Source organism: Callithrix jacchus, chromosome 13 (genome assembly GCF_049354715.1).
Source record: "Callithrix jacchus isolate 240 chromosome 13, calJac240_pri, whole genome shotgun sequence".
NCBI classification, from domain to species: Eukaryota; Metazoa; Chordata; class Mammalia; order Primates; family Cebidae; genus Callithrix; species Callithrix jacchus.
The window spans coordinates 54,050,899-54,178,431 of record NC_133514.1 but is presented as its reverse complement, the minus strand read 5'-3'; the positions used below and the strand labels follow the sequence as shown (position 1 = coordinate 54,178,431).

The 127,533-nt window shown below is 43.1% G+C and overlaps 1 protein-coding gene and 1 long non-coding RNA gene across 11 annotated transcripts; one reads left to right on the top strand and one right to left on the bottom strand.

Moving 5' to 3' along the window:
* Positions 1-57,324: 57,324 nt before the first annotated feature.
* Positions 57,325-126,189, top strand: LOC100894355 (uncharacterized). Of its 6 annotated transcripts, none has more exons than XR_004732893.3 (11): positions 57,325-57,395; positions 63,637-63,766; positions 71,093-73,642; positions 95,546-95,706; positions 98,697-98,825; positions 123,140-123,205; positions 123,445-123,645; positions 123,918-124,209; positions 124,394-125,231; positions 125,386-125,449; positions 125,974-126,189. It is a non-coding gene; the product is annotated as an uncharacterized LOC100894355 (long non-coding RNA). The 6 variants fall into 6 exon arrangements; XR_008476002.2 differs by lacking the exon at positions 57,325-57,395 and adding an exon at positions 63,189-63,262; XR_013525310.1 differs by lacking the exon at positions 57,325-57,395 and having other exon boundaries at positions 63,642-63,766; positions 73,124-73,642.
* On the bottom strand, positions 58,100-117,726 carry LOC118146841 (urea transporter 1-like). Of its 5 annotated transcripts, XM_078346908.1 has the most exons (7): positions 117,552-117,726; positions 116,816-116,890; positions 105,290-105,479; positions 101,871-101,999; positions 99,646-99,837; positions 78,653-80,933; positions 58,100-77,449 (listed from the first exon to the last, which is right to left on the bottom strand). In XM_078346908.1, the coding sequence occupies exon 7, from the start codon at positions 59,753-59,755 to the stop codon at positions 58,100-58,102; it is 1,656 nt and encodes a 551-aa protein (XP_078203034.1). In that variant the 5' UTR covers positions 59,756-77,449; positions 78,653-80,933; positions 99,646-99,837; positions 101,871-101,999; positions 105,290-105,479; positions 116,816-116,890; positions 117,552-117,726. The 5 variants fall into 5 exon arrangements, 4 of the variants coding, with proteins under 4 accessions (XP_078203034.1, XP_078203035.1, XP_078203036.1 ...); XM_078346909.1 differs by lacking the exons at positions 116,816-116,890; positions 117,552-117,726 and adding an exon at positions 106,042-106,710 and having other exon boundaries at positions 63,968-77,449; XM_078346910.1 differs by lacking the exons at positions 99,646-99,837; positions 116,816-116,890; positions 117,552-117,726 and adding an exon at positions 106,042-106,712 and having other exon boundaries at positions 63,968-77,449.
* Positions 126,190-127,533: the final 1,344 nt, after the last annotated feature.

The window sequence follows — 127,533 nt, the reverse complement described above, 5'->3', positions numbered from 1 at the left end:
AAGTGACCAGGAATTTATCCATTTCTTCCAGGTTTACTGGTTTATGTGCATAGAGTTGTTTGTAATAATCTCTGATGATGGTTCGTATTTCTGTGGAATCTGTGGTGATATCCCCTTCATCATTTTTATTGCATCTCTTTGATTATTCTCTCTTTTCTTTTTTATTAATCTGGTTAGTGATGTGTCTATTTTGTTGAACTTTTCGAAAAACCAACTCCTGTATTTATTGATTTTTTGAAGGTTTTTTTGTGTCTCTATCTCCTTCAGTTCTGCTCTGGTCTTAGTTATTTCTTGTCTTCTGCTAGCTTTTGAGGTTTTTTTTTTTTCATCTTACTCCTCTAGCTTTTTCAGTTTTGATGATAGGGTGTCGATTTTAGATCTCTTCTTGCTTCTCATGTGGGCATTTATTGCTACATATTTTCCTCTAGAAACTGCGTTAAATGTGTCCCAGAGATTCTGGTATGTTGTGTCTTCGTTTTCATTGGTTTCGAAGAACATCTTTATTTCTGCCTTCATTTCGTTGTTCATCCAGTCAACATTCAAGAGCCAGTTGTTCAGTTTCCATGAAGCTGTGCGGTTCTGAGTTAATTTCTGAATTCTGAGTTCTAACTTGATTGCACTGTGGTCTGAGACACTGTTATGCTTTCCATTCTTTTGCATTTGCTGAGGAGTGACTTACTACCAATTATGTGTCAATTTTATAGTAGGTGTGATGTGGTGATGAGAAGAATGTATATTCTGTGGATTTGGGGTGGAGAGTTCTGTAAATGTCTATTAGGTTTGCTTGGTCCAGGTCTGAGTTCAAGTCCTGGATATTCTTGTTAATTTTCTGTCTCATTGATCCATCTCATATTGACAATGGGGTGTTAAAGTCTCCCACTATTATTGTGTGGGAGTGTAATTCTCTTTGTAAGTCATTACAAACTTGCCTTATGCATCTGGATGCTCCTGTATTGGGTGCATATATATTTAGGATCATTAGCATTTATTGTTGCATAGATCCTTTTACCATTATGTAATGTCCTTCTTTGTCTCTTTTGATCTTTGTTGGTTTGAAGTCTATTTTTTCAGAGATGAGAATTGCAACTCTTCTTTTTTTTGCTCTCCATTTGCTTGGTAAATCTTCCTCCATCCCTTTATTTTGAGCCTTTGTGTATCTTGGCATGTGAGATGGGTTTGCTGGATACAGCACACCAATTGGTTTTGGCTTTTTATCCAATTTGCCAGTCTGTGTCTTTTGATTGGGGCATTTAGCCCATTTACATTTAGGGTTAATATTGTTATGTTTGAATTTGATCCTGCCGTTTTGATGCTAGCTGGCTGTTTTGCCCATTAGGTGATGCAGTTTTTCATTGTGTTGATGCTCTTTACCATTTGGTATGTTTTTGGAGTGGCTGGCACTCGTTGTTCCTTTTCATGTTTAGTGCCTCTTTCAGGAGCTCTTGTAAAGCAGGCCTGGTGGTGATGAAATCTCTAAATTTTTCCTTCACTTATGAAGCTTAGTTTGGCTGGATACGAAATTCTGGGTTGAAAGTTCTTTTCTTTAAGGATGTTGAATATTGGTCCCCACTCTCTTCTGGCTTGTAGGGTTTCTGCTGAGTGATCTGCTGTGAGTCTGATGGGTTTCCCTTTGTGGGTAACCCGACCTTTCTGTCTGGCTGCCCTTAGCATTTTCTCCTTCATTTCAACCCTGGTGAATCTAATGATTATGTGTCTTGGGGTTGCTCTTCTTGAGGAATATCTTTGTGGTGTTCTCTGTACTTCCTGGACTTGAATATTTACCTGCCTTGCTAGGTTGGAGACTTTTTCCTGGATAATATCCTGAAGAGTATTTTCCAGCTTGGATTCATTCTCTCCATCACATTCAGGTACACCTATCAAACGTAGATTAGGTCTTTTCACATAGTCCCATATTTCTTGGAGACTTTGTTCATTCCTTTTTACTCTCTTTTCTCTAATCTTGCCTTCTCGTTTTATTTCATTGAGTTGGTCTTTGACCTCTGATATCTTTTCTTCTGCTTGGTCAATTCGGCCATTGAAACTAGTGTATGCTTCACTAAGTTCTCGTGTTGTGTTTTTCAGCTCCATCAATTCACTTATATTCCTCTCTAAGTTGTTTATTCTCATTAGCATTTTGTCAAATCTTTTTTCAATGTTCTTAGTTTCTTTGCATTGGGTTAGAACATGTTCTTTTAGCTCACAGAAGTTTCTTATTATCCCCCTTCTGAAGCTTGATTCTGTCAATTCATCACAATTATTCTTCATCCCACTTGTTCCCTTGCTGGTGAGGAGTTGTGATTCCTTGTAAGAGGAGAGTCGTTCTGGTTTCGGGTGTTTTCATCCTTTTTGCACTGGTTTCTTCCCATCTTTGTGAATTTCTCCACCTGTCATTTTTGCAGTTGTTGACTTTCAGATTGGGTCTCTGAGTGGACATCCAGTTTGTTGATGATGAAGTTATTTCTTTCTGTTTCTTAGTTTTCCTTCTAACAGTCTGGCCCCTCTGCTGTAGGACTGCTAAGGTCCACTCCAGGCCCTGCTTGCCTGGGGATCACCTGCAGCAGCTGCAGAACTGTAAGGGTTGCTGCCAATTTCTTCTGCTATCTTTGTCCCAGAAGAATACCAGGCAGATGTCAGTCTGAGCTCTCCTTTATTAGGTGACTCTTTGCATATATGGGGGTCATGGAGCTGCTTGAGGAGACAGTCTGTCCTTTTTAGGAGCTCAAGTGCTGAGCTGTGAGCTCCATTGTTCATTCAGAGCTGCTGGGCATGAATGTTTAAGTCTGCTGCAGCAGAACTCATAAACCCCCTTTTTTTCCCCCAGGTGCTCTGTCCCTGGGAGTTAGGGCTTTATTTATGAGCTTCTGTTGTGCTTCTTCCTTTTTTCAGGGCTGCCCTGCCCAGCGAGGAGGCAGCCTAGTCAGTCTGCCTGCAGAGGCTTTGCTGAGCTGCTCTGGGCTCTGCCCAGCTGCCGTGTGAACTTCCCTGCAGTCCTGTTTATACAGATGTAGTTAGAACTGCCTCTGCAATGGCAGCCCACCTCTATAATGGCAGGCTGCCTCGGCAATGGCAGGCTGCTTCAGCAATGGCAAACTACCTCTGTAGGTGTGAACTGCCTTGGTAATGGTGGACACCCCTCCCACACAAAGCTGGACCATCCTGGGTTCAACTGTGCTTGCTGTGACACTCTCAATCCAGAGTGTTTCTCGTTGTTTTTTTGTGGGGGTAGGACCAGGCAAGCCTGATCACCTGGGTCCCTGCCTTAGAGCCCTTTTTTTTTTGGTTGAATGGTGGACTCTGTCTCCCAGGTGTTCCAGTCTCCTGTCAAAAAGGCATCAGAATCTGTGTGATTTCCCGTGAAGCAACCCACTGCACCAGCTGTAACAGCCACGCTGAGATTTGTGGCATTATTTTTTCCCGGGAATCTCCTGGCCTGGCTCCCTGTTTCAGTCCCCTTTTAATCAGATGAATGGGTGACTCTGTCTCCCAGGATCTCCAATTGCCAGCTAAAACAGTGCCCGGACCCATGTATTTTGTATGGAGAACTGTCATGCCAGGGCTCCAGCAAAACAGCTGCACTCAAGAAAACAGCCACACCAGCCAAACAGCCACACCGGCCAAAATAACTGTGCCGTCCAAACCAGCCATGCTGGTGACCCTTGGGGCTCCTCTGCCTGGGAATCTCCTGGTCTGAGAGCAATAAAAATCCATCTAGAAATGCGGCATCCACTCACCCTCCACACTTTCACTGGGAGCGGCAATCCTGAGCCACTCCTAATTGGCCATCTTGGATCCCCTCTCTCTATATCTAGTTTTTATATAACACTTTGTATATTCAACAATTTTTATATTCTGGATATCAATCCTTTATCAGACATCGTATCTGTAAATATTTTTTTCCCATTCTATGGGTTGTATATTTGAATATACAAAAAAATGTCTATTTGAATATAAACTTGTTAAGTGCTATAGTTTCAACTTTTACAATTAGGCTTTAATCTATCTTGAGTTAATTTTTGTATATGGTGTGAGGTAGGGCATCCATTTAATTCTTTTACATGTGGATATTCAACTGTCACAGAACCATTTATTGAAAAGACTATTCTTTTTCCCATTGAGTTATTTACGCACCCTTGTTGACAATCAATTGACTGAAAATTTGAAGGTCTGTTTCTGGACTCTCAGTTATATTCCATTGGTCTATGTATCATTCCTTATGCTAGCAACACACTATCTTGATTACTATAACTTTATGGTAAGTTTTGGTATCAGGAATTTGAGTCTTCCAACTTTGTTCTTCTTTTTCAAGATTATTTTGGCTATTCTGAGTCTCTTGCATTTCCATATAAATTCTAGGATGATTTTATCAATGTCTGCAAAGAACCCAACTGGAATTTTGATGGAAATTGCACTGAATGACTCTATAGATCATTTTGGGTGTGTTGCCATCTTAATAATATTAGATGTTCTGATTCTTGAACATGAGGTGTCTTTCCATTTACTTAGGTTTTCTTTAACTTTTTTTAACAGTGTTTTGTAGTCTTCAGAGCATTTAAGTTTTGTACTTCTTTCGTTAAATATATACCCAAGTATTCCATTCTTTCTGATACTATTATAAGGGACAGCTCTTGCTCTTTTTGCTGTACTAAGAAGTACTTCCTTGCTAATGGCTCTATCTTACACAGATATTTCAGTTATGTAGGACTTTTAGGCTTCTGGTTAAGCCTTAGCTATTTTACAATTAATCAACTGGAAATAAACTTCATTATAAAGATTTTCTTTTGCCCTGGTCCAATAGTGTAAATTACATGTATACTTTCAAGGAGCTTCCTTTTCATTTTAGAAAATACTTATTTACTTTTGTTTTTCAGTTCAAATTCAATTAACAGGAAAACAAAATGTGGCCCACTATGCTTTCCTCAGACCTATGTTAAACAACCTTACTTTAAAGAAACATAAGGCAGAAGTCCTTTCCCAGCTACTTTCCTTGAAAAAAATTCTACTCCTTGGGCTATTTCTGTATGCCCTTTCAGCAATGCAATCTTTAGTCTCAACATATGTGAATTTCAAGTTTCTTCTTTTTTGGGAATAACTAGAAAAAACATAAAATAGAACTTAGAAATAGAAAAGAGATGGTATAAAAGAAAAGCAGTGGGAATTTTGTAAAGAAACCTTGACAGGAATAAAGGGAGCTGAGGGTAGGGCCTTTTGTGCCTTGAGTAGCACCTGTTTGGTGAGGAGGGGCCTGCTGAGGGGCTCTAGTGCCTAGCAGGGCGTGGCCTGGCTGTGGCTTCAGGCATCAAAATCAGAAAGAAACTGAAATGGGCTTCTTTTTTTGTTAGTGAAAAGTTTCAAATATACCAAATAAAAAAAGATTACATTTTTTTGTCACAATGAACAAACATAATGTACCTGCAGGAACCCACCACGCCAGATTCAACAATCATCAACTCATGTTCAATTTATCTATAAACTCACTAATCTCCACCTCCATCTCTGATTATTTGGAAGCAAATCACAGACGTTACATTATTTCACCTACAAGCCTTTCATTGTGTATGTATATATGCCTCTCTCTCTCTCTCTCTCTCTCTCTCTCTGTGTGTGTGTGTGTGTGTGTGTGTGTGTGTGTGTAATTCCTTAACATTATAAGATATTCAACCAGGTTCAAAGTTCTCCATTACCTCATGATTTGTTTCCATGACAGTTTTTTTGGATGAGGTTCTATGTAAGTTTCATGTGTTGTAATTGGTGGATGTTTCCCTTCAAGTTTTTTAATCCATGTTCCAATGAAGATCTAGGCATGAGGGAAATGCACATGAATTATCTGCAACAAAGCAAAATAAATGTGTGTTGTGCCATGGAAATTGTAGGGCAAGGACATTCTTAACCACTTTTAGCAACCAATAACAGTGAGTATAAATTTCACAGGACATAGATTCAAAAGCATAAAAATGTAACTTCATTTTACCAATGTTTAACTTAAGTCCCCCCACCCCACCCCATTCTCTCTCTTGTTTGGAAACTCAATCTAGCCTCAGATAAATTTAGTCAAACCCAGTGAGTTTTCCATTTTAATCACATTCAGAACACACCTTCCCTGATTTCTCCCTGGAGCTGATGCAATCCACTTAAATTCAGCTTCTGCTGGTGGGGAGGAGCTTATCTGAACTCCTATTTCATTTTGACCCTCTACAATGATTGCTATGTAACAAACTGCCACAAACTTGGCAGCCTAAAACAATACTCATTTGTTAGCACAGAGTTCTGTAGGTCAGAAGTTCTGCACAGCATGGCTGGCTTCGCTGCTCATGGGCAAAGTCCTCTGGAGGCTCTGGGGAAAAATCCACTTCCAAGCTCATTCCTGTCATTGGCAGAATTCAATTCTTTTTGGTTGTGAGACTGCAGTCCTGGTTTCCTTGCTAACCGTTAACCGGGAAGTCACCCATGTCTTTGCACATGACACCCCTCCATCTTCAAGCCAGCAAGGCTGCATCAAAGTCTCCATGGGCTTCAAACTTGACTTCCTTATCTGTAACCAGAGGGACAAAACTGCCATTTAAAGGAATCATGTGATTGGGTTAGTTCCCCCTCCCAACAGATCATCTCCCTATCTTTACACCAACTGATAGGGTAATTTAATGATATCTGCAAAATGCTATCACAGCAGATTCTAGATACATGTATATGAGGTACTTGGAACCAGGGTGGGGTGATGGGGTCTCAGAAGTCTGCCTACAACAATCTCCATGAGACACAGCTGCATCTTCAACTGTCCATGCCATACCTTCTGATGGTGGGTCTCCTCATCCAGCCTCAAGTCCGACTGTCTCTTTCTCTCTCTCTCTCTCTCTCTCTCTCTCTCTCTCTCTCTCCCTCGCTCGCTCTCGCTCTCCCTCCCTCCCAACTAACCTCAGGAAGTGAGAAAGGCAGGACTGGGGGCTGAGAGATAACTTGCCCCTCAGTGTATTGTAAACTACAGCTCCAGCCTTTTCTAAGGGGAGCTAGATGGCCCTTCAAGTTGGCCCAAACTGAGACAAGAAGGCTGGGCTTTTATAACTGGGCCTTTCCTTTTGAATCTATAAGCCAAGAACTTGGCTTTTCAATGTGTGAGCTAGCAAAAAGACTTCATATTTTACAAACCATCCTGCCACAGGAAAGTGGATATTCAAATGCATAGTATCCATTATTATTAATTTAATGTATTCATTGATACTTTTAGCTGTGCATATACTACTTTACTGGGTGTTTTTTATGTCAAGCACAATCATAGGTCACCACAGCCTTGAACTCCTAAGCTCAAGCAATCCTCCTGCTTCAGCCTCCTGAGTAGCCTGGGACTACAGGCTACCACATCTGACTAATTTTTTCATTTTTATTTTTGTAGAGACAAGGTCTTACCATTTTGCCCAGGCTGGTCTCAAACTCCTGGCCTCAAGTGCCTCTTCCACCTTGGCTTCCCAAAGCCAGTATAAAAATTAAATAAGACGGGCAGGGTCAGTGGCTCACACCTGTAACCCCAGCACTCTGAGAGGCTGAGGCAGGTGAATCATCCAAGGTCAGGAGTTCGAGACCAGCATGACCAACATGAAGAAACCTTGTCTCTACTAAAAATACAAAATTAGCCGGGCGAGGTGGTGCATGCCTGTAACCCCAGCTACTCAGGAGGCTGAGGAAGGAGAATTGCTTGAACCCAGGAGGTGGAGGTTGCAGTGAGCCAAGATCGCATCATTGCACTCCAGCCTGGACAACAAGAATGAAACTCCGTCTCAAGAAATAAATAAATAAATAAATAAAAACATACATACATACACACATACATAAGATGGAAACATAGGATAAGGCAGGCATATTGACACATGAAGCCTGATGAATAACTTCTAAATCTCCCCAAGTTAGGCAGTGCAGCTGAGTCAGGATCTGACATTCATGTTCCGTTCTCAGACAAGCTTATAAAGCTACATTTCTACCAGTGAGAGCTACAAATGTGTGGTCTATTCCACAAATGTCCTTTGCCCAGTCTGAATGAAAAGACCAGTATGGAGGTGATAATTCCTCCCAGGGTTGATGACCAAAGAACCAGATTCTGTCTACACTGGATCTGGTCGGACTGGCTGACTTGAACACATCTTGGTTAAGAACAGAGTGAGGCCCAGTTAATGCTGCTGGGAGAAAGTGAGTAGCTTGGCTCCAGGTCAAGATGTATAGGAGTTGGTCATTGAGGAAAACACGTGCCCAACTTATCCAACAGCTGACCTTTGAGAAGACCAAACACGTAAACTGCTCCTGTGGAATTTGAGGAGTTGGCCAGGCTATTTCCAATGCTGTGAAAAATTTCCATTTGATTCTGAATAACTGCTTATAAAACACAGATAAATGGAGCACAGTTTTGTAAATTTTTTTCAATTCTGCCAATAAAGTAAGTCAATTCATTGAAACAATTATTATGCTAAGCTGCTAACCAGCTGACAAACCAGATCAATAGGGTGCTATCTACTCCTCTGACAGCTACATTTGTGTCTTGTCTCTAATTGGTGTTTGATTTAAAACCTAGTTCCAAAAAAAGGTTTTTAGAAGAAATTTACTATCAATATTAATTTGAAATAATAAATTATAAAATTATAATAATTATTGTGGTATAAACATTTAGAAATAGAACAATCGAGCACATTATGCAGTTGAGAAATAGATCCATATGCATACAGAAATTTAGTATAGGATAAGGTTAGCATTTCAATCAGTAGAATAAAAATAGTTTATTCAACAAATGATTAGGGGACAATTATCAAGAAAACAATTTGTAGCCTGGGCAACATAGGGAGACCCCATCTCTACAAAAAAATATTTAAAAATTAGCCAAGCATAGTGGTCCCTGCCTGTAGTTCCAGCTACTCAGGAGGCAGAGATGGGAGGATTGCTTGAATCCTGGAGGTCAATTCTACAGTGAATCATGACAACACCACTGCATTCCAGCCTGTGCAACAGAGCAAGACCCTGTCTCAAAAGAAAGGGAAAAGAAAGAAAAAAATAATTTGAATCTGTAAACAAACTTTTATGTTGGAAAAAAATGGAATCATTCAGGTACTAGAAGAAATCATGAGGTAATTTGTTTTTGTAATAATCTTAGAAAAGGAAGAGCTTTTTATGTATGATACCAAATCCAGAATCTGTATCTTGTGTAATAAAGAATTTACTGGGATTTGTTCCTGGTTCCTGGTTCCTGGGAGGTAATCTCTAACTTCTTGGCATTTTCTGGGCAATAGGAATATCTTTGATATTCATTATATGCCCTGATAGTTTATTCTAACAAGGTGACTCATAGCAGGCTCTTAGCCAGTTTCTAAGAGATGACTCAAGACAGGGGCTGGCCATGACAGAAAGACCAATCATATGATTAGAGTGTTGGAGTTTGACCCAAGCGATATCTGCCCGACCTCCAGGATGGGGAGAGGGGCAACTGGAGACTGAATTCAGAAAATGACTAGTGTGTCAATCAATCATGCACACATATTGAAAACAAACAAAAACTCTGAACTTGAGGCTCAAGTGGGTATTCTGATTGACAGTACTCTGCATATCGTACACACTGATATACTCAGAGGATGATGCATCCCAACTCTGCAGAGAGAAGACACCTGACGCTTCCCATCTAGGACCCTCCCAGACCTCTCCCTATATGTCTCTTTTTTTGATTGGTTCTGATTTGTATAATAAAACCATAATTTTTTAAATTGTATAGCTCTTTCCTTAGTTCTATTAGTCATTCTAGTGATTTATCAAACTTGAGAGGATTGTGGGAACCCCAAACTTGTAAACAGTTGGTCAGAATTGAAGGTGGCCTGGGGACCCCTGAACTTGCAGCTGATGTCTGAAGTGAACTTCAGTCTCTACTAAAACTACAAAAAAATTAGCCGGGCATGGTGGCAGGCACCTGTAATCCCAGCTACATGGGGGCCTGAGGCAGGAGAATCTCTTGAATCAATTAGGTGGAGGTTGCAGTGAGCCAAGATCATGCCATTGGACTCCAGCCTAGGCCACACAGTGAGATTTTGCCTGAAAAAATTTTTTTTAATTAAAAAAATTCTGGGCCGGGCACAGTGGCTCACATCTATAATCCCAGCACTTTGGGAGGCCAAGGCAGGTGGATCACGAGGTCAAGAGATCAAGACCATCCTGGTCAACAAGGTGAAACCCCATCTCTACTAAAAATACAAAAATTAGCTGGGCGTGGTGGTGCGCACCTGTAGTCCCAGCTACTCGGGAGGCTGAGGCAGGAGAATTGCTTGAACCCAGGAAGTGGAGGTTGCGGTGAGCTGAGATCGTGCCATTGCACTCCAGTCTGGGTAACAACAGCGAAACTCCATCTCAAAAAATAAAAAAATTAAAAAAATTTTAAAAACTCAAAATATTACTGCAGAGGCCCTTATACTCAGTGATGTTACTTTTTCTACTTCAATAGAAATTGATCCTATGGATATATTTGCTCGTGTAATATTATTTATATATGAATTATTTATGATGGTATTGTTTCTAATAGTAAAATATTGGAAATATTCTTAATGTCCATAAATAGGAGAGTGGTCAAATAGTTATGCTACAACCACACAATAAAAAGAATTTATATATCTGTAACAATAAATGAAGAGGGAAACTTTTATGTACTTCTTGGAAAATATAGTAAGTGAAAAAGAGGGGCCCAGCAAAGTGGGCATTGTATGCTATTAGTTTGTAAAAAAGAAATTTAAAATATTAAAAATAGCAGTCTTTTAAAAAGGACTGATAAGGTTGATAATATTGAACTCAAAATTTTCTACACAGCCTCCTCAGAAGTGATGTAAAAAGATCAATACAAACTGGGGGAAATGTTTGCCACCCATATCTCTGAAAATGACTAATTTTTCTAACAAAAAAGAATATCAGTACTTCGGAAGGCCAAGGCAGGAGGATCACTTGAGCCCAGGAGTTCAAGACTAGCGTGGGCAACACAGTGAGACCTTTTAGTCTGCTAGGGCTCTTATAACAAGTAACACAGACTGGGTGACTTGAAGAACAGAAATTTTCTCTGAATTCTGAATCCTAGAAATCCAAGAGCAAGGTGTCAGCAAGTTTGGTTTTTCCTGGAGCCTCTCATCTTGGCTTACAGATGGCCATCTTCTCCTTGTATCTTCACATGGTTTTTCCTCTTTGTGTTTGTGTCTTCATCTCCTCCTCTTATGAGGACACAAGTCATATTGGCTTAGGGCCTACTCAGATGACCTCACCATACCTTAATTATCTCTTTAAAGGCCCTATCTCCAAATACAGGACATACTGGGGTTACAGCTTCAGCATAAGAATTTGGGGAATACAAATTCAGTCCATAGCAAGAGGCAATAAGGAAGATAGATAAACAGATCTATGTCTATATATGCATAAAATATCTAGGATATACACAAGCAACCGTTAACGTCATTTGCCTTCAAAGCAGGGCCCTGTATGGCTGGAGGAGAGGAGGGAAGGGGGACATTTTATTATATGCCTTTTTGAAGTGTCTGAATTTTGGGTCATTGTTTATATTTTAAAATATACAAATTAAAAATTGTTTAAATGAGGAAGTTGGATTGGAGTCCAGGACTTCAGACTATATATGGCATCTAGTGGGAAGACTGTTTATCTGCTGATGAAATAACAAGTCCTCACACTCTTCCAAGATAATAATTGCCTGCCTGGCACTTATGTAATGGAAATAAAACTACTGGAAGCCAATACTATCATAAAATGAATGCTTCCTATTTTAAAAATAAGCACCTGGGCCCGGCTCTGTGGCTCATGCCTGTAATCCCAGCACTTTGGAAGGCCGAGGCAAGTGGATCACCTGAGGTCTGGAGTGCGAGACCAGCCTGACCAACATGGAGAAACCCCATCTCTGCTAAAAATACAAAAAATTAGCTGAATGTGGTGACACATGCCTGTAATCCCAGCTACTCAGGAGGCTGAGGCAGGAAAATAACTTAACCAGGGAGGCAGAGGTTGTGGTGAGCCGAGATCATTCCACTGTACTCCAGCCTGGGCAACAAGAGTAAGACTCCGTCTCAAAAATAAAAATAAGTACCTGGACATTTCTCTATTTCCACAATCCAATTTTCTGTGACAACAGCATTTTTCCATCACTAATTTCAATGTGTAGGATAATGCATTTGTAGCTGACAACTATTTTACAAATGGTAAAGAATGTAGCATAATATATGTTCACTCAGGCTAAGATATAAGTAATTGAACATTTTTATAATTTAGCTATAACTGAAATAATACATCCTTTATTGCTACAAGATGGGGGACTAATACCTGTGCCTTAATAATCTCAGCATTAAGAATAAATTTCCCGACACCTCTTAGAAAGGTGAAAGAAATATAGGCAACAGGACTAGAAATACTACATATTTTGAGGAATAGTAATAATAACTAGTGGTGCAGTTGTTTTGTGCTGTATATTTTCAAAGTGCTTTTACACTTTCTCATTTATTCCAGCTATTATTTGAAGATAAAGTTTGATTCATATATTATAGATGAAAAAATTGTAGGATAGTATAGTGGAAAAAATGGCCAGCATCAATTCTGAGTGCTCATGCAATTCAAAGACTGTTTGTATGGTATTTGTTATATCCAGAGATATTGCCAATTTACAGAAATTGGAGAATTCTTAAATTGGCTGATGGTTCCTCCCAAGTACGAAGAAAATGTGATTCTGGGACCAAATCTGAAGTTAAAAAAAAAACATGCAAGGGAAGACAAGAACTCCTACACAGTACATGGTTATTTATACATTTTTTGAGTAATAATTGCAGTGTGCCAACCATTTTTATCTCATCTCATTTTATCTTTACCATGGGAAATATGCAGAAAAATTCTTATTTTTACAAACTCTCAAAGAAGCATGATATTAATATTATGTCTTTAATAATATGAAGGCTGTGCTGCTTTCTGCCTATGCTATTGAAGACTTCAATACATATCTGAAGATGACCCTAAAAATCTACGAAGCACAAAACTGAAGTATACTGAAGTATGTGATAGAATTCCAATGACAGATAGTAACTGAGCATGAAAGAGTTCTTCTTTTCCCTCCAAAATTAACTATTCAGTCATCAGCCATGTAGAGCTGAATGGGACAACCACCCTCCAAGGTTCTGAGGACCTGACATGGTCCCGGTCAACCCTCCTCATCACAGCATAATGAATACATTTGCAGATTGAGAATATTCACTCCCTGATACGGTTTGTGTAGGGCTGATGGGCCCCACAGGGTCTTGGGTGTTCCTTATGCTGTGCTGAGGTGCAGGATCCGAGAAGTAAAGAGACAGGACACTGAAGAACTGGAAAAGAGCAGCTGGACTTGGGGGCCAGTATCTTTCTATAAGAATCCTTTGAAGTCTCTAGCCTCCAGGTAAGAAGTGTTGCACATGACATCTGTTGCACACAGCTCCACTCCACGCCACCTATGAGTGGAGACAGGTGAGGCCCTGAACATTCAGAAGCATCTGTATTTATTAGGTACAAGGCAGGGGGAAGGGTCGTGAGTGAGGTCATCTGTAGGCTTAATGACAGGGCATACACAATCACGTGAGTAGCAAGTGACAGGGCCACCCCATTATGTCACCTGGGCAGAGAGGTGGGCCGTGCACAGTAGTAGAGGGTCGTGTGCAAAAAATGAGTCCACCCTCATTAGGTCACCGAGGAGTTGGGCTGTGTGCAACAGATGTCATGTGCAACACTTCTTACCTGGGGGCTACAGACTTCAAAGGATTCTTATAGAAAGATACTGTCAACCAATGCAGTGGGAGCTGATAGACTTGTGCTCTTCTCTAAGATATTTTATGGGAGGATGATTTGAGCTAGTACAGAAGCAAGAAAAGGCTGACAGGGTGTACAGCCCCCGTGCTCCAGTCACAGCAGAGGAGTTCTTCTCTTTCCGTTATTTGCAGGATCTCAGGCCTGAGGCCTACTTTTCACAGGAACTGGATGCACACTACTACAACTCCTTTTTCAGGAGGAGAGGCTCTTGTTCCAAGCCTGCCATACAGCATATGCCCTTTCAGGCAGGGATGCCACTGCCTGGGTCATTGGTTCTTGTCCTGGTCTGGCTGTTTTTCCCATGTACTGCTTCAGCTTTGTAACTGCTAGGCATTTCTCCTACTGCAAACTACTATATGGTTATATAGTAGGATTATATAAATCAGCACTAAATGTGTCGGTGTAGTTCCGACTTCAATACCTATATGATTATACAGAAAGATTATATGGAACTAAGTATGCTAGATATAAGTACTAAGTATGATTATATAAGCTAGATATATGTAAGCAGTAAGTTATTATATGAGTATATAGAAAGATTATATAAAGTAAATAGCTGAGTAATAACACTATAAACTATATAAAGATATTCTTCAGGCACTAATTGTGCCTGGGGTTTGCACAGTTCTCCTTCCTCAGTGCCCATGTTGGGGGTTACCCACAGTTTGGATTTGTCTTCCCACCCAAATCTCATGTTGAATTGTAATCCCCAGTGTTGGAGGAGGGGCCTGGTGGAAGGTGATTGGATCATGAAGGCCCATTTCCTCCTTGCTACTCTTGTAATAGAGAGTAAATTCTCACAAGATCTGGTTGTTTAAAATTGTGTAGCCCCTCCCCCTTGTCTCTCTTCCTCCTCCAGCCATGTAAAATGTGCCTACTTCACCTTTGCCTTCTGCCATAATTGTAAGTTTCCTGAGGCCTCTCTAGCCATGCTTCCTGTGCAGACTGCAGAACCATGAGCCAACTAAACCTCTTTTCTTGATAAATTACCCAGTTTCAGGTATTTCTTTATAGCAGTGCAAGGACAGACTAAAATACTCCCTGACTTTGGTTCCAAGTTAAAGATCTGTTTGTGATTGTATAACATCAGGAATTCACTGAGTTGCCTATGGACTAGACAGAGATGAGGAGCCTGTTCAGGGAACACTTAAACTAATCAAAGCAACTTTACTAATAGGCTTAGCCCAGACACAAGCTCTAAAACAGTTGGTGGTGGATTCAAAGAATGAGGAGTACTATTTTCAAGTTTAGCTACATATAGCTACCCTACAAAGATGACCTCCAGGGAATCACACTTTCTGATATTCATGTCTTGGAGAGTCCTCTCCCACACTGACTGTCAGTTGGCCTGCAATTCACATCAACCAAGAGAATGTGGTAGAAATCATACCATGCTAATTACAGGCCCAGCCTTAAGAGGTCTGGCAGCATCTGCTTCTCATTTCTTGGATCACATGCCTTTAGAAGTTTTTAACTACCATGTGAGAAGTCACGTGGAGAGTTACCATGCAGACAGAGAGAAGTCCCAAGACCAGAGGGAGAGAGTGTGCAAGAGAGAATGAGAGAGAGAGAGAGAGAGAGAGAGAGAGGCCGAGAGAGAGGCCCAGCTGAGCTCTAGACATTCCCTTCAAGGCTGCATGTGGGTAAATTATCTTGGATCTCTTCAGCCCAGGCAAACCCCTGGCCTCACATGGAACAGAAGAACCACCCAGCTGAGCTCAGTCAGAATAATAAAAGATGATAAAACATTGTTTGCTTTAGACCACAGAGTTGTGAGATGGTTTGTTATCCAGAAATAGACAACTGAGACACAGATCCAGATCAATTTCATCAGAAATGTATCTGTCTTGTTGTCCACTAGCATCATAAATTCAGCTTGCCCACAATGGAAGTAATCATTTCCCCCATGCCCTCTCCATTCCTGTGGTCCTCATAACAATGACTGTACCGCCATCCTCAGAGTTGTTCAGTGGCCCCCTGGAGGGAAAGGGGGAAACTCATTAGTTTTAAAGCCAAGATGACTGGGATAATCCATCCCCAGGCTTGCCAATGATGGCCTGCTGAGAAAACACTTGAATAAATGAACAAACAGATGCCATTCCACAAATTGTCCTGTGCTGTCATATTTCCATTTTTCATGCTGCCTTTTATACTCCCAACACTATCCCACTTATAATTAATTAACTTAACTCCTTACCTTTAAAACCAAGCTAGGGCCAGGTGTGGTGGCTCAAACCTGTAATTCCAGCACTTTGGGAGGCTGAAGTGGGAGGATTGCTTGAGGCCAGAAATTTAATATCAGTTCAGGCATCATAGGGAGACCCCCATCTCTACCAAAAAAAAATTTTTTTTATTAGCTAGGCACGGTGGCACACACCTTTAGTCTCAACTACTGGGGAGGCTGAGGTAGGAGTATTGCTTGTGCCAGGAATTTGAGGTTACAGTGAGTTACGACATCACTACCACACTCCAGCTTGGGTGACAGAGCAAGAGCCTGTCTCAAGAAAAGAAAAAGTCAGAATTAGAAGTTCCCTTTCCTAGTGTCTCCCTGCTCTCCGCCATACTTATCCTCGGTGTTCCCAGAACAGCCATGCACAATGAATGAGCTATGGCATGGAGAATAGCACATGCGCACAGATGGCACAGCAGCTTCTGCTGTGTGCCATGGAGTAGCTGTGTCTTTGATGTGTCTCCTCATGTTTCTCTCCCTTATCACTCACCACTTTGCTTTATACCATTGAAGAAGCTCAGCTGTTAGGGATTTCACTCAAGTAAAAAGAATGAGCAGATACTGCCTCGATCTGCTTTGAACCAGAAAGTCAAGGCTGACTTTCTTGAGCCTGTCATGAGACAACAGTCAAACAATTCAGACTTTTGAAGAGAAAAAGGATTTTTTAAACTCTCCTTACTGGTTGACTTGAACTAGACAGCTTGGGGTCCAGATAGTCCTACTGACTTTTGGGGGAGCCTCACAGAGAGCTGGGGAGCCTGCTATGGGCCTCATGCATAAGGGAGAGCTGACCAGGAGCAAGGAGTCCCCATCACTAGGGTCCGTTGGAGGTCAGGGCTGAAGCTGGGAAGATCTGGAGCTCCCCAGAGCCGAGGTGGGGTAGAGTCAGACAGGTGAGTTGTAAAAGCCCTAGACTCTGTGCTGAGAAAGAAGACCCCAAACTGTTCTAGATCAGCTTCAAATAGTTCAGTGCCCAGGACCTGCACAGCTACCAAAAGAATCAGGTGGGGGCCAGGTGCAATGACTCACATCTGTAATCCAGCACTTGTGTAGGAAGATTGCTTGAGTCCAGGAGTTCGAGAACAGCCTGAACAGCACATCAAGACCTTGTCTCTACAAAAAATATCAAGAAATTAGCCAAATGTGGTGGCATACACCTATCGCCCCAGCTTCTTAGTAGACTGAGGCAGGAGAATCACTTGAGTCTAGAAATTCAAGGCTGCAGTCAGCAATGATTGCGCCACTGGGTCAGCAATGATGCACATACCAACCTGGGTGACAGAGCAGGCCCTTTCTCAAAAAAGAAATGGTGAGGCCACCCATGTAAGAGCAGAGACCATAGGTCATCATTGCAGTACCAGGGTCGGTTGGAACCAACAGAGAAGAACATGTCAGGAGGGAGTGTAAGTTCTTCCTTAGATTTAAATGCATGTTAGGAAAAAGGAGAAAGATGAAGGAAAGAGGCTAGGTAGGGAGTTGCACTTCAAATTGATTCTTCTAAACTGCAAACAGCTGAAAGAAGTAGAGACACATTTAAAGGACACATTTAAATTTGTCCCATCAGCAAGAATATCACCCAGATCCAGATGAACCCAGACAGAGATAATAGAGGTGTGTTGGTTTTGCACATCTAAGTGTACTGTGTAAATTTCAACTCCCACTACAATTGCTCGGGCTGGGTGACCTTGATCAGGCCATTAATCCCCCCAGGTCACAGCTTCCTCATCCATAAAGTGAGGATACCAGTACCTACACCAAAGCCATGTGGTAAGGACTCAATGACATAAGATGTCCTAAGAACAATGCTGGAAGTAGAGTCAGCCCTGAAAATGTGGCAGGAGTACCCATTCCTTCTATGATAATTCCACTAAATTTGCATCACTGACTGTCTTCCCTGTCTTGATATCTAGGCATCAAATTCACTAGACTGTGAGCAACTCAAAGACAAACTTTTGTTTTGGTTTTGTGTCTTTGGCAGTGAGCATAGGGCTGGGCATGTGGTAGGTGTTCAAATATGTTTGTTGAATCAGTTTCTTCTGAAAGGTAAAGATGAGACAGGCTCAAGGCTGAGAGGCCTCTAGAAGGAAGGCTGGCAACATAGAGAGCAAGACTCTCAGAAACTCAGCTTGGCCCTGCCACCGGGAGCCCTCTACCTCCCCAGGAGAACCCGTCCATCACACAGGAGCTGCCACAGAGTTCTGGGTTTGATGCTTTGGGCCATACTGGTCAAGGCAGGCCTAGGCTACTGCTGTTCACAAAGGCTGTCAGATGCTAATGACAAGAGGACGCTGGCCATCTGCCACTGGAACCTGAACAGCTGCTTGGCAGGAAGAGGCATGCCATCTCTCCACCAAGAGCCTGCAGGGGAAGCTTCAGGTCTCAGAAATGATGAGCAAAAGCCGAGCAGGAAGGAGAGATGGGGAATTTGCTTCATTAATGGGAATAACTAATCTACTATATATTTACTCCATGCCAAGCAGTGTGCCCAGACTTTCTGTGTCACCTCATCAAATCTCCAAAACTACTCTCCAAAGAAGATACAGGATTATGAATCTCAATTTACAAGTGAGAAAATAAAATCCACAGAGAGTTCAAGTAATTTTCCCAGGGACACAGAGCTTGCGAGAGGTGCAATGGAGACTTGGACCTAGGCAGTCTGACTCCGCACTGGGAAGACCAGAACATGCTGTCCCAAAGTATAAAGGGTTGCTGAGCTGAAGGCAGTTGGGAAGAAGCAGATACAGGAAAGCTTTCTGCTCTCCCTCTATTTGCCTAAAATCAAGACATAGATTTGCAAAGATAAAAAGTATCCTGGCCACCCACCTCTTCTACTACAGAAAACAAAGTTTAACCACTGAAGGCAGCTTTGGACTCTTAATGGCCTGGAGATGATGCTTTACTAACCAACCTTTGGCTGCCACTTGTCTTCTTCCCCAAGCTCCTCAGGCTCCTACTTCCAGAAAATCAAAGTCCTTTTCCTTGTCCTGTCACTTCTCTAAAAGTTTACTGCTCTTACTTCGGTCAAAGTTAAATGGTATTATTTAGTTTTTACATAAATGGAATATTGAAATAAAAGCACAACAGGGTTATCTTAAAACACTGCTCTGTGCTCTTTCACAGAATATTGTAAAGGGTTATAAAACGTTTACAGGAATCTTGCCTTATGGTCAAATTGATTAAAATTTAAAGAGCCTTGTAGGCTCTCCCATTCTCCAGCTCTAGTCCTATGAAGCCATCCCTAACTATGTCTCACAGAGGCTCTCAGGGAAAGCAGCCAGCAGAATTTGAAAGGGGTCACAGGATGAAAGAAGCTTCCAACTGAGCTTAAAATAATTTTGACAGGGTCAAACTCTCTTGAGCAGAACCCAGGAGGTGAATGGGAACTGCTGCAAAAGGAGTAAAGGAACCACAGCTGACAGTATGGGCAGACAGAGAAGAAAGAGGCCTGAGACAGGAACGATCCAAGATGGCCGATCGCTAACATCCCGAGATTGCAGCTCTCAGGGAAGGCACGGAGAACTAGAGGACACCACACTTTCAGACAAAGTCTGGCTGCTCACGGAGCAGAAGATCCCCCAGTGGAGGAAACACACGGGTGGCCAGCATGACTCTCGTGGCCGGCGCAGCGGTTCCGCCCGCACCTCGCGCAGCAGCTCTCGGAGCAGAGTAAACACATTTGGAGGACCCGCACGGCCCCCCAGCACAATACCAGAGCCCTGCGCAGTGGCAGTGACGGCACCTCGGCGCAGCAGCGCTTGGCGCAGAGTAAACGGGATGGGTTCCCCTTCTGACCGAGGTTTGGAGTCCTGGGAAGGCAGAGTCGCCTACTACGGACACAAGAAGGAAGCCAGACAGGAGAATCCTGGGCAGAAAAGCACTATCAGTTTTAACGCCGCTGCTCTGGCCCTGGGAACTAACAACCTGGACGTCCACTCAAGAGACCTAATCTGAAAATTGGTCATTTCAAAGACGACAGGAGGATAAATTTACAATGACGGGAAGAAACCAGCGTAAAAAAGCTGAGAATGCTCAAAGTCAGAACGCCTCTCCCTCTAAAGATGATCACAGTGGCCGGGCACGGTGGCTCAAGCCTGTAATCCCAGCACTTTGGGAGGCCGAGACGGGTGGATCACGAGGTCTAGAGATTGAGACCATCCCGGTCAACATGGTGAAACCCCGTCTCTACTAAAAATACAAAAAATTAGCTGGGCATGGTGGCGCGTGCCTGTTATCCTAGCTACTCGGGAGGCTGAGGCAGGAGAATTGCCTGAACCCAGGAGGCGGAGATTGCGGTGAGCCGAGATCGCGCCATTGCACTCCAGCCTGGGTAACAAGAGCGAAACTCCATCTCAAAAAAAAAAAAAAGATGATCACAGTTCCACATCAACAATGGAACAAGGCTTGATGGAGAACGAGCGCATCCTGATGACAGAATCACTCTTCAAGGAATGGATAATAACAAACTTCAGTGAGTTAAAAGAACATGTTGTAGCCCAACGTAAAGAAACTAGGAACTTTGAAAAAAGGTTTGATGAAATCCTATTGAGAATAGACAACTTAGAGAGGAGTATGAGTGAAATAATGGAACTGAAGAATACAATACAGGAACTCTGAGAAGTATGCACAGGTTTAAACACTCGAATTGTTCAAGCAGAAGAAGGGATAGCAGAGGTCAAAGTCCAACTTAATGAAATAAAACATGAAGAAAAGATTAGAGAAAAACGGATAAAAAGGAATGAGCAAAGTCTCCAAGAAATGTGGGACTATGTGAAAAGACCAAATTTACGTTTGATAGGTGTACCTGAATGCGACAGAGAGAATGAATCCAAGCTGGAAAATACCCTTCAGGATATTATTCAGGAAAATTTTCCTAAACTAGCAAAGTAGGTCAACATTCAACCCCAGGTAATACAGAGAACACCACAAAGATATTCCTCAAGAAGAGCAACCCCAAGGCACATAATCGTTAGATTCACCAGGGTTGAAACGAAGGAGAAAATACTAAGGGCAGCCAGAGAGAAAGGTCAGGTTACCCACAAAGGCAAGCCTATCAGACTTACAGCAGATCTCTCAGCAGAAACTCTACAAGCCAGAAGAGAGTGGGGGCCAATATTCAACATTCTCAAAGAACAGAACCTTCAGCCCAGAATTTCATATCCAGCCAAACTAAGCTTCACAACTAAAGGAAAAATAAAATCTTTTATGAACAAGCAAGAACTCAGAGATTTTATTACCACCAGGCCTGCTTTACAAGAGCTTCTGAAAGAAGCATTACATATAGAAAGAAACAACCAGTATTAGCCTTTCTAAAAATACACCAAAAAGTAAAGAGCACCAACATAAAGAAGAATTTATACTAACGAATGGATAAAACAGCCGGTCAACATCAAATGGCAGTAACCCTAAATATAAATTGACTAAATCCCCCAATCAAAAGACACGGCCAAAACCCAATGGCATGTTACATCCGGACCTGTTTCACATGCAAGGATACACAAAGACTCAAAACAAAGGGATGGAGAAAGATTTACCAACCAAATGGAGAGCAAAAATAAATAATAAATAAATAAAAAGCAGGAGTTGCAATTCTCGTATCGGATAAAATAGATTTTAAAGCAACAAAGATACAGTGGTAAAAGGATCAATGCAACAACAAGAACTAACGATCCTAACACCCAGATACATAGAGACTTAGATTCAATGAGACAGAAAATTAATAAGGATATCAAGGACTCGAACTCAGATCCGGAACAAGTAAACTTAATAAATATTTATAGAGCTCTCCACTTCAAATACACAAAATATACATTCTTGTCAATACCACATCACACCTACCCATTAGTTTAAATGAAACATTGATTGGCCATTATTAATACCCAGTTTTTTTCAAAATAACGCAATATTTCCATTTACTCTCCCTCTTTTTCTTCCTCTTTCTTCCTCTCCTTTACTTGTTTTTTTTTTCTTTCTTTCTTTCCTTCTCTCAAAAAAAAAAGAAATCAACTTGTAAACCTCTAGATCCAGGTCCGCAATGTCTCTCTCATTGCTTGATTTCCTTTCTTCCCTTCCCTCCCCCCCCTTCTTCCTCCCTTCCTTCCTTCATCCCTTCCTTCCTCCCTACCGTCCTTCTTCCCTCCCTTCCTGCCTTCCTCCCCCCCCAAAAAAAAAGAAAAAAAAAAAAAAAAAAGAGGCCTGAAAGCAGTGCTTGCTTTCTCAGCAGGAAAGCTGATAGCCTGGGGCAAGGTCTGAGTCCTGCATGCAGGCTGCCTGAAGATAAACTTGGTGCTGTTAGTGGGGGATGAGGGGAACAAGACTGATCTCACCAGCTGTGCAGGAGCTGGGTGAGGCCTATTGCTACCAGATTTCTCCCGTTCTCTGGAGAAACAGCCATAATCCCTCTGGAAACATAACCCATTGGCCAGAGAACCACCACCCTATTTCCCACAGTGGCCACGGCAAGCCCTGCCCAAGGAGAGTCTGAGCTCAGACCCCCACTAACCCTGACCCACCTGATGATATTTCTCTACCTGTCCCCATAGCCCAGTCATAAAAGACAAACTCTTGGGAGATTTATGGTCCCACCCAATCACCTGGGAAACCAGAGTACTTCCTGTGGTCAACTCAGGGCAAGCACATATCCCCTACTATTACTGCAGCTGGTTTTCCCTTGAAAGCACCACTCCTAACCTCCTAACCAACTTAGGCCATTACAGCAACTCATGACAGAATAAACCTGCTCCAAGGAAAGAGAAAGCAACAGCTAATACTCTGCCTGCAACATCCTGGCTAATCAGGGGTCCCGAGTGTGTCCACATGACAACTTTACTGCTAGCATACATTCAAGAAAGCCATCACACCAAACATATCTACAAAAGGACTCTCACAGTGTCTACTTCATTTCCCTGCCACCTCCAACAGAGCAGATGCTGGTATCCATGGTGGGGAGATGTGAAGATGGATCACATAACAGGACTCTTTGCAGACATTCCTCAGCAGCAGCCCAGAGCCTGGTAGCTAGATAAAGAAAAGCAATAACGATCATTGCAGTCTGGCTCTCAGGAAGTCCCATCCCTAGGGGAAGGTGGAGTGCACCACATCAAGGGAATACACTGTGGGACAAAAGAATCTGAACAGCAGCCCTTGGGTTCCAGATTTTTCCACTGAAATAGTCTACCCAAATGAGAAGAAAAGACATTCTGGTAATGTGATAAAACAGGGTTCTATAACATCCCCAAAAGACCACACTAGCTCCCTGGCAAAGGATCCAACCCAAGAAGTCTCTGAATTGCCAGATAAAGAATTCAGAAGGTTGATTATTAAGCTACTGAAGGAGAGATCAGAAAAGGTGAAAACCAACTTAAAGAAATTTAAAAATATGCAGTATAATGGAATAAAAATTCTTCAGAGAAATAGATATCATAAAGAAAAAACAATCACAACTTCTGGAAATGAAAGACACACTTAGAGAAATACAAATGCACTGGAAAGAGTCAACAATAGACTGAAACAAGTAAAAGAAAGAACTGCAGAGTTTGAAGACAAGGCTTTTGAATTAACCCAATTAGACAAAGACAAAAAAAAGAATTTTAAAAAATTAAACAAAGCCTCCAAGAAATTTGAGATTATGTTAAGAGGCCAAATCTAAGAATAATTGGTAATCCTGAGGAAGAAGAGAAATATAAAAGTTTGGAAAATTATTTGAGGAAATAATCGAGGAAAACTTCCCTGGTCTCACCAGAGAGACAGACATTCAAATACAAGAAGCTCAAAGAACAACTGGGAAATTCACCACAAAAAGATCATCGCCTAGGCACATAGTCATCAGGTTATCTAAAGTCAAGACAAAGAAAACAATCTTAAGAGCTGTGAGGCAAAAGCATCAGGTAAACTATAAAGGAAAACTTATTCAGATTAACAGCAGATTTCTCAGCAGAAACCCTACAAGCTAGATGGGACTGGGGTCCTATCTTTAGCCTCTTCAAACATAACAATTGCCAGTCAAGTATTTTGTATACAGTAAAACTAAACTTCATAATGGAAGGAGAGACAAAACATTTTTCAGACAAACAAATGTTAAGAGAATTTGCCACTACCAAGCCAGCACTACAAGAAATGCTAAAAGGAGTTTCAAATCTTGAATGAAATCTCAAAGTAGAACCTCCTTAAAGTATAAATCTCCCAGGGCCTATAAAACAATACCACAATGGAAAGAAACCAAGGTATTCAGACAACAGCTAGCATGATGAATAAAACGGTACTTCATATCTCAATACTAACATTAGATGTAAATGACCTAAATGCTCCACTTAAAAGATACAGCATGGAAGAACAGATAGAAATCTATCAACCAAGTATTTGCTGTCTTTAAGGGACTCACCTAATGCATAAGGAGACACATAAACTTAAGGGAAAGGGGAGGAAAAAGGTATTTCATGCAAATGAAAGCCAAAATCAAGCAAGAATAGCTCTTCTTATATCAGACAAAACAGACTTTAAGGCAATAACAGTTTTAAAAGACAAAGAGGGACATTATATAATAATAAAAGGATGGGTCAGGTCAGGTGCGGTGGCTCACACCTGTAATCCCAACACTCTGGGAGGCCAAGAAGGGTGGATCATGAGGTCAGGAGTTCGAGACCAGACTGACCAAGGGGTGAAACCCTGTCTCTACTAAAAATACAAAAATTAGCCTGGTGTGGTGGCCCATGCCTGTAATCCCAGCTACTCAGAAGGCTGAGGCAGAATTGCTTGAACCTGGGAGACAGAGGTTGCAGTTAGCCAGGATCACACAATTGCACTCCATCCTGGGCAACAGAGCAAGACCCTGTCTCAAAAAAAAAGAAAAAAATAAAAAGGATTAGTCCAGCGGGAAAATACCACAGTCCTAAATACATAAGCACCTAACATGGAAGCTCCCAAATTTATAAAACAATTATTACTAGACCTAAGAAATGAGATAGATGACAATACAATAATAGTGGAGGACATCAATACTGACAGCACTAGACAGGTAGTCAAGACATAAAGCTAACAGATAACAAATAAACCATACCCTAGAACAAATGGGCATAACAGGTATTTACAGAAGATTCTACCCAACAAGTACAGAATATACATTATTTTCATCAGCACATAGAACATTCTCCAAGATAGACCATATGATCAGCCACAAAACAAGTCTCAATAAATTTAAGAAAATTGAAATTATATCAAGTACCCTCTCAGACCCCAGTGGAATAAAACTTGAAATTAACTACAAAGAAACCCTCAAAACTGTACAAATGCATGGAAATTTAATAATCTGCTTCTGAATGATCTTTGGATCAGCAATAAAATCAAGATGGGAATATTAAAATTCTTTGAAGTGAGCAATAATAGTGACACAACTTATCAAAACCTCTGGGATACAGCAGAAGTGGTGCTAATAAGAAAGTTCGTAGCATTAAATGCCTACATCAAAAAGTCTTAAAGAGCATAAATAGATAATGTCACACCTCAAGGAACTAGAGAAACAAGAACAAACCAAACCCAAACCCAACAGAAGAAAAGAAACAACAAAGGTCAGAGCAGAACTAAATGAAATTGCAGCAAACAAACAAAAAAATACAAAAAGATAAATGAAATAAAAGCAGGTTCTTTGAAAAGATAAACAAAATTGATAGACCATTAGTGAGATTAACCAAGAAAAAAAAGATTCAAATAAACTCAGTTAGAAACAAAATGGGAGATATAACAACTAATATAAAAGATCATTCAAAGCTATGAACACCTTTACATATACAAACTAGAAAATCTAGAGGAGATGAATTAATTCCTGGAAATATACAACCCTCAAAGAAACAGAAACTCTGAACAGACCAATAACAAGTAACGAGATTGAAACAGTAATTTTAAAATTGCCAAGAACAACAAAAAAGTCCAGGACAAGATGAATTCACAGCTGAATTCTATCAGGCATTCAAAAAATTGGTACCAATCTTACTGAAATTAATCCAAAAGACAGAGAAAGAGGGAATCCTCCCTAACTCATTCTATGAAGCCAATATCACCCTAATTCCAAAAACATGAAAGGACAACTAAAAAAGAAAACTACAGGCCAATACTCTTGGTGAACATAGATGCAAAAATCCTCAACAAAATACTAGCTAACCAAATGAAACTCTGTATCAAAAAGATAATACACCATGATCAAGTAGGTTTCACACCAGACATGCAGGGATGGTTTAACATATGCAAGTCAATAAATGTGATACATCACATAAACAGAAATGAAAACAAAAATCATATGATCATCTGAATAGATGGGAAAAAAGCATTTGACGAAAATCTAGTATCCTTTTATGATTAAAACCTTCAGCAAAATTAACATAGAAGGGATATACTTCAAGGTAATTAAAGCTATCTATGACAAACAACAACCAATATGATACTGAACAGGGAGGAGTTGAAAGCATTCCCTGTGAGAACTGGAACAAGACAAAGGTGCCCACTTTTACCCGTGCTATTCAACTTTGTACTGAAAGTCCTAGCAGAGAAATCCAACAAGAGAAAGAAATAAAGAGCATCCAAATCAGTAAAGAGGAAGTCAAACTGTCACTGTTTGTTGATGATATGATTGTATACCTAGAAAACCCTAAAGACTCATATAAACTGATAAATGAATTTAGCAAAGTCTTATGATACAAAATATATGTACACAAATCAATAACACTGTTGTACACTAAAACGACAAAGCTGAGAGTCAAATCAAGAATTCAACCCCTTTTACAGATGCAAAAAAAAATAGTTAGAAATATACATAATCAAGGACATGAAAGATCTTTACAAGGAAAACTACAAAACTGCTGGAAGAGGTCACAAATTACACAAAGAAATGGAAACATATCCCATGCTCGTGGGACAGGTAGAATCAATATTGTGGAAATGACCATACTGACAAAAGTAATATACAAATTCAATGTAAGTACCATAAAAATACCATCATCAGAACTAGAAAAAACAAACCTAAAATTCATATAGAACCAAAAAAGAGCCCACATAGCCACCGTAAGACTAAGAAAAAAGAACAAATCTGGAGGCATCACATTACCTGACTTATACTACAAGGCTATAGTAACTAAAACAGCATGGTACTGGTATAAAAATAGGGACATAGACCTATGGAGCCGAATAGAGAACCCAGAAATAACACCAAATATTTACAGCCAACAGATCTTTAACAAAGCAAACAAAAACATAAGGTGGGGAAAGGAACCTTATTCAACAAATGGTGCTGGAGTAATTGGCAAGCCACATGTAGAAGAATGAAGCTGGATTCTCATCTCTCACTTTACACAAAAATCAATGCAAGACAGATCAAAGACTTAAATCTAAGACCTGAAACCATAAAAATTATAGAAGATAACATGGGAAAAACTCTTCTAGACATTGGCTTAGGCAAAGAACTTATGACCAAGAACTCAAAAGCAAATGCAATAAAACCAAAGATAAATAGAAGGGACCTAATTAAACTGAAAAGCTTCTTTACGGCAAAAGAAATAATCAGTAAATGGATAACTCACAGAGTGGAAGAAAATATTCACAAACTATGCATCTGACAAAGGACTAATATTCAGAATCTACGAAGAACTCAAACAAATTAACAAGAGAAAACAAATAATCCATCAAAAAGTGAGCAAAGAACATGAATAGACAATTCTCAAAAGAAGATATACAAATGGCCAACAAACATATGAAAAAATGGGAGGCCAGGCATGGTAGCTCACACCTGTAATCCCAGCACTTTGGGGGCTGAGGCAGAAGGATCACCTGAGGTCAGGAGTTCAAGACCAGACTGACCAACATGATGAAACCCCATCTACTAAGAATACAAAAATTACCCAGGCATGGTGGTGCACACCTGTAATCCCAGCTACTCAGGAGGGTGAGGCAGGAGAATTGCTTGAACAGGAGATGGAGGTTGCAGTGAGTGCATATTGCACTGCTGTACTCCAGCCTGGGAAAAAAAGTGAGACTCAGTCTAAAAAGAAAGAAAAGAAAAATGCTCAGTATCACTGAGGGATTATCAGGGAATTATCAGGGAAATTGCAATTATTGCAATTATCAGGGAAATGCAAGTCAAAACAATGAGATACCACCTTACTCTGGCAAGAATGGTCATAATTTAAAAATAAAAAAATAACAGATGTTAGCTTGGATGTGATGAAAAGGGAAATTTTACGCTGCTGGTGGGAATGTAATCTAGTACAACCACTATGGAAAACAGTATGGAGATTCCTTCAAAAACTAAAAGTAAAACTATTATTTGATCCAGCAACCCTACAACTGGGTACCTACCCAGAATAAAAGAAGTATTATATGAAAAAGACACTTGCACACATGTGTTTATAGCAGCACAATTCACAATTGAAAAAATATGAACCAGCCTAAATGTCTGTCAACCAAGTGGATAATGAAAATGTGATACACACACACACACACACACACACATACACACACACATATATATATATATATATATATATATATATATATATGAATACGACTCAGCCATATACCACATTTTATATATATGGTATATATATTACATATACATTTATATGTATATGGAATACTAATCAGCCATAAAAAGAAATATAATGGCATTTTCAGTAACCTGGATGGAGTTGGAGACCATTATGCTAAGTGAACTCAGGAGTAGAAAACCAAACATCATATGTTCTTACTTATAAGTGAGAGCTAAGCTATGAAGACACAAAGGCATAAGAATCATATAAAAGACTTTGGGGACTTGAGGGGTAGGGTAGGAGTGGAGGAAATAAAAGACTACACATATTGGGAACAGCACACACTTCTCAGGTGACAAGTTTACCAGAATCTCAGAAATCACCACTAAAACATTTTTCCATGCAACAAAACACCACCTGTTCCCAAAAACTTTTGAAATAAAATTTTAAAGTAATTTTTTCAAAAAAATTGGATTTGTCTATGAGGTTTTATTAAGAACTAGGTTTGACATAAACAGTACATTAAAGCAAAGGTGAATTTTAGCTTTCTCTGTTGAATAAGATTTTTTGTAATATGAGAAAAATGATGAAAGATTTTTGTTTCCCCTTTGAATAAACTACAGGAAAAAAGAGTGGAAAGAAAAGAGACAGATTGTTTGGAAAGCTCAGTCTTCCTTATATCAATGAGTAAATGTTTTTGCCTTTAAAAATCTTCGAGTTATCATTTTGGCAAAATAAGTGAGATGGTGACCAGGGATTCTCTTTTATAAGATCAAGTGTTTTGAACTTTTGATTTTTGACAAAAGTTCAAATCAAATTATAAATTACGTCTCTTTCCGACCTATTTGATCTTTTAGATATTAAGAGCCCTAAAGTCCAAAGATGACATATTTGGTTTATTTGGTATATTAAAATAATATAGAAACCATTGTTGGGTATGAAATGGTGTTTAGCTTTCTTTGGGCTGTATTTGTATAGATGTGTTACTGGTATGTGTTCCAAAGTTATGGGAAGCTCTCATAATTCTGATATGACTTAGTGTATATTGTCAGAAATAATTATGTTAGTTTTGTTAATTATTGTGTGCCACAGAAGTAACCAAATTTCCTTGTCACTTGTGTCTTTGAGTATGGCTATCCTAAGTCTTTCTTTCATCCATAGACAATTTTTGTTTTGTTTTGATCCTCTTTAAAAGGTGGTTTATTATCAGCTGACAAGTGCCTTTGAAGGTAGATCTCTGATGACTTTGAAAAGTGTGCCATTAAAACAGAGAGGAAATAACTTCCAAGACTCTCTTGGAAAACTACTGTGTTCATAAATGTCAAGCAGGACAGGAATTAGTTGCATAGATTGAACTAGTAAAAGATTTAAATAGTTTTTTCATGACTTTCTGCTTGAAATATTGCTGATCCTTTCTGTTTTGTTTTTCAGAGTCAAGAAAACTTTTGGGGGGGGATATTTACAGCTTTTGGCAATTGAGTGGAGTATACTCTTGTGAGTAAAATTTGGAGCATATCTTCTTCTACATTATTTATCCAAAATTTGAAAACTATTTGTGAGTATTCTTATGGCAATATAGTTATTTGCATAAGTGCAATAAGAATCTGTTTTCTTTGTAACAGGACATAATTGGAGAAATTGGTTATTTTATGAGGACTTTGACTGGAGTGGTATTCTTTTAAATAAACACACTGCATTAAGGAATCAAAGTTGACTTATAGAGCCAATAAAAGCCCCTAGGGAAAGCTAGCCTCATTCCATGTCTACACAGTCTCTGTACAAGCTTCCTGACCTGCAGTAAATAAAGAACAAAGAATGTCACTTTCTGACAGTCCTAGGATCTGCAAGTGATCTTGGGACCTCAAGAGAAGAGAAATTCACCCCTAATGCAGTTATTGCAAGCACAAACTCATGGCTGGGCTCAAGGCTTTAAGAGGTCTAATCTGAGATTCCTTATGGAACAAAGTTTCATCAAAGCTAATTTAAAAAGAGCCTGCATGGTGAATAATTATTCTTCATGCACTTTATGCAAATAATTAGGCCAAGTGTAGCCAGGTTAAAACTAATCTTGCAAACAAATCAGTCTACCATGGTTTATTTTTAATAAAAGCTGGGGTTGGAAAGAGAAATGTTGTTTCAAAAATCTATGATACACCTGTTGTTAGATTCTGGTCTTGTCTATTGTTTTTTATTTTTTCCTGAAATTTAGGCTGACCTTGTTTGTTTCTGTGAACCAACCAGTGATCTCCAGCTGTTGCTCAAAAGAAATAAGAGGAATGGGTAACACAAAAATCTGGATCAGTATTCTAATTCTGGCCATGTATTGGGATCAGCTAGCAACCTCATATCAGCTTGGTTCCAAAAACTACCCAGTTGATGGAAAGCCTTCTTATTTAGTCACTTGGGATAATCTTATTTTGCTTTACTGTTGTGGACTATATTGCTGTTGTACTCCTTGTGTAGAAATGCAGGATAAGCTTACTCAATGTTTTCTTAAATTGTACACATTGATCTTCCAGATATCACCTTTTGTCAGAACTCAGAGTTATGAATGGCCCTCAGCATATTAACACTTTCTGACTGAGCTCCTCTCTACCCTGGATATGAGACCCCAATAGTTAGGCAGGAATATCATTGCCCCATTCAGCCTGAAGAAGTTATAGAAGACGGACCTTCATCCCTCTGCAACCCTTAGGATTGAGGGTCCCCTGGTAAAAGGGAGGGGGAAATATGTTAGAGGTGTTCAAACCAGACTGACTCCATCTTGAATAAGGGCTGGTTAAAATAAAGCTAAGACCCACTGCACTGCATTCCCAGGAGGTTAAGCATTCTTAGTCACAGGTTGAAATAGGAAGTAGGCAAGATTGATACTACAAGATCCTGCTGAAAAAACAGGATGCAGTGAAGAAGCTAGCCAAATTGCACCAAAACCAAGAGGGTGACAAAAGTGACCTCTGGTCGTCCTCACTGCTCATTATACACCAACTATAGTGTATTAGCATGCTGCAAGATACTCCTGTCAGCACCATGACAGTTTACAGATGCCATGGCAATGTCCAGAAGTTGCCCTATATAGTCTAAAAGGGGGAGGAACCCTCAGTTCTGGGAACTCTCCACTCCTTTCCTGGAAAACCCATGAATTGCCCACCCCTTGTTTAGCATATAATAAAAAAGTAACCATAAGTATATTCAGTCAGGTAGTTCATACTGCTGCTCTGTCTGTTGAGGAGCCATTCGTTTGTTTCTTTACTTATCCAATAAACTTGCTTTCACTTTTAAACAAATGTGCTGTTTTTTTGTTGGGGATGCTATACAAGCTGATATCCAAAGCCATCTCTCCGAGAACTACTAAATTTCTGAGTGACTCCACATGTATGTGAAACAAATATGTCAATAAACTATTGGCATTTTATCTTGTTAATCTATCTTTTGTAACTGGAGTCTGTTCTGACTAAGAACCTGTGGTCGTCACTCTTTTGCTCCTCCAGCACCATTCAGGGGACCCACTGAGGAGAGGACCACATGACACCACATGTGCTTCTCATCAGCCATAGAATACTCTCCAGCTGGGACATATTCCTGTGTTTCATCTTTTCAACTAGACCAGGATTTGCCACATCTATTCTCTTTTTAGTCCCCCTGACACACCCACCCTCCATCCTGCCACACACACACACACTATACACGTGCAAACATCTCCAATTAAATTAGGCTATAGTGGACTTTGGGATGGAGGGAGGTGCTAGGACCCCAAGCCCTGCTCTGCCTGTAAGCAGCAGTTCACTGACACATTTGCTGTTTTGACAAATATGACTAGATAACCCCTGAAAGCTTCCAGCTCTAACAGTCTATGATTCAGTAAATTGTTACCCCAAATGATTGTATTTCACAGGACTGTATTCAGCCTATATGCAGATTATCAATCCCCAGGTAGTCTCTGAGAAAGACAAACACCCGCCATCTACTTTGCAGATCCTGAGACTGTGGTTTATATAAATAGGGACTGGTGTGGCTAGAAAGCCTGTATTCCTGAGGCTAGGTGCAGTGACTCATGCCTATAATCCCAGCAGTTTTGGAGGCCAAGGTGGGAATATTGCTTGAGGCCGGGAGTTTGAGACCAGCCTGGGCAACAGAGCCAGACCCCATCCCTACAAAAATAAAATAAAATAAAGCATTAGCCAGGTGTGATGGTGCATACCTGTAATCTCGGCTACGCAGGAGGCTGAGGTAGGAGGATCACTTAGGCCTTTAGTTTGAGGCTATAGGAAGCCATAATTGCACCACTGCACTCCGGCCTAGGTGAAGGATGAGATCTTTTCTCTAGAAAAAAAACAAAAGAAAGCATGTGTTTACTATCAGCAGCCTCCACCCAGAAATCTCATGAGATCACCTCACTGGGCAGCAGACAAATTATATCAACTCTATATTACACAAATACTCCAGACCACAGGGCAGCAAAATAGAAGGAAGATTTATTAAGCAAATAAAACATTCAGAAACTTAGACTTATGCCATGGCAAACCAAACCCTTTTCCTAAGCGCAGCGTTCGTTTTTTCCCAAAGCCCTTCTGTGTGCCACCTTCATTCTTCCTGGTGCCTTGATAGAGAAGGTACTTCCTAAATAGTTTCCTCTATTTACAACCCCTGAGGACTCCAGAGAGAGGGCATTGACAACCGCCTGTGATACTGACGCTCAAATCAATGTTTTAAACATTGAGCTCCAAAATGAACAAGACTAAGGAAAATAAGCAGCCCAATTTGTATTCCTTCAATCTTTGAGCAGGAGTAAACCAGATTTTCTTGCCAAATTCATAGATTTTTAGCACTGCAACAAGAATTTTGACACTTAACAACTTCTAAAGGACCCATAAAAATCACTCAACAAGAGGGGGCAAATACGTGGGTCATTCAGGTAAATTGAGGTCCTGGGGAGCACTTCCCACCTTTGGCAAGTTAAGTACCTGTTTGCCACAGGCCAGGCCTCATTCATCACCACTCCAGTACCGTCTCCTGACATCAGCGAGTTTTCGGCCCCTTGACAGCACCTGTCTGGCAGCCTGGGCTATCAGCTGTTCTCCTGTCATTCTGGTTGAGCACAGGAGATAGCCTTGGCCCAGCCCTGTGGAATCTTCCAGTCCACGCCCTTCTCCTCCCCACAGCCCAACACACACACACACAACACCAAGGGGACAAATGAACAGTCAGTTTAGTTTCCCTGCGTTCAACAGGAGGGCACCAGATGGAAGGCTGCAGAACGCACCGAGCCAGGGCCTTTGTGGGGAGGTGGGCTGTGGGGGGCTGTCACCATAACTACAGGAAAAGCACCGCTGAAGTTTCTATTTTGGTGCTGCCACTAATTACTGTGAATGTTTCATTCGACCTGTGATCAGCCATCCCCAGAGCCTCCTGTTACTGGCAGATGGCGTGTTTTCTTCTCTCTAGAAAGTTACCCAAAGACCACAGTTGTGTTTGGTTGTTTCATTCTTTTTTAAAACACTGACTGGCTTAAGAATGCTTTGTTTTTGCATTTCATTATAACAGTCAGATGCCACTAGGTTTTCTCCAAACAAACACTATTCTGAGAAATAAAAGGCAGGCCTAGTAGCATTGACTAATTTAGTTTAAATATATTTAGTTTAAATTATATATCAGTGAGAAAAAGGATAGTTATGCCCTTATGAGTAGAAATACTTAACAGATCTGACAAGTAGATCCACATGAGGTTATTTTTAGTTCAACTTTCCCTATTAATATTTTTTATTTTTTAAGAGTTAAGGTCTCATTCTGTTTCTCAGACTAGAGTGCAGTGCCACAATCACAGCTCACTGCAGTCTCGAACTCCTAGTCTCAATCAATCTTCCCCCATTAGCCTCCCTAGTAGCTAGGACTACAGGTATGAGTCACCACACCCAGCTAATTAATTTTTTTGTTGAGATAAGGTCTAGCTATGTTGCCTAGGCTGGTCTCAAACTCCTGGTTTCAAGTGATCCTCCTGACTTGGTCTCCCAAAATGCTAGGGTTACAGGCATGAGCCACCATACTCAGCCTTTCTGTTTATATATTAAAAATTGTAGGTGAAACCCCATCTCTACTAAAAATGCAAAAATTAGCAGGCATGGTGGTGCATGTCTGTAATCCCAGCTACTTGGGAGACTGAGTCAGGAGAATCACTTGAATCCAGGAGGTGAAGGTTGCAGTGAGCCAAGATTGTGCCACTGTACTCCAGCCTGGGTGACAGACTGAGACGCCATCTCAAAAAAAAAAAAAATTTATTTTACTCACCAAGAATCACCCAGGAAAAAGCTTAGGGTTAACCTGTAGCCGGCTTTCAAATCAACACAGGATTGAACGGGTTTGGTGTGGCTCTAGAGGGCACAAGTGAGACCAAGATTCAACAGCAATAACAACTCAATCTACATTTTAAATTCTATTCATATAACTGTTGTAACGGGGAAGGAAAAACTTCCATTCCACCCTCTGAGGATTTGCTGCTAAAATGAACTGGCAATAGACAGATTAACAGGAGAAAAAGCATACGCATTTATTAATGTGAATAAGCACAGAATCATAAAAAATATGAGACTCAAAGAAGGCCCAGACGACTGAGGCTTAAGTGGAACCTCTTCATAGGGGAGAGAGAGATGGGGGTGTAGGCAACTTTGAGGGGTAGTGAATGATTTTTAGGGGAAATAAATGAGCCCAAATAATGGACAATGGGCCTGTGACAAAGTTTTTTTGAGGTCTGGGGGATGTGGTGGCAAATTACAGGAAGGTATGGGTCAGAACTGCAGTAGGAATTGTTGTTTTATTATGCAGCTGAAGTCTCCAGGTAATCTCTCAAAACTGCCCTCAGAAGAATAGATGAAAAGTCTGGGTGTGATTATGACTTTTAGTCTTCTCTCTGGTGGTTAATTGTTTCTAGATATTTGATGTGATTTCTAGAGAGGGAGTTTTAAGATAGTTGCTTCTTCTGGAGGAACTTCCCTTAATCAGAAGTTCTTTGAAGGGAACTTCAGAGGAAACCCTTCCCAGTGCTTTGGCAAAGAAAGATCAGGAGACAGGTGGGCAGGGGAAGCTCAGAGAAAGACCTTGGTTCACCACAACAAAGCACCATATTTTAGGGTATCATTTTCTGAGCCCCAACACTATGTCCCATAAAGGTTTGAGGCAGCTTACCAAAACATATACGTGTGTGTGTGTGTGTGTGTGTGTTAATATTTAAAAATGCATAAATATTTGAGGGAATTGATGTCAGAAAAGCAATATGTGAGAAAAGAATAAAACTACAATGTGGGCTGGAAATGGTGGTTCACACCTGTAATTCTAACACTTTGGGAGGCCAAGGCGGGAGCATCATTTGAGGCCAGAAACTCAAGACAAACCTGGGCAACATATCAAGACCTTGTCTCTAAAACAAACAAACAAACAAAAGACTTAGCTGCGTATGGTGGTGTAAGCCTGTAGTCCCAGGTACTGGTGAGGCTAAGGTGGGAAGATCACTTGAGCTCATGAATTTGAGGCTGTAGTGAGCAAAGATCATACTCCAGCACTCCAGCCTGGGCAACAGTGAAACCCTGTCTCAAAAAGAAAAAAGAAGCTATGTTGAAAATAACACAAGTGAATGCATGCCATATAGTTCTGCACACTTGCTACAGGGGAAAAAAATGCCATACTACAAGATAGTTATTTCTTCCAGAAGCTAAAGCAAACCAGCTATTCACAAGAAGCACCAACTTCTCTGTTGCTGGGATCTGAGGGAACCACCTCAAGGCAGGCTTCTTGTTGGTATGGTCTCTGGCCAGCCTACATCTGGCAGAGAATTACTGTATCACTGAGTCAGAACCAAAGAGGTATCATTTTTAAAGCCTATTCACTATTATAATATGGTTTTCTATTTAAAAATTAGAAAAATATTTTCAAAATAGGATTAAAAAAAATCTACAAAACCCTTCTAGACTCTGGAGATACAAAGAAAACAATGACTTTTTATCAGGAGATTATACTACAATCTTTGGTGTATACAAAATTTCTTTGTTAATCAAAAGGATGAGAAATCAAAGCAATGAAGTCTGCTCCTAGTAAGAAAATGAGGGGAAGGAGAAAAAGTAATATCTGTTCCTCACCCATCACAAGGATCATAGCTAACACTGTTACAGCAAAATATAGACTAATAAGACAAAAAAGTAACAAATTTATTTAAGAGTTTTACATGACATCAGAGTCTTCAGAAAGGAAGATCCAAAGACCCAGGTAAAAGTGTATTTTTATGCTTGCATTTGATGAAGAATGGACAGTTATATAGAAATGTGATTGTACAAAAAGTGGGCATGACCTAATAGAACTAAACTGGAGGGAGCTCAGCAAGGCCTGTCTGTTCAGGTACTCCTTGGTCTCTCTGTCCTTTCCTCCAGGTATAGGGCAGCCCACCTGCACATGAGGTTCTTATGATCTCCTTCCAGGGAAGGTAACTCAGAGAATTCCTTTATGTCCAGCTCTCACACAAAAAGGTTGAGGAAGGTCAGAGTAGCCTTCTTGCTTCTGAGACCCTTCCCATTTTCTTCAGTTCAGAGAAGTTTGGGGTTGCATTTTCTGAGCCCTGACAATCATTTAGTAGAGAGAATTCAAAGCATCAAATGAGAGCTGAACTTCTGAATGCTAGAAAGTACCTTAGGAATTATACTATTAAAACTAGCACTGGCACCCATCCCCAAATTCATATGGAATCTCAGAGACTTCAAATAGCCAAAACAATCTTGAAAAAGCAGAACAAAGTTAGAGAAGTCACACTTTTTAATTTCAAAACTTACTAAAAATCTACAATAATCAAAACAGCATGGTACTGGTATAAAAACTGACACATAGACCAATGGAATAGAATAGATACCCCAGAAATAAACCCATGCATATATGGTCAATTGATTTTTGACAAGAGTGCTAAGATCATCAAGTGGGCAAAGGACAGTATTTTCAACAAATGGTGCTGAGAAAGCGAGACACTAAAGGGCACTAGGCTTTAGTATGGCACTACACCATCACAAATATGCGTTTTTCATATGGATTGTCTCAAGCTAAGGCCAGTGAGAACATGCAGACACAGGAAAAGCCCTAAAAACAGTGTGCACGTTTTCCTTTTATTTTTTAAAGGAAACTTCCACTTGCAGAGATGGCCTCCTCACCTGTACCAGGAAGCAAAGGACTTTTACTCTTATCAATGGAGAGGGCACCAACTTAAATCTGTATAACATACCTTACTAAACAACAATAATTTCACTGATCATCTTTCCATAACTTGCCTCTCCCACTCAGAAGCCCCAGCTCCTTGTCTTTTGTTTTAGACTAAGAAGATAGATGAACCCACGACCTAACTTCTCTTTTGGGTGATTCACCTCTGGGTGCTTCCATGTGTACAAGTGCAATGCATATGCTAATGAAATTTTATTTGGTCCTCTGTTAATCTGTCCTTTGGCCTGTCTAATTTGCAGGACCCCAGCTGGAGAATCTAAGGTGGGTAGAGGAAAAGATTTTCTTCCTCCTCTACAATATTCATATGCAAAAGAATGAACTTGGATCTTACAACATAAACAAAAATTAAAATTGGATTAAAGGCCTAAATGAGTTAAAACTATGAAACTCAGAAAAAAACACTGGCGAAAAACTTCATGCATTAAATTTGGTATGATTTCATGGGCATGACACCAAAAGCACAGTCTATAAAAAATAAATAGGCTGAGCATGGTGTCTCACACCTGTAATCCCAGCACTTTGGGAAGCCAAGGCTGGCAGATCACTTGAGGTCAGGAGTTCAAGACCAGCTTGGTCAACATGGTGAAACCCTGTCTCTACTAAAAATACAAAAAAAATTAGCCAGGCATGATGGCAGGCATCTATAATCCCAGCTACTTGTGAGGCTGAGGCAGGAGAATCACTTGAACCTGGGAGGTGGAGGTTGCAGCAAGCCGAGATTGCACTACTGCACTCCAGCCTGGGTGACAAGAGCAAAACTCCTTCTCAAAAAAGTAAATAAATAAATACAAAATGTATTGGACTACATCAAAATTTACAGCTTTTGTATCAAAGGATACTATCAAAAGAATGAAAAACAAACCGCACAGAATGAGGAAAATACTTGCAAATCATCTGCCTGATAAAGGATTAATACCCACAAAATACAAAGAACTCCTGCAACTCAACAACAAAAAATAAGCAACCCTATTAAAAAATAGGCAAAGGACTTGGATAGACATCAGTAAGTACATGAAAAGACGTTCAACATCACCAGTCATTAAGGAAATGCAAATCAAAACTACAATGAGATATCAGTTCATACCCATAAGATTGGCTATTGTTTTTAAAAATAGAAAATAAATATTGGCCAGGATATAAAGAAATTGGGACAAATCACTACATCACTGGTGGGGATATAAAGCAATGCAGCTGCTGTGGAAAGCAGTTAGGTAGTTACCAAAAAAAGACAAATATAGAATTACTATATAACCTAGAAATTCTACTCTTAGATATACACCCAAAGAACTGAAAGCAGGGACTTAAACATAGACTTGTGCATGAGTGTTTATTGCAGTATATTCACAATAGCATCCCATCCCACCAACAACTTTGAGTTATACAACTTGCACATAAAATGGAAGAGGATAGAAAATAGACCCTTAAATGGCAAAAATCTGAATAAACTAAAGCCTAGTTTTATTTTTTATATTTTGTTTCTTTTCTTTTTTTGAGACAGAGTCTCACTCTTGTCACACAGGCTAGAGTACAGTGGGACAATCTTGGCTCACTGCAATCTCTGCCTCCCAGGTTCAAGCAACTCTCCTGCCTCAGCCTACTGAGTAGCTGGGATTACAGGGAGATGCCACCACACCTGGATAATTTTTGTATTTTTAGTAGAGATGGGGTAGAGAGGCAGAGATATGTTCCCTCTAGGGAGGATTCAGCCTACTGATAGTAGAATAGAGAAGGGGTCATTTACTGAGTGCTCTGTGCTCATTGTACATGTCCCTTTAATAATGCTCAGAGTCATTCTATGTTGGCCAGGCTGGTCTCAAATTCCTGACCTCAGATGATCTGCCTCCCAAAGTGCTAGGATTACAGGCATGAGCCACCATGCCTGGCCTAAAGTCTAGTTTTAAATTCCATAAATGTTTTTTGGAATTCCATAAAAGTGCAGAGTCCATAAATGTTTGATGAATTAAGTACTCACATTTCAAGGCCCAGCTCAAATGTCATCTCCTTTGAGAAGCTCTCCTCTCAGCCTGTATGCTCTGTACTCTGGTGGAATGATTGTGTGTCTATTACTGCACTTAGCAGAGGGTGGGGTGGGGCAGCATTGTGGTCTACAGAGTGGACAAAGCACAGGTTGATTTCCAGACCCTACTCTGTCCTAAGCTGTGTGACTCTGGATAAGTTACTTAGCACTCCTGAGTTTCCTCATGTGGAAAGCCAGCAATCACTCCTACCTCTTAGAATGACTCTGAGCAGTATTAAAGGGACATGTACAATGAGTACAGAGCACTCAATAAATGACCCCTTCTCTATTCTACTATCAGTGGGCTGAATCCTCCCTAGAGGGAACATATCTCTGCCTCTCTATCCCTTTTGTAATCGCCTGATGGTTCTTCCTGCCTGCTACACAGACAAAACCAATTCACTGAGACTGTGGTATTACAGTAAAGAAATAGTTTAATTAACATGAGGCTGGCTACATGAAAGAACTGGGGTTATCACTGAAATGAGTCTCCCTGGAGGCTCAAAGTGTAGAGTACCAAGGATAGTTGGTAGGCAGGGGACTAGGGAATGTGTGCTGCTAGTCCCCAATTGGTTGGGGACGCATTCATAAGGGTGTGGAAAACAGCCCTCATGTGCTGAGTCCACTTCTGCATGAGGCCACAGGACCAGTTATGAGTCATGGGTCTCAGTGAGGTCAGTCTGAAAAACATCTCAAAAGACCAATCTTAGGTTCTACAGTACTGATGTTATCTGTAAGAGCAATCGGGAAGTCACAAATCTTGTGACCCTGACCACATGACTCTTGAGCCCTAAGGGATTAGGATTATAGAAACTATACCTACAAACTAGGTGTGGTGGCTCATCCCTCTAGTCCCAAGCACTTTGGAGGCCAAGATGGGCAGATTGCTTGAGCCCAGGAATTCAAGGCCAGCCTGGGCAACATGGCAAAACCCCATGTCTACTGAAAATAGAAAAATTAACCAAGCACAGTGGCCCATGCCCCTAGTCCCAGCTACCTGGGAGGCTGAGGTGGGAGGATCACCTGAACCTGGGAGGCAGAGGTTTCAGTGAGCTACGATCATGCCACTGCACTCCAGCCTGGGCCACAGAGTGAGACCCTGTCTCAAATACATAAACCAGGCATGGTGGCACATGCCTGTAATCCAAGCTACTCAGATGGCTGAGGCATGAGAGTAACTTGAACCCAGTGAGCAGAGATAGTGCCACTGCACTCCAGCCTGGATGACAGAGGCAGACTTAAAAAAAAAAGAAAGAAAGAAAGGGTGGGGGAGAGAGGAAGGGAGGTGGGGAGGGGCGAAGAAACTATGTCTACATTTTAGCAGATTCAGGCCCCTCCCTAATCCTAATCTTGTGTCCTTTCAATGGTTTGACAAAGATGGTTTTAGTTCTTGAACAAGGAGGGAGTTAGTTTTAGGGAGGGGCTATCATCATCCCTGCTTAAAAGTTAAACTATAAACTAAATTTCTCCCCTGGTTATCTGGCCTACACCCATGAATGAGCAAGGATAGCCTGTGAGGCTAGCAGCAAGATGGAGTCAGACATGCTAGACTTCGGTTACTGTCATAATGTTTCCATAGGTGATGTCACTTTTTCCCCTCACTCAGACACAGAGCTCCTGGCCCCTAGTCAAGGGTCAGTTAATGAATGAGTGAGCAAATAAGTGAATGGATGAATGAATGCATGTTAAATCAACCTGTTGTCTGGGGTGTCGGGGGGTTTCCTGGGGTAGAAATGGCTGGAGACAGCAGGTATATCATCCACAGCACCAACTTCAGGTATTCAGTCTCTTTAATTCCATTTAAGCCCAAAGCAAACATTTACCTTCATGTGGCAGCCAATGGCCTCCCCCAGCCTGTTCCTCAGGACCTCAGGGTGCTGAAATCTCCCAAACTGCCCTTATGCCAAGGGCTTCTGCCAAAAGGTGGCATCACTTGGCTTGTGTTTTGAATTTCAGTATTATTTGTTTTTCCTCCTGCTCATGACCTTTCATAATGTCTGAAACATGATATTCCTGGCAGATTTGCTCATTCCTCTATTTTTAGAAAAAGACTGTAGGGCCAGAAGGAAAACTTCTTCTGAAGGTTCACTGAAAAATCAACTCACAAAAGTCAGATTAATTGGAGAAAAGGCATACAAAATTTATCAATGTGTATATAGGGAGCATCATAGAGTGATTACCCAACCCCCCAATGGGGTGCAGAAGCTTCTATATCATCTTGGGATTACAGAAAGAATGTGAGCTCAGAGCACGGTCAAAATAGAGCTATAGTGAAGAATCTGGTTGTGGGATGGGAGGGGAGTAAGAGCTGGCTGGCAAAGAGAGTCTTTATGTAAATGAAACCTCATAGGTAGCAACCCTCAGAAAGAATAGATGGTAAATCTTTCTTTCAGACCTTTAAAAGTGACAGATTCTTAGTTCATCTTTCCTGGATTCTGACCAGGAAAGGCCTGTCTTCCTCTATGCAGATTCTCTGTAGATGCAAATTTTCTCCACAAAAGATGGCTTTTTAGGGCTACTTCTGTGTGCTGGCTCTCTGGCAGCCAGCTCAAAATATGTCAAATAAATGCATTTCAGGGTAAAATGTTTTTATTTCCTTCAATATCAAAAGAATAATGCACTATTTCTGTAACTGCATTTTCTCTTAGTTCAATAGTGGTGACACGTGTTGTCTTGTTTATTAACTGTAACAGTGGTTCTAACCTGGGGAATGGGTGGGTAATTTTGCCCCGAGGGGATATTTAACAATGTGTGAAGACATTTGGAGAGAGGCAGTGCTAGGAGCATCTAGCAGGTAGAGGCCAAGGAGGCTGCTAACATCTGGCAATGCAAAGGATAGCCCTCACCACAAAGAATTATCTGGCTCAAAACATCAGTGGTGTTGAGGTAGAGGTATCACACTGTAACCTAATAGAAGAAGGGTAGTCGTCACTGTTAAATGGTAATTTTTCAAAAAAGACAAATCATGACTCTCATTCAGATATAAAAATAAACCCAAGATAAAGATTTTATTTTACTCATGAGGGAAGCAGACAAATACTATAGCTGTTTTAGAAGAGACTCCAAAGAGCAAATTTATGGATCAGTTGTATTAAAACTGATATGCAGATTGAGGCAAACTGGTTTTCCCATAGTGAGGAAGAGAAGTTAATTGAACCTCCAGCATCCTACACTGTGGAGTGGGTGGGTGATTTACAGAACTGTAAAATAGCTCCCATGGAACCAGAATCATACAGAAGGGTGTTCTGTGAACTATATCAGGGTGAAACACTTATGCTTGTCCGAATTAAATGTTTGCTCCATCAAGGTCAGTTTAAAGTCATTTGAGGATGAAGCACTAACTCAAAGAAAAGTTTCAACATCCAAGTATTATTTTTATTCATATTTTCTTAGATAGAGTCTCATTCTGTCACCCAGGCTGGAGTGCAGTGACACAGTCTTGGCTCATTGCAACTTCCATATCCCTGGTTAAAGCAATTCTCCTGCCTCAGCCTCCCAAGTAGCTGGGATTACAGGCAGCTGCCACCACACCCAGCTAATTTTTGTGTTTTATTGTGGCATCGGGATTTCACCATGTTAGCCAGGGTGATCTCAAACTCCTGACCTTGGGTGATCTGCTTGCCTCACCCTCCCAAAGTGTTGTGATTATAGGCATGAGCCACTGTGTCCAGCCTCATCTGGTTGTTTAGAGCAGACTTCCTGAAGCTTCAATGTGCATATGATCACCTGGAATTTTGTTTGCAAATTCTATTTTGCAGGTCTGGGATAAAGTTTGAGTCTAGGTGTTTGTAACAGGCTCCCAGGTTAGGCCAGCCAATACTACCAGTTGATAGACATACTTTGAGTAGCAAAGGTTGGAGGAAAGAAATTTCTTTATTACCAAGTAAGGAAGCCAAAGACACAAGCACTACAAATAGGTGTGGTTATAGATCTCACCAGTCTCTTGAACTGAGAAATAAGACTTTGAAATAATAAAACACCCAAAGCATCAGAATTTGCAGGATGTGGCAAGACCAGGATACTAGGACTTCTCTTTGGCACGGAAGACTAGTACATCCAAAAAAGATGTAATCACCCAGCAGGTTCATCCTGCTACTGCACAGACAAAACCAGTTCACTGAGTCCATAGTATTCTAGTAAAGAAAGAGTTTAACTTGAGTCCCGCCACGTGAGACAACTCTAATCAGTCTCTCCACAGGCTCAGAAGCTAGAGTTTTTTCCGGGATAGTTTGGTAGGCATTGGACTAGGGAATGGATGCTGCTGATTGGTTGGGGATGCAATCCTAGTGAGGCAGGAGAATAGGGTCTGGAAGCAAGGAACATAAGGCTGATTCATGCTGACTTCCTAGAACTAAATAAAATGCCAACACTTCAGCTATGACAGGAAATATCCTCTCCATTTACATAGGTTGTACACCAAGTAACCAAAGGGACTCTCTATAGGGTATTCAAACCCCAGAAAATTCTGTAACCAGGCTCTTCAGCACTTATGTTCAGGCCTGCTCCCACCCTGTGGAGTGTATTTTTAATTTTCAATAAATCTCTGCTTTTGTTGCTTCATTCTTTCCTTGATTTGTTTGTGTGTTTGGTCCAATTCTTTGTTCAAGATGCCAAGAACCTGGACACCTTCCACCAGTAATAATAAGGGTGTGGAAAACAGTCTATGTGTGCTGAGTCCACCTCTGGGTAGGGGGCCACAGAAGCAGTGAATCATGAGTCCTGGGTCCAGGTGGGGTCAATTTGAAAAACATCTCAAAAGACCAATCTCAGGTTCTATAATAGTGATGTTATCTATATGAGCAATTGGGGAAATCACAAATCTTATGACCCCTGGCCACGTGACTCCTGAGCAGTAAGGGATTATAGAAACTATGCTTACATTTTAGCAGAATTCAGGCCTCTCCTGTAATCTTAATCCTGTGGCCTTTCATTAATTTTACAAAGGTGATTTCAGTCCCTGAACAATGAGGAAGTTAGTTTTAGGGAAAGGCTATTATCATCCTTGCTTCAAAGTTAGACTATAAACTAAATTCCTCCCATGACTAGCTTGGCCTGTGTCCAGGAATGAACGAAGACAGCCAGCCTGTGAGGCTAGCACAAGATGGAGTCAACCATGCCAGACTTCTGTCAGTCATAATCTTTGCAAAGGTGGCTTCAAAGACGGAAAGAGTTGCCTTTGGAGTCCAGGATGAGGTAAAAATAATAAACAAACAAATACATAAAATAAAAAAGAAAATAAAGATGAGGGGGTGAATGTCAGATGAAAGACAAGGCTTTAAAGTGTCAACTTTAAATAATGAGGTTCAGAAAATATGATTAAGCATGGAGTTTATTCAAGCCCAAACGTTGAAGATGGCCACCTGGAAGGCACCAACTCCAAATGAATGGGGTGTTTCCAAAGTGGAGAAGTTCAGGTTTCACTTATGCAGGTAGAGACCGAGAAGTTTTAGCAGGATTACAACATTTCCCATAGGAGAGCAGTGCACGTGTTGAAGCGGCTGCATTGTCTGGGGTAAATACCCCAGGTTTGTCATCTGGTGCCATGAAAATTTAGGACACGAACACACATAGGAGTTTAGGAGCAGAGGTTTAATAGGCAAAAGAGAAAGGTAAATAGCTTTCTCTTTAGTGAGAGAGAGGTGCTTCCAAGAGGAAAAAGACTGGCTGGTGGCAGAGTTTGCCAGATTTTGTAGGCAGGCTTGAGGAGGCGGTGGCTGATTTATGTAGGGTCCACAGATTGGTTAGATTAATTGTGATGTATACATACTGTATGGGGGAGGCTGGCCACTCCACCCTAATCTTATTATGCAAATGGACTTTCCAGTTGACCAGCACCATCTTGTCTGCTCCTTACTATTCAAGTGGCTGGTAAAGAGAGAAGGGAGGATGGAGCCGCCATTTTGAGCATGCCTAATCCCTGGTAGCTTTTTCTGCCAGCATTCACCCGCGCCAGCTTCCAACTTGCTTATCTATGTCTGCAGCTTGATTTTACAGGCTGCTCTTTGTTAGAAAATGATTTGGAGGCTGCTTTTTATTAAAAAGGAAACTTACTGAGGACTCCACTACCCTCACTATCGAAGTAATTTCTTCTTAACTCTATCTCAATGTTACAGCAATTTGACAGATTGCTGCTGTTAACAGAAAAACCAAACTCTGTAAAATATTTTAAAGAGTTTCATTCTGAGCCTACATGAATGACTGAGGCCTAGGGAAACACAGTTTCATGAGGTCCTGAGAAAGTTCACCCGAGGAAGTTGGATTACAGTTTTTTTTGTACACTTTAGGGAGGCAGGAATCACAGGCAAACACATACATCAGGAAATGGAAGGTACATATTGGTATGGCCTGAAAAGGTGGGACATCTTGAATTGGCGGCTTCCAGGTTACAGGTAGATTCAGAGATTCTTTTTTTTTTTTTTTTTAAATAATTTTTTTTTCCTAAAAGACAGGGTTTCACCATGTCGACCAGCCTGGTCATAAACTCCTGACCTCAGGTGATCTGCCTGCCTTGGCCTCCCAAAGTGCTGAGATTACAGGCGTGATGCTTGTAATTACAGCACCATGCTTGGCCCAATTCTCAGATTTTTTTTTTTTTTTGAGACGGAGTTTCGCTCTTGTTACCCAGGCTGGAGTGCAATGGCACAATCTCGGCTCACCGCAACCTCCGCCTCCTGGGTTCAGGCAATTCTCCTGCCTCAGCCTCCTGAGTAGCTGGGATTACAGGCACAAGCCACCATGCCCAGCTAATTTTTTGTATTTTTAGTAGAGGCGGGATTTCACCATGTCGACCAGGATGGTCTCGATCTCTTGACCTCGTGATCCACCCACCTCGGCCTCCCAAAGTGCTGGGATTACAGGCATGAGCCACCACGCCCGGCCCGAGATTCTTTATTTTGTAATTGGTTAAAGAGGTAAGGCTCTGTCTAAAACTTGGAGTCTGCTGAAAGTAATGTTTTAAGATAAGAATGCTGTGTAGCAAGATTCATGGCTTACAGATACGACTTAACTCTTGCCTTGTATGGCCTTAGTCTTGTTTATGATTTGGCATCTTACTGCCACAAAGAGTCTGTCTGTCAGTTGCATGGTCTCTATTTTAACATTAATATTGGTCAGTTACTGTGCCTAAACTCCAGAAGGAGGGGGGTATAAGTAAAAGTGTCCAACCTCCCTTCCCATTGAAGCTGGGAGTTCTGTTTTTAAGGTTTTTCTGGGGTCTCCTTTGTCAAGAGGGTGTCTGTTCAGTTGGTGGCGGACTTAAGATTTTATTTTTAGTTTATACTACATTCTAAGGAAGATTACTTTATTACTCCATGAGGAAGGCAGTGATCTCAGGGGGTCTTGTTATTTACAGGAAAGAAAAAGACAGACATTGCAGCTGCATGCCACGTAACTCGGGCCACATAGCCACATTCCTCTCAAGGCTCAGAAGAATCTGAAGTTCCAACAGGTCTAAGTTTGAACTATTGCATTTCACAAAGGGCAAGGACTTCAGAGAGTAAGACAGGGGAAGGAGGATGAAGTGTGCTCCTGGAGAGAGGTGTGGTCTGCAGGTCCAGCCTGGGAGCATGGGGACGTGGAGGCAGGCTGGAGCCGGGTGTGGCTTTGGGACAATCACCTAGTGAAGGAAACCAAACTATGTCACCCCAAAATATATTTCCTTGCAATATTTCAGTGTGGCTAGTCAGAAGGGCTAGAAATACAAGTATAGCTGAAAAGCTGTTTTTCATGGGTGAGGTTTGCATCTGTAGAGAAAAATCTGCATTTATGCAGCCAGGCCTTGCATGGTCTTAGTCTTGTTTACGATTTGGTATCTTATTGCAACAAAGAGTCTGTTCAGTCAGTTCTATGGTTTCTATTTGAACATTAATACTGGTCAGTTCTTGTGCCTACACTTCAGAAGGAGGGGGTTTTTCTTTTTCTTCTTCATCCAAATCCAGGAAAGATTAACTGAGAGTGTGACACCTTTGAAAACCTGAGAGAAATATTTACCATCTATTCTCTCTGGGGTATGCTACCTGTGAGGTTTATCTACAAAACAAGACCCACTTTACTAGCCAGGCCTCCTCTTCTCTCCCTCTCATAAACTTGTTTTACTTCCATAACCTGTTTTGCTATGATCCAAGCCCCTGTTTTTTTCTGTAACCTCAAGATGGTGAGAAAAGAAAAGAACTTGTCTGAGGAATGCACGTCCTTTTAATTATCAGACCCAGAGAGACATTAAAATGAGACCTCAATCACACCCTACTCCCTGCTTGAGCTATGTAATCATCTCTTGAAACTGCTTGCTACTGCCACAAGTAGCTATAAATTAACCTAATAACGTCGCACCAGACACTAAAACCCACACCCTATAGCTTAACCATGTATAGTCGATCTCGAATCAATGTTACTTCTGTAAATCAATGCGAAGTCCTGACAACAACTTTGCGTCTGCCCACTCCGTTCCCCCTTTTTTTGCCTGTAAAAATCCATTGTGGCTCGGCATGGTGGCTCATGTCTGTAATCCCAGCACTTTGTGGCCGAGGCAGGCAGATCACCTGAGGTCACAAGTTCCAGACCAGCCTGGCCAACATGGTAAAACCTCATCTCTACTAAAAAATACAAAAATTGGCGGGTGTGGTGGCACGTGTCTGTAATCCCAGCTATTCAGAAGGCTGAGGCAAGAGAATCATTTGAATTTGGGAGATGGAGGTTGTCAGGTCCCCATATGCAAGCCTGGAGCCTGAATGTCAAGTCTCATGTACAAGCCTGGAGCCCGAAAGTCTGAAGTCCTGCCTGCCCCAGCTGATGTCTCCCACCCACTGCCTGCATTTGCCATTGTCCCTGATCACCCAGCAGAGCTTCCTCAGACAATCCCCTCACCCAACCCTGCCATCTTAACTGTTCTTATGATAATGTAAATACCTCTCACTCAACCCTGCCATTGTAACTAAACTTGTGGTCATGTATACTCCTTGCCCGTAACCCCCACCACTGTAACTGAACTTAATCTGCAACACCCGCGCCCCCCCTAAAAACTACCCAAACTATAAAACCAACTCCTATCCCACTGCCCTTTGCTAATGCCCTTTTTGGCCTTAGCCCACCTGCACCCAGGCAAATAAACAGCCATGTTGCTTACACAAAGCCTGTTTGGAAGGTCTCTTCATTCAAAGCACGTTCATTTTCAACAGAGGTTGCAGTGAGCTGAGAGCACACCACTGCACTCCAGTCTGGGCAACAGAGACTCTGTCTCAAAAATAAACAAATAAATAAATCCACTTGTAACTGCTGCTTATCAAAGAGTACATTCAGGAAAACTCGAATCTATGCTTCCAGGTTGCAATCCTCAAGCCTGGCTCCAATAAACTCTCTACTTACATTGTTGCCTCAGCTTCTTCCATTTGGGTGAACAATGCTATGAAAGCATCAACCATTTGGCCATTGCTTTGAGATCTTTTAAGACTCTTGAGACTTTTCTCCTATTTATCTGCCTTTTGTTGGTTGATTTTTCAGTGAATCTTTGGAAAGCGGTAGAGTTTGGATCTGTTTCCCCACCAAATCTCATGTTGAATTGTAATCCCCAGTGTTAGACGTGGGGCCTGCGGGGAGATGATTGGACCCTGGGGTTGGAGTTCTCACGAACGTGTCAGCACCATCCCCTTAGTGCTATTCTCATGACAGTGAGATACTGAGTTATCATAGTTCTCGTTGTTTAAAAGTGTGTGTCATCTCCCTAATCTCTCTTCATCCTGCTCTGATCATATAAGACACCTGCTTCCTCTTGGCCTTCTGCCAGGATTGTAAGTATCCTGAGGCATCCCCAGAAGCAGAAGCTGCTATGCTTCCAATACAGCCTGCAGAACCGTGAGCTATTGAACCCCTTATCATTTATAAATTACCCAGGCTCAGCAGTGTAAGAACGAACTAACATAGAGGGTGAAGGAGTATTTTTCCCTTGGCCCCCACACTAGCCTCCTCGAGAAACAAGGGTGTGGACCTTCTTTGGGAAACTGTGTTGTGAGTGTATAAAGACGTTGACAAAAAGAGCCAAACTCTGTAAAATATTTTGAAGAGATTTATTCTGAGCCAAATATGAGTTGCCAATGGCCTGTGACACAGCCCTCAGAAGATCCTGAAAACGTATGCCCAAAATGGCCTGGCTACAGCTTGGCTTCATACATTTTAGGGAGACATACGACATTAATCAGCACGTGTGAGATATACATTGGTTTGGTCCGAAAAGCCTGGAAAACTTGAAGCAGGGGCTTCCAGGTCATAGGTAGATTCAAAGATTTACTATTGGCAATTGGTCAAAAAAGTTAAGTTGCTGTCTAAAGACCTAGAATCAATGGAAAGGAATATCTGGACCAGGTGCAGTGGCTCATACCTGTAATCCCAACACTTTGGGAGGCTGAAGCAGATGGATCACTTGAGGTCATGAGTTCAAGACCAGTCTGGGCAACATGGTGGAACCCCTTTTCTACAAAAAAATAGCCAGGTATGGTGGCATGTGCCTGCAATCCCAGCTACTCGGGAGGCTGAGGCAGGAGAATAGTTTGAACCCGAGAGGCAGAAGTTGCAGTGAGCTGAGATCACACCGCTGCACTCCAGCCTGAGTGACAGAGCAAGACTCCATCTCAAAAAAAAAAAAAAACAAGGAATGTTTGGATGAAGGTAAGAGGTTGGGAAGATCAAGGTTCCCATTACACAGAGGAAGTCTCCAAGTAGCAACCCTAGCTTGTAAATGTTTCTATCAGAGCTGATTATTTCCTGGATCAGGAAAAAGTCCTGGGAAAGCAAAAAGGATTCTCTTCAAAATGTAGATTTTCCATGCAAGAGTCAACTTTGCGGTCCTACTTTAAGATATGGCAAAGAAAATATATTGGGGGTTAAAAGACTTTGGTTTCTTTCTTTATCTGTTGTTTGATGTTAACGCCAGAGTCATGTTGGAAAACAGGCCACATGATATGGGGTGAAAAAAAACCCCTTCAATGACACTTCATGGTTTGTAGAGTGTGACTCTCCAGGCTCCTTGATAAAAATTTGGGAAAAAGAAGAAAAAGGTGAGAGCTTAGCCCTCAAAGAGAAACATTTTTTTTCCTTTTTGGGATGTAATCATAATTTTAAGCAACTAAGCTGTTGCCACAGAAGCAGGAAGGCCACTCTGACTTCCTCCCTTCTTTCTTCCTGAATCAATTCATAAAGGAATTCTCGTCCCTACCTCCCCATGAAAGTAGGTCATGAGACCCTCATTCCAGAGGGATCCTCCTCTGTACTCTGAGGCCAAGAAGAGTCAGAACAACCAGGTTTTGCTGGTCTTCCTCCAGTTTGTTACCATCAGACCCTGCCCTGCTGTCCTACAATCAGACTTCTGCACAATTGTCCATAGAAATGGTTTTCCCTGGGCCTTTGGGTCTTCATTTCTGAAGCCTCCTGTGTCATGTAAAACTTATATTAAAACATTTGTTATGCTTTTCTCTTGTTACTCTGTCCTTCATTATAGGAGTCTCAGCCATGAGCCTTGTAACGGGTTAGGAAAATATACTACTTTTTCTCCCCTACAGGGATTTCTGCTGGAAAAATCCACTTTGCTAGAGCAGGCACGGGGAACCACTGATCATAGACATTGCTGAAAGTTGGCAAGTGGGCATTTCCATATTGCTTTTCATTTTATTTTATTTTATTTATTTATTTTTTGAGATGGAGTTTCGCTGTTGTTACCCAGACTGGAGTGCAATGGCACGGTCTCGGCTCACCGCAACCTCCGCCTTCTGGTTCAAGCAATTCTCCTGCCTCACCCTCCCGAGTAGCTGGGATTACAGGCACGTACCACCATACCCAGCTAATTTTTTGTATTTTTAGTAGAGACGGGGTTTCACCTCATTGACCAGGATGGTCTCGATCTCTTGACCTGGTGATCCACCCGCCTCGGCCTCCCAAAGTGCTGGGATTACAGTCGTGAGCCGCCGTGCCCGGCCTGCTTTTCATTTTAATCAGTTGTCAGAGTTTATACTTAGGAGCTCTCAATATCTGGATTTTCAGCTTTTCTGGAAGACCGAGAAGCCCTGGCTATGTGGGGCCAGCGTTTCTGAAGGCTGTGGTAGTAGACATGAATGTGGTCACAGATATTTCAAAGCAGATGCCTGTGCTCCACCACAGCAGGGATGGTCCACCCACCCTGTCCCCTCCTTGACACAAGGCGAAGGTAAGTGATCAATTCTCATCTTCCTGCTTCTTAACTATCAGCAGCGTTACCAGGAAAATGAGATAATTCTTGCATCCACATCTTCATCAAAATCAAAAATAGGCCAGGCATGGTGACTCACCCCTGTAATCCTAGCTCTTTGGGAAGTTGAGGCAGGCAGATCACTTGAGGTCAGGAGTTCAAGAACAGCCTGGCCAACAAGGTGAAATGCCACCTCTACTAAAAATATAAAAATTAGCTGGGCATGGTGGTAGGCACCTGTAGTCCCAGATACTCTGGAAGCTCAGACAGGAGAATTTCTTGAACCTGGAGGACTGAGGTTGCAGTGAGCTGAGATCGCACCACCGCACTCCTGCCTGGGCAACAGAACAAGACTTCATCTCAAAACAAAACAAAACAACAACAACAAAAATCACAAGAATCAAGAATAGACCAAGACGTGAGATGGGGAGTTTGGAAGTGAAGTGTATTCCTAGATGTTTAATATGCAAAGCATGCCTGTAATTAGACTATTTTTTAAAACTCACTTCACTCATTTATAGTTACTGCCTGACTCTCAAAGGTATTTGAGCTTCATCCTTGGTATCGACCTAATATAAGAAAATGTTTTCCTTGACTCAAAAGGGCCTACTGACACATTAACTAAATGCAATGCGTGCATCTTGTTTGGTGCATGATTCAAAGAAACCAATCCTGGTAAAACAGTTTTGAGACAATCTGTAGCGTAGAAACATTGCCTGAGGTTTAGATGGTATTAAGACATTATTGTTGAATTTTTAGTGTGACAATGGCATTTTTGTTACGTTTTAAAAATATTCATGTGTTAAAAAGATATGCAGTGAAATATTTACAGGTGAAAAGATGTGACTTATGGGATTTATTCTAAAATATTCTGAAGAATGTGCACTTTTGAAATTATTCCGTAAAAGATGGTTTAAGAAAAGCAGTGTCTACCCCCATGTGTCTAAGTGTCTGGCCCATTATCATGCAAAGCAGCATTTGGTTTCTTTTATCTTTTGTTCTCTTTGTTACTCCGGCTAAAACTACACATCAATGCTCCTGCAATATTGCTAACTTCTTTCCTTATGCTGGAAAACTTCCTTTCAGTAGCATAATTTATTTAAATATATTTAGACTTCCTGATAGTATTTTTATTTAAAATACTTATTTTAAAATTTTATATTTGTATGTTATATGTATTTATATATTTATATGTAATCAATTAAATTATAATTTAACATAAAATTTAAAAGAATATTTATTTTAAAATAAGAATATTAACAGTTCTGGAGGTGTTTTGTCTCCATTGGGCCTTACTGCAAGCCAGACCAGGTTGATGTTGCCACGCTGTTAACAGAGGCCTGGCTGTGTCCTGGGCACACCCTTGAGGGTCCTGCAGGGCCTCTTCCCTCGACACCTTCGCTGCTCCTCACTGATCTCCATAACACAGTCCGAGGATGAGTCAGTGATGTGGTTCACAGCGGGGGAACCTACACCACAGGGGCTACTGAGGAGACACTAGTACTCTGATGATAATCACAGGGACTTGGATTTCCAATACACTCATGTTTTGGTCAGCCTACATTACAGACAAGAGCTTCCTTGAGAAATTCCCTGAAGCTAAAAATAATCCTTCCTAGATCTAAAAATTATAGTTTTCTATTCCCGTGTCTGGCACAATTACCTTCCAAAGGGGCCTATGTGCCCAAGAGCCCCTGTGCGTCAGCTAGCTTGAGTCCCGCATGCCTAAAGAAAGGGAAGCAGTGCACTGAAATGAGTGGTCTCTCACCACACCAGGGAAAGGGAAAGCTAACTCACTTGTCAGGGGAACATGTGGAGTTTTTCCTAACAGTAGGACCATATTATCAACCTCAAAGGTTCTTATTTTATAGTTTACCCAGTTTTTTATTTTTTATTTTTTGAGACAGAGTCTTGCTCTTGTTGCCAGGCTGGAGTGCAATGGTGTGATCTCGGCTCACTGTAGCCTCCACCTCCCAGGTTCAAGCAATTCTCCTGTCTCAGACTCCCAAGTAGCTAGGATTACAGGTGCCTGCCACCACATCCAGCTCATTTTTGTATTTTCAGTAGGGATGGGGTTTTACCATGTTGGTCAGTCTGGTGTCGAACTCATGGCCTCAAGTGATCCGCCTGCCTCGGCCTCTCAAAGTGCTGGGATTACAGGCATGAGCCACTGTGCCCGGCCAATTTTAAGGGTACTGTAAAAGACTCTCAGTCCTTGACTCAGAGATTACAGGACACAACTTGGTCATTTGCATCCTAGGCACAGATTGCCTTCAGGTGAGTGGGAGGAGGTGGCAAGGTAAGGTGTAAATCACTAGACAGAGGTCCCAGACTCATACTTACTAAGCTGTGTGAACTGGGGCAAGTCTGTTAACATCCTTGCTATATTCTCTTTCCTGTACATATGAGTGAGATACTGAATAGAAAAATGGACAACAACCAGACTATGTATAAAAATAGAACTCTGACCCACAATCTGCAGTGACCAACCCAGGAAGCCAACCTACTATCTACAAGTCAGCCTTTGAGGAAATCAGATCACTCTCTCTAGCAAACAATCCAAACTGGACAATCACCCCTATGACAGCTGACCCCAAGTGCTCAAGACTTAATAATTAACTGGCAGCTTCCCTACTTTTTGTCCCTGCTTCCAACTTAGCACCAATCAGAGAAAGTGAAATATGCACCCCTAACCCATCATATGGGATGACCCACTCCTTCTTCGCCACTTACAGCTTCCCCATGGTGACAGCTTCCAATCTGAAGCTGTCCTTCTTTGAATTGCCCAGGCTGGAGTTCAATGGTCCAATCTCTGCTCACTACAACCTCTGCCTGCCGGGTTCAAGCAATTCTTGTGTTGTAGCCTCCCAAGTAGCTGGGATTACAGGCACACGCCACCACAATTAGCTAATTTTTGTGCTTTCATTAGGACAGGGTTTTGCCATGTTGGTTATGCTGGTCTCAAACTCCTGGCCTCAAGTGATCCACCTGCCTCAGCCTCCCAAAGTGTTGGGATTACAGGTGGGAGCTACTGTGCCCGGCCAAGCCTTCCTTTTTCTACTAGAAAGCTTTTCCACCTTTGTCTGCCTTTTAGTCTCTGCCAAAATGCAAGTGACGGTGACTGACTCTCTTGCAAGCTCTAACTAAACAGCCTTTGCTCATTCTCATTTGGGTGGTCTTCATTCATTTCCCCATGAGACAGGGGTAGATTATGACTGATCCACTGTCCTAATGCTTTTGGATTCCATAAGAAGTGGCATTTGGCCAACAAGTATTTACTGTGAATCTAGTTAAATGCCAGTCACTGTGCTAGAGGCTGAAGGTATTCAGTGAGCTTCCAGCCTAGTGAGGGAGACACTGGTACATTAAATAATTACACCAATGAATGTAAAATTGCAGCTGTGATGAGGCACTGCACACTGTGCCTGAGCACCTAAAGCAGTTGGCCTAGTCAGGGAGTCCAGGGAGGATTTCCCTGAGGAAGTGGCACTTACACTGAGATTTGAAGAGTGTTGAGGGTTTACCAGGTGGAAAAGAGGAAAAAGAAGGAAAATCCAGGCCAAGGTCATGGAGTGCACAAGGGTATGGAACAAGGGGAGCCCAGAGGGGGCACATAGAGCATGGGGGACAATAACAGGTGAAGTCTGAGAGAGAGGAAGGGAACAGGCCACATAGGGTCTCATAGAAACCCTTAAGGAATTTTGTCTCTATCCAGACACTAGCAGCAACTTCAACATAATGATACTGCCCTCGCAGGTTCACAAGAATTGCATACTAGGTTCTAGACAGAAACACAGTTATAATTAAGCATTAATTAGGCTGCACCCTGGCCCACTTCCTTGCTGCTGAAAGTCACTCAGCACTAGGTACTGAGCACTGACATCCCCACTGCTCCCATAGACAGGACTTCTAACAGTAGGTCCTAAGACTAAGAATTGACTTGCATCCCCATTGCTCCTGCAGACAGGATCGCTGACACTAGAATCGTGAAGTCTTTGTTTAAGGATTACTTAAGATGTTTCTTGGATCCTAAATTCCTGTGAAACAGCTGACACAAACCAGGTTGAAGACCCCAGTGAGGAATGGGTCTTCATTTCCCTACCCCATGACTTCACCCTGCATCTTCATTTCCCTACCCCATGACTTCACCCTGCACTCTTCAACCAGTCAACAAACTCCACACTTTGGCCCACTCCAAACTCTTAAAAACCCTAGTCCCAAATTCTTCATGGAGCTGTATTTAAGGTTCCTTCCCATTTCCTTAGTAGGTGGCTCTATAATTAAACCTTTTCCTCTGCTGCAAACTGGTGTCTTGGCATATTGACTTGCTGTGTGCATCAGGCAACCTATTATGGTTACAATAATAGCTTGTTATTGAATTATTGAACAGCCCTTACTGGAAACTATGTATCCTGAATATATGAAGAACTCTTTCAACTCAGCAGTAGAAAGACAAAAGTCCAGTTAAAAATAGGGTGAAAGACTTGAATAGACATTTCTCCAAAGAAGCTATACAAATGGTCAGCAAGCACATGAAAACGTGTTTATGTTGTTACTCACTAGAGAAATTCACATTCAAACCACAATGAGATACCACTTCACTACGACAGTGAAATGCCACTAGGATGACTGTAAGTTTTTTTAAAAGGAAAATAACAAATGTTGGCAAGAACGTGGAGAAATGGAACTCTCATACATTGCTGGGAAGAATATACAATGACACAACTACTGTTAAAAACAGTTTGGCAGTTCCTCAAAAAGTTGAACATGAAGTTACCATAGCACCCAGCAATTTGATTCCTACACATATACTCAAAGGAATTGAAAGCATATGTTCACACAAAAATCTGCACATGAATGCTCATGGCCACGTTATTTACAGCAGCCAAAAACATAAACAACCCGAACAACCATTAACTGATGAATGAATAAACGAACTGTGGTACATCCGCACAACAGAATATTATTCAGTTACAAAAAGGAATGTGTCTGACCTGCCCGGACCCTCGTTGCTTGGACCCCAACGCCCGATCGAATTAAATGAGATGAAGTAAGAGTTCAGGCTTTATTAGGGAATCTCCGGGCAGACTAGACTCGTGCACAGGGGAGAGTCAGCAGTCTCGTGCCAGTTTTCTTTGTCTTGCGGTTTTTATAGGGGTAGTGGAGCTGAGGGAGTGGGAGAGCGGAGGTGGCAGGTAGCGGTTGGTCAGTTTAAACTGCCGGGCGGGAAGTTGGGGGAGAGCTGATGGGGCGGGTGGTGATTGGTTGGGTGGTCGCTGGGCGGGAGGTAGCTGGAGTTGCGCCAGTCGGGGTCTGGGAGAGCTGAGCCGGGAAGCCGGGCAGGGCAAGATGGGAACTTCCCATGTAAGCGTAGAGGGACTTTCCACATGGGGAAGTAAAATACCTTCCATGTGGCTGGGCCCTGGGTGGGGCGGGGGGGGGGTAAGAGAGGCCCAAGGGTCCTCCACCAGACATTCCCAACTCCTTAAAGAGGAAAAAGGGCGGCGGCTGTCTCTCTGGCTACTTCCTGCTGACTTTGGGCGACCAAGGGAAAAGAGATAAGGAGTTAGGTTGGCTGGAGGAGGCTTCACTCGGGCTGGTGGCTTGAGTTGAGGGGCTGGAGTAGCATTTGGTGGATGGTGACTCAAGTTAGTTCTTGTAAACGTCGTTGTAGGAACTGCAGGAAACAAGGAGCAATAAGTAAGATTAGGCAGACAGCTATTAGGGGCCCAAGCAATGGGGATAAGAGGGTATACATGGAGGAAGACCACCATGCCGGGCTTCAGCTGAGAATTTTTGGTTCTGCAAGTTAGTTTTAATTTTCTGGAGGTTTTTGATTCAGGTCTCTACCAGGCCGGATTCATTGATGTAGTAGCAGCACTCCTCTTGTAAAAAGGTACAGGTACCTCCTCGTTCAGCAGTGAGCAGGTCCAGAGCCCTTCGGTTCTGCAAAGCGACTTGGGCAACTGAGGTGATCTGTCATTGGAGAGATGCTAAAGACTCGGCAGAGTCATCAATAGCAGCTTGGAATTGTGAGGTTAGTTGGGCTATGGCCTGGTGAGAGTGGATTAGTGCTCCCCCCCGCCAATCCAGCCACAAGTGCTGCGCTTGCGAGGGAGAGGCCCATGGCTAGAGGTAGAAATGCGGCCCGTCGGGTGCAGTGGAGTGGTGCCTGCAGCATTTGGAATTCGGCTGAGGAGTATACAGTAAGTCAAGGGACTAAGGTTACTGGGAGACATAAGAGGGTTGAGGATTGGCCGGTGTAGAGGGTTTTTGTTACACCAAAAAAAAGTTCCCTGTGGGGCTGTTAGATTAGTGGTTACCAGTATGGTTTTGTTACAGTTGGGGTAGTTTCGGCCTAGGGAATGGCATATTGGCAGCTGCGTAAAATCAGGTGGAGTGTAGAGGTTTACTTCCTTGATGGGGGAGAAGGGAGAAGTTGAGGCTGAAGGGTTGAGAGGGATAGGGTAGGGGACTGTGATGAAGGGAGTCTGTCCTAAGGAGGCACACATGAGGCATGAGGTTAGGTCAGTTAATCCTGAGATGTTAGCTAACTTGATTCCTTCTTTGAGGAAGGTTAGCCAGGAAAACGGAGACGAGTGTGGTTGCAGTTGGGTATTTAGGGATTGTTCTTGTAGGCTAATAGCAGAATGGACTTGGTGTGCCGTACGTACATATGGCGAAGGGGGGGTTGAAAGAAGGAAGGGGCGACCATACAGCAGCTCAAATGGGCTAAGCTGCGATGGGCCCCGAGGGCTTGCTCTTAACCTGGCGAGGGCGATAGGGAGTAAAGTGACCCAGGATTGGCGGAGCTCAAGCATAAGTTTGGTTAGATGTTCTTTGATGAGGTCATTGGCCTGCTCCACCTTACCAGAGGACTGGGGATGGTAAGCGGTATGTAGCTTCCACTGAATTCCTAGAGAGGTAGAAACAGCATTAGTAACTTTGGAGGTGAAAGCTGGGCCGTTGTCCGACTGTATGGTGGCTGGGAGTCCAAAGCGTGGTATGATGTCTTGAATGAGATGAGTGGCTACTGTTCCCGCAGACTCAGAGGCTGTGGGGTAAGCTTCGATCCAGCCTGAAAAAGTGTCAACAATGGTTAGCAGATATCGGTATTGCTTGTGCTTTGGCATGTGGGTAAAATCGATTTGCCAGTCCTGGCCAGGTAGGAACCGGCATAGTTGATGAAGCTGGCGCCGAGGATGACAGGAACCCTGGGAGTTAGTTCTTGCGCAGACAGTACAGGAGGACTGGACTTCCTGTATGGTACTGAGGAGGTGGTGGGGGTGAAAAAGTGGGCTGAGGAACTGGTATAGAGCTTTAGGTCCGATGTGGAGGGAGTTGTGAATGTCTCGGATTATTTGGTACCTTTGTTTTTCGGGGAGGATAAGGAGGTTATGCTTGAAGGCCCAGTCGTCTTTGAATTGGATGTTGGGCGTGGATTGAAGGTTGGTGAGTTCAGTGGGAGAGTATTGAGGGCTGTACGTTTTGGAAAGGAAGCAGAGGGTGGTAGGAGGGGCCTTTTCCTTAGCTGTGGCTTTGGCAACTGAGTCAGCAAAGGCATTTCCCCGAGCCACAGGAGTTTGGATGGATTGGTGTCCCCGGTAGTGAATGATGGCTACCTTGCTGGGGAGCTGGATTGCCTGAATGAGTTGAGAAATGAGCTTTCCATTGAGAACAGGGGTACCTTTAGTGGTAAGAAAACCCCGTTCCTTCCATATCATGCAATGTGAATGGGCAATGAGGAAGGCATATTTGGAGTCTGTGTAAATGTTTACAGTTTTCCCGGTTGCCCAGATTAACGCTCAAGTGAGAGCAACTAATTCAGCTTTCTGAGAGGTGGTTCCTGGGGGTAAGGGCTGTGTTTCAATAACGTTAGTGTCCGTGACAATGGCATAGGTAGCCTTTCGGGGTCCTGGGGTGTTGAGGGCTGAACTGCCATGGACGTAGAGGGTAACCGAGGCTGTTGGTATGGGCTGGTCAGCTAAATCTGGGCGCGGAGACTGGCTGAACTTAAGAATTTCCAAGCACAAGTGTTGTGCTGGAGGCTCCGAGGAGAGGGGGACAAGGGTGGCAGGGTTTAGAGGGGGACAGTGTGAGAGGGTGATAGTAGGGTTTTCAATGAACAGCAGGTGTAGAAGTTGAAGTCGGGAGGGTCCGAGATGGGACAAAGCTTGGTGAGTGAGTAGGTCGACGAGTCGGTGTGGGGAAAAAACCTGGAGAGGGTGGTGCAGGTTAAGTTTTAGAGCCTCGGTGGTGAGGGTAGCCGCAGCTACGAGAGCCCGTAAGCATGGCTGCCATCCCCGTACAGTGGGGTCTAGTTGTTTAGACAGGTAGGCTATTGGCAGGAGGGTAGGACCTATTGGTTGAGCAAGGACCCCCACCGCCGTAAGCTGTTTTTCCTCTGTGTATAGGTGAAAAGGTTTGTTCGGGTTGGGTAAGGCTAGACTGGTGGTTGTGTATAGGGCCGCAAGGAGGGCCCTGAAGGCCTGGTTAACAGTTCCTTGGGAAGACAAGGGTCCCATGGGGGCCTGTTTGGCCGTGTGGTAGAGCGGCTTGGCTAGGAGTGCGAAGTTAGGCACCCAGTGTCGGAAGAACCCTACCAGACCCAAGAAGGAGAGGATTTCGTTTGCTGAGGTAGGAGGTTGGAGGGCCTTGAGGGCCTGCAATCTATCAGTAGTAATTGCTCGGTATTTGGGGGTAATTTGCAGCCCTAGATACGTGACAGAGGGGGTAGCTATCTGTGCCTTGGCAGGTGACACCCGGTACCCTTTGTTGCCTATAAAATTTAGTAGAGTTGTGGTAGCTGAGAGGCATTTGTGGCAGGATGGGGAGTAAATTAGAATGTTATCTACGTATTGAAGCAGACGGTACGGGGCAATGTTGCAATCTTGTAAGTCAGCAGCTAATGCCTGACCGAACAGGTGGGGGCTGCCTCGGAATCCCTGAGGGAGGACAGTCCATGTGAGCTGTTGGGATGTGTTAGAGACAGGGTCTTCCCAGGTGAAAGTGAATAGGAAATAGGACTCAGGGTGTAGGGGAATGGTGAAGAAAGCATCCTTTAGATCTAGCACTGAGAAGTGGGTAGTGGTAGGTGGGATGTGGGAGAGGATGGTGTACGCGTTCGGGACTACTGGGTGTACAGGTATGACGGCCGTGTTGATGAGGCGGAGGTCTTGGACTAGTCTATACTGGCCAGAAGGTTTTTGTACCGGCAAAATGGGAGTGTTGCAGGGAGAGTTAATGGGAATTAGCAGACCTTGGGCTTTGAGCTTTTCTATGATAGGACGAAGACCTAGGCGGTTAGCTTTGGAAATTGGGAACTGGGGGCGGGCAGGAAAAGAGGAAGGGTCTCTTAGACAAATGCGTACAGGCTGGTGGTGGGAGGCTACAGTTGGAGTACTGGTGTCCCAGACTTGGGGACGAACGTCAGGGAGAAGTTGGGTGGGTTGGCAGGGGGTTGGTGGGTCTACGACAAGGGAGAGGAGGAAGGCATTGGTGTGAGGAAAGACGATAGCCGCCTGTAATTTGGCTAAGATGTCTCGTCCCAGAAGGGGTACTGGACATGAGGGAATTACTAGAAAGGGGTGTGTAAATATAGAGGAGTTAAAAGAACACGTGAGTGGAGAGGTTTGGCGGGGAGTGGAGGGAGTTCTGTTAATCCCCATGACAGAGACCCGGGAAGGGAGAGTTTTTCCAGGATAAGTGGGAAGCACGGAGAAGGTAGCCCCGGTGTCAAGCAAGAAGGAGACACTTTTACCCGCTACCTTGAGCTTAACCCTGGGCTCGGCAAGGGTAACCGGGGTTGGAGAGCCAGGGCCCTGCTAGTTGTCCACTAGTCCCAACAGTTCTGGAAACAGAGAGTTTTGGATGCCTGGTTCCTGGACAGCACGGACAGGTCCCAAGCCTCCAGTGACCGCCTCCTGCTGTCCAGTATGCCGGTCCGGAGAGACCGGGACCCTGGACGAGCTGGGACAGTCAGACTTCCAGTGCCCCACAAGTTGGCAGATGGGACAGGGCTTAGTAGGTGGACGAGGCTGGGGACAGGCTTTAGACCAGTGTCCTTCTTTTCCACATTTAAAACACGCACCCGGAGGAGTGCGGGAATCGCTTTTGGTTTCCTGCCGGCCTTAGGGCTGCTACTAGAGCCTGGGTTTGTAGAGTGACTTTCTGCTTCATTCGGGCTTGGCGGGCTGCCTCAGCTATGTCTTCTCTTGCATTAAAAACCTTAAAGGCCATCTTTACCAGGTCCTGTATGGGGGTTTCTGGACCGTCCTCCACTTTTCTTAGTTTCTTTCGGATATCAGGGGTTGACTGGGAGATAAAATGGGAGGCTAGGACAGTGGCCCCATTCCGGGAGGCAGGGTCTAACCGGGTATAACGGACTAGTGCTTCCTGCAAGCGGGTGAGGAAAAGGGCGGGGTTCTCATCAGGTAGCTGGGTGATTTCCCTTAGTTTATCATAGTTTACAACTTTGTTAGATACAGTATCCATTCCCCTGAGGAGGTATCTAATCATGCGGTCTCTCTTGGGTATATTAGACCCTCGACTAGCCTGATAGTCCCATTGGGGGTCTTCATTTGGGATTACTTCGGGGCCCAGGGGGACCTGGTTATCTATAGCATGATCTTTATCTGCCTGGTGTCTGGCTGCAGTGAGGATGCGCTCGTGCTCCTCTGCAGTGAGGGTGGAGGTACAAATAATGCGAATATCATACCAAGTGAGGCTGTATGCCTGAGTAAGATATTGGAATTCCTTGATATATGTGGAGGGGTCCGCTGAGAATGAACCGAGCCATCGCTCGATTTGCGACAGATCCTGGAGTGAAAAGGGAACATGGACCCTAACTAAGCCCTCAGTACCTGCTACTTCTTGGAGAGGGGCTAGGATAGTTGGTTGGTGAGAGCGGGTGTGGGCTGCCACCGGGGAGGGAAGGGGAAGTGCGGCCTCCGAGGGAGGAGGCCCAGAGGGAGTGGAGGAAGGAAAAGGTAAGGCCTCCGAGGTAGGAGGCGCAGAGGGAGTGGGGGAAGGGCAAGTGGCTGACGGCGACTGGTTGCCAAGGTTGGCGGGAGGGGACAGATGTTCAGGCAGATCCTCTGATGAAGAGTAAGGAAGAGGAGAGGTAGTGGGGGGAGATTTACGAGGGGTGCGGGCCAAGAGGATTTGATGTGTGGAGCAGGAAGAGCAAAGATCAGGACGGGAACGGAGATCCCAGAAAGCCTGAACGTAAGGTATTTCACGGTCCTTGCCAGTCTGGCGACAGAAATTATCCAGATCCTGAAGTATGTTGAAATCAAAAGTGCCAGTCGGAGGCCAATATGACTGGTTATCAAGTTTGTACTGGGGCCAAGCGACCTGGGATAAGAATACGAGTTTTTTCTTGCACAGAGTTTGCGAGTATCCCAGTCTGGAAAAGTTTAGAAGCAAGCACCCTAAAGGGGTGTTTGGGTTGGCTTTAGACTCTGCGTTCCCCATGGCTGGACGACAAACCCCCCAGTGCCGGATAGGGAAGAGGCAAGGAGAGGGCGTCCCCACTCGTTGCAATCCCTACGGATTATGGTTAGTGAAGTTAACAGTCAGAGAGGCATCCCCATCTGTCTGCCAGCTTCGCAGGATGACTCCAGGAGCCAGGCAGAGGACTACCTCGGCTCGGCCGAGTCTAGGGCGAGGCGTCCAGAAGGTTTAGCACCGGAAGGTTAATCGCCGTGGCCACTAGAGAGGGAAAAGAAAATGAGGTAGGTAAAATCTTACCTTATTCAGAGTCTTGCAGTGGCGAGGCAGGCAGACCGGGGTTGAGAGGGAGGCCGCGGCCTGGGCCCCGAGGGCCAGGTACCAGACCGGCCACCCTTCTCCTGGGTTTCCGGCACCAGTTGTCTGACCTGCCCGGACCCTCGTTGCTTGGACCCCAAGGCCTGATCGAATTAAACGAGACGAAGTAAGAGTTCAGGCTTTATTAGGGAGTCTCTGGGCAGACTAGACTCGTGCACGGGGGAGAGTCAGCAGTCTCGCGCCGGTTTTCTTTGTCTTGCGGTTTTTATAGGGGTAGTGGAGCTGAGGGAGTGGGAGAGCCGAGGTGGTGGGTAGCGGTTGGTCAGTTTAAACTGCCGGGTAGGAAGTTGGGGGAGAGCTGATGGGGCGGGTGGTGATTGGTTGGGTGGTCGCTGGGCGGGAGGTAGCTGGAGTTGCGCCAGTCGGGGTCTGGGAGAGCTGAGCCGGGAAGCCGGGCAGGGCAAGATGGGAACTTCCCATGTAAGCGGAGAGGGACTTTCCACATGGGGAAGTAAAATACCTTCCATGTGGCTGGGCCCTGGGTGGGGCGGGGGGGGGTAAGAGAGGCCCAAGGGTCCTCCACCAGACAGAATGGAGTGCTGATTCATGCTACAACAGGAATGAACCTTCAAAACATTATGCTACATGAAAGAGGCCAGACACTAGAGGTCACATAGCCAATGATTTCATTCATGCAAAATGTCCAAAATAGGCAAATCCAAAGAGATGGAAAATAGATTAGTGGTTGCCAGGGAACAGGCAGGGGGAAAAGAAGTGACTGCTTATGGTTTCCATGGTCTCCTCTTGAAGTGATGGAAATGATTTGAAATTAGACAGTGGTCATGGTTGCACATCATTGTGACTATAATAAAAGACCATGAGATTGTACACTTTAAAATGATGTATTTTATGTGAATTTTTATCTCAATAAAAAAATTGCAAAAAAAGGAATTAAGAAAGTAAAAACAGGCAGGACATGATGACTCACACCTGTAATATCAGCACTTTGGGAGGCCAAGGCAGGAGGACCACTTGAGGCCAAGAGTTCAAGATCAGCCTGGCCAACATGATGAAACCCCATCTCTACCAAAAATACAAAAATTAGCTGACCATGGTGACAGCACCTGTAACCCCAGCTACTCAGGAGGCTGAGGCATAAGAATCCCTTGAATCCAGGAGGCAGAAGCTGCAGTGAGCTAAGATTACACTACTGCACTCCAGCCTGAGTGACAGATTGAGACTCTGTCTCAAAAAAAAAAAAGGGATGGCTGATTAGGAACAGCTAAGGATTGGAGCTCCCAGTGAAAGCATGGAGGGTGAGTGGACACTGCATTTCCAGATGGATTTTTATTGCCCACAGACCAGGATATTCCTAGGCAGAGGAGCCCCATGGGTTACCGGTGTGGCTGGTTTGGCTGGTGCAGCTGTTTTGCTGGCACCCCAGTGTGGTGGTTCTCCATACAAAATACACAGGTCTGGGTGCTGTTCTGGGTGGCATTTGGAGCTCCTTGGAGACAGAGTCACCCATACATCTGATTAAAAAGGGGACTGAAACATGGAGCCAGGCCAGGAGACTCCCAGGCAAAAAAGCGCCACAAATCTCAGCGTGGCTGTTTCAGCCAGTGCAGTGGGTCACCACATGGGAAATCACACAGATCACAGTGCCTTTTCAACAGGTGACTGGAACACCTGGGAGACAGAGTCCACCATTCAACTAAAAAACCAAAAGAAGGGGGCCTCTGAGGCAGGGAGCTAGGTGATCAGGCTCAGCTGGTCCCACTCCCACAAAAAAACAGCAATCAGAAACGCTCTGGATTGAGAGTTTCACAGCAAGCACAGCTGAACCTGAGACAGTCCAGCTATGTGGGGGAGGGGCGTCTGCCATTACCAAGGCAGTTCACCACTATGGAGGTAGTTTGCCATTGCTGAGGCAGCCTGCCATTGCCAAGGCAGCCCCCCATTACAGAGAGAGTCCAACATTATAGAGGTGGGCCACCATTGCTGAGGCAGTTCTAACTACACCCATATAAACATGACTGCAGGGAAGTTCACACAGCAGCTTAGCAGAGCCCAAAGCAGCTCAGCAAAGTCTCTGCAGGCAGACAGTGACTAGGCTGCCTCCTTCCTGGGCAGGGCAGCCCTGAAAAAAGCCAGCAGCACAACAGAAACTCAAAAATAAAGCCCTAACTCCCCAGGGCAGAACACCTGGAGAAAAAAAGGGAGGGGTTTATGAGTTCATCTGCAGCAGACTTAAATGTACCTGCCCAGTAGCTCTGAATGAACAACAGAGTTCACAGCTCAGCACTGGAGCTCCTATAAAGGGCAGACTGTCTCCTCAAGCAGCTCCCTGACCCCCATATATCCAGAGTCACCTCATAAAGGAGAGCTCAGACTGAAATTTGGCAGGTATCCTTCTGGGACAAAGATAGCAGAAGAATAAACTGGCAGGAACCCTTACTGTTCTGCAGCTGCTGCATGTGATCCCCAGGCAAGCAGAGCATGGAATGGACCTCAGCAGTCCTACAGAATAAAATCTTTGAGAACAAGCAAGTACTCAGAGATTTCATCATCACCAGGCCTGCTTTACAAGAGGTCCTGAAAGAGGCACTAAACATAGAAAAGAACAACCAGTACCAGCCACTCCAAAAACATACCAAAAGGTAAACAGCATCAACACAATGAAGAAACTGCATCACCTAACGGGCAAAACAGCCAGCTAGCATCAAAATGGCAGGATCAAATTCACACATAACAATATTAACCCTAAATGTAAATGGGCTAAATGCCCCAATCAAAAGACACAGACTGGCAAATTGGATAAAAAGCCAAAACCCATCAGTGTGCTGTATCCAGGAAACCCATCTCACATGCAAGGATACACAAAGGCTCAAAATAAAGAGATGGAGGAAGATTTGCCAAGCAAATGGAGAGCAAAAAAATCAGGAGTTGCAATTCTCGTCTCTGATAAAATAGACTTCAAACCCAGAAAGATCAAAAAAGACAAAGAGGATATTACATAATGGTAAAAGGATCAATGCAACAATAAGAGCTAATGATCCTAAATATATATGCACCCCATACAGGAGCACCCAGATACATAGGCAAGTTCTTAATGACTTACAAAGAGACTTAGACTCCCACACAATAATACTGGGAGACTTTAACACCCCATTGTCAATATTAGACAAATCAACGAGAAAGAAAATTAACAAGGATATCAAGGACTTGAACTCAGACCTGGACCAAGCAAACCTAATAGACATATACAGAACTCTCCACCCCAAATCCACAGAATATACATTCTTCTCAGCACCACATCGCACCTACTCTAAAGTTGACCACATAATTGGAAGTAAATCACTCCTCAGCAAATGCAAAAGAATGGAAATCATAACAAACAGTCATCTCTCAGACCACAGTGCAATCAAGTTAGAACTCAGAATTCAGAAACTAACTCAGAACCACACAGCTTCATGGAAACTGAACAACTGGCTCTTGAATGTTGACTGGACAAACAATGAAATGAAGGCAGAAATAAAGATATTCTTCCAAACAAACAAGAATGAAAACACAACATACCAGAAACTCTGGGACACATTTAAAGCAGTCTCTAGAGGAAAATATATAGCAATAAGGGCCCACATGAGAAGCAAGGAGAGATCTAAAATCAACATGCTATTGTCAAAATTTAAAGAGCTAGAGGAGGAAGATAAAAAAAAAAAACTCAAAAGCCAGCAGAAGACAAGAAATAACTAAGATCAGAGCACATCTGAAGGAGATAGAGACACAAAAAAACCCTTCAAAAACATCAATAAATCCAGGAGCTGGTTTTTCGAAAAGATCAACAAAATAGACAGACCATTAGCCAGATTAATAAAAAAGAAAAGAGAAAAGAATCAAATAGATGCAATAAAAAGCAATAAGGGGATATCACAACAGATTCCACAGAAATACAAACCATCATCAGAGATTATTACAAACATCTCTATGCAAATAAACTGGTAAACCTGGAATTCAGGATAAATTCCTGAACACTTGCATCCTCCGAAGCCTAAACCAGGAAGAAGTCAAAACCCTGAATAGACCAATAACAAGGTCTGAAGTTGAGGCAGCAATTAAGATTCTAACACCCAAAAAAAGCCCAGGTCCAGATGGGTTCATAGCCGAATTCTACCAGACATACAAAGAGGAGCTGGTACCATTCCTTCTGAAACTATTCCAAACAATCCAAAAAGAGGGAATCCTTCCCAAATCACTTTATGAGACCAATATCAGCCTGATACCAAAATCTGGCAGAGACTCAGCAAGAAAAGAAAACTTCAGGCCAATATCCATGATGAACATAGATGCAAAAATCTTCAATAAAATACTGGCAAACCGATTGCAACAGCACATGGAAAAGCTTATCCACCACGATCAAGTAGGATTCATCCCAGGGATGCAAGGCTGGTTCAACATACCCAAGTCTATAAACATAATTCACCACATAAACAGAACCAAAAACAAAAACCACATGATTATCTCAATTGATGCAGAGAAGCCCTTAAACAAAATTCAACAGGCCTTTGTGCTAAAAACTCTCAATAAACTGGGTATTGATGGAAAGTATCTCAAATAATAAAAGCTATTTACAGTAATCCCACAGCCAATATCATACTGAATGGGCAAAACCTGGGATTCCCTCTGAAATCTGGCACTAGACAAGGATGCCCTCTCTCACCACTCCTATTCAACAGAGTATTGGAAGTTCTAGCCCGAGCATTCAGGCAAGAAAAAGAAATAAAGGGTATTCAAATAGGAAAGGAGAAAGTCAAATTGTCTCTATTTGCAGATGACATTATTGTATATGTAGAAGACCCCATTGTCTCAGCGCCAAATCTCCTGAAACTGATAAGCAACTTCAGCATAGTTTCAGGATACAAAATCAATGTGCAAAAATCACAAGCATTCCCATACACCAATAACAGACTTAAAGAGAACCACATCAAGAACGAACTGCCATTCACATTACCACAAAGAGAATAAAATACCTAGGAATACAACTAACAAGGAACGTAAAGGACCTCTTCAAGGAGAACTACAAGCCACTGCTCAATGAAATAAGAGAGGACACAAACAGATGGAGAAACATTCCATGTTCATGGTTAGGAAGAATCAATATCGTGAAAATGGCCATTCTGCCCAAAGTAATTTACAATTAAATGCTATCCCCATCAAGCTACCAATGACCTTCTTCACAGAACTGGAAAAAACCACCTTAAACTGCACATGCAATCAACAGACAGCCCGCATAGCCAAGTCAATTCTAAGCAAAAAAAAAACAAAGCAAGAGGCATCACACTACCAGACTTCAAACTATACTACAAGGACACAGTATTCAAAACAGTATGGTACTGGTACCAAAACAGAGATATAGAGCATTGGAACAGAACAGAGGCCTCAGAGGTAACACCACACATCTACAACCATCTGATCTTTGACAAAGCTGACAAAAACAAGCAATGGGGAAAGGAGTCCCTGTTTAATAAATGATGTTGGGAAAACTGGCTAGCCATGTGCAGAAAGCAGAAACTGGACCCCTTCCTGTCACCTTACACTAAAATTCACTCCAGATGGATTAAAGACTTAAACATAAGACCTAACACCATAAAAACCCTAGAAGAAAATCTAGGCAAAACCATTCAGGACATAGGCGTAGGCAAGGACTTCATGACCCAAACACCAAAAGCATTGGCAACAAATGCCAAAACAGACAACTGGGACCTAATCAAACTCCACAGCTTCTGCACAGCAAAACAAGCAGTGATTAGAGTGAATCGGCAACCAACAGAATGGGAAAAAAGTTTTGCAATCTACTCATCTGACAAAGGGCTGATATCCAGAATCTACTAAGAACTAAAACAGATTTACAAGAAAAAAACAAGCCCATTCAAAAGAGGGCAAAGGATATTAACAGACACTTTACAAAAGAAGACATATATGAGGTCAATAATCATATGAAAAAATGCTCATCATCACTGGTCATTAGAGAAACGCAAATCAAAACTACATTGAGATACCATCTCACTTCAGTTAGAATGGCAATCATTAAAAAATCTGGAGACAACAGATGCTAGAGAAGATGTGGAGAAATAGGAACACTTTTACACTGTTGGTTGGAGTGTAAATTAGTTCAACCATTGTGGAAGACAGTCTGGTGATTCCTCAAGGATATAGAAATAGCAATTCCATTTGACCCAGCAATCCCATTACTGGGTATATATCCAAAGGATTATAAATTGTTCTACTATAAGGACACATGCACATGAATGTTCATTGCAGCACTGTTTACAATAGCAAAGACCTGGAACCAACTCAAATGCCCATCGATGATAGACTGGACAGGGAAAATGTGGCACATATACACCATGGAATATTATGCAGCCATAAAAAATGATAAGTTCATGTCCTTTGTAGGAAACCATCATTCTCAGCAAACTGACACAAGAACAGAAAATGAAATACTGCATGTTCTCACTCATAGGCGGGTGTTGAACAATGAGAACACATGGACACAGGGAGGGGAGCATCACACACTGGGATCTTTTGGGGGAAATAGGGGAGGGACAGTGGGGGTTGGGGAGTTGGGGAGAGATAGCATGGTGAGAAATGCCAGATATAGGTGATGGGGAGGAAGGCAGCAAATCACACTGCCACGTGTGTACCTATGCAACAATCTTGCATGTTCTTCACATGTATCCCCAAACCTAAAATGCAATTTTAAAAAAAAAGCAAAAACACAAAAAAGCAGAGAAGTTTCTCCAACTGCAATCAGAAAAAAAGGCAGAAGGAGAAACAAGAGAGATTCACAGCATGAGAAAGATTTAATACACCATTGGTTTGAAGAAGGAAAGGGCAAGATGACAAGGAACACAGGTGGCCTTAAGGAGCTGCAGAAGCCCTGTGTGACAACCAGCAAGGAAACAGGGACCTCAGTCCTGCAGCCACAAGGAACCAAATTATACCAACAACCTGAATGAGCTTTGGCAGAGATTCACCCGCAGAGCCTCTAATGGAATGCTCGCCTGCTGACAGCTTGATTTCAGCTTTGTGAGACTCTAGGCAGAGGACCCAGACAAGCCCCACTGCACCCACCCTTTGAACTGCGGGATAATAATGAATATTGTTTTAAGCTACTAAATTTGTGGCAATCTGTTAGGGCAGCAGTAGAAAACTAACACATTGATAGAAAATAAGTTTCTAAGAAATCAATGTATTAGTTTTCTATTGCTGACAGATTGCCACAAATTTAGTATCTTACAGAAAAGCGGTTTGGTTGGACATAGCATCCCTGAATCATTTTATCTGGGTGCTAGTTGCAGCATGGGCATGGATAGGAATGCCCAGTGAAGGAGAAAAGGCAAGAAGAAGACAAGGAAGGAGGTGAGTATAGGGCCATGGGGACTGCTTCATTACATGGTCTGACAGAAAGCCACCAACAGGACAAGGAGCCATGAGGCTCAAGAAGAGGAATGTAGTGCTGTGTTACGGTCATTGCTTTGATCAATGCTGTCTTGGACATCAGAATACACTCTAGCTAATTTAAATAAAAGACATGTATTAAAAGTCACTAGCAATTCATAGAATTGTTAGGAAAAGCAAGGACACAGAGGCTAGGCTGAGCTTCCAGGAATAACTGTCAGAGGAGCTGCTGCCTCTGCCATCATCAGGGAGTCATTGATCTGGAAGCTATGTCCCTGCTATCAGCTGGAGAACCTTCCTGCCCCACTGCAATGCACACCAGCAAAAAGCGATGCCTCTAGCCCTGCCTTCCTGCCCAGCATCTCAGTTTCAAATAACAGTCTCAGAGAGGCGTCTGATGGGTGGAATTGAAACCTCAACTGGAAACAGTGGACAGGGAATATGGAAAATGTCATTTTTAGCTTTCTCCCTGCTGCCAAGAAGGTATGCAAAGCAGAAATAGAATGAATGCTGAATGAGTCAGCCCACAGTATCTTCCTCAGAAGGAAAAGAAGGCCTGTGTTTCAAGGAGGGAGTGGTTAGGCTGGCAGTGTCAGACGATGCTGAAAGAGCCAATGAGCCTTTCTGGAATTTAGTGATGGCAGGACACCTCAACAAAGCTGAACCAGTGCATTCACGGAAGTGGAGTCCTTGAAGAATGAATGTAAAATAAGAATATGAGGACAACACGTATCATCAAGTGTTTTCAGAAACTTGGCTGTACAGAGATGAAAGAGACAGGGCAGAGCTGCAGGGGTGAGGGGTGTGAAGGGACAACACAGAGTCATTTTCCCTTCTTCTCCTTTGACTCGGGTTGGTTTGGTTTCTAGATATCTAAAAACCTATGAGAAAGTCGTTTGAGGCAGGAATTGGATAAAAAGATAAAATAGATCATTAGAAGGGGGAAAGGGCTAATCCATACAGTGAGGTTTCTGAGAAGGCAGCTGGGGTGGGGGCAGGGAGGCCTAGAGCACAGGTGGAGAGTGAGCCTGGTGTGGAGTTAGCTGATTCTCCCCAGAGCAAGACGAGGATGTGGAGGGTGGAAGCGGCCTCACAGACATGGTAGGAGAAAGACAGGCACTGCCATCTGGTAGCTTATATTTTCTCTGTGAAGTGGGATGCTCAGTCATTGGCTGAGAGGGAGGAGGAGGAGTGGGCAGCTGAGAGAGAGGAGAGGATCCGCTCGATGGCTCCTCTGGAGAGTGAGAGGGCGAGGGGGGCCACAGACACAGCAAGGGGTGAGCATCACACCCTGTGAGCATGGCAGGACCTGCGCGCTGGTGTGTGGCACTCCTGGAGCAGAAGCTATACACAACACACACACACACACACACACACACACAGAGAGACAAACACAGATGCAGACATACAGACATGCACACACACAGACACACAGAGACAGACACACACAGAGACACATATACAGACACACACACAGACATAGAAACACAGACACACATATACACAGAAACACAGACATAGACCCACACACACAGAAACACACAGACCCCCCTACACACGGGCACACAGACATACATATGTATGATACTTGGGTTTTTGCCAGATGGGTACAACACAAAGAAAACATGAGCTGGGGAGTTGGTTCTGTGAACGCCTAGCTGGTTTGAGAGGAAAACAGAAAGGTAAGGGTTGAGGGAGTGGGAGAAACAGAGGCTGTGGCACCACTTCAAACCAGGTGGCACCAAGAGCCTGTGTGGCAAGGGAGAGGGGAGGAGGGGAAGCAAATTTCGGGACAAGAGGCACTGAGAGTGCCTCTGATGACTTAGGGAGATGCAGTATTTTGAATGATTTCTGTTTTCCAGATCCTATAATAGACTCAATGATAACCCCAGGGAAATTCTAATAATGGCGATGACACATCCACAGGTGACAGATTTACCAAGAAACCTAAGCTGCAGGGCCTGTCACCTGCAGGCCCTGCGAGGGGCACTAGCAATTTTTGTAATTGTTATTTTGCATATATGCACAAGCTTCAGGACCCACAAAGCTTAGGTTCACCCATGGGCCCCTCCATGGGCCTTGGGAGAGGACGTGCAAGTAAGAAACACCAGTTAAAGGTTCCTCAGCATCACGGCATCTCCATCCCATCACAACATCTAACTACTGAAAGAAATGAGCATCTGTCTGAAGTTTCCACTCATATGCATATGTGTATGGCATAGACTTTTAGATACTCCTAACCAACAGAATATGACCAACGTGATGGGGTGTGACTCCCAGGATTATGCAGTTATACAAGATTTGGTCTCCTTGAAAGGTTTGAAGAAGCCAGCTACCATGAGGTCTACATCCACAAGGAAATACATTCTTTCCACACTTCGGTGAGTTTGGAAGCAGATCCCTACCCATGGGAGTCTCCAGATCAGGACCCTATTGCAGTTTTGCTGAGGACCCAACTAGGCTGTGCCCAGACACCTGCCCCACAGAAACAGAGAATAAATGTGGGTTATTTTAAGCCACTGAGTTTACAGTGATTTGTTATGCAGCATTGAAAAATGGATACAATAAGTAAACATAAGGATAATAGCACTTGCTTTGCTGGGTTGATATAGGGATTCCAGGGGCGATGTGAATGTGCTGCTGTGGTTTGAATGTCTATGACCCTCCAATATTCAGGTGTTGGAAGGTTTACCACCCTGGAGCAGAGAATGGCCCTCAGCAGATACTGAATCAGCTGGTGCCTTGACCTTGGACTTCCAGCCTCCAGAACTGTGAGATAGAAGTTTCTGTTCTTTATAAATGACCCAGCCTCAGGTGTTTTGTTATAGCTGCAGGCGCAGACTAAGATAGTGGCCAACACAATTCTAGGTGCCTGGCGAATGCTTCTCTTCTGCCCCTTCAGAGACAGAAGTTCTATAAGAAACAATAGTTAGAGTGAGAAGCAACTCATCCCAACTCAGGAATGGCAGAAGCAGATTTTGAATAATGAGTGGGATGTTGATTTGTGGAGAATGGCACAAAAGGAACTCCACACAGAAGAAATAGCAAAGCAAAGGGAAAGAGTCACAGAAGTGAATAGCATTGCCAGTAACCACAAGTAAGACAGTGCAGCCAGGGTAGGTTTTGCTGGTCAATGTCATGAGAAAACCAACAAGGTGGTTTGGGATGAGGTCATGGAAAGATTTCAACATGAAGCTAAGGAAATCTTAATATTTTAAATTAACCTGCACCTTTTATTTCCAACTTAAATCTGAAAGTAGATTTACTTATGTTTAAATACAATTTGCCAATTGCAGAGTTCATCGTCATAAAAGTTTAAGTTTGATGCTGTTTACTTGGGTAAAAATGGTATTTAAATAATAGTAAGAATTTTTTAAAAATCTTTCTTATATATTCATCTATCCATTGTGAATCTGTGTGTGGAAGTATACGTATGCAGTGTCTGTGTGTGTCTGTCTGTGGGGGGTATGTGGTGTGCATATGTTTGGTGTCCATGTCTGCATGTGTCATGTGATATACATGTGTGAGTGTGTGTGTATATGGCATAATGTGGTGTGTGTGTGTGTGTGTGGTGTGTGGGTGTGCAATGTCTGTGTGTGTGTTCTGTTCTGTGGGCATGTGTGCAATGTTTGTGTGGTGTGTGTGGTATGGTATGGAATATGTGTCTGGTATTTGTGTGTCTGTCTCTGTGAAGGGTGTGTATATGTGATGTGTGTGTGTGCTGTGTGTGGGTTTGGTGTCTGTGTCTGTGCATCCGTGTGTGATGTATTGTGTGTGTGTGTGTGTGTGTGTGTGTGTGTGTGTGGCAGCTATGGGAAGGTGTTCCTCAGATCTGCAACTGCAGGGAGTGTGACTGAGCCAATAGTCCAGCTGCTGCGCTCTGAGATGCATTGCTGCATTTGCGCCAAGACCCTGCTTCCCTGATGGCAGCCTTCCCTGGCAGCCTTATGGACAACTTTGGCTCAAGGATTGGGCGACAGCCTTGCTGAGCTCTGAGCACTGCAGAGCAGCCTGGGGCTTCCGTCTAAACTTCCTCCTTCCGTCCTCCTTCACTCATGGCCAGGCTTGCCTTGCAGCCTGATGGCTCTTCCTGTCTCCTCAGCTGCCTCCTCGCTGCCTCTTACAGGTCTTTCCCCTAATGAATTTCCAGCACAATCAATCCCATCGTGCATCTGCTTCTGGAAGGACCCAGAATAATGCAGTGGGGACAGAAATGGGTTGAGAAACAGGCAGGAAGCTGAGATGTGGAATGGGCCTACTCACTCTAGCAGGTGGAGAGGTTGCAATTCTGGCTGGGAGATGGGTCATTTCGAGTCCCTGGCCTAAGGCTCCAGACTTGACCAGTAGTGGCCTGTCACATGTTCTGGGAGGGGATAATGTGGCTTGTGCCATGATGTAGTCATTTTAAGAATACAAGTGGGAAAATGCCTACAGAAAAAAGGCAGAGTGGGCTGGATCTCACTAAGCTGTTTTGATGTACTCAGAGGAAAGAGAGACAAATGCCTGTTCATGCAGGGCCCTGTGACAGCTGACAAAGAGGCTTCCATCTCCCACAGAGGAGGAAGAGACACACAGCTGAGAGCAGGCTGAGGACCTGATTATTAGAGTCATGGAGCTCCAGAGAGTTTTAAGTACTCGGCCAAGGCAGGTCTGTTATGTAAAGGTCAGTGCCCTTGTGGGGAAAACCTAGGATCCTAAATATGGTATAGGGCTATGTAGGTCCTGGCTACCAGATCACCCCTGAAGATCTGAACTCTACTCCCCGCCTGGCCCCTTGGGCTTGTGGAGGTGGCCCATCTCTTCCTAGGATGGTCTAGCATTCCCGCTAAGCTGGCAGATGCTTGCAGAACCCCCACACCCACCAATGCAGCAAATGCCTCCTCTCCTGACTTCAGGGATGTGTATTTGCAAAGACATTCAGTGTTAGAAGAGAAGGTGAAGGAATGGAGTCTGATCGTGAGACCTGCTCCTGCGTTAGACAATGCTGGGAGCAATACTTCACTACCTTCTCCATTAAATTCTTGCTCTTGGAAAATAACACTGTGAACCAATTAAAGTAGCTTCTTATCAAAACTAACAGCTTGCTCATAAAGGCTCACTTCAAGACCCTCATCTCAGTGGGGCATAGTGACACCTGTAGTCTCAGTGCTTTGGGAGGCGGGGATGAGAGGACTACTTGAGGCCAGGAGTTCAAGACCAACCTGGGCAACATAGTGAGACTCCATTTCCACAAAAATAAAAACTAAAAAATTACCTGGATGTGGTGCCATGCCTGTAATCCTAGCCACTCAGGAGACAGAGACAGAAAGATAGCATGAGCCCAGGAGTTTGAGGCTGTAGTGAGCTCTGATGGCACCACTGTACTCTAGTCTAGGTGACAAAGTGAGACTCTATTTCAAAACAAAACAAAGACAAGACCCTCACCTCCTTGTGTTCACCTCTTTAAGCCTATTATATGTTAATTTTGCCCAATCTCATCTCACTTCTTGCCTTGCAAGACATGCCTTAAAATCACAGAATCTGGGCGGTAACAGCCTCTAACACCCTTTCCCAATGTCTCTGTTTACAGCTGATTCTCAGAGTCTAACAATGTAGTATTCTCCTGACTGCTGTAGGTCTAATACACTTAGATTTGCTTAATCAACAGATTTTTCTGGTGGCCCCTTTGGAAAAACAATAATTAACACAAAATAGACCTGGATAATAATAAATAGAATAAATTTAACATACTAGACATCTCTCACTATAGTTTATTATCTATATTAATTTATTATTATCCATGTACTGACCTGTTCTACCTACGATGTGTCCAGCCTGAGTCAGTTCCAATCCACCCACCTTCTCAACAGGGAAAACGTAAGACACATTTAAGAAATGAATGTCAGTGGATGAACCTGGATTCCATCATTCTCAGCAAACTGACACAAGAACAGAAAGTGAAATACCGCATGTTCTCACTCATAGGCGGGTGTTGAACAATGAGAACACATGGACAGAGGGAGGGGAGCACTACACACTGGGGGCTGTTGGGGGGAATAGGGGAGGGGACAGCGGGGGCTGGGGAGTTGGGGAGAGATAGCATGGGGAGAAATGCCAGATATAGGTGAAGGGGAGGAAGGCAGCAAATCACACTGCCATGTGTGTACCTATGCAGCGATCTTGCATGTTCTTCACATGTACCCCAGAACCTAAAATGCAATAAAAAAAAGAAATGAATGTCAATCTGAGAATGGAATCTAATCCTGAAATATATAAATGAATGTTTTTCACATTTCAGATTTAAAGAAACAGTTGTTGCCGCACCCACAGGAGGAAATAATGATTTTTTTTCCTCCTACAAGGGTTAATTGATTAACTCTGCCCTGTTTGTTTTACTTAAAATGTTACACGCTTTGCATTTATTCAGTTGATTAAGATTTATCTTGCTTAGTAAATGACTAACTTTTGGCTGGCCTTTTTAGGTTCTGAAATAGCTGTCAGGTCTCTATTTGTATGTATTAGAGATAGGAAGAACAGTATCCGGTACGCCTAGGCTGTTCGAGCACTTAGAGGAAAGATGAGATTTTGACAGGAATGTTCCTGTTGCTGGAGGCAGACTTTGGCCCCACTGACAAGAGGTTTCCTTGTTCAAATTGGTCATTTGGGAATTATTGTAATTACTCTGGCAAAGGAAGAAAACAAACCTATCAAAAGACTTTATTTGTTGCTGTTATTTATGACTTTAAAATGTATTTTTATGGGTTTTAAAATATGTTCATGCTATAATAGGTGTTAAAACGAACAGACATAATAACTTCTCCCACATACTGCTCCTGTCTCAAATACAAATTCTGCACAAACATTTGCAAATTATGCACAAATTCTACTCCCTGCTCTATGGATACTCTCTGAAAATTGAGTACAAACCAAGGATTCACAAATCTGGATTTGTTTCTCTTAGTTTCCTTCATAGTTTCTAGTCTCAGGCCAGGCACAGGGGCTTACGCTGTAATCCTAGCACTTTGGGAGGCAGCAGGAGGATCACTTTAGGTAAGGAGTTCAAGACCAGCCTGGGCAACATGATGAAACCCTATCTCTACCAAAAATACAAAAAATTAGTGAGGTATGGTGGCATGCACCTGTAATCCCAGTTATTTGGGTGGCTGAGGTATGAGAATTGCTTGAACCCGGGAGGCAGAAGTTGAAGTGAACCAAGATCACGCCATTGCACTCCAGCTTGGGTGACAGAGCAAGACTCTGACTCAAAAAAGTAAAAATCCTGGCACGGGGGCTCACGCTTGTAATCCTAGCACTTTGGGGGGCCAAGGCAGGTGGATTACCCGAGGTTTGAAGTTTGAGACCAGCCTGATCAATATGGAGAAACCCCGTCTCTACTAAAAATACAAAATTACCTGGGTGTGATGGTGCATGCCTGTAATCCCTGCTACTCGGGAGGCTGAGGAAGGAGAACCACTTGAACCCGGGAGGCAGAGGTTACGGTGAGCCAAGATCGCACCATTGCACTCCAGCCTGGGCAACAAGAATGAAAGAGTAAGAGGAAAAAAAATATCTAGTCTTGTCATCATTTCTAACAGGAAACGTGTGGTGAGCATTTGCCATTCATTATCTGTGGACTCCATCCTGGAGAGTCTGTAACCTAGTTCTCTGGCCCTAGCCCTCATTGCATATGAGATGGTAATTGTAGTCCAAAAGAGTAAGTGACCAGTGCCAGCTGAGTAGGCAGTCGATAAGGGTCTTAGTGCTAATTGCTAACCCTTGAGCTTTGAATATTTGTCTCTTTCCTGCTGACCCAAGGCTTTCTGCCAAGTAGCTAATCTGTAAATACATGCTTAAATATACTCAAGGTGTTCCTATTCTTAAAACACTATTTTGATTGTGCTTTTGATTCCCTGTTCAGAACTTTCCATAGACTACTGAGAAGAGTCCAAAGCCCATAAGCTGAAATTTCCCGTTTTCTGAAGTCAGATCTTTATTTACCTTTCCAGCCTTCTCTTCTGCTATTTTCCTGTGCACTCCAGAAATTCCCATCAAAAGGAGCTACTCAGTACTCCCTGCAGTGCTGGCATTGCTCTGCGTGGCCTTTGCTTATCTCTCTCAATATTTCAGCACCATCCTCCCTCCCCTGAGAGGCTCGGTCAGGTGAAATGTTTAGGAAGAACCAGCCTGTGGTGAGGCAAGGACAGGGAAGCGGGTGGATCCTGTGCTTCAGTTGGGATGGGATAATTAACATAAAAATGCATCACTCTTGAAGATCTTTCTCCACTTGTCTCATGCTCCTGTTTTCTCTCTTTGCCTTTTTGTTTTTTGTATTTCATGCTCCTGTTTTCTTACTTTCAGTTAACATCTTTTTTTTTGAGATTAAGACAGAGTCTCGCTCTGTCACCCAGGCTGGAGTGCAGTGGCATAATCTCAGCTCACTGTAACCTCCACCTCCCAGGTTCAAGCAATTCTTGCGCCTCAACCTCCTGAGAAGCTGGGATTACAGGCACATACCACCACTCCCAGCTAATTTTTAAATCTTAAGTAGAGATGGGGTTTTGCCATGTTGGTCATGGTGGTCTTGAACTCCTGGCCTCAAATGATCCGCTGACCTTGGTCTCCCAAAGTACTGGGATTACAGGTGTGAGCCACCATGCCCAGCCTGGTTAACATCTTTTTATCATGATTTTCACAAGGGTCATGTAAGCATACCTTCAAAACTGATGGGGTATGCTTAGGGAGAGTGCCTGCTCCTCTCACCTCCCTCCCTGCAGCACCACCTGGTATGTTCAGTCTGCTGTCTCTGTTCACGAATGGCCCCGCCTTCTCAGTTCCAGCTCCTGCCCCCACTGGATTCCCATGGACTTCCTTCGTAACCAGTAGTACTGCAATGAGGTCCTTCACACATACAAATATTCTGTAAATATTTTGTTTTCTCCCTCATCTGTTCTTTGGGAGCTGGGATTCTGCTTTATCATCATCTATACCTCTTCATCTTCTAGCACAGGGCTTTGCCTATGGTACATGGCATTGAATCCATCAAATAAAAGCAATCAAAAAGCAAGATATATTTGCAATCTGAAAAAATACGTTTACAATGAGAAACATCACTTGTAGCTACCTGTAGTATATGGCAAACACTGTTGAAACAGAGCCACATATATGAATGGTCGAAATGCTTTCCTGTTTGTTACCTCTGTCTCTCTCCATTTTTACCTAAGTTTGGAGGAAGGCAAGTGTTCACTTTGATCCTGTTTCATCTGGGCAGCAAAGTGGCCTATAATTCATGCAGTAGGTTGTTTTGTCTGTATAGTGCCAAATAATCGGTATCACTTGATGTTGTTTTTAATTATTGAGTTGACTTCAGCAAGCAGTAGTTTGGGTATCTCAAAACACCTTGAATCTGACCAAAAAGTCACAGAAAAACAAAGGAATTTCATGTAGTGTATGAGGTTTGTGAGCAGGGAAGTTCCCAAGATTTCAAGGCAAATGCACAGAAGAATATGTGTAGAAATGTCACAGCACCAAATTCTTATCCTCATTCTGACCCTGAAGTTCTTGGGTCTTCACAAGAGGAGTCTCTTCTTTCATTGAGTCTCTTTGCACAGGCAGTTGCTAGCAGGTCACTTTCTTCTCACTTCTCTGCCCTTGAAAGGATAACTTAGGAGGCCACGTCATGATGATCTGGTACTCCTGAAGAACAGGTCAAGACAACGTCAAATTATTTATTTGCTTCCTGCACCTGTGTTTGTTGCCTTCCAAGGCACTGAAAACCCAAAGGATGCCTTCTGCTGCTTTGGGAAATTATTCTGTCTAGAATATTTGATCACACACCCAAACAGGTGCCAAATGGAAAATAACATGCCAGATGTCAACCCAGGCAGCAGAAAGTTGGCCAGGACACTACACCTCTGAATTTAAATGGTCTAAAACCTCACATTTATCCTGAATGGTCATCTTATGCCCACTGTTCACAGATCGTAGAATCCTAGAGTCCTGAGCAAACAGAAATCTTGCAGCTTACTGCATTCATCTTTCAGAAACCCAAACAGGTTAAATGGCTCCAACAGTTAATACCCAGTGGATATTAGAAGAAAGAAGAAACCTAGGGGAATCCAGGTGTTGTACCAGCAAACTGTGACCAAAAGAGTGACTCATAATAAACTTTATGTTATTTCAGAGCTTAAGATGGACATGATGACCCACTCCTAGCCAATTTCAGCAGATAGCATGGAGACTTGAAACAGCTAAATCTGTTGCAGAAAAATATATAGTATTTGTCAAACACAGAAAGGCAGTGTTAAATATGCATTAAGTCAGACTCCAAATTTCTCACCCCAAACTGTTGGTTGAGAACAGTCACATGTTTTGCAGTCATGCATCCCAAAACTGTCTGTTACAGCAACACCTTTAGATTCCTTGCAGGTCAGGTGTGGAGGCTCACGCCTGTAATTCCAGCACTTTGGGAGGCTGAGGCAGAAGGATTGCTTGAGCCCAGGACCAACCTGGGTAACATAGAAAGACTCCATCTTTACAAAAAAATTAAAAATTAGCCAAGCATGCTGGTGTTCACTTGCAGTCTCAGCCACTCAGGAGGGTGAAGTGGGAGGATCACTTGAGCCTGGAAGGTCAAGGCTGCAGTGAGCAGTGGTCATATTACTATACTCCAGACTGGGCAACAGAGCAAGACCCTGTCTCCAAACAAACAAACAAAAAATACTCCTTGACTATCTTTAAGAGATTAACTACATGAGCAGGCTTTCATGAGCAGTTGAATTTTTCCCTTGGATGCATTGTGAGCAAGCTCCTTGGAGTTTGGTGAGCCTTTTGCCTGTAAACCAAAGAAAATAACTCAATAATTTTTAGAGGTTTATTTTGTCAAAGGTGAAGATATGCCTGGGGGCAGGGGAAAGGTACACAAAACCACAGGAAACATCTGGGATCTGTGATTTTTTTCCCAAAGAGAGTCTAGGGACTTCAATATTCAAAGGGAAAAAGAGCAGGCAGTAGGGGAAAGAAGGAGCAAAAGAAAGGGAAAGAGTAGATAAAAGAGGCAAACAGTTGCATTCCTTTGAGTCTTTTGATCACCTAAGCCATCTTTTTCAAGTGAAAGGTGGGAGTAGAGGAAGAGTCAATTATGGATTTATCTTGTGCTCAGTGAATCTCCATTTTTACATAAGGTAAAATAAACACAGAAAGTAGAGGAAGCAATTAGATACGTATTCATCTCAGGTGAGCAGAGGGATGGCGACTTTTAGTTCTTGGTTTTTGTTCCCTCTCTGTAGATTTGTTGTTAATTTATTAATACACTGCAGGGTGAAATTCAACAGAACTGTTTTAGGGTAAAGATCTTGGGGTGCATGAGTGATTTCCTTGTGAGGAAATTGTGAAGGAGGAATGTAGCCTTTTATCTTGTAGCTATCTATTTAGAAACAAAATAGAAGGTAGGTTTGCCTGACTCAGTTCCCAGCTTGACTCTTCCCTTTGGCTTAGAGAGTTTGGGGGTCCCAAGATTTTACTTTTGTTTCACATGCCATAGGAAATGTAACAACTATAGAAATGAGATTTCTGAGCTGGGTCTCTCAAGACCCATTTGAGTACAAGGTTGGAGAACGCTGGTCCTCATAAGCCTGTCCTGAGGCTGCTCTGGACATCTGGAGGCCGTGACTGCAAGAGTGAGGGAGAAGTCAGTGAGCGGAAGCAACCTGTCACTAGGGAAAGAGCATGGAACCCTCAACTCTAGCTCTAACTCTTCCCAGCCCTATTATGAACTGGATGCTTGTGTCCCCTGGAAATTCATATGCTGAAATTCTAACCCCTTAGGAGGGGCATTTGGGGGTAAGTAGGTCATGAAGGTGGAGCCCTCATGAATGATATTAATGCCCTTGTAAGAAGAAGCCTGAGAGCTTGCTCACTCTCTCAGCTCTTCATCATGTGAAAATGAAATGAGAAGGCATCACCTGCAAATCCAGAAGTGGCCTGGATTGTCCAAGATCAAGAGGTTGGAATATCTGGGATCTGGTGAGGGCTGCTTCCTGGCCATCCCTGGATGTTATTTCCTTTGGTCCCCAGTCTACTAGTGGTACCCTAAGCCCTTCACTCAGGTACCCTAAGTAGCCTTGCCATCACTTGGTCCCCAGTAAAACCCCTATCCCCAAGTTTACTTAGGTGTTAGAAAGGAAAGATGTCTGATTAAATGGGTCCACACTCAGTATCTATTAGCTTCAGAGTCCTCTGGGAAATATGGACTATTTCCATATGCACGGAAAATGGGAAATATGCATGTTTTGAAAAAAGGTGCTTAATAACCAAGCTGAATCTCAAATCAGTTTAATTTCAGACAAGATAAAAAGTTCAAAAGGCAGTATTCAGAGTAGCCATCATGAGCTAGGCGTGATGGTTCACGCCTGTAATTTTAGCACTTTAGGAGGCCAGCATGGGAGGTCTCCTTGAGGCCAGGAGTTCAAAACCAGCCTAGTCAACAGTGAGAGCCCATCTGTATAAAAAATTTAAAAACAATTAGCCAGGCATGATAACACACATCTGTGATCCTAGCTACAGGAGGCTGAGTCAGGAAGATCACAAGCCCAGAAGTTCAAGGCTGCAGTGAGCTATCATGCCATGGCTGGAGCTTTGATCACTCCAGCCTGGGCGATAGAGCAAAACCCTATCTCTTAAAAAACAAAAAACCTACAAAAACAGAGGAACCATCATGACAGCAGATCCAGTCCTGCCTCAGAACCTAGAATATGTCATCAATCAGAATATTTTTGCTTTTCACATTGTTGTTGTCTTCACATCCTTCTCCAAACACTGCATTGCCCATCCTGCTTTTATTGCCAGGGCAGGGCACAGTAGTTGGGCTCTGGCAGGTATAGTAAGAGGGTGCTTGCTGAGCCCTTTGATGGTAGAGGTCATATATAATTTCTGGATTTGCATGTCAGAGACTGTCCAGTCTGTCTTCCTCTGGGCAATCATTCCTCTGGGCAATCATTCTCCATCTTTTAGGAGAGATATATTCCAAATGATGTAATTGTTTGAGTATGGGTGGTCAAAGCCTCAAGCCTCACCTTTTCCATCCTGAGATATTGTGTCTTCTGATTTTGAGGGCAATGAATGTACTTTATATGCATCTATATTCACCACAAGGTCTAGAATTGCATTTAGGACAGGCTCATGTAAATGAATGAAATACTAAATACAACAGATGTTACTAATAGTCCTCTCCACCAGGCACATGAAAGACTACATGTCAAACATCCCTGTGATTAAATGGGGTCGTTTGGGAAGTCCTAGCCAATAGACTGCAAAAAGTAATATGAATATGTGGCCCTGTTGGTCGAAACCATAGATGTGAGCTGTCTGTGCAGGCTTTTCTCTTGCCTAGGCCACTGGCCACATTACAGACAACAAAACCTCATTTAGCCTGGGTTCCTGAGTGACTATGTGGAGCAGACTTCTCCCCCATACCTGCTTACCTGTGCTGGAGAAATATCATGAAAAAAATTATCTCTTTGGTGAAGGATTCCAGGGCCTATTTGTTCTGCAGCATAACCTAGCCTATCCTGACTAATATAGCCAATGGCCACTTAAAGGTAAAGGCAAAGAGGCTGTATATTTTATAAAAATCACAAGGGCTCTTGAGGATATTTCATTGTCTAAACTTTGGTTATTGTGAGGCTTCACTCTGTGAGTCAGGAAGAATCTAAAGTTTAACAGCCCTTTGAAGAAGTTTACTCAATCTGCAGTTTCTCTGGTGTGAGCTGAAAGGCATGCTGCCATGCAGTGATCATGAGTCAGTTCCCTGACTGCACCACTGGCTAAAAAAAGGTCAGTTATCAAGGGGATATGCAAGACACTCTGACAAGAGCTTCATGGCATCACACTCACATCCTTGGAAACATATTCTCGATTGATTTGTGCATAATTGTTTCAAATGCATTTTATTTCATTTTTTGGTTTTGAAATAAGAAGTTGACATTTGCAGGAATGAGCACCATATGTGCCTTGTCATGTCTCCTCAGCAGGGCAAGGCCATCCTACTGCATGGTGCCATCTACTTTAGCAACCTCCTGGGAAACCTTGTTTTTCATCCGTGGACAATATTTGGTCAGAGACTGCAAGCAGAAGGGATAGAGATGGGAAGAGTCCATTTTTTGGCAGTGTCTCCAAATTCACCTCACCAAAAATTCCAATTATTTTTGGTTCCTGTGTTGGCAATGAATTTTGTTAGGATGGGTACCATATGTTCTAGTGTTTCTGAAACAATTCCAGTTTCTAATATTTTACTTGTCTCTGTAATGCAGCAAAATGCGCCAGAAATTTCAATATTTTAAAATACAAACTACATCTGTCCAACAACTTTTAACTCTAGGAAGCAACGCAAAAATTCATTTTGAGAGCCCATGCCTCAGTGTTTCATTGAAACTAATGCACTTCACCTTTACATACCAGAAACTATGTGATGATACAGTTTATTTCTGCCCCAGCAAATTCTGGCTAAAATGGCAGTGTATCAAGTTACCTTAGTCTAGAGTATCCTTTCAGAATGTGATCTCCCTGGGTCACTTAGTGCTGTAATCTGTACTTTAACAGAAAAGTATTGGCCCAGCTTACCATTAATTAGCATATTTTAAGAGTTTTATGAAATGAACATTTCTTTCTTTCTTTATATATATATATATATATATATATATATAATTGTGCTTTAGGTTCTGGCGTACATATGCAGAACATGCAGGATTGTTGCATAGGTACATGGCAATATAGTTTGCTGCCTCCATCTCTCTGTCACCTCTATCTGGCATTTCTCCCCATGTTAACCCTCCCCAACCTCCCTGCCGTCCACTGTCCCTCCCCTATTCCCCCCACAATAGACCCCAGTGTGTGAGGCTCCCCTCCCTGAGTCCATGTGTTCTCATTGTTCAACACCTGCTTATGAGTGAGAACATCAGTGTTTGATTTTCTGTTCTTGTGTCAGTTTGCTGAGAATGATGGTTTCCAGATTCATCCAAGTCCCTACAAAGGACACAAACTCATTGTTTTGTATGGCTCCATAGTATTCCATGGTGCATATGTGCCACATTTTCCCTGTCCAGTCTATCATCAATGGGCATTTGAGTTGGTTCCAGGTCTTTGCTATTGTAAACAGTGCTGCAGTGAACATATCTGTGCATGTGTCTCTATAATAGAACGATTTATAATCCTTTGGGTATATACCCAGTAATGGGATTGCTGGGTCAAATGGAATTTCTATTTCTAGGTCCTTGAGGAATTGCCACACTGCCTTCCACAATGGTTGAACTAATTTACACTCCCACCAACAGTGTAAAAGTGTTGCTATTTCTCCACATCCTCTCCAGCATCTGTTGTCTCCAGATTTTTTAATGATTGCCATTCTAACTGAATTGAGATGGTATCTCAATGTGGTTTTGATATGCATTTCTCTAATGACGAAATGCATTAGAGAATGAGCATTTTTTCATATGTTTGTTGGCTTCATATATGTCTTCTTTTGAAACATGTCTGTTCATGTCCTTCACCAACTTTTGAATGGGTTTGTTTGTTTTTTTCTTGTATATCTGTTTTAGTTCTTTGTAGATTCTGTATATTTGCCCTTTGTCAAATGGGTAGACTGCAAAAATTTTTTCCCATTCTGTTGGTTGCTGGTTCACTCTAATGATGGTTTCTTTTGCTGTACAAAAGCTCTGGAGTTTAATTAGATCCCATTTATCTATTTTGGCATTTGTTGCCAATGCTTTTGGTGTTTTGGTCATGAAGTCCTTGCCTATGCCTATGTCCTGAATGGTTTTGCCTAGGTTTTCTACTAAGGATTTTATGGTGTTAGGTCTTATGTTTATTTAAGTCTTTAATACATCTGGAGTTAATTTTAGTGTAAGGTGTCAGGAAGGGGCCCAGTTTCTGCTTTCTGCACATGGCTAGCCAGTTTTCCCAACACCATTTGTTAAACAGGCAATCCTTTCCCCATTGCTTGTTTTTGTCAGGTTTGTCAAAGATCAGAAGGTTGTAGATGTGTGGCATTGCCTCCAAGGTCTCTGTTCTGTTCCATTGATCTATGTCTCTGTTTTGGTACCAGTACCATGCTGTTTTGATTACTGTAGCCTTGGAGTATAGTTTGAAGTCAGGTAGTGTGATGCCTCCAGCTTTGCTCTTTTTGCTTAGAATTGTCTTGGCTATGCGGGCTCTCTTTTGGTTCCATATGCAGTTTAAGGTGGTTTTTTTTTTTTCAGTTCTGTGAAGAGGGTCATAGGTAGCTTGTTGGGGATAGGTTTGAATCTATAAATTACTTTGGGCAGTATGGCCATTTTCACGATATTGGTTCTTCCTAACCGTGAGCATAGAATGTTTTTCCATCTGTTTGTGTTCTCTCTTATTTCCTTGAACAATGCTTTGTAATTCTCCTTGAAGAGGTCCTTTATATCCTTTGCTGGTTGTATTCCTAGGTATTTTATTCTCTTTATGGCAATTGTGAATGGCAGTTCGTTCTTGATTTGGCTCTGTTTAAGTCTGTTATTGGTGTAGAGGAATGCTTGTGATTTTTGCACATTGATTTTGTATCCTGTGACTTTGCTGAAGTTGCTTATCAGTTTCAGGAGATTTGGGGCTGAGATGATAGGGTCTTCTAAATATACAATCATGTCATCTGCAAATAGAGACAATTTGACTTCCTCCTTTCCTATTTGAATACCCTTTATTTCTTTTTCTTGCCTTAATGCTCGGGCTAGAACTTCCAATACTATATTGAATAGGAGTGGTGAGAGAGGGCATCCTTGTCTAGTGCCATATTTCAAAGGGAAAGCTTCCAGGTTTTGCACCTTCAGTATGATATTGGCTGTGGGATTGTTGTAAATAGTTTTGTTATTTTGAGATACTTTCCATCAATACCTAGTTTATTGAGAGTTTTTAGCATAAAGGGCTGTTGGATTTTGTTGAAGGCCTTCTCTGCACCTATTGAGATAATCATGTGGTTTTTGTTTTTGGTTCTGTTTATGTGGTGGATTACGTTTATAGACTTGCGTATGTTGAACCAGCCTTGGATCCCTGGGATGAATCCTACTTGATCGTGGTGGATAAGCTTTTTGATGTGCTGTTGCAATCTGTTTGCCAGTATTTTATTGAAGATTTTTGCATCTATGTTCATCATGGATATTGGCCTGAAGTTTTCTTTTTTTGTTGAGTCTCTGCCGGGTTTTGGTATCAGAATATGTTGATCTCAAAGTTGGGAAGGATTCCCTCTTTTCGGATTGTTTGGAATAGTTTCAGAAGGAATGGTACCAGCTCCTCTTTGTATGTCTGGTAGAATTCGGCTGTGAACCCATCTGGACCTGGGCTTTTTTGTGTGGTAGGCTATTAATTCCTGCCTCAACTTCAGCCCTTGTTATTGTTCTATTCAGGGTTTTGACTGCTTCCTGGTTTAGGCTTGGGAGAATGCAAGTGTCCAGGAGTTTACCCATTTCTTCCAGGTTTACTGGTTTATGTGCATAGAGTTATTTTTAGTAATCTCTGATGAGGGTTTGTATTTCTGTGGCATCAGTGGTGTTATCCCCTTTGTTGTTTTTTATTGCATCTATTTGATTGTTCTCTCTTTTCTTTTTTATTAATCTGAATAGTGGTCTATTTTGTTTATCTTTTCAAGAAATCAGCTCCCAGTTTTATTAATTTTTTTGAAGGGCTTTTTTGTGTCTTTATCTCCTTCAGTTCTGCTCTGATCTTAGTTATTTCTTGTCTTCTGCTAGCTTATGAGTTTTTTTAATCTTGCTCCCTAGCTCTTTCAATTTTGATAATAGGGTGTCAATTTTAGATCTTTCCTTGCTTCTCATGTGGGCACTTATTGCTATAAATTTCCCTTTAGCCACTGCTTTAAATGTGTCCCAGAGATTCTGGTATGTTGTATCTTCATTCTTGTTGGTTTTGAAGAACACTTTTATTTCTGCCTTCATTTCATTGTTTATCCTGTCAACATTCAAGAGCAAGTTTTTCGGTTTCCATGAAGTTTTGTGGTTCTGAGTTAGTTTCTTAATCCTGAGTTCTACTTTGATTGCACTGTGGTCTGAGAGACTGTTTATTATGATATTTGTTCTTTTGCATTTGCTGAGGAGTGATTTACTTCCAATTATGAAGTCCATTTTAGAGTAGGTTTAACATGGTGCTGAGAAGAATGTATAGTCAGTGGATTTGGGGTGGAGAGTTCTGTATATGTCTATTAGGTTTGCTTGGTCCAGATCTGAGTTCAAGTCCTGGATATCCATGTTAATTTTCTCTCTCATTGACCTGTCTAATATTGACAGTGGGGTGTTAAAGTCTCCCACTGTTATTGGGTGGGAGTCTAAATCTCTTTGTAGGTCATTAAGAACTTGCTTTATGTGTCTGGGTGCTCCTGTATTGGGTATTTATATATTTAAGATCGTCAGCTCTTCTTGTTGAATTGATCCTTTTTCCTTTATGTAATGCCCTTCTTTGTCTCTTTTGATCTTTGTTGGTTTAAAGTCTATTTTATCAGAGACTAGGATTGCAACTCCTGCCTTTTTTTTTTTGCTCTCCGTTTGCTTGGTAAATCTTCCTCCATCCCTCATTTTGAGCCTATGCGTATCCTTGCACATGAGATGCATTTCCTGGATACAGCACACCAATGGGTTTTGACTTTTTATCCAATTTGCCAGTCTGTGTCTTTTGATTGGGGCATTTAGCCCATTTACATTTAAGGTTAGTATTGTTACATGTGAATTTGATCCTGCCATTTTGATGCTATCTGGTTGTTTTGCCCATTTGTTGACTCAGTTTCTTCATTGTGTTGATGGTCTTTATCGTTTGGTATGTTTTCAGAGTGGCTGGTACTGGTTGATGCTTTCTATGTTTAGTCTTCTTTCAGGAGGTCTTGTAAGACAGGCCTGGTGGTAACGAAATCTCTTAGCAATTGCTTGTTCGTAAAGGATTTTATTTTTTTTTCGCTTATGAAGCTTAGTTTGGCAGATGCAACTGACAACAGTAGCGTAAGCACACCCTGAGAGTGACCCTGTTGTCTAAGAAGAAGGTATGTCTGAGAGTGGCTAACCCAGAGACTCATCCTTGTCTATGAGTGACATCCAAACCCCTGGTGCATTCCTGGGAACACAGGTGTACAGGGGATTGGAGAGTTTTTTTGTTTGTTTGCTTAAACAGAGGTTGATAGATGGAGGGTGAAAGGTGAAAATCAATGGGTGAATGGATGAATAAACAGAATGCAATGTGTCCACACAATGGAATATGAATCAGCCTCAAAAAGGAAGAAAATTCTGACACAGGTTACAACATAGTTGGACCTTGAAAACATTATGCTAAGAGAAATAGGCCAGTCATAACAAGAAAAATACTGTATGATTCTATTTATATGAGACCTGAGAGTATCCAAATTCATAGGAATGGAAAGTAGAATGATGGTGTTAGGGCTGGGAGAGGGGGAATGGGGAGTTAGTTTAATTGGGGCAGAGTTTGTATTTGGGATGATGAAACATTTCTGAGAATGGATGATAGTGTTGGTTGTATAATAATCTGGGTATACTTAATGCCACTGAACTGCACAATTAAAATGATTAAAATGATAACTTTTATGGTAGGTATATTTCACTGCAATTAAAAAAGAAAACTCACAATGGCAGGAATTTAGATTTTTCCCTTAAATATCCTCTTGTATTGGTAAATATAAAGTATTTTTCTCACATTATGTTATTCTGCTAGGTGGTCATGAGACGCTCTTCTGCAAGGCCAGCAGGTAGAAGAAGCAGCCTGAAGAAATAAACAGAGACTTTCTGAGGGCAGAACCAGGAAGTCTTAAGCTAGATTAGAAATCTACTAGTTCTACCTGCTGATTTTGTACAGGCAGAAAGTGGGAGCTCAAGTAGCCTGAGTGAGGCCATATAGTGGGGAAAGTCAGGCTTCGGTGGCTCATGACACCTAAACTTTGACTTGTCTGCCTAGATTCATCCTCTGTAATACGCTTAAGCAATGGGTCGAGCAGGATGAAGCTCATCTTCTATAACACACTTAGGAAACAGAGTGACCAGGTCAGACACAGCAGCTCACACCTGTAATGCCAACACTGTGGGAGGCTGGGGTAAGCAGATTGCTTGAGCCCAGGAATTTAACATCAGCTTGAGCAATGGAGTAAGATCTCCATCAAAAAAAAAAAAAAAAGAAAGAAAAAGAAAAAAATAGCCAGGCATAATGATGCAAACCTCTAGTCCCAGCTACTCAGGAGGCTGAGGCGACCACATTGCTTGAGCCCAGGAGTTCAAGGCTTCGGCAAGCTGTGATCACACTGCTGCACTTAAGCCTGGCAACAGAGCAAGACTCTGTGTCAAAAAGAAAATGGAGAGAGCAAGACGGATAGAACAGTAGGTGCACACGTGCACTTACCCAAGGAAATTTCTGGATGAGGTTCAGATCATACAGATATCTTAGTTTGTGTTTTTAGATGGCACCCAGGAGTAAAATTAGTCATGCCATAAAAATATCACAGCTTGTGGTTGCAGGTTAGTTCTCACATTGTCTTGGTAAGGGTTGCCAACATGCTGGGGGTATAAGAGCCTCCAAATCCTCTCTATGCCTGCACAGTCAGAGCCAGGTCTTTCCCTGCACCCACTAACAAAGACCAGGGAAATAAATACCATGCTTGCAACCCTGGGTCACAGTTTGACTTAACAATCAAATATATGTCCTCCAAATTCAATTTAGTCCATTTTCTGAGTGAAACCAAATATGCTGGAAGAAAGGCAGGCTTCCTGTCTTTCCCAGCCCTTTTGAAACATGATTATTCTTAAGAAAGCCACCCTAGAGGACTGCTTCTGGTCTGACACTGGGACAACCTAGGCACGACAGGGAGGGAGAAAGGAGGGAAGAGGGAGAAGCCCACTGCAGAAAGAGGAGGCAGGTGGTTCCAAACTGAAACGCAGTGTCCAGACACCATATCTTTCATCCCCATCCTGAGAAGGCAGATCCTTGCTTCCACGCTTGGCTAGGGGTACCCGAGACAAAGCTCAGATTCTGAGATCCACTGGAAGGACTCCTGGAACTCAGAGGAGCCACTGTGCTCATGGTTATGGTTGCAGTAAAAGCATGCAGAGTGTTGTCAAAGGAAAAAGATGCACAGGCCAGAGCCCAGAGAACGGTGGAGGGGGGCGTCCTGTTGTTGACTCCCAGTGGAGTTGCGCAGACAGTCATCAATTCCCCAGGAACCTTGTGGACAAGATGTACAAAGTATTGCCAACCAGGGAAGCTCCCATAAGCCTCCGTGTCCAGGGATTTCGCTGGGGTTAGCCTTTCAGGCATAAGTGCCTCGTTACTGACCTTAGCTATTTGGATTTAAGTCTCTCCACAGGCGGAACAGTGTGGCCCAGGGTCCCACCATAGATGGCACTGTTAGGCTAGACTAGCTAGTGTGGCCCAAGACCTGAGATTCGCAAAGATGCTCTATCAGGCAGAATATTCCAAGGATTTAGAGGTTATTTCCCAGGCACCAGGCAAAGGCAAGACCTTTCTCTCACATGTGCAGGGTTTGAACGACCCAAGCCTGCAGAATCAACTCTACTGCCCGCCCACACTTGTCTGTTTCTGTTCCTCACTTCTCCAATGAGTGTGGAGTTCCAATGTCTCAGTGGGTGGTGCTAGGCAGGAGGTTTCCTGAGACTAACTAGCTGTGTGCCCGCTGGTGAAGACCTGTGAGTTCTCATTGCTTGGTCTCCTCATTGGCAGGTGACATAGTCACACCGACTCTGAATTTCCTGACAGGCATTAGGAGCCTTGAAGACAGTGGATAGCGAAAGAGCATCATGCACTGCTAACAGGTGTGAAAATCAAACAGCCACTCTACGGAGTTCTGTTTTTTTTTTTTTAAGAGATGAGGTCTTACTCTATGGCCGAGGCCAGAGTGCAGTGGCACAGTCATAGCTCACAGCAAGCTGAACTTCTAGGCTCGAGCAATCCTACCCCATCAGCGTCCTGAGTAGCTGGGACTACAGGTGCATGCCACCACACCAGGCTAATTTTATTTATTTCTGTAGAGACAGGGGCCTTGCTATGTTGCCCAGGCTGGTCTCGAACTCCTGGCCTCAAGAACTCCTGCCCCAGCTTCCTGAGTGGATTTCTGTTTTTCAATGGCTATCTCCTTTTCCCTCTAACATTTACAAAATGCTTACATATGCCAGGCACTGTGGTTACTGCTTACGTGGATTCTCTCATTTAACCCTCAAGTTTCTGAGGAAAGTATTATCATGTCACTCCCATCTGAGGGGACTGAGGCTCAGTGAGGTCCCATGAGGTCACAGAGACAGCTTTTAAACTGTGCCAAGACAGCCAGAGCGGGAAGAGCAGAGCTATACTGATTGCTCGCTGGACAAAGAAAAGCAGCTTCTCTCACACGGGTGTGTTCAGCGGTTTTCCCTAGGTTAAAGGAGAAAGTCTGGATGCAGGATGAAAAAAGACAAATGCTTTGCTCCATGAAGGTGGATTCTGAAGGGTGTATTTGACTAAGGAAACAACCGTAAAGTCTCCTTGGGCATTGGTTCTTGCTCTGGTTTTTGCCACAAAAGTGCTGCCGTCAAACAGGTTCTAACAGGTTTTACAATTAATATGAAGAGGCTCCAGTCACATTGCAAGTGAGTGTGATTGCCCCTCGGGATTAAGGATGTTTTTCTGTGGCTGAACTGAGGCATCTGTCCCCAGGGCTGGAGGCTGGGTATCCACAGCTGACCTCCTTCTCTCCATGGCAAGGGTCTCCCACCATCCCCCTACCCACCCCTCATGGCCAAACAACTTGTCATGGGCTCAGGGAATGTGGACTGGCCTTGGAATGAGAATGTGCATTTTGCCTCATTTGTGTGTGTGTGTGTGTGTGTGTGTGTGTGTGTGTGTGTGAATTTTTTATTTAATTTTTAATTTTTTTGTGGATACAAAGTAGATGTATATATTTATGAGGTACCTGAGATGCTTTGATACAGGCATGTGATGTGAAATAAGCACATCATGGGGAATGGGGTATCCACCTACTCAAGCATTCATCCTTTGAGTTACAAATAATTCAATTATATTATCTAAGTTATTTTAAAATGTATGATTAAGTAATTATTGACTGTAGTCACCCTATTGTGCTATCACATGTTCTCACTTATTTGTAGGATCTAAAAATTAAAACAATTGAACTTATTGGCACAGAGGGTAGAAGGTTGGTTACCAGATGCTGGAATAGATAGTAGGGGGTAGGGGAGAAGTGAGAATGATTAATGGATACAAAAAAAATAGAATGAATAAGGCCTACTATTTGGTTGCACAACAGGGTGACTATAGTCAAAAACCTAATTATACATTTAAAAATAATGAAGAGTATCACTCAGCCGTTCCTGGCCTTTCAGCCTCAGAATGATCTGCTCTCCACCTGATCTACTATCTATTCATTCCCTGCATCTCACATGATGCCCTCAAACCTCTCTGATTGCCTTGGATCATATTTTTATTCCTTAGCTTTATTATTTTTATACTGTACACATGGACCATTACTTCAGCCTCAGGAAACACCTGCTTTGCAAAGCATTCTCTAAGCGCCTGACCATGCATGCCTCTGCACAAGGAGCATGGCCAAGGGGACTTTGAGGAGCCAGAGCGGCCTAGTGGGAAGGGCCTGGAGTCTGGCCTCTGCAGAACTGAGTTTTGGCCCCATTCTGCCTCTTTCTCATGTTGTTACCTTAGGAAATACACTTAACCCATCTGCATCTCAGGCTACTTCTTTGTAAAATATCACAATAATTGTACCTGAACTGCCCAGCCCCCTGGGCAGTGGGAGAGTTGTAGGGGAGACTGTATGTGGAATTTTTTTTGAAGCTAACAATATGAATAGAGAACCCTATGACTAGGAGGAATAATTATGTAAGACAGCATTGGAGCAGACATAGACTCCCACATACAGAGAAAAATAATTCTCAAACAACCCTATAGAAGAAGCAGACAGAAAAATAGCACAAGACATGAGCACAGGACATGCACACAGATAAATGTGTTCAAACCACAGGTTCAGGTTTATTTGGGAAGGCAGTTGGCAGAGAGAGCTGGAGAAGAGGTGAGATTGTTTACAAACGTGACTGGGACTGGGAGCAGAAACATACATAAAGCCAGTGGCAGTGTGGAAAAATCCAATGGCAAAAAGGAGAAAATGCCCATAAGTAGGTCTTGAAAACTACAATGTGATTCTCTAGGTGGCAACAACACATTCTACAGTGACGCTCAAGGAGCTCAACTCTTCTTGTCTATGTTTTGTTTAGAGGCAAGATTTGCCATGGTGCCCAGGATGGTCTTAAACTCCTAGACTCAAGAGATCCTCCTGCCTGGACCTTCCAAGCCACTGGGATTACAGCCAAGCTCAATTCTTGGAATGAATATCGTTATCTGTGGCCATAAGCAATGGAAAACGCCTCCATGTAAGGTGGGTGGAAGGAAATCCAAAACTGCCTGGTGACTTCATTTTAAACGAAGGTCACATGGGTTGCTTCAAATGCATAAAATCTCCAAACACTGTTTTCTGACCGAACACAGAAGAAATGAATTGAATGTCTTTCAGGAAGGAAGGAAGAAAGGAAGGAAAACAGGAAGGAAGGAAGGAAGGAAGGAAGGAAGGAAGGAAGGAAGGAAGGAAGGAAGGAGGGAGGGAGGGAGGGAGGGAGGGAGGGAGGGAGGGAGGGAGGGAGGGAGGGAGGGAGGGAGGGAGGGAAAGAAAGAAGAAAGAAAGAAAGAGAGAAGAAAGAAAAAGAAAAGAAAGATTGAGGGGGTTGAGGGCTTTGGGTGATAGCTTTGAAAACCAAAACAAATTAAAAGCTTTTAAAAAACATTATGCTTTGAGAGAGATGTGACTGTGATCTGGATCACATAGTATGTGCTTGCAACTTCTGTTTCTTAGATTATAGATGAACTCTCTTCTTCATTGTTCTTGTTCTATAAATGACTAAGAGGGACCAGAGACCAGACCTCCCCCTCTTCTAATCACTGTTCTTCATTATAGATTAACTGCCTCCTTTATTATCTTGTACCCAACTCAGACCAGGTGGTGCAAAAACCCCTGACTGCTACATCTGCAGTGTGGGATGTTAAATATACCTTTCCCCAAAGGAAAAAAAAATCACCTTGACAAATCAGGTTGTTGTAACTATGCAATAAGCCTTATACAGAAAGACAGTGAAATTCTATTAAGCTTCCCTAAACTTTGTCCATATAAATGATACTAAACTTCTATACTTTGAAACACTGACTCCCATTCTTTAGGATCTGTGCTTCCTGAGTGGCTGTCCTCAAACTTTGTGCTCAAAACTAGATTCTTACCCTTTTGATTATTTTAGGTTATTTTATTTATTTTATCTAAGTTGGTGCAAAGTGTAAAATCTTACCTTGGCTACTTTTGTTTATTCATTTAACAAATGTTTATTTAGTGCCTACTGTGTATGTATTCTATGCCTTTGAGATACCCCAGTGAGCTGACAAAAATCCCTGCCTCTGTAGAGCAGGTGGATTTTGCTGGGGACCAGGGAAGAGGCAGAGAGACTGTGTGCAATAAACTAATCAACAAGGACGTTAAAGAAGAAAGGAGACAGTGATCAATGCTACCCAGAAAAGAAGAGGACAACTTGAAGGCAATTGGAAGTTCAGGATGGGACAGTTGCAATTTTCAGTTATAGAGTCATCTTCAGCTCAATGCTTAACCTCACTGGGCCTCCTTTCCTTTTCCATAAAATGGGAGGAATACCTGCCTCAGGGTCACAGCCATGATGCTACAAGGTGCTCAGTCCCGCATCTGATTCAGATGAATGCCCACAGAGTCACCACCATCACTGTTACTCACTTGAGTTTTGTCCCTTGGAACACTGTACACACAGAAAGAGAAAGTTGGTAACTATGGTTTATAGAGTTTAAACAGCCTCTTTCACCAGAGCCACTGAGCCTAAACGTACTACTTTAACAAGGAGCAAAGGACATTTTGATCCACAGCGAGAGAAAAGGTTTTCAAAGCAAATACCCTTGAGATAGAAAACAAAGATTCCACTCTCATTTACTTGCAACAGCAGTGGTTGAAGGAGGGTAAGACCGTGCTGAGAAGCAGAAAGAGCACAGGAGGCCCGGGGCAAGAGGAGGAGGTGAATCCCAGCAGGGGGTGGAAAGATGGAAGAAAAGGCCAAACCATTCGCTCTGACTTCCTGACTTTATCTCCAAATGCCCTGCCAGTGATACACTCATTAATGGTTTATTTGAACAGGCCAAGTATTCCCAAGGGACCCAGACTTCAAGGAACAGGACAGGACTGAGGGAACCGCAGTTAAGGTCAAGGGCCCGCTTAGTCTCATGGACTATACAGAGAATAGGAAAAATGGCTTGCCTTGGAGACAGCCTGGGAGCAGAAATAATAAGGAACTAATCATTCGTGCTTGGTCTGCAGTAATAGGAACCAAACAATTCATCAGAGGCCCCAACTATCTCTTGCCCAGACCAGTTTATGCCTAACAGAACCCCCTCACAACCCCATCAATGCAGGCTAGTGTTGTTTTGTTTTTGTTTTTGGAGACAGAGTCTCATTCTGTCATCCAGACAGGAGTGCAGTTGGTGCAATTCAGCTCACTGCAACCTCCACCACCCAGGTTCGAGCGATTCTCGTGCCTTAGCCTCCTGAGTAGCTGGGATTACAGGCATGCACCATCATACCTGGTTAATTTTTGTATTTGTAGTAGAGATGGGGTTTCACCTGGTTAGCCAGGGTGGTCTTGAACTCCCGGCCTCATGTGATCTGCCTGCCTCAGCCTCCCAAAGTGCTGGGATTACAGGCTTTTGAGCCATCCAACCAGGCTGGCATTGATTTTTGTTTCAATAGCTACTTATGCTCACCGTTAATGTGGCTTTTGTCACTTTTTACTGGCTGTTTACTTCTCATAAGTATCATAGAAGACTAATCAGTCAAACACTGACATAGAAATATAAATATAATTCTATTTGCTTCTATAATAAATCTTATAAACCCAGTCTAAAAAATTATGGTGTTTATAGTTTGCCTTGGTAACTCCTAGGCCTAGGAGGAGTTATGGGGTTGGGGTTGGTGCTGATGATGGGCTGGTCGTTCAGAGTGAAGAGAAGGACAAGGCTTCCCCTGCCCCAGATCAGCACTGTGCAGGAGAACTTTCCGAGACGATGCAAGTCTGTATCTGTGATGTCTAATACAGTGGGTTCTAGCCACGTGTGGCTATCAAGCACCTGAGATGTGGCTAGAGAGGTTGAGGAACTCAATTTTTAATTAATTTACATCTAAATTTATATAGCCACATGGGGTTGCTGGCTCCTGTATTAGTGAGGTTCTAGATAGATTAATGCTATTTTATACTGTTATTTTTCATGGATAGTTCTAATGAATCTTTGATTTTCCTTCTGAATTATTTCTAGGTGCTCCCTCTCATTTTCTGGCAATAAGCTAAAGAAAAGGTGACTTGAGCTTCTCATGTGTTTTGATCACTCAACGAAGACAGAACAGGGTGTTCCATAACCTGATAGTGGGAGAGCACATTGAAAAAGGTAAGGTTTCTTTGGGTTTCTTCTAATTTCAGGTGTTCTCTTGTTCTTGACAATCCAGAAACCTTAAGCAGATTCATTAAACACCAACAGGAAGGGCTGGAATTTGATTTGGATTAACTAGGTTTTACAAAATACAGGATCTCTTTACAGCCATCTTTAAAGAGATACATAGGACGCATCCCTTGATACAGCGGTTCTCAAACTCTGGCCTGCATCACAATTTGAGGAGTTTGTTAAAACAGGTTCCAGGCCCCACCCTTAGAGATTATGACTTAGAGTGTCTGAGATGAAGCCTGTTTGGGTATTTTAAAAAAAATTGCCCAGGTGATTCTGATGCCTATCAAAGCTTGTGAACCCTAAATTATTCTATATGTTCTATGGGCTATCACATAAGGAAAAGCAGAATAGTGAGGTGCTGTCATGAGCTCTAACAGTAAGCATCCAGTTTTTTGATTGGAGGAAGTAGATTGTGGAAGATTTAAAACCAGGCTGGAGGCCACATGCCTTAAGGGCTGGCTCCCATCACCTCACCCCCAAGCTTACGATAGAGTGACTCCCAGTGGAACTACACTCTGGGGTTAGCACTGTAGATGTTTAGAGTAAAAGGCAGAAAAATTAGCTTGACTAACTAGTAATTTTAAAAAGCCCTTAGATCTTAATGCTCTGGAGTAGAACAAATGCCTTAAATGGCAAGATGAAGGCAGAAAGGCCACCATAGTTCTGAGCATCTAGGAGACTCTGACATCCATAGACAATTGACTAGGAGGCCATTATCTATCTTGGAGAGCCAGGGAGAATGTGAGAAGCCAGTGTCTCTTACCGCCAGGGCACTTAGATCAGACCAGGAGATAGTTGGTGGTGAAGTTACAGGTGTGACCAATTTGTCTGGAAATAATGATTGAAATGTCCTGTGGCTGAAAGGTACATTGACAATGCCATGTTGAAAGGGAGGGTGAAGACAGGGAGGTCCCATCTGCTGAGCACAGAATTCAATGCGCTTGAGAAAATTGGGCTAAAAAAAGAACAGAGCAGAAGAACATGCATGTGACAAACCAGGCTGACACATGGAATCGCTATACTCCAGAGGGACTTTGTTTCACCTGCCAATAGGTCCCTTACATGTTGTGTTGGCAAATTTGCCACAGAAAGAAAACTTGGGATAAATCCTATTATTGAGACAGTAGATATTACATAAAGTAAAAACTCACCTCTCAGCTTATTTGGCTTTTGAAAAATTCTACTTGGAGTTGCTCAGAGTGAGCTACATATTGAGATTTAAAAACTAATTTTGAAGTACTTATTACATACAAAATAAAATATTGTCTACATAGTTAAAGTCCACTTTGTACCTCCTCTTACTCTTATGTCCCTCCCTCCCCACCAGGGGCAACCGCGATCCTGAATTTGGCATATCTCATTTCTTTCATCTATCTATCTTTGGAAAAGAGAAACAATTATTCAAGGGTGCGGGTAGTGTGAGCGAGAGGAAAAAGATCTCAGAGTGTGCGTCCTTGAGCTGTTGATAAATTGCATGACCCGGGCAAGGCGCGTCTCCTCAGTCTCCGAGCCTGTAAACTGGGGGACTGGGCTGCATGGTCCCCAGGTCCCTATAGGCTCTCATTTGTTGGCCCAATCAAGGAGCCATCGTTTAAAGACCAGAACTCCCGTTTTCCTGGATTGTGGAAGGGAGTGTGGTGAGCACTTGCAGGTGAGGCCTCCTTCCCATGAACCTACTCTTCAGAGCAGGTCCCAAATTACCTCCTGAGTAGGTTGGCTGTATAGGTAGGTCCTCATCCACACACCTGTGGGTGCAGCAAGGGTGAGTGAATGGCCCTTCTGCAGACACTGCCCACAGCAGGCTGTGCTTCTCATTTATGTGCATATTAGTATTTTATATTTAATTGCAATATAGAAAGAAGGAAATCTGTGTTTCCAGAAAAAGGATTTAAGACAATATCAACATAAAAACTAGTTTGAAGGATTCGAGTTTGAAAAAAATGAATTAAATTCCATAGAAAAAAATTTTCTAAGGGAGTGCTTGGGGGCAGGTGGGTAAGGAGAATTCACGTAGGCACAGTGGTTCTCCCAGCATCACCTGGGAATGTGTTAAAAATGCAAATGATCAGTCCCCGCCCCAGACAGACTAAATCAGAAACCGTGGGGATGGGGAGCAGGTGCCTGTGTTTTAACAACCACTGCAGGTGATTCTGATAGTGCTCAAGTTTGAGAAGCAATGATGAAGGAAGTGTGTCTGAACTTAGGCTATGCTGTAGAGTCACCTGGGAAGCTTTAGAAACTCCCAATGCCCAGGTGCTAATGCAGACAAATGACAGCAGAGTCTTGGGAGGGAGGAGTTAGGTGTGTGAGGGGCCACGTGCATCAGTGTGTTTCTACCAAAAAGACACCTGCACTCGTATGTTCACTGCAGCACGGTTTCTGCTCCCCACGGAAGTGTCAATGTGCGGCCAGGGTTGAGAACCTCTGGTTGAGAGGTATTGGTGGATGTGTAGCCAGATCAGACAAAAGGCCAAATAACTGGTTGTAAGGAAATATACATCTTATAAAATGGTTGTTTTTGTTGCCGACAGAATCTAAAGGAATCCAATTTTAAATTTACCATTTTAGCCATTTTCCCTCCTCTTCCCCCTCCTGCTTCTCCTCTTCCCCTCTCCCTCCTCCTCCTCCTTCTTCTCTTTCTTCTGTTCATTCTGACCAAGCAAGGAGGCTCTGGAAACTGGAGTGCAGTGATGCAATCATAGCTTACTGCAGCCCCTAACTCCTGGGCTCGAGTGATCCTTCCCCCTCGGCCTTCTGAGTAGTTTGAACTACAAGCGAGAGCCACAGCATCCGGCTAACCATTTTAATTGTGCAGTTCAGTGACATTAAGAATAATCACATTGTTGTACAACCATCACCACTATCAATTCGCAGAAAATTTTTCATCTTGCAAAACTGAAACTCTATGCCCATATGAAAATAATGCCCATTCCCCCTCCTGCCATATTATTTTTTAAAAATGCATTTTGAAAACCAGTTGTAACTTACCAAGTCATGGACATAGCACATACAGGGAATAACAACCACCAGAAATAGTCTCCCTTGTCTGAAAAGACAGCCATGAGTATTCCCACCAGGGTAGCATTGTAGCCATAGAGCCCAGACGCTATTGATGACCTGCGGGGCAAGAGACACAGCATGGACATTTTCTGGGTGGGCTTTGGTTGCACTTGCACATAAATAACACTAGTAACTTCCAGATCATAATCATATTAAAAAATGAGATTATATTTTGAAATGTATTTCAAAATCTATATAAGTATTTTATAAATACTAATAAAGACATGAAATGAAATATACATAGATAAAAATATAAATGTGCATTTAGATCTGTGGTCCCCAACCTTTTTGGGACCAGGGACAGGTTTCATGGTAGACAATTTTCCATGCATGGGGAATGGGGGATGATTTCGGGATGAAACTGTTCCACCTCAGATCATCAGGCAATTGTTAGATTCTCACAAGGAGCATTCAATCTAGATCTCTTGCATGTGCAGTTCACAATAGGGTTTGTGCTCCTAAGAGAATCTAATGCCGCTGCTGATGTGACAGGAGGTGGAGCCAGGCGGTAATGCTCACCTGCCCACCGCTCACCTCCTGCTGTGTGGCCTGGTTCACAGCAGGCCACAGACTAGTACCCGTCTCCAGCCCAGGGGTTGGGGGACCCCTGAGATAGAACGACTCCCTCCACAGGTGTCACGGCTAAAGACAGGGCTACAGTGGCTTAGCAAGGCAATTTGCTCTGTTTCCTTTTAGGCTTTCCTTTGGAAAGTTATTCTGTTTTAAATCAAGAGCCTCTGACTTGAATAGCGCCTTTAGCATACGAAACTGTTTCCTAAGTTTGATTTCTTGGTGAGAGATACAAGATTCCTGAAATGTAAATTCACTTTCATAGTGCCTTTGATCTTATAACATTCATCTTCCAACTTAGCATACATTTTTGTGTTCTTATGCTTCTATTTTGTTATCTCCAGATGTACATTTCCAAGTTATTACAAAGAAAACCATTGCTTTTCTCTTACTTGGAGAAGTACCTCGTTTAATTATGTGCATGTTGAGCATCCATTTCTTTCTGAGGTTGCTTTTTGCTTAGTATTCAACGTCACTTCTTCCCTGTCTTCTCCTTCTTCTACTCCTCCTTCTGCTGCTTTTTTTTAGATTGAGGGGGTGCGTGTGCAGATTTGTTACATGGACATATTGCATGATGCTGACTGAGGTTTGGGCTTCTATTGAACCCTTCACCCAAATGTTGAACATAGTACCCGATAGGTAGCTTTTCAACACTTGTTTCCCTTCCTCTCCTCTTTTGAAGTCCCAGATGTCTACTATTTCCATCTTTGTGTCCATGGTTACTCAATGTTTAGCTCCCACTTGTAAGTGAAAACGTGCGGTATTTGATTTTCTGTTACTATGTTAATTCACTTAGGATAACGGCCTCCAGATGCATCCATGTTGCTGCAAAAGACATGATTTCAACCTTTTTTATGGCTATATAGTAGTTCATGGTGTATATGTACCACATATTCTTTATCTGCTCCACTGTTGATGGGCACTTAGATTGATTCCATGTGTTTGCTATTGTGAACAGTGTTGAATTGCACATGTGAGTGCAGGTGTCTTTTGGGTAGAACAATTTCCTTTCCTTTGGGTATATTTCCAGTAATAGGATTGCTGGGTCAATTTAGTACTTTGAGAAATCTCCAAACTGCTTTCCACAGGGGCTGAGCTAATTTACATTTCTACCAACAGTGTATCAGCATTCTACTCTGACCAAAATGGTCCTGGTTTCATAATTGATAAGTAGAAGGTCCCTAGTGAGAAACGGAGGAATTTCCATAGACTAAGCTCTAACGCTGACAAGCCAGGTCCCCCATAGCTCTGAGAGTTGACAACGTCTGGCACAGGATCCACTTCCCAAGGGCCTGGCACTCAAGGGCGATGTCTGTAGGGGGACGGGGGAGTAAAGAATGGTGAAGTGAGTGGGTGAGGTCTAATGCTGGGCTTGAGCAGGAGGTGCCCACACTGATTGTGGCTACAATCAGTGAGCCACACTGCAGGGGCTGGTACAGGATAGCGTGACAGCTGCTGCTTGGCTTGTTTCTAACTGGGCCAGGAGGCACGGTTGCAACAGGCAAGATGATGTCACATACATTAACCCGGATGAACATTAGAGGTGGGACTCCCTGTTCAAAAGTTCTTTGTCTCCCTTAAATAATCCTTGAGGGCATGTTGGAGGTGATGCAATTTGCAATGATGCAACCCGGAAATTGGGACTACACATGATGACAATGGAGAGCTATGCAGACTTGTCCTCTCAGCAGTTGACTTGGAGATGTTAATGCTTGAATCTGATGAGTGGAAAATTAATGGCAATATCTATAAGTTGTAGAATGCCATAGTTAAAGCCACAGCAAGACATATATTTACTTACAACACAGGATTGCCATTTTAATGCATCTTTTCAGACCAAGGAAAGTAAAACATTTGAAACTAACACATATACATATGACTTGTCTTCTAAGTAATATCTGACAAAAAATAGTTGATCATGTTTCATCAGAGCAAAACAAGAAAGGAATATTCAATATGGCGCAAATCTATATTCCATCCCCAAACTGAGAAGACCTTTTCTTGGCCTGCATTGGAACAGAGTTTAACCTAAGCTATACAATTCCCTTCTACAGAGAGCAAATCAGCCTTCTTGAAATTGATGAAAAAGTGAAACAGTTGCTAAGTATCTCCCCATGGACCTCTTCAAGCAATTCGCAGCAGTGTTACAAGAGTTTAGTTGTGTAATGACCACACTGGGGATTATGCGTTAATCCCAGACACCTGGAATACTGGTTCCCTCCATGAAGGAACTGGCTAGTGAGGCGCTGTCTACTGTCCTGAGACTTGCTGAGGCTTCTTAAGTCAGAATCTACTAACTTGGAATTTATAGTTATTCTTTTCTCCAGGAGCTGATCTGCCCTTTGCATTGTCTATGAAGAATGAGTTTGCCAAACTCATCATGGCAACAAGCTATACTGGGGGTTATTAAGCCACTAAAACTTTTCCTGAACTCGTATGCACTTTTGCTTGAATAGAATGCTGATGACAAATAATTTTATCAATCATTAAAGAAGATGCCTTCAGAACCTCTCCAGGGAATTACTTGTAGTTTAGTTCTGGTTAGCACGTAATGCTATAAGAATCTGTCATTATTTAGACCAGCCACTTATTCAGATATCAAAAGTAAGAGACTGTAACTGATTCTCTGACCTCTGACTAAAGGCAAATACAAAGAGTTCTGTGGACTACAGGTTGTTTCTCCTGGGAAGGATGTGGCTTTATTACTGTTGTTCATACTAACTTGTCAGCCCTGTGTCTTAGAAGCGAGCTGAGAAGTCTGAAAAGGGTACACCTACCTGTCCTGGCTGAGCAAGACGGCCATCAGAGTGGAGACCACTGTTCCCAGCCAGCCAGTGAGAGCCCACCAGGGGTTCCGAACAAGAAGTCCCACCAGAATCAGGATTCCACTGATGGAGTTGTTGACAAACACCACTTGGGATATGCCCCGAAGAATCCAGTCGACGAACTGGAGCACCACAGGTTTGTCTGGAAGGGATGAGAAAAAGCAGAGCTAAGGAAGCAGCCAGCTGACACTCTTCAACCACAGGCCCACCCTGAGCAAAATCAGCAAAATATCCTGGAAGTAAAATGTATTTTTGGTATTTCCTTATTTCTTTCTTTCTGAATGCTTTGTCCCTTTAGTGGCACCCGGATCCCTGCATCTATCTACCGTATGCTCAACTCACACGGCTCCTCCTAGAAACTAAGCTCCTGAAAGCATCGAATGCACTTATTTATCGTGCTTACAGGCACAAACTCTGAAGCCAAAGGAATGAATTGCCAATAGTAAATTTAACTTTTAAGTACTGAAACTATAGGATGAAGCCAGGTGCCTTCTTCTAATATGAGCTGGGCCCTGGCCACTGTCTCCATAAGAAAAAAAAGTTGGAGAAGTTTGTATGTTAAAAGATAAAAAGTAGAAAAACAGTGAGCAAAGAGATCTATAAAATGTTGGAGAATATAACTAAAGATATAAGTAGAAGTACCAGGAAACCATTTCCCCCAAAGCTACTTCTCCCATCTTTCCAAAAGATGAAAGCATAAATACCTTTAAGCCAGTTGGCAAGTTCTTTCATATCCCCGGTGACATAGCCAAGAGCTTTGGGGAAGCACCTTCTCCCTCAACATGGTGAAACTTGGTTTTCACCCCTGTCCTCTCTAACCATAGTGGGGCTATCCTCCAGGCTATCTCTTCCTCTGGTTCCTTGAGGGAAGGACAGAGTTCATAAGTATCCCTAAAGCAGAGCCCTCCAAATTAGCCAGCTTTGGGCCTGGTTGCAGTAGAAGATCTTGACCATTATGTTCCATAGAACTTAAGAGAGCACCATTTTCCTCCTGAGATACCACCACAGAGCTTATTGTTCAAACCCAAATCCCACAGTACCTTTGTCATCAGTGTCTCTAATGCTACCATGAGAAGTTTATTCTCATTATTTCATAATGTTCAGTGTCTGGTCCAACAAACATTTACTGAGCACATATTTCCTGCATTTAAGGAGCTCAGTCTAGTTGAGAAGACTGAAAAACAATAATGTCAACAGAATGAGTCAAATCATATAGAAAGAGCTAAATCCAGGGCTTAGGCTCCATGCTGTCAATTAAGGATCAAGAAATCATGTTATGGACTGGCCTGCTCACCAATGCAGGCTGATCAGCTACTTGCCAAGACAGGCAGCCTTTTACAATTAAGTTTTTATTTTATAAAAGTTTTATTTTTAAAATATTGAAAGGGAAGAAATTTTAAAAATTGTGTGTGTTGACATTGCCTCCCCACCCTCTGCTAGTCCAAGATTGCTTGAATTTGTCCTTATGTCATATGACTGCCTCAGATACACTTTACTTTTGGAATTTGTTATTTAAATGTGTAAAACCAGGCAAGAATGCTATTTCACCAAGGTAGAGAAACTGGGACAGATGGAATTGGACAAAGCGGTTGAAAACCAAAGAGCTGTAATCTAAGGATTGTATGGTAGAAAAATGTACAGGGCATAATTATAGTAAACACACCTCTGGAACATATGAACACTGTAACCATGACTGTGTTCACTGTGGTACCATTCACTTCTCAGGCTAGATTTCTTTTTCTGCAAGAAAGCACCAGTATCACCAGAATTTGGTACCTTGAAGACAAAAATGATGATTTCATAGTGCTGATGGTAGACACAAAAGAGTACCAGAGGCATAATCCCAGAGGCAGGCTGAGGGAGGAAGCCAATGGCAAAGCCACCTTGAGTGTGCAAGAACAGCCAACAGCACAGCCGGGTCAATTGGGAAGCAGGGAAACACCAAAATCATCGGACCCTGGAAGGCATAATTTGGAATGTTGAAGCCACAGCCACATAAGACACGACTACATGACTAAAGAAACACTGAAAGTCCACGCAGAGAAACCAGCCTATCTTCTCCGTGTTGCCAGGCTGTGATCAAATGGTCCTCATGGCTATTTCTGGCCCCATCATTGTTCCATTTACCACATCTAACAAATTATCTAACAAATAGCAATGAATAGATAGTAAGTTATATCTATTTTAAAAAACTGAACTCTAGATTTGGCTTCTATTAATCCCAGTAAGGAAATCAATATGAGTAACTGATTTATTGCTAACAATTACATTTCAATTGCATTACCTCACTGCCCAACTAACCATTCTGCTTTTTAAACAATGATGAACTATTGATTGTTGCACAAAAAAGCAGCTATTTATACACTGCATTCCAGACCAAGGTCATTTTGTCTTGGCAAAACAGTGTTGACACCAACATCTGTGTGACTTGCAGTGAATCTTGGCTATCAAGAACCAAAACTAAGTCCATATGGAGCCGACTTGGCTCCATAGTTAAAGATGAAAAAATGTATGAAAAATTAAGCACCTATGAAAAATTACCTTTTATTTTATAATCCGTCCAAGTGGTGGCTATTATTTATTTTCAGATTATCTCCCTCTTCAAATTTCATAGCTGAAAATATTGCTTGGTAAGTCCCTGCCTCTGCTGCAGTGACCCATTTTTAAAGCCATACCAACTTATGGGAGGCATCAGGCTTCAGCTCAGGCAGGGACAAGCAGCCCAAAGACATAACTGCCTTGAGTTTCTGGAACTGAATCTACGAAGCAGTATCAAATGCAAACACTCAGGTGGCATTTTCCATCAACTACCAAAGCAGGAACTTGGGCTATTTCAGAATAAATGAATTCATGTTCTCAAAATTTCCAGCATATATTTATTTATTTTAAAGGGGTTTAAATATCCCATCACCTCAGATTTTAGAGATACAGATTCAAAACCTGATAATATAACTGGACAGACAGGATCAAGAACCTGAATGGCCTGAGTCTCCTGTTGAGCCACCCAAAGTAGAGATTAAACTAGTTTTCTCTAAATCTATAGCCCAACATACAGAAGACTTATTGCAATTTGTGAATCTAATTTCAACATAATTGGGGTGGGTTGTAGGGCTAGGATGTCCTGCAGAGAAGGGTCTTCTCATGACCTGAGCGGACAGTTGCTGCTGTTTCAGAGTCCCCAGGAACCATTTATTCTGAACTGCTGAACCCTTCTGAGCCCCTGGGAGCCCTGACTACTTGCTCCAGAAGTCAGGCATGAGAACTCCTTAGGAGAAAATAACTTAAAGTTGTAATTCACCCTAGAATTTTGCCATGCAAGAATATTTGCATTTCTTGGGGAACTTTAAGAGTCCACACATCCTAACTGGGAAGACAATGCAAAGCTATGGAGCCAGGACCTTCTGCCGATGCTCAGACATCTTAGCCCCAGTGAAGCAGGCCATTAATTTCAACTAAGAAGAAGGGACAATAAATAAAAGTCACTCTAATAAAGTAGACATAGGGTAAATGTAAAACCACAGGTGACTTCACCCAGCTTTTTCTTTTTAATTTTTTATTGCATTTTAGGCTTTGGGGTACATGTGCAGAACATGCAAGACAGTTGCATAGGTAAACACATGGCAGTGTGTTTTTCTTCCTTTCTCCCTTTCACCCACATTTGGCATTTCTCCCCAGGCTATCCCTCCCCAGCTCCCCCACCCCCCGCTGGCCGTCTCCTTTTACCCCCAATAGACCCCAGTGTTTAGTACTCCCCTCCCTGTGTCCATGTGTTCTCATTTTTCATCACCCTCCTATGAGTGAGAATATGCGGTATTTCATTTTCTGTTCTTGTGTCAGTTTGCTGAGAATGATGTTCTCCAGATTCATCCATGTCCCTACAAACGACACGAACTCATCATTTCTGATTGCTGCATATATTCCATGGTGTATATGTGCCACATTTTCCCAATCCAGTCTATCATCAATGGGCATTTGGGTTGATTCCAGGTCTTTGCTATTGTAAACAGTGCTGCAATGAACATTCGTGTGCATGTGGCCTTATAGTAGAACGATTTATAGTCCTTTGGATATATACCCAGTAATGGGATTGCTGGGTCAAATGGAATTTCTATTTCTAAGGCCTTGAGGAATCGCCACACTGTCTTCCACAATGGTTGAACTAATTACACTCCCACCAACAGTGTAAAAGTGTTCCTTTTTCTCCACATCCTCTCCAGCATCTGTTGTCTCCAGATTTTTTAATGATCATCATTCTAACTGGCGTGAGATGGTATCTCAATGTGGTTTTGATTTGCATCTCTCTGATGACCAGTGATGATGAACATTTTTTCATATGATTATTGGCCTCTTATATGTCTTCTTTCGTAAAGTGTCTGTTCATATCCTTTGCCCATTTTTGAATGGGCTTGTTTGTTTTTTTCCTGTAAATCTGTTTGAGTTCTTTGTAAATTCTGGATATCAGCCCTTTGTCAGATGGGTAAACTGCAAAAATTTTTTCCCATTCTGTTGGTTGCCGATTCACTCTAGTGACTGTTTCTTTTGCCGTGCAGAAGCTGTGGAGTTTGATTAGGTCCCATTTGTCTATTTTGGCTTTTGTTGCCAATGCTTTTGGTGTTTTGTTCATGAAGTCCTTGCCTACTCCTAAGTCCTGGATGGTTTTGACTAGATTTTCTTCTAGGGTTTTTATCGTGCCAGGTCTTATGTTTAACTCTTTAATACATCTGGAGTTAATTTTAGTGTAAGGTGTCAGGAAGGGGTCCAGTTTCTGCTTTCTGCACATGGCTAGACAGTTTTCCCAACACCATTTATTAAACAGGGAATCCTTTCCCCATTGCTTGTTTGTGTCAGGTTTATCCAAGATTGCATGGTTGTAGATATGTTGTGTTGCCTCCGATGCCTCTGTTTTGTTCCATTGATCTATATCTCTGTTTTGGTACCAGTACCATGCTGTTTTGATTACTGTAGCCATATAGTACAGTTTGAAATCCAGTAGTGTGATGCCCCCCGCTGTGTTCTTTTTGCTTAGAATTGACTTGGCTATGCGGGCTCTCTTTTGGTTCCATATGAAGTTCATGGTGGTTTTTTCCAGTTCTGTGAAGAAAGTCAATGGTAGCTTGATGGGGATAGCATTGATTCTGTAAATTACTTTGGGCAGTATAGCCATTTTCACAATATTAAGTCTTCCTAACCATGAACATGGAATGTTTCTCCATGTGTTTGTGTCCTCTCTTATTTCGTTGAGCAGTGGTTTGTAGTTTTCCTTGAAGAGGTCCCTTACGTTCCTTGTGAGTTGTATTCCTAGGTATTTTATTGTTTTTGTAGCAATTGTGAATGGCAGTTCATTCTTATTTTGCTCTCTTTAAGTCTGTTATTGGTGTAGAGGAATGCTTGTGATTTTTGCACATTGATTTTATATCCTGAGACTTTGCTGAAGTTGCTTATCAGTTTCAGGAGTTTTTGGGCTGAGGTGATGGGGTCTTCTAGGTATATTATCATGTCGTCTGCAAATAGAGACAATTTGGCTTCCACCTTTCCTATTTGAATACTCTTTATTTCTTTTTCTTGCCTGATTGCTCTGGCTAGAACTTCCAGTACTATATTGAATAGGAGTGGTGAAAGAGGGCATCCTTGTCTATTGCCGGATTTCAGAAGGAATGCTTCCAGTTTTTGCCCATTCAGTATGATATTGGCTGTTGGTTTGTCATAAATAGCTTTTATTACTTTGAGATACGTTCCATCGATACCGAGTTTATTGAGGGTTTTTAGCATAAAGGGCTGCTGAATTTTGTCAAATGCCTTCTCTGCGTCAATTGAGATAATCATGTGGTTTTTGTTTTTGGTTCTGTTTATGTGGTGAATTACGTTTATACACTTGCGTATGTTGAACCAGCCTTGCATCCCCGGGATGAATCCTACTTGATCATGATGGATAAGTTTTTTGATTTGCTGTTGCAATCGGCTTGCCAATATTTTATTGAAGATTTTTGCATCTATGTTAATCATGGATATTGGCCTGAAGTTTTCTTTTCTTGTTGGGTCTCTGCCGGGTTTTGGTATCAGGATGATGTTGGTCTCATAAAATTATTTGGGAAGGATTCCCTCTTTTTGGATTATTTGGAATAGTTTCAGAAGGAATGGTACCAGCTCCTCTTTGTATGTCTGGTAGAATTTGGCTGTGAACCCATCTGGACCTGGGCTTTTTTTGTGTGGTAGGCTCTTAATTGCTGCCTCGACTTCAGACCTTGTTATTGGTCTATTCATAGTTTCAGCTTCCTCCTGGTTTAGGCTTGGGAGGACACAGGAGTCCAGGAATTTATCCATTTCTTCCAGGTTTACTAGTTTATGTGCATAGAGTTGTTTGTAATATTCTCTAATGATGGTTTGAATTTCTGTGGAATCTGTGGTGATTTCCCCTTTATCATTTTTTATTGCATCTATTTGGTTGCTTTTTCTTTTTTATCAATCTGGCTAGTGGTTTGTCTATTTTGTTGATCTTTTCAAAAAACCAGCTCTTGGATTTATTGATTTTTTGAAGGGTTTATCGTGTCTCTATCTCCTTCAGTTCAGCTCTGATCTTAGTTATTTCTTGTCTTCTGCTGGGTTTTGAGTTTTTTTGATCTTGCTCCTCTAGCTCTTTCAATTTTGATGATAGGGTGTCAGTTTTGGATCTCTCCATTCTCCTCATATGGGCACTTATTGCTATATATTTTCCTCTAGAGACTGCTTTAAATGTGTCCCAGAGATTCTGGCATGTTGTGTCTTCATTCTCATTGGTTTCGAAGAACTTCTTTATTTCTGCCTTCATTTCATTGTTTATCCAGTCAACATTCAAGAGCCAGTTGTTCAGTTTCCATGAAGCTGTGCGATTCTGGGTCGGTTTCTGAATTCTGAGTTCTAACTTGATTGCACTATGGTCTGAGAGACTGTTTGTTATGATTTCAGTTGTTTTGCATTTGCTGAGGAGTGCTTTACTTCCAATTATGTGGTCAGTTTTAGAGTAGATGTGATGTGGTGCTGAGAAGAATGTGTATTCTGTGGGTTTGGGGTGGAGAGTTCTGTAAATGTCTATCAGGTTTGCTTGCTCCAGGTCTGAGTTCAAGCCCTGGATATCCTTGTTGATTTTCTGTCTGGTTGATCTGTCTAATATTGACAGTGGAGTGTTACAGTCTCCCACTATTATTGTGTGGGAGTCTAAGTCTCTTTGTAAGTCATTAAGAACTTGCCTTATGTATCTGGGTGCTCCTGTATTGGGTCCGTATATGTTTAGGATCATTAGCTCTTCTTGTTGTATCGATCCTTTTACCATTATGTAATTACCTTCTTTGTCTCTTTTGATCTTTGTTGCTTTAAAGTCTATTTTATCAGAGATGAGAATTGCAACTCCTGCTTTTTTTTGCTCTCCATTTGCTTGGTAAATCTTCCTCCATCCCTTTATTTTGAGCCTTTGTGTATCCTTGCATGTGAGATAGGTTTCCTGGATACAGCACACTGATGGGTTTTGGTTTTTTATCCAATTTGCCAGTCTGTGTCTTTTAATTGGTGCATTTAGTCCATTTACATTTAGGGTTAATATTGTTGTGTGTGAATTTGATCCTGCCATTTTGATGCTAGCTGGCTGTTTTGCTTGGTAGTTGATGTAGACTCTTCATTATGTTGATGCTCTTTAGCATTTAGTATAATTTTGGAATGGCTGGTACTGGTTGTTCCTTTCTATGTGTAATGCCTCTTTCAGGAGCTCTTGTAAAGCAGGCCTGGTGGTGACAAAATCTCTGAATACTTGCTTGTTCGCAAAGGATTTTATTTTTCCTTCACTTATGAAGCTCAGTTTTGCTGGATATGAAATTCTGGGTTGAAAGTTCTTTTCTTTAAGGATGTTGAATATTGGCCCCCACTCTCTTCTGGCTTGTAGAGTTTCTGCCAAGAGATCTGCTGTGAGTCTGATGGGCTTCCCTTTGTGGGTGATCCGACATTTCTCTCTGGCTGCCCTTAGTATTTTCTCCTTTATTTCAACCCTGGTGAATCTGACAATTATGTGCCTTGGGGTTGCTCTTCTTGCAGAATATCTTTGTGGTGTTCTCTATATATCCTACATTTGAGTGTTGGCCTGTCTTGCTAGGTGGGGGAAATTTTCCTGGATAATATCCTGAAGAGTATTTTCCAGCTTGGATTCATTCTCTTCGTCACATTCTGGTACGCCTATCAAACATAGGTTAGGTCTCTTCACATAGTCCCACAGTTCTTGGAAACTTTGTTCATTCCTCTTTGCACTTTTTTCTCTAATCTTGGTTTCTCATTTTATTTCACTGAGTTGAACTTCGACTTCTGATATTCTTTCTTTTGCTTGGTCAATTCGGCTGTTGAAACTTGTGCATGCTTCGCGAAGTTCTCATATTGTGTTTTTCAGCTCCTTTAATTCATTCATATTCCTCTCTAAGTTATCCATTCTTGTTATCATTTCCTCTAATCTTTTTTCAAATCTTTTTTTAAGGTTCTTAGTTTCTATGCATTGATTTAAAACATGTTCTTTTAGCTCACAAAAGTTTCTCATTATCCACCTTCCGAAGTCTAATTTTGTCATTTCGTCACAGTCATTCTCCGTCCAGCTTTGTTCCCTTGCTGGTGAGGAGTTTTGGTCCTTTCTAGGAGGTGAGGTGTTCTGGTTTCAGGTGTTTTCCTCCTTTTTGCGCTGGTTCCTTCCCATCTTTTTGGATTTATCCACTTGTCATCTGAGTAGTTGCTGACTTTTCGATTGGGTCTCTGAGTGGACGCTCAGATTGTTGATGATGAATTATTTCTGTTACTTGGTTTTCCTTCTACCAGTCTAGTCCCTCCACTGTATGACTGAGGTCCACTCCAGGCCCTGCTAGTCTGGGGTGCACCTATAGCAGCTGCAGAACAGTGAGGGATGCTACCAGTTTCTTTTTCTGCTATCTTTGTCCCAGAATGATGCCTGCCAAATGTCAGTCTTCTGGATATAGAGGGGTCAGGGAGCTGCTTGAGGAGATAGTCTGTACTTTATAGGAGCTCGAGTCCTCAGCTGTGAGCTCTGTTGTTCATTCAGGGCTGTTAGGCTGCTACATTTAATTCTGCTGCAGCAGAACTCATAAAAAAAACCCTTTTTTTCTCAGATGCTCTGTCTCTGGGGGGTTGGGGCTTTCTTTATGAGTGTCCGTTGCGCTGTCCTGCCCAGCTAGGAGGCAGTATAGTCACTATTTGCCTGCCGAGGCTCTGCCCTGCTGGTGTGAGGTCCACCCTGTTGCTGCAAGCTCTGCCCTGCTGCTGCGGTTTCCGCCCTGCTGCCACATCGGAGTCTCTGTTGTGGTGGGTTGCCTCGGCAACGGCAGACTGTGTCAGCAATGGGAGTGTACCTCAGTAGGGGCGGATTGCCTCGGTAATGGCAGACACCCCTCCCCCACCGAGCTGCACCATCTTGGGTTCAGCTGTGCGCACAGTGAAACTCTCCACCTGGAGCGTTTGGAATCGCCGTTTTGTTTGTCCCACTGCACTGACCCAAACACCTTTTCCCTGGAATCTCCTGGCCTGGCTCACTGTCCAAGTCCTGTTCAATCAGATGGATATGCCAATCTGCCCTCTCAAGTCTCAGATTGCTGGTTCAACAGGGCACCCAGACCCGCGCACTTTGTGCAGAGCGCTGTGGAGCACCGCTGCACCAGCCAAAACCGCTACGCTGGCACCCGCGTCTCTTTTATAACTGGGAGTTTCCCCGTTCTGTGGGCCACAAAGATCCGTCTGGAAATGCGGCCCTGACTCACCCTCCATGCGTTTACTGAGAGCTTCAATCCTGGGTTGTTCTCACTGCGCCATCTTGAGTTGGTCTCTCCCCCCAGCTTTTCCATGGCTGTCAAAACTCCTCAGCTCAATGGTCCAGCCTCCAAACCAAGATGACCACCGCAGGGCTTTTTGGACCAAGATCCCTGTGCTTTTGGCTCATCTCACAGCCAACCTTGACTTCCCAGGCTCTGCCCAGAAAAGACACACCAGAGTTTGGAGCAGGCTTCCAGGTTCCCCAAGCCAGAAGCTGCATGAAGGAAGCATACCTGTTCCTGTGACCCATCTGAAAGGGCCAAGCTTAGCTGATTGATGCCTCTGTGTGCTGCCTCACCAGCTTTATTTCCAAAAGGGTCCTTCCAAACAGGACCATGACGGGCATCACGAGCACCACCAATCAAAGACACCTTCCCCTTCTGCCCCTGCCTGGTGCCTGCCTTTCCCCTACCATGAAAATCACACATCTTGTAGAACCACTTCCTTGAGCTCAACATCAGTGTTTTCCTAGAACCAAGAGATTGGGGAATTTGAGAGCTAGGTAGGATTTTAGAGACCATGTAGTTCAAGCTTTCTTCTTCTTCTTCCTTCTCCTTCTCCTTCTCCTTCTCCTTCTCCTTCTTCTTCTTCTTTTTTGAGACAGAGTTCTGTGCTTGTCACACAGGCTGGAGTGCAATGGCACAATCTCAGCTCACTGCATCCTCTGCCTCCCAAGTTTAAGTGGTTGTCATGCCTCAGCCTCCTGAGTAGCTGAGATTATAGGCATGTGCCACCACACCCGGCTAATTTTGTATTCTTATTAGAGACAGGGTTTTACCATGTTGGTCAGGCTGTTCTTGAACTCCTGACCTCAGATGATCTACCCACCTCAGCCTCCCAAAGTGCTGGGATTACAGGCATGAACCACCATGCTGGCCCAAGCCTTCATTTTATAGAAAAGAAAACTGAGGTTCAGAGTGGGCACCATCCAAATTCACTCAGCATGTGGCAGGCAGAGCGGGTCTTGTGAAATAGGTCAGCTCTGGTGGTTCTTAATGCCTGGCACATTAATGCCACCCAAGGTTCTGTTCAAGTCAACAAATAAGTGAAGCAGCAGTTTCTGTGGGCTGGAGTCTGCAGCAGGGGCCAGGAGTAGGCGATGTAGTGGGCACAGACTGTCTTCACAGTCCCTTTGAACTATTCTTGGGGAGGGGGTTGAATAACCACAAAGAAAGGGCTCTGCTATCCCCAGTTTTACACTATGCCCTTGCCAGAAGCAGTTGCTCTCTGACAAACAAATGTCCCCTTGTGCCTCAAGGCTGACACATCTACAGCAACGCTTGTGTGTGCTGAAGTTAACATCCCAAGAATATTCTGGAAGCTGCACCTGAAGAGCTTACCAGCAGAAGTCAAAAGCACTTTTCATCCCCCAGATCACCGGTAAAATAAAGCAGTGCTTAGCATTTTAATACGAGGCAGTATCAAGATTTCGATTCAACTAGTCTTCCCTATTTTATCACATGAAATAAAATGTATTCTACTGCCGGCATGTATTGGAAATTTGTGCAATTGGAGAGACCTAAAGTCTTCAATTTTCCATGCCTCAGCTATTACTTTTTAAAATAATATGAAGTGTTGGCTATGAATATGGAAGAAAGCATTTAAACACTCATACTCCAGCATAATAAACAGATCTTCAGCATTGGCACTTACTTGGTACTTACTATAATCTTTATTTTGGGTAGTTTTTGATTTTAAGTGGCAGGAGATGCCCAGTTTTCTTTAAAGCTGTAATCAGAAACAAAGAAAACATTGTCAGATATTCCTGTGTCCTGGTTACAACACTTCCCTCCTTAGAAAACGCTACTCTCAGAAGTCTTGGTTCCACACATCAGAAAGTGCAGCTGCAAGGAAACTGCCGAATTCATGGCTTCAGTTGTGATTGACTCGTTCTCCTGATGGGTGCCCAAGAACATTTCCTTCAAAATGACGGCAAACGCAGAGAAGTCCATAAATCCATCGGTGGAAAAGGCCATTCCCAGTTGCCTACTTTTTGCTTTTGAGTCATGTAGACACTTGCCTCAAAGTTATTTCAAGAACACAGTCTGAATTGTTATTTCAAGAACATGGCTCAAAACCCCTAATAGTGTCAATTAACTCAGAATCATTGGTCACCTCGGGTGGACACCTCCCTGCAAACCCTCTTCCACATCAGCTTAGGTGCTGCATGCACCTTGCTTCAGAAATCACGAATAAAGCATGCCTTTGAGCTTCCAGGAAGAAGCCTGTGGCTTTGGCAAATTGCTTTCTGGTCTATCAGAACTCTGATTTTGCTGCTTCTGATCAAGTCTGGTGATATAAAACATTTTCTCCATTAAGAAAAAGAGAAAAACTTAGGACTGTGAAGACAAGCTCCAAATGTTGAATAGAAATGAGAATAGGTACTTACGCCACTCTAGCTGGCTTCCTGACAGCAGAACGCAGTGGCTGATAAAGATTTGCCCGGCTCCACAGCAAGAAAGAGTCGTCCCAGGAGATAGTGCTGGAAGGAGGCACCTAACAGTTATACACCCAGAGCCCTGCTCTGCTCAGTGTGTTTGTGGGCTCAGCTTTCTCCTCCCACTGCAGGCACTAATGCCAAAGCAACACCAAGGAACTGCTCCCCTGGCTTCAGTGCCTGATGTTTCTTTCTCTCTCTGTTCTTGACACGGTGCCAGCTGCTTTGCCATTGTTTCCACGGCATTCTAAGATCTTTGACCAGCAGGAATCCTACCAAAATGCATCTTTTCCTTCTCCTGTTCCTCTGGCCCCTGACTCATGTTTTTGGAAAGATTTACAACTGAAGAAAGGATCAACAGTATTAAAGTAAAAACCATGGGGCAGGTTGCTGCCGTGTGGACTCGGAAGCTAAGTGGCTGCTCCTGGGGTAAACTTTTCTTATACTTACTTGACACAACTTCTGTACAGATATAAGACTCCAGCAAGAGCCTGAGGGGCTGCTGGGAGGGTGGGGAGATAAAGTACATGCAAGTTGTTTTCTGTAAGCCAGGCACCCTTTTCTCCAGTGAGGAGAAAACAAAAATATCAGTGTTTCCCTGGAATGTTCCTCTTTCCAGTTGAGAATTCCTGGACATACTCTGCTGCCTCTTAAAAGTCAGAAAGCTAACATTCCATAGCAGGGGAATCTAAAACTGAATTAAAATATCTCCTCCTTCCTCCGCCTTTTTAAATTTCAATTTTGTGGCTTGTTCTGTTATGGCAAAAATCTAACTGAAATGTACTTTTATGAGCACAGAATTAAAAAAAAAAATTTAATCCCACAGCCAGCCATGCAGATGTCATAGGTCTTCTTTCGTCTGGGTCTCTCGTCTGCTTGGATGTGCAGATAGTACTAACCAGCCTTCAGCAAGGTGGCCTGTGGCTGGGAGCTCTCTGGCTCCACCCACTGGACACCCGCCAGACCACAGGTTCCTTGTCTGGTTGGGACATCCTTCCTCCAAGTGCCTCTGGAGCACTGGGGCGTGAGGGGGAACCCATAGGTCCAGATTTATAATAAGAGTTTTGAGGTTCAGGCAGATCTCCTTCCAACATTTTTTCCCTGGTGACAAAAAGGAGAAAATAAGCTCCTAAGGTTTCCCTGAAGGAGAAAAATGAATCACCAGGAGTCAGTGTGAGTGGCCTGCTTTGGGAATGAAAGGAATCATAGGAGAGTCTCCACGACTTCCTTATGCAAATGGGCCACTGTCCCCGATAGAAATAATCAAGGTAGTGAGAATGATAAGAATTGCCACAAATGGTTAAGCATTTGCAAAAATCCTATGTTATACCATTGTCCCCATTTTGTAGATGAGCAAACTGAGGCTCAGAGTTTAAATAACTTGCTCAAAGTCTGACTCAGCCTTTGTACTTTTAACCACTCTAGTGCTGTCCAATATTTCCAACTTCTGCCCATATGTTTGCTTTTCATTCATTCATTCATTCATTCACTCAACTCAGCTATGATGCATATTTATGGACCTCATCCTGAGGCTGCTTCCACACGACACCCATGCAGCCTTCTGCCTCAGTGGCACTGGTCAAGGCTGAGGGTGTGTAGTGAGCCTCAGGCTTTCTTGGAAAAACCACCTCCTTCTTTACCCACTCTCCCTCCCTGGCCTTTCTACTGGCCCCTGTAAAGCCACACCTGAAGTGGGGGTCACAAAACATAGCCTTGCCATATTGTATGCATAAGGCAGTGCAAAGCACATGGAATTTCAAGTCGGATAGACCTGAGTTTGAATACTGGCTTTTTTCTGGCAAGCTATATGACCTTAGGCTTGTTACTCACTGTCTCTGAGCCTCAAATTCCTCGTTGTAAAGTGGGATAACTTTAATTCCTTTATAAAGTCGTGATGAGGAATGACATCTTTAAAGCACCATGCTGAACATGTAGAGGTGCTACCATTCTGATGCCTGCCCCTCTTAATCAGCATTGGTGTTCCTTGGGAATTTCCAAATGGGACCTTTCTCCTGGCTTCAATAGGGGACAAGCTTCTCCTTGGCTTTGACATCAGAAGGGGCGCAGTTATGTGTACAGAGGAAACCATTTGCTTCATTCAAGAACTGTAAAACTAGGTAGGTTTCTGATGCAGGGCTTGCCAAGTTCTCACACTGCAGGATCCTGAGATGCCAGGGTCTGCTGCCACCCTGTTGCTGTAGACAACTGGGCACTCAATATTTTGTGCATATATGTGTTCTCTGTGCTTTTAAGCAGCCTAATTGCACAATACAATGACCTTTTCTCTGTTGTTTCTACAGTAGCTCCTTTATTATTTCCAGAGAGTCATTTGCTAGTATTTATGCCCTAACATTGTTTTTCCTTGGTCTTTCTTATGCATCTCCTTTTTGGGTGCCCCTCTCTGTTCTTGTTCCAAGTGAATGCACCTTCCAGCACTCTGCCTAGAACGTTCACAAATGAACATACACAAAGCTGCTCTCTTCTTCCACTTTCTCCTTGGAGTTTCTGCCCCTAGGATGTTTTCTCTCTCCTCCTTCTCCTCTTGCTCCATCCAAATCAGTTTGGATTTCCCAGTGGGCTTCTGTGCACTTAAAGCAATTTACATCTCTGTTCCTCACTGAACATGAAATTATGCCCCCCAGCCCTGAAAAGTTTCTGGTAGTGCCTTTTATTTCTAAAATATATCTTATAATGCACAGTCCCATCTGGGCTGGAAGGTATTGGATGATGAAGTCAGGATCCAATCGCTCTATTTATTCATAATGGACCTCCCTCTTTCCAGAAAGATGTTGAGACAGTTCAACAGATATATGTAAGAGGATATAAGGACTAGGTGACAAAATGGAGAAGGGAGAACACAACTATGGATAAAACACAATTTAAATTTTTTTTCTATACCTTGCATTTGTAGGTATTTCTAAATTTGTGTTGTTTTAATCAAATTATTATAACAGTTTCATTTGATTGCTGCTTGATATTGATCTATGCATAGGCAATTTAATGTTACAAATAATTGACACCTCAAGAGTATGTAATTGGGTGGTGCCCACACTGAGAAATTCTACAAGATATTCTCATGCTTCCCTGTCTCCTCACCCCCGATGAAGAGAGTAGCAAGGACTACAAGCATGGAACAGAATGTTCCTTTGTAGTGTGTTCTGAGCCTACTGACTTCTTCGATTTGGAAAGCAAACAAAAAGGCACCAGATGAGAGCCCAAACTCCCAGAATGACACTTGGAGGAGACCCTTTGTGATAGGCATTCCCTAGAGTGAAGCCAAGGGCCACGCTGGAGCAGAGTGCAAACGTCTCACTCAAACCTCCTCCACCCGCCCTTGCTGGGGGAACACAATGATGGGTGATGGCAGGAGGCACTGAGGTCCCCAAGTTTTTAGTTCTTAAATGCAAGCCTGCAATTATTCCATCCATTTTAGGAGTAAAAGGGGATCAATAGCTGGGAACATCCAGAGATGTTGTTCCTCCGGCACAAAGCAGAGGGTCCAGGTAATCTCCATCCTTACCTACAGCTTTTGTCAGATGCCCACCTGTCACCTTTCCAGGTTTTAAATTAAAATCAGACCAGTGTAAGACTCATAATGTAGTCTCTGGTGTCCTGAGCCAATGTATAAGGGTGTGTAGGTCGTGCACTACAAAAATGCACCACATCTAAGGGGTCACTATTAATGTCCTAGACATTTGTGTGTTTATTGCAACAAAGTTTGTGCAGATGGCACTAAAATGTCTTCAGAAAAAGGGGTGCTAGTATGTCTTTGTGCAAGGAACCATATTGTCAAGCAATACCAGAAATACCCCAAGCTTTTAAAATTTTTCATTTTTTATTTTTTTGAACTCTGAGAAGCTAGCTTTTGTTTCTTTTTCCTTTCTTTTTCTTTTGTTTTCTTTTTTCTTTTTTTTTTTTTTTTTAGACAGAGTCATGATCTCTTGCCCAGGCTGGAGTGCAATGGTGCAGTCTAGGCTCACTGCAACCTCCACCTCCCAGGTTCAAGCGATTCTCCTGCCTCAGCTTTCTGAGTAGCTAAGATCACAGGCCTGCACCAGCATACCTGGCTAATTTTGCATTTTTAGTAGCGATGGGATTTCACCATGTTGGCCAGGCTGGTCTTGAACTCCTGACCTCAAGTGATCCACCAACCTCAGCCTCCCAAAGTGCTGGGATTATAGGCATGAGCCACTACACCTGGTAAGAAGAAAGGCTTCCCTGATCGGGAACTGAACCAGGGCTATGGAGGTGAGAGCGCCAAATCCTACCCACTAGACCACCTGGGGCATCATCCTCCCTCCCAGGCTTGTGTCTTTTGTTTCTTTAAAATTAAAAAAACAAAAAAACACTTATCAATGAGGACAATAGGGAAAGAAGTAGGAAGAGAATCATTTCAATCTCTTTAGGCTCAGATGAAAGGGAGAGTAAAGTGTTGGGGCAAATGAGGGATGGGGACTGGCGTGGCTGTAGTTCCTAGTCCCTCATTTGAGGGTAAACCACACACATTGGATTGTTCTCTCACTGTGAAAGATACGGTGATGCTGGCCCAAGCTCAGGAAGTTGAGCTCGATTCGATAATTGGGCCATGAAGAAGAGGTGGGATGGTCTGGCATCACCGTTGCGAATGGGGCTTGCTGGACACCCAGAACTATCTGCTGCCATTTTGTCTAAAGGTTTACCAAACCAAAACACCAGTGGGCTCAGAACACACTGCAAAGGAATGTTCTGTTCCAATCTTGGAGTCCTTGCTATTCTCTTTGTGGTGGGGGGTGGGGAGCGAGGGGACAGAGAAGCATGAGAATGTCTTGTAGAATTCCTGAGTGTGGGTGCTGCCCAATTACATACTCTTGAAGTGCACATTATGTGTAACATTAAACTCAGGATCTGAGTTACTCACCAGGGGCCTGGCTGGGATGGGGCAGGTGTGTTAAAGTGCAGCTGCTCTCTGGTGCTGCGGAGGTGGCAGCTGGCTCAGGCCCCTTCCTATCATTTGTCTCAACTGGAGACTTGAGTGTCTGCCGGCTACACAGTTTTGTCTGCTCAGCCTGATTTAAGGACCTTTTGTAGTTATTAGGAATCCTCACTGTTACTGTTCCCGTGCCTTATACGAATTGGTGGCCAAGAGCTGGAGAGTGATACAGACTCCCTTGGCCCTTCCCCCTCCTCCCATTCCCCTGCCTCTTCCTTCCTCCTTCCCCCCCCCCACCCCCAATGCTCTGTCCACGCTCTGGGCAATCAGGGTGGATGGGGACTGGAAACCCTGAACCCTCAGGGTTCAGGACAGAAGGTTCCAGCTCGGAATCTCAGTATTTCTGGGGTTTGTGTGCACCTGGGACCTTCCTGGTGGGGTAAAACAGGAGGGTGTTTGCCCTTCCCAGCCTGAGTGGAGAGGACATGGGGCTTGTGTTCTTCTGTTCTGATCAGAAAAAGAGCTCTGAGGGCTGGCCCTGCACAGAAGTGGGGGCACTGGAGACCCATAGACCCACTGCTGTACCTTCTGCATCTCACTCACTGCCCACCACCTTTTCTCTTCCTTGTAGGTGGCTCCTGCATGTGCGCCAGCTCCTGCAAGTACAAAGGGTGCAAATGCACCTCCTGCAAGACGAGTGAGTGTGGGGCCATCTCCAGGAATCTGGGGCTGTGGCTAAGGTTGAGAGGGAACCCTGGGCTGGCCCTGAGTACATTCTTCTGGGGAACTGGGCTTTCTTTGCCCCTGTTGGCTGTGTCATTTTCTCTCAGAGGGCTTTGTGCCCTCTGGGTCTGGGGTCTGAGCTGGAGCCAAGCTTGCTATTAGGGAGGTGCCTGATCAAGTCAGCTCACCTCTCATTCTTCCCTTTCATCTCAGGCTGCTGTTCCTGTTGTCCCATGGGCTGTGCCAAGTGTGCCCAGGGCTGCATCTGCAAAGGGGCGTCTGAGAAGTGCAGCTGCTGTGCCTGATATGGGGACAGCTCTGCTTCCAGATGTAAATAGACCAACCTGCACAAACCTGGATTTAAAAAAAAAATAACCCTAAGCCGTTTGCTGCATTTCTTTTTCTCTTAAATATGTGAGTGACAATAAAATGATTTGAATCTTATCTGGCCTTTTTTGTGTGTCTTGGAATAAATGGATTGGGGTGGGAATTGAGCTGGGAGTTTAGAGACCAGGCTCTGGGTGGAAATGTGAGCCACTAACAATGCGAACACCTTCGGGAAGCCAGGTTACCTCACTGAGTCTGCACTGCTGTAAAATGGCATGGCACTGTGCCACATCAAATGGGTGGGGTGTTACAGATGATCGCTTCCAGTCTCAATTGTCAAACATGACCCATTTTTTTAGATTCAACGAGAAAAAAATTCAGTGAATACATGAAGAAACAACAGGAAAAACGAAAGATGTACAAACTTTGACGATATGATGATGTGGAAGGCAACCTCAGGGAAACTGGGAAAGGCAGCCAGGACCTCGGGGACCTGGCGTACCTCCAGGCGCACAGCCCTTTCTGTGAGAGCGAGCAGGCGCCAAAGGCACGGTCCCACGGTGTGCACCAAGCAGAGCTCAGGGAGTGGTGTGCCTGGCCCTCTGCCGCGCACAGCCCAGCCCGGCCCAGCCCAGGACCTCTTTTCTTGAAGTAAGCACTTACCATGCTTCTTAATTTAATGCAGAGTCACCACATCAGGGCAAAGATCTCTCCCTTGGTGACGTCCCAAGCTTTGGACGTCCTCGGTCTTGGTGGGCCAGCTAGGCTGTGGGAAGCCCAAAAGAAGTTAAAAAGCAAAAGAGGACTTAAACAAATGTACCCATCACCCTCTCAGGAGTGGAGGATGGAAGGGAGGAAGGCAGGGCCCTGTGTCTGGCCTGCTGCTGTGAAGAGAAGAAACGAGGCCGAAGGACCTGGATGACTATGAAGGTGGGTCGAAGGTCACATGGGAGGCTGGTGCTGTGCACACAACTCCCTTGCTGCGCTTCCCACCTCGGTCCTATCTAGGAACGTGAGCACTAGGCTGGGGCTGCCCACGGATTCCCACAGAGGCGAACTTAGGTCACTGGTGCCGGGTGCGAGGGTGGGGATACGGCCACCACCTGAGGCTGGGTTCCCGGACCGCCCAGGACAGGAGTGGACGGCAATCTACGGGAAATTCGGGAGGGCCTGGATTATAGTCAGGACGGCGCATAACGCCGGGAGCACAGCCCCTTCAAAGCCAGCGAGAGCCAAAGGGCCGCCCTCAGGGTGCATCCTGCGCCTGGCGAGGATCCTGAGCTCGGCCAGCCTGCAGCGCGCAGTCAGGCCCTGAACCCGGGGGCGTTGCTGACACTGTGAGGGGTGGCTGCCAGACCTGCGCCAGGGCGTCTGGCCTGATCCTGGGCTCTGCTCTGCCTCCCACCGGCCAGCCTGTTTTTTCGCCTCTGGTTTAGGAACTCCAGCCTCATCTGACCTCCAAATGGACCCCAACTGCCCCTGCGCAGTTTCGGGGCTTAGCGTCTTCATTTTCGTACTACAGAATAGAAGGTCCCTGGGGCAGGAGGCAGGTGCATTTTGAGCTCTACCTAAAATGGACTCCTTTGCTTTGCACTTCTCGAGCTTTCTCCCTGCCAAGCACCTTCATCACTACTCAGAAGACCGCCATCTTCTCACTGCCTCCCATTTCTGAGGTGAGAGGACAGGCTGAAAATTGGCCGGCTATAGGTCACCCTCAAGGCCAGGGGTGTGCTGGACTAGGACCCAGTGCTTTGTCCAGCATTTGAGCTGCCTGAGATGGATGGGAGGCACGACACTCACCGCTCACTGCCTTTTTCTTCCTTGCAGGTGGCTCCTGCACCTGTGGCAGCTCCTGCAAATGCAGAGGGCACATGCACCTCCTGTAAGAAGGGTGAGTGCAGGACCATCTCCAGGAATCTGGGGGCTGGGCAGAGTCAAAGGAGGGATCTCCACAGGCCAGAGCCGACCAATGATGAGCCTCCCACATCTCCTTGCTTCAGCAAATGACTTAGGATCACAGCTGGAAGAACACTAGAGATGGTTACTTCCCAATCTTCATTCTTACCATGGGGAAACTGACACCAAGAGTGCACACCAGCATCCCAAGCACAGACCTGATACTTGAGGACTTTCCTCACTTAAGTGTATCATTCTAGGAGACTGTCCTTCCTTTTACTGCAAATAGCATGTCACTCCCTTCCAGGCTTCTACCATGTCCTGGGCACAGGAGGTTTGGGCAGCTCTTTCATGGCAAGACTATCACCCCAAAGATTCAGGAGTTGTCTCCTGACAAGCAATGCCACCCTGAACTAAGGGTCCTTGGGCTGGAGGCAAAGCTTGAGCCAGGCCTCTGTTGGGGCAGGGAGGTCACTGGTTGAGTCTGTTCTGACCTCTTACTCTCCCCTTCTTCCCCAGGCTGCTGCTCCTGCTGCTCTGTGGGCTGTGCCAACTGTGCCCAGGGCTGGGTATGCAAAGGGGTATCGGAGAGGTCCAGCTGCTATGCCTGATATCAGATGTAAATAACACAACCCTTACAAACCTAGAGGTTTTTTTAAATACAAGCATAACCCATTTACTGTGTCTGTTTTCTCAAGTGAAACATGGGAATGACAATAAACAGTGTTGGCCTTATTCTGCCTCAATGGTTTTTTTGAGGGGTGTCCTGACATAAGAGACCCCAGACCCAGTGGAGCTGGGATCATCCTATATACTGAGTGCCCTAAAGCAAGTTGGGTTACCTGTCTCTGGTCAGTTTCCTAGCTAAAAATGTAAGAGCATCATGCCAGATGATTTGAGGGCACAGGAATCAGTCATGGACCAAAGCTTTGGTGAGATAAATAGAATGAATGAGTATGAAAAATAAAAATGCAAAGTTCATTTTTCATATTCAACAAGGAAATCTCAAAGGGACATTAAGAACAAAATAAGAGAAAAAAGAACTACTAATGCTGCACATCTGTTGTAAGGTGTAGTGATATTCAGTGTCCAGGAAGGAGGAAGGCCCTGGGTGTCTTGTAATTCATGGTGACTGTTAGTTATCTGGCTATTTGGTGAGGCAGTTGCTGTTTGAGGTTCAAAGAGGCAGAGGAGTCATGTGACCCAAGAGTAAGCATCATGCTGCCTTAAAGTGCTTTGTGAATAAGGGATTTCAGAAGGTAACCTCTGCTGTCCTTGTGCCATGTTTTCTGTGCCCTTGTGTTTTACATGACATAGGGTGCTGGTTGAGGCAATGACATTGCATGAGTGCAAATTTCAGCTGTGTCATTTATACCTGGGTAGCACAACCTCTCTGTGGTTCAGGCTCCTACCTTGTTCCGTGCATGATAACAGGGTCTGGCTGGTGGGACCACATCAGTTAATTCATATAAAGAACTTAATACAGCGTTCAGTGTGTCTCAAGTAGTCTGTAATAGCTATGGTTTTATTATCTTTATTCACAGCATAGGAGCATTTTAGTACCTCCAGACAAATAAGCCAGTCCTGATAGGCTTAGCTGTGTGTCCCATGTTGTTCCCATCAATAACATGAGCATACGACATATGGATCCAAGAGGGAGCCCTACCCATCCACAAATAGGGATCTACGCTGCATATATAAAGCCATAAGCAAGATAGTCCATGTCCGCATAACAGATGTGAAAGGATTCTTGCCATTTCTGCCAACCCCTGCACTGTTATTTTCCTTAACATTTTCCTTTAAAGAATCCTATTTCCTTAATGTATTTACAGAAAAAGCAAACTCTCTGACACTACTGAAAATAAGAATCAGTCACCTTGCAGACATGGAAGGTAGCCACACAGTTATATATATCCCTCTATATCACTTCTGTTGCTCTCGGGATTGACGTTGACATTTGTTTCTGTTTAAAGATTTCAAGCAGTGAAGAGGTGCTGAAGACATAGCGAGGGCGAAGGGAAGTTTCATCACTGACGTCTTATCCTTGAAAAGCTGAGTGGTGGCTGGGTGCGGTGGCTC

Bases quoted from the DNA above. Each gene is read 5' to 3' on its own strand.
- LOC118146841 (XM_078346908.1), bottom strand. From the start codon at position 59,755: ATGATATGGAAGGAACGGGGTTTTCTTACCACTAAAGGTACCCCTGTT.